At 40.7% G+C, this 140,916-nt stretch overlaps 10 protein-coding genes and 1 pseudogene across 22 annotated transcripts; 2 read left to right on the top strand and 9 right to left on the bottom strand.

The window, feature by feature from the left end:
- Positions 1-190: 190 nt before the first annotated feature.
- Positions 191-17,525, bottom strand: hcn4l (hyperpolarization activated cyclic nucleotide-gated potassium channel 4l). The gene is made up of 8 exons (XM_004567695.3): positions 16,371-17,525; positions 11,756-12,179; positions 10,572-10,733; positions 9,810-10,028; positions 8,392-8,538; positions 7,552-7,792; positions 6,227-6,391; positions 191-3,408 (listed from the first exon to the last, which is right to left on the bottom strand). Exons 1-8 carry the CDS (start codon positions 17,024-17,026, stop codon positions 1,841-1,843), a joined length of 3,582 nt encoding a protein of 1,193 aa, XP_004567752.2. The 5' UTR covers positions 17,027-17,525; the 3' UTR covers positions 191-1,840.
- Positions 17,526-22,342: 4,817 nt separating this feature from the next.
- Positions 22,343-39,428, bottom strand: nptna (neuroplastin a). 3 transcript variants are annotated; one of them, XM_076885906.1, is made up of 9 exons: positions 38,901-39,428; positions 32,078-32,431; positions 30,580-30,748; positions 30,402-30,496; positions 29,550-29,671; positions 27,334-27,604; positions 25,676-25,697; positions 23,619-23,695; positions 22,343-23,332 (listed from the first exon to the last, which is right to left on the bottom strand). In XM_076885906.1, exons 1-8 carry the CDS (start codon positions 38,989-38,991, stop codon positions 23,635-23,637), a joined length of 1,185 nt encoding a protein of 394 aa, XP_076742021.1. In that variant the 5' UTR covers positions 38,992-39,428; the 3' UTR covers positions 22,343-23,332; positions 23,619-23,634. The 3 variants fall into 3 exon arrangements, with proteins under 3 accessions (XP_076742021.1, XP_076742022.1, XP_004567751.1); XM_076885907.1 differs by having other exon boundaries at positions 25,676-25,685; XM_004567694.5 differs by lacking the exon at positions 32,078-32,431 and having other exon boundaries at positions 38,901-39,411.
- Positions 39,429-47,625: 8,197 nt separating this feature from the next.
- Positions 47,626-67,761, bottom strand: LOC112430941 (uncharacterized). Of its 2 annotated transcripts, XM_076887044.1 has the most exons (6): positions 67,691-67,761; positions 53,444-53,504; positions 53,282-53,330; positions 51,549-51,704; positions 51,253-51,345; positions 47,626-48,752 (listed from the first exon to the last, which is right to left on the bottom strand). In XM_076887044.1, the coding sequence occupies exons 4-6, from the start codon at positions 51,618-51,620 to the stop codon at positions 48,438-48,440; spliced, it is 480 nt and encodes a 159-aa protein (XP_076743159.1). In that variant the 5' UTR covers positions 51,621-51,704; positions 53,282-53,330; positions 53,444-53,504; positions 67,691-67,761; the 3' UTR covers positions 47,626-48,437. The 2 variants fall into 2 exon arrangements, with proteins under 2 accessions (XP_076743159.1, XP_076743160.1); XM_076887045.1 differs by lacking the exon at positions 67,691-67,761 and having other exon boundaries at positions 53,286-53,330; positions 53,444-53,800.
- LOC143419389 (E3 SUMO-protein ligase ZBED1-like) lies at positions 59,968-62,918 on the bottom strand. The gene is made up of 3 exons (XM_076885905.1): positions 61,800-62,918; positions 60,995-61,614; positions 59,968-60,907 (listed from the first exon to the last, which is right to left on the bottom strand). Exons 1-3 carry the CDS (start codon positions 62,662-62,664, stop codon positions 60,512-60,514), a joined length of 1,881 nt encoding a protein of 626 aa, XP_076742020.1. The 5' UTR covers positions 62,665-62,918; the 3' UTR covers positions 59,968-60,511.
- A 1,328-nt stretch (positions 67,762-69,089) lies between the features above and the next one.
- On the bottom strand, positions 69,090-72,497 carry LOC101477615 (UDP-glucuronosyltransferase 2C1 pseudogene; annotated as a pseudogene). 2 transcript variants are annotated; one of them, XR_013099352.1, is made up of 2 exons: positions 72,417-72,497; positions 69,090-71,043 (listed from the first exon to the last, which is right to left on the bottom strand). The product of XR_013099352.1 is annotated as a UDP-glucuronosyltransferase 2C1 pseudogene, transcript variant X1 (transcript). The 2 variants fall into 2 exon arrangements; XR_013099353.1 differs by lacking the exon at positions 72,417-72,497 and adding an exon at positions 71,211-71,396.
- Positions 72,498-76,787: 4,290 nt separating this feature from the next.
- Positions 76,788-88,963, top strand: LOC101477331 (ubiquitin-conjugating enzyme E2 Q2). Of its 2 annotated transcripts, none has more exons than XM_014409965.3 (13): positions 76,788-77,060; positions 81,789-81,893; positions 82,001-82,123; positions 82,209-82,265; positions 82,362-82,514; positions 82,879-82,963; positions 83,073-83,133; positions 83,230-83,320; positions 83,415-83,473; positions 84,995-85,043; positions 85,120-85,215; positions 85,347-85,413; positions 86,608-88,963. In XM_014409965.3, exons 1-13 carry the CDS (start codon positions 76,902-76,904, stop codon positions 86,637-86,639), a joined length of 1,137 nt encoding a protein of 378 aa, XP_014265451.1. In that variant the 5' UTR covers positions 76,788-76,901; the 3' UTR covers positions 86,640-88,963. The 2 variants fall into 2 exon arrangements, with proteins under 2 accessions (XP_014265451.1, XP_004567748.1); XM_004567691.5 differs by having other exon boundaries at positions 76,789-77,060; positions 82,365-82,514.
- A 2,202-nt stretch (positions 88,964-91,165) lies between these two features.
- scamp5a (secretory carrier membrane protein 5a) lies at positions 91,166-102,806 on the bottom strand. Of its 3 annotated transcripts, none has more exons than XM_004567688.6 (7): positions 102,668-102,806; positions 98,737-98,815; positions 98,515-98,634; positions 97,260-97,416; positions 97,074-97,175; positions 95,867-95,984; positions 91,166-94,670 (listed from the first exon to the last, which is right to left on the bottom strand). In XM_004567688.6, the coding sequence occupies exons 2-7, from the start codon at positions 98,741-98,743 to the stop codon at positions 94,482-94,484; spliced, it is 693 nt and encodes a 230-aa protein (XP_004567745.1). In that variant the 5' UTR covers positions 98,744-98,815; positions 102,668-102,806; the 3' UTR covers positions 91,166-94,481. The 3 variants fall into 3 exon arrangements, with proteins under 3 accessions (XP_004567745.1, XP_076742017.1, XP_004567744.1); XM_076885902.1 differs by lacking the exon at positions 102,668-102,806 and adding an exon at positions 99,862-99,881; XM_004567687.4 differs by lacking the exon at positions 102,668-102,806 and adding an exon at positions 99,661-99,849.
- parp16 (poly (ADP-ribose) polymerase family, member 16) lies at positions 101,951-108,015 on the top strand. 2 transcript variants are annotated; one of them, XM_004567690.6, is made up of 7 exons: positions 101,951-102,176; positions 102,858-103,054; positions 103,783-103,920; positions 104,004-104,210; positions 104,349-104,520; positions 106,343-106,487; positions 107,320-108,015. In XM_004567690.6, the coding sequence occupies exons 2-7, from the start codon at positions 102,866-102,868 to the stop codon at positions 107,453-107,455; spliced, it is 987 nt and encodes a 328-aa protein (XP_004567747.1). In that variant the 5' UTR covers positions 101,951-102,176; positions 102,858-102,865; the 3' UTR covers positions 107,456-108,015. The 2 variants fall into 2 exon arrangements, with proteins under 2 accessions (XP_004567747.1, XP_004567746.1); XM_004567689.4 differs by lacking the exon at positions 101,951-102,176 and adding an exon at positions 102,212-102,393.
- A 3,108-nt stretch (positions 108,016-111,123) lies between these two features.
- Positions 111,124-113,162, bottom strand: LOC101479022 (uncharacterized). The gene is made up of 4 exons (XM_004567789.5): positions 112,474-113,162; positions 111,823-111,910; positions 111,549-111,744; positions 111,124-111,445 (listed from the first exon to the last, which is right to left on the bottom strand). Exons 1-4 carry the CDS (start codon positions 112,886-112,888, stop codon positions 111,386-111,388), a joined length of 759 nt encoding a protein of 252 aa, XP_004567846.3. The 5' UTR covers positions 112,889-113,162; the 3' UTR covers positions 111,124-111,385.
- Positions 113,163-114,527: 1,365 nt separating this feature from the next.
- ctdspl2a (CTD (carboxy-terminal domain, RNA polymerase II, polypeptide A) small phosphatase like 2a) lies at positions 114,528-127,303 on the bottom strand. Of its 2 annotated transcripts, none has more exons than XM_014410207.4 (13): positions 126,981-127,303; positions 124,760-124,971; positions 122,384-122,519; positions 122,065-122,211; positions 121,638-121,877; positions 121,402-121,495; positions 120,780-120,891; positions 120,577-120,663; positions 120,399-120,461; positions 120,222-120,301; positions 118,303-118,429; positions 118,057-118,152; positions 114,528-115,795 (listed from the first exon to the last, which is right to left on the bottom strand). In XM_014410207.4, exons 2-13 carry the CDS (start codon positions 124,946-124,948, stop codon positions 115,730-115,732), a joined length of 1,437 nt encoding a protein of 478 aa, XP_014265693.1. In that variant the 5' UTR covers positions 124,949-124,971; positions 126,981-127,303; the 3' UTR covers positions 114,528-115,729. The 2 variants fall into 2 exon arrangements, with proteins under 2 accessions (XP_014265693.1, XP_014265694.1); XM_014410208.4 differs by lacking the exon at positions 126,981-127,303 and adding an exon at positions 126,146-126,863.
- Positions 127,304-127,699: 396 nt separating this feature from the next.
- On the bottom strand, positions 127,700-135,432 carry sqor (sulfide quinone oxidoreductase). Of its 3 annotated transcripts, none has more exons than XM_076885901.1 (10): positions 135,270-135,432; positions 134,453-134,788; positions 134,108-134,278; positions 133,922-133,975; positions 133,623-133,817; positions 133,290-133,499; positions 132,912-133,095; positions 129,495-129,562; positions 129,197-129,375; positions 127,700-129,110 (listed from the first exon to the last, which is right to left on the bottom strand). In XM_076885901.1, the coding sequence occupies exons 2-10, from the start codon at positions 134,747-134,749 to the stop codon at positions 129,053-129,055; spliced, it is 1,416 nt and encodes a 471-aa protein (XP_076742016.1). In that variant the 5' UTR covers positions 134,750-134,788; positions 135,270-135,432; the 3' UTR covers positions 127,700-129,052. The 3 variants fall into 3 exon arrangements, with proteins under 3 accessions (XP_076742016.1, XP_004567743.2, XP_004567742.2); XM_004567686.5 differs by having other exon boundaries at positions 134,453-134,694; XM_004567685.5 differs by having other exon boundaries at positions 134,453-134,657.
- Between the last annotated feature and the right edge of the window lie 5,484 nt (positions 135,433-140,916).

Raw genomic sequence — 140,916 nt, 5'->3', positions numbered from 1 at the left:
ACGTGGTAGATAATTTCTTTGTATTGAGTATCTGGCAGATTATAATCCTGGTTATTTTCATTGTTGGCACCAGACAACACCATTCAGTTCTCAATTTCTAATCCGGCTTAAAGTCTAGAACTTTCCCATAATTTATTATCAGATTCTCGCACACTCTCCTCCTGGAAGGAATTAAACGGTTGAGGTGAGGGTAATTAACCATATGTCATTTTATTGCATTGAATTTGGAGGCTTAAATAAAATGTCTGTAACATACAGGTGACAAAAGAATGAGATTCGATGGCTAAAAGGCAGCAAAATGATAAATAAATATATGAATGGATGGATGAACGAATGACACTTTTAAGTTGAATGCACTCAAAATAACCTCTAAGCAAATGCCTGTGGCAGGCGGTTGGAGGAGAATAGTAATGAAGGATTGATCGAGCCCATTGGCAGAGGCTGGCTAGTGTCTGATGGTATCTCTTTCTTGTGGAACTCAGAGTCATTGCAGACCTCAGGCTCACCAACCGGGCAGCTAAAGCCACTGGACAGGATCCTCTGATGATCCGACCTGCCGACCAGCTCACAGTTTGTCACCGGCTGCAGGTCCACAAAGGTAGACGCATCATCTAAACACGTGAACTTATTAACAAGTAGAAGGATTTAAGAGTCTGGTTTTTAAAAGTAAGTCAGTTGATATACACGTTATTGATTCAGCATAGCATCACAAAGCAGCAATTGTTCAACAATACATGTCAAATCTTTCAAATATTGTACAATGAAAGAGGTAAATATGCAGCAATATGACCCATCAGGGGTTCTCGTTGATCTTGAGTCCAGGAAACTGCTTTTAGCCCTTTGACTGGTGCAAGAAACATTCAGAGCAATCTCAGTGCATCGCTGGTTTCAGGATGTTTTGATTATCGACAATTGCTTCTTTCTTTTTTTTTAAAATTCAGTTCCCTTGTTTTAATGAGTCTGATCTCAAATCAGTGCTTCGATTCACAGTACCTTTGCATACCAGTAAAAAAACAAGACAAAAGAACACACAGATTATTGCATACTATGCTAATGGCACACAAACCTCGGCTCAGGTGGATGTTTTGTACCAAAGTTATTGCCAGACTGAAATAAGTTGGCATCTATTGTGAAATCTGTCATCACCTTCATGTTTAAACACATTCAAAATGAATCCCGCTCCTCCCACTCACACATTTTCATTACATTCATTACTTAGATTTATTTTTAAATACTATCTGATCTGTGTGACCCATTTGGGTGTGCAATATTGCTGGAAAGCTATCTTGGAAGACGTGCCATCGTCAAGCCTTCAGGTTATTTCTGAAACGAGCAAAGTGCACAGTCTGTCTCTCCTCACATCTCTTACGGAGTAACCCTGCGTTCACACGACGCTCTCAGCAGTGGGAAAGGATGTGAACAGAGGACAGCAGGTTTTTTTTGGTTTTGATCATAACTGGATACAGTTGTGGACGACGTTCCAACTAAATAGGATGTGGCTAAAAGGTTACACAAATTGCCTGGACGATGGGGTTTTAAACAAATACAAATCACAGAGTGCGGTTAGAATATAATACACGGAACAATTGATACTTTCATGAGGTGTTACATATACCCATCAATACAGTTTGGATGTTATTAGCATTTTTAAAGACGCAGTATCCTGTAAAAAATATATATCTGTCACTGTCCATTATCAAACTCGATCCGTTCACTCTGGTTAAAAACAAAACCACTGAGCTATAGCACACCCTCCTACTTCAAAATTTGACATAGTGGTTAAAATGATGCCAAGTGATCTTCCCTTCACTCAGGCATTAAAGGAGGGTGTGTCTAAATCTCACAAATTGGACGGGAGTTTGGACTGTTTGTGTTCCTTCTCTAACATTTTAGCGGGAGATCTAATGGGAGAAGAGTGAAAACCAACAGACTGGTGCTGAGGCTCAGGCCCTGAATGTGTCCGACTGACAGGAGTGGCTTGACCCGGGATCGGGGTGTAGGGTTTACTGACAGCCATCGGTGAGGAGAAGGGGCTGGGCGCCCCTGCTACACCCTCAGAGGAGCCGCTTATGGCCAAAGGCCTTTCCTGGTGTATAGAGCTGTGAGAGCCTGAGATAGTCTTTATTTCCTGGGAAAAGAGATCCACCGAGGACTCTGCCCTCTGTCTGAGGGTACAGGCCACCCTGGCAGGGCATGAGGTCTGAAGGGTTAGAGGACTATGAGAGTCTGCAGTGCTGGGGAGCTCACTGTGGCATACTGTCCTTCCCCTCACAGGGCTCTGGATGCTGGGACTGTGGACAGGAGGCGTGTAGCAAGGCGAGGCCTCTGCAGAGCCATACTGGGCCAGGGAGGCAAGGGCTGAGTGCTCTGGGAGAACCTGCGGGAGAAAAACAGACTGGAGTCCTGCCAGGCTGTGCTGGGCCAGAGAGGCTGCGGCCCCGGCTCCGACTGCAGACACTGGCTGATTAAATCCAGCGGAGGACTGGGTGTTGGTGATGAAGGGAAAATGTGGGAGGTTCAGGCCACTGGTTCTCCTGCTTGCTCTGTCACTGCTGGACCCCACCTGCTGTGAGGTGATATGGGAGGTTTGCTGCAATTGGCTCAGTATGGGGCCGACTGAGCTTGAAATAAGAGGGGTTAATGTGGTGGCTGAGGGGGCCGGGAATCTCCCTGCTAGCCTCCCTGGTGCCCCCTGTTGGAGTAAACCTATCGGTCGTGGTGGGGTGGTCATAGCACCGTGAAACGGCTGGGAGTGGAGCTGAGCGGAGCAGGTGTAAGAGATGGTGGCCTGGCTGATGGGAAACACCGACGCCATGCCAGAGTGGGGAGGATGGAGCAGAGGCTGGTGTGTGTGCAGAGGGGCGAGGGGCTGCAGGCTGCTGGTGAAGATGGGCTGAGACGTCAGTATGGGTGACAACGGCCCACTGGAGAGTAGCTGTGTCCTGGGGAATACTAGTGTGGCAGTCTCAACCTCAGATCTAAGGTTGGCAGAGCTAGTGGGAGAATTGGGCCCTGAACCACAGCTACTGGAGGCACTCGCTCCAACATGTACTCTCTTTGAATAGCTGGAGGGGTCCTTCACAGAGCCGGGACGTGGCACCAGAGGATGGTGGAAGAGGATTGGAGGAAGCTGGGACTGGTGGGCCAAGGCCATAGCAAGCGGGGTGGTGGCAGCCGCAGCCTGGAGCGGAGCCTGAACCAGCGGGGCCCAGATGACCGGGGTGGGTGACGGAGGAGCAGGCGGACGGTTTATACTCGGCACAGTGCTGGTTTGGTTCAGCTGAGTGCACTGGGCCATGTCGCGGTCGTGTTGCACTATTCTTTGGATGATCTCACTCTCATGAAGGTTTAGTGTGCCAGAACTTTGGTGATGCTGAACTTTGTGTTGAAGAACAGAGTTCCTCTTCCCTGTTAAGAAAAGAGAAATAAGGCCGTGATGCACTTTTAGCCCCTCCCCTTTTTTCACAAATGACATCCTTAGACAACACATCATACCACACGCTGAAGAGGAAGAATTAAATATAATTGTATAACTCAAAAATATATTCGTCAATAGTGCGTCCATGCAATGCAAACACTTTTAAATTATGTATTTCTTATTCTGCACACAAAAGCTCCCACAACTCCTCTCGTATATGGGAGTAAAAAGGCAAATGATACCTCTAGAAAATGCAGCCTGCTGTTAAAACACTACAAAAAATACACTCACAATTTGACAGATATTATCTGACAATATTGGCTTACAAGTTCAACAGTGCAAATTTTGTCATATATATTTCCATGCTTTACAATCTCACACTCTGGCACAGTGGGTCTTAAAACAATGTAGTCTCATCGTTTACAATAACCCAGCACTGTTTGTAGCACATGTAGCGGAGGAGCACCACTGCTGAGTAAACAGTGGAGTAAAGTCAGTCACTAAGTTGCAAACTAGTTTTTGAAATATGCTTATGTGAAGTTAATCTATAATGATCCAGAGATTTTCATTTTCTTCTAACTAACATACCAACATACTGCATAAATACACAGTATATAAAGACATTGCAATGTTATACAGCATATGTATCACTACTATATTGGTTCTCTAAGATGTATGTCATCCAGATTTGGGCCAGGCCTGGCATAGATGGCACTATTTATGTGATGGGATGCCATATCTGGCCCGATTGTGGTTTGGTTTATGTGGCCCAAGCCCATAGAAAACAGGTCTAGCCTGGATCTGGCATCAAGGTGTCATGGCAGGGTGTATGTCAACCAGATGTGGGGCAGGTCTGCAAATGATGGCACTGTTTGGTCTTCTATTTTAGTTAGAAGACCAAATGCCATGTTGCAATACTATACTGCTATGGTAGCTAACGTTTCAAATGCAGGTTTGACAGGTTTGTGAGTGTACACTTTATCCAAAGTCGGTTTACTCATTTTTTTCCAGTGGGTGGCTGTAGCTCAGGAGGAAGAGCAGGTCACCCATTGATCGGAAGGTTAGTGGTTCGATCCCTGGTTATTCCAGTCTGCATGGCAAAACTGAGAATGTGTGTGGCTGTAGTTAGGAAGCACTCAGTTTAGCGGAAGTGTGTGATTGGGTGAATATGGCATGTTGTATAGAGCACTTTGAGTAATCTGGGAGAGTAGCAAAGCGCTATATAAGAATCAGTCCATTCACTGATTCTTATATAGAACATGTTGTAATTACATGGCTTGATTAAGGTACACATTAGGCTGACATCTGGGGCCAGGGTTGAAACTGTTGTGGGCCAGCAGTGTGTCTGCAACTGGCCTTGTGCTGGCCCATGTGTGGGCCACATCTCACAAACCATATCTGGGCCGCCAAAGGGCCGTCATTCTTTGCGGTATGTGGGGCCATGTGTAAGCACATTTTGTGGGCCAGATCCGGGCCATACCAATTTTGCTATGTGGGTATATTATGTCTCCAGATTAGACTGGAAGCAATCAAAAAGTTAGAAAAATGCCACCCTTTAGACCTAACTGTCTCTTTTAGGTTCCAATCCAACTGCAGACTGCACAAAAAATACTCTGTTTGAGTTTAGTTTACTTAGTAAATACTTGCTTATAGTATAATTCACTGGTCACTTTACTGGGTATACCTGAATAGCTGCTTAAAAATGCAAATATCTAATTAACCAATCACATGGCTGCAACTCAGTGCATTTAGGCACAGAGGCCTTGTAAAGACGGCCTGCTGAAGTTCAAATTGAGCATCAAAATGGGGGAAGAAAGCTGACTTTTAATCTTGCATGGTTGTTGTTGCCTAAGCCGGTCTCAGTGTTTCAGAAACTGCTGATCTACTGGGATTTTCCCACACAACCATCTCTAGGGTTTATAGAAAATGGGCCGAAAAAGAACAATTGTCCAGTGAGAAGGAGTTCTTGTTGATGCCAGAGGTCAGAGGAGAATAGCCAGACTGCTTCAAGCTGATAATAACCACGTGTCACAACCAAAGAGCATCTCTGAATGCATAACACTTTGGACCTTGAAGCAGATGGCTTAGGTCTTTGTTAATTAAAAACAGGAAGCTGAGGTTACAGTTCACACCAAAATTGGACAGTGGAAGACTGGAGAAAAGTTGTCTGGTCAGATGACTGTCAATTTCTGCTATGACACTGGAATGGTAGGTGTAAACAGCATGAAAGCCTGGCTCCATCCTGCATTGTATGATCAGTTCCGGATGCCGGTGAGTGGGATATTTTCTTGGCACACTTCGGGCTCTTTAGTACAGAGCACCTTTGTGACACGGTGGAACCAGAGACTCGAATCATGGATGTGCAGCTTATAAATCAGCAGCAATTGTGTGATGCTGTGACGTTAATATGGACCAAAACCTCTGAGGAATGTTTCCAGCACCTTGTTGAATCTGTGCTACAAAGAATTAAGACTTCCAAAGGACAAGGGGGTCCTTAGCAAGGTGTACCCAGGAAAATGACTTTAAACTGTTTTCCATTCATATAAGATTAATTAGTAAAGTCTAAAGACCATGGATTAATGTGGCACGCTTACATTTAAATATTATTATTATACACTGTTTTCTATTCTTGGCTTTTGTTAGCCGCTGTGCTTAAATACGTGCCTACATCCACGCCACCACTAATAACAGATATAAAGTCCAACTGATGTTAATTTTAGTGCAACACTAAAATGAACAAATGAATGATTGATAATAATATAAAATTGGTGCCAGTAAATAGGTTTTATCTTATCTTTAAGGACTAACCTATGCGATCCAGGCGATCGAGCGCCACAGTCTCAAACGCCCTCCTCATCATGGGATACTCCTCCAGCACCTCATTGAAGTGGTCTACAGACAGAGAGTACAGTCGACAGTAGTTATCTGCCCGCACGCTGGCAGTCCTCCTGCCTCGGGTCAGCAGGCAGATCTCTGCAGGGAAAGAGATGAGAAAAAAAACCCTTCAATTATTTGTTTCACCGCTTTAAAAGACTTCCTGCAGAGTGCAAGACAGGTATTAACAGCAAGGATTAAAAACAACGCATTACTATGAAGTGTTATATAATGAGTCCCCCACCACCACCACCACCCACCCTCCTCCTCCTTTCAGAAGTTGTGTGACAAGCCGCAACAGAATTCCTATCTTCTTAGATCCATTCACAAAAGAAAAGTCCAAAATAGTATTATTAGTATGAGATGATAAAGCATGAAAAAGGCTGATGCCTCTGAACTCCACAGATGGAGCACTTAATGCAATTTCTGCAGCTTACAGTTTGTTCTGACCTCATCTGTCGTGCCAGATCAGAAAAATAAAATAATGCGCCATTAAAAGAAAACAGGAGGGGAAAAAATGAGGCATATTTTTCAGGACAGACATATTGAGGATATAGACGCACAAATACACACACACACACACATACTCTGTCTCTCTCCATCTCTCTCCGCCCTATTCTGTCACTTTCTTGAATTTATTACACTTTACATCATGGGATTTCTTTTTATCTTGTGTTGGTTTTAGATGTTTTCTGTCCTAGTTTATTATTTTAACATTTCTTCGTGTTTTTAGATGTAGGAGAATAACTTGAAGCCAAATTGTTTTTGCCCTGACTGTTTTATTCCAAATAAATGCGTGACTATGAAAGGTTTAATTTAGCTGCTTTTTTTCCCCTTTCCTCGTTTAATACTTCTGCCGAAACAAATCTGAAAAGAATTAAGAGTTTTATGCTTCGTAGTTGACATTTAATGATGACATTTCACTTTGGTGCACAGATGGAACAGACAACAGCAGGTTGAGAAAACATAACCGAGAGGAAAAATTCTGGATTTCAGCTTTAAATATGGTGTAACAAAAAGGGGAAAACCCCACAGATGGAATCAAAGATCGCAAAGCTCTGCCCCTCTTAGTTCCCAGCGCTTTTAAGGAGATGATGTGGACGATTTTTCCCAGCTGTAATAGTCGGGGAAGATAATCTGCCGAGTGCCTGAGCCAAATAAATCAAAACAAATTATACAATCACCACTCCTTCACATGCATTCAAACTGACCCACTGTCCACTACAGAACATATTAGCATGCAGAGCAGCCGACTTCACCTCCAAAATAAGAGCCATCGGACAACTTGGTGTCTTTGCTGTTCTTGGTCAGGACGCTGACAACGCCGTGCTGGATGAAGTACATCTTCTTGCCGATGGTCCCCTCCCTGATGATGTAGTCGCCCGGCTGGAAGACCTCAAAGCGTAGTTTGGTTAGCATGGAGGTGACGAAGTTGGGATCAGCGTTGGCGAACAGGGGCATGGAGGCGACCAGTTTGCGACAGTTAAAGTTGATGATCTCCTGCAGGAAAGAGAAAAAAAAGTTCACCTTTTACATTTTTTTCTTTTTGCTAATGCAATGCCTTCAAAAACAAATTTCAGTCATGATAAAAGCAGGGGGGCTAACAGCTTAATGCTCTTAATGCTCTTTTAATGAGGTCCCCCGTCCTCTTCAAGCCATTACTTATCAGATTACATGACTATTAACATTGTCAAAGTAACACAGCCATATTAGATTACATAATTAACTGTTCACCATTAAGAACAACGTGGCTCATGTCATGCATTTATACATGTGCTGCTGACGACAATAAAATGTTTGCAAAATAAAATAAGGACAATGAATAATTTTGTTAACATTTTACTATTTAGAAGAATTAAAGAAATGCTAAACAAATAGCCTACAGGTCAGAATAATGTAGCTGAAAGCTTATATAAGAATAAAAAATGTATTTGTCAAAAAGCATCTGTTTTTTTTTAAACACCAGACTTTACTTAAGGGTTATATTAAACGGACAGTAAATGATTAAGAGAGCAAATAACAACTTTATGTTGTCTTTAAGCATTTACACATTGTTTGCATAATGTATGTTATCTAAAAATCATCTGTTGATGGCTGACCTCTCTCAGCGGCTCATTCAGTTCCTCCAGTATGCTCTCCTCGTCAAACATCTTGCCCTGATACCGGTGTTCGTAGTAGTCGTGGATCCTCTGACGCATGTCTGCAGGAAGCTTGTGGAAGGACATGTACTGCTCCACTTGTTTGTACTATGAAAAGCACAAAGAGCACACTTATTAACATGATTAAAAAAAACTATATATCTATATCTATAGCTATATCTATATATATATAGATATATTCCTGTTGATTAGAGTAGCAGAAGGCTGCAAATGTAACGTAACATAACCGTGAGACAAAATGCAAAGTCATGTCAAAATGAATATATTACACTGATTGATGTGTTGGCTCAGAGGTAGGAATATAATGTGTCTCATTATTTTAACAGTCAACTGTCAGGCCATCTGTGAAACCTGCCCACAGTGCAATGTTGTGACTCTGCCCCATCTGACAATTACAGTTGTGCTCTGCAGGCTGCAGCTAATAACATTAACTACTGTGTCCTTCAACAGTGTACTCTAGCAGCAAAGCACCAAATATGGTCCATGCACCCTGTCTATGCATGGTAAATCCAGCTGTAAGTGTCAGCTCTGCTTTTCATAATGCACTGCCATGTCTGTCTTTTTTTGTGTCATGTTGCAGTTCGTCTGTCCTTTCCCATATTCCCCAAATGAAAAGTTAACGGCAGCTATACGTGGATGTATAAAACATGTTTTTGCAAACAAAAAAGTGGGTTTACGCTCCCCTTCAAGATCTGTCACTTAGTGAAAAGTAGCAATATTGAAATATAAAACAGAAATCCTGCATTAAAAATTGCACTTATGTAGGTGTCCAGATTAAAATACATCACACAGAAAAAAAGCTCCTCTCCTGTACCTAATAATATATGATATCAAATAATAATAATATTATAGGATAGTATTCATATTTTTTATTTTTTAAGATGAAGCACATCTTACCGTTGTAATCTGCCTTTTAAGCTTAAGCTTATTGTTGTTCATATATATATATATATATATATATATGCAAAATACTCATATTAAATGTGGCCACAGTTTGAAGTAATGAGGTCAGCATATGTGCAAGTAATCCCTCTGACTCAAAATCGCAGGCTTCAGACTGCTGTAGCCGCTCATTATAAATGAGGTATAAGTAAATAAAGGCCCTATTTAAGCTGGAACTTAAATATATATATAGCTGGCAGTTTAACCTAAAAAAGCACATTTTATGAACTGATGACTATTTTTTTTGTTCTTTCTCTGTTGGCAAAAGAATTCAGAAAAGAACCGAATTTGATACACTTCATGATTTGATAATGTAATAAGTGAAACAGTTAAATAATATTACCTTATGAAATGTAGTGGAACAGAAGTGTTATATCAGAAGTAAAACTGTGGATGATTTTTCAGCAAACACCCACCTTTTCTTGGTACTGCCTCCTGGAGGAGTCCAGAGACTGAATGAGTGCAGTCGCATGCCCCACAAACATGGCAAAGCAGGTGGCACCCACGATCATGCTGAGGATAGTGAGCCACACGTCAGCCATGCCGATAGGAGGGTACAGGCCATACCCGATACACAGCATGTGACTCATGGCCTTGAACAGGGCGTAGGAGTACTGCTGACCCCAGGTGTCATTCTGAAAGGGATGCAGAGGAGGAGAGATAACGCGTACGGCTATCTACGACCAGCGGCTCAGGAAATATTTGATTTGTTAGATTTTTACACCGGATGCCTCTCCTGAATGTGTAAACCACTACATTACGGAGCCATCGTACATCACATCTAAATCAGCTTAATCTGAGCTTATGGACGTGAACACAGATGTATGTCCCAACTGTTACAAAACATCATTTATGGGTAGGTCTGTTTCATGTGCATGTGCAATGACAATAAAGTTGAATTCTAATTCTATTCTATTCTATTCTATCTTCTTCAGGAGGTATTAACAGCTTTGCAAATAAACAAAAACCACCCTTTTTCTGCAAAATGTTTATTGAAAAACATGTGTGACTGAAAACTGGATATAAAGATTAAACACGCTACCTGTTGACGTTAATTTAATCTGTGCTCTCAAACCGATAACTAATGACGCTTAGAGATAAATGTCTGCATGTGGTTCGTCGTGTTTTGGGGAGGAACACATTTTGGAGGCTGTCTGACTCATAAATAATCCACTTACCACCATCTTGTTCCTGGTGACCCAGCAGTCTGGGGGGAAGTCTTGCAGCATGGGAACCAGAAACTGCAGACAGCCATCCCAGTGACACAGCAGCAGCATCATACCAATCAGGTTCATGATACGCACCATGGCGCTGGCAAGGTCGTATGTCATGTGGAAAACCTGTGACACAGATTTTCAGAATTAGGGGGAGAGAGAGAGAAAAAAGAGAGATAATAAAACACTCATATCTCTTCTATAAAATGTTAACACCCATGCACGCAAACAGAGGATTTGAAATAAACAGGAGGAACCGCGATGATGGTGTTGATGGATGCAAGCGAACTATACCGAACCACACTTAATCTTCTATAGACTACCAGAGGCTATTTCAGAGCAACCATCTGTAACGTTAATGGCTGATGGGGATGGAACATATAAAAAATAATAACGCGGGATAATATCTCTTATTGAGTAAGCTGACTGTGTGTAAGTGTTTTTAAATGCAGAGCCAACAAATTAACTCTGCAGCAGCACTTTTTTTCCCCACATACAGAGCGAAAGTGTAAGAAATCTGTTAATGAGAGAGAAACCTTAGTATGCACGGTGCCTAAAGGGAAACCTGTACTGTTAAAAAGATGGATGTGCACATTTAACATGGAGAAAGTTTAAAAAAATGAGATCAGGCTTCAGGCAGCTGCAAACGCTTGGTTTCAGATTGAGTTTTTTTCTGCACTCCTCCTTCATTCTGCAGCTCTTCAAACCTTCTATTTGCAAGACACAGCCAATGAGAGGAAAGCTGGCCTAAAGGGAGAGAATGTGAAATAGTTTGTCAGGAAGAGGATGAACTGATAAACTGGCTGACTGGTAAACAATGATTACTTTTGAACTGTGAACCATGCAAAGCTACTCCAGTAGAGTCCTGGAATATAAGGATGAAGGTGGAAATGAGCACAAGACGTCCCCTTTGAAATGAGAGAAGCATCTGAGAGCATGCTGCAGGTATTAATCTGGAAAATAGTGTAAGAAATTCTCTAAATATCAGCCACACTACTTAAAAGACTTAAAAAATATTCCCACTTAAAAAGCTAGAAGCTGTGAATTTGTTCATTTTTATCGACTAATATTTTTAAGACTGTAACAAAATCTTTTAAATATCCAACCAGTCAGTTGAAGCTAGCCAGTATGGGGCTATCTTCATCTACCTCTTCCCACTGGTGGATATAGCGAATGAGTCTGGAGAGGCGCAGCAGCCGTAGCAGACTGAGGATCTTTGTGAAGCGGACGATCCTCAGAGCTCGGGCCGTCTTGTAAAAGTCTGAGTCGATGCGCGTCTCCACGATAAGAAAGATGTAGTCCACGGGTATGGAGGAGACGAAGTCCACCACGAACCAGCTCTTCAGGTACTTGATCTTGATCTGATGCGGGTCCAGGATGATCTCCGTGTTGTCCTCCTTGACGATGCCCGTGCGGAAGTTGAGGACCAGGTCCATGAGGAAGAAGGTGTCCGACACGACGTTAAAGACTATCCAGGGCGGCGTGTGCTCGTCCTTAAAGAAGGTGATGCCCACGGGGATGATGATGAGGTTTCCCACCATCAACAGCAGCATTGTCAGATCCCAGTAGAACCTGAAAGATGGACAGTTGGATGTGACTCACACCATAAACCACAGCAGGCCAGCGTCATTAAGGCACAGAAACGGCTAATTTCTTCTTATTTGATGTAAACAGAGGGTATAGTCTCCTCTAGGTCTGGCTAAAACTTCTTTGGGGTCGCCAAAGTGACGTTGTTGATATAATACACAGAAAAATAAAGATTTAGAGGCGACAACATTTTGGTGAAAGGAACAAATTCATGTGTTGACTTTCCTCTGTTCTTTTGATCAAATTTAATTTAATTTATCATATGATATTAGGTTGCAGGTGTTAGTTGTGGTCTATGCTAAATGACCTAGTTTCATTCGAAAAGTAAACTTGCACTAACAATGACAACAGGCCAAGAAAAGCAATTATAGTAGGAGCTCATAAATGCAATGCAATTTGGTTACTAATTTAGTTTAAAAACAGAATCTAAATAAACACATGCTGGTATTAAATCTCAGCACGGCAGAAAACCTGATTGCAAATGTCATACCTTTGTCATAAGAGCTGAGCTAAACAAACGCAAAACTGATGTAAATGAAATGTTTCTGGGTGACCAGAGAAATAGGAAATTCCTGCTTGTGGATCTGAAAATTCAAAATGAGCATTTTTTGCCTTCACTTAAGAAAAAAATTGGACAGAATAACTGGTAATAAAAACGCATCTGTTTGAACTTTGTATTAAAACAACAACAAACAGGGACGTATTGATGGGAACATTTCATCAATACAAAGCCAATCAGTGTATGCTGCTTAGTTTACACAAAACACTTAATACAAGTATGTGTGAGTATGTGCTCCAAATTCAAAGTGATTCTGGCTACTTATAGAAATGAACCTCGCTGTTTCACACGGTCTGAAAACCCAGCAGAGTTCTGTCCGAGTGAGCAGAAACAATGTAAACAAGCAAAGAATTATTCTCTGATTCAGTTAAAGAGTGGGCCAAATGGGAAAAGAGTGACACCGGTTATTGGGAATTCATTTGAATTAATCATGAATACATATTGATTTTCAAAAGTATCAGCAGGAGTGTGTTCAGTTTCATCGAAAACTGCCTGTTACTAGTCATTTACACACAAAACAGAACACATTTATTTAGCAAATGTTCTTATGAAATTTAGAAATATGGCTAATTGGAGTTCACTGTAAGCTATTCTGACTCTTGATTGATGTTTCCCAGCTATTTGCTATACTCATTCTTTTTAATCTAGCGTTCTACATTTGTCAGAGTCACACAGTAATGTACAACGCATCCACACAAAGAGCGTGTAAGATGAGAAACCATACATGTGCGATTTCATGAGTGAGTCGTGTCAAAAAACAAAACAAAAACAAATGATCTCAACAGGACAAACATGCAGGGTCAGCAAAAACTGCACGCCAGCTGGAGGTTAAGAAACCAAATATCTCATCATCTCATCAGCAGGTATATTTAAAACTTTAGCGTTTTCTCCATGAATGGGGGGGAAGAAAACTATATGGAGGCTCAAGCATGCCAAAATATTTCTTTCTTTTAAAAAGTGTAAAGTTATTGGTATACATTCATAAATATTAAAATATACAGGATCTGAGCTTTTAATTAGCTTATGTATTTATTTATTTTCTTAGTTAATTTTTTCTTTTAAGCGATACATTTGTTTTCAAAGGTAAACTGAATTGCATTTTCTTAAGACTTAATTATGCTTTTTCTTTATACATTTTTTTGTGTGCAAAGGATGCAGCAGTCATTCAGAGTGTCACTGTTTGATCCATGCCAGGTTCACCACAATATTAGATGTAATATTTGCTTTTTCAGGTGATACCTCCCAGTGGGTTGCTGTTGTGATGAGTTACAGGTGCTGCATTGTGTTACTGGTGATGGAAAACATTCTAGAGTCGAATGAGGACAACACGGTGGAAAGAGGCAGAGGAATCTGGTGAATGCACTTCTACCTCTTCTAGTTTACTTACACCCAAAACGTTCACAGTCACATGTGACAAAATGTAGAAACCAGTGAGGGCACGGTGGCCATTTGTTCTAATCAGCTTTCTGTTGTTCTTTGCCAAACAAAGAATTTGCATTTCTCTCGACATCTGCCCGTTGTCTCTGCAGTGACACACTGGTCCTAATTGCGCTTCCTCTCTCTGGCTAAATCCACCGTTATCTCCTGTGAATCCATGTCATCTCCAGAAGTCAGCACCCATCAGCCAGATGTTGAGTAGTTAGCATTACTGCTCTGCAAACGTCACTGTGCTGCAGAGCGCTGGAACAGCTGGATAATTTTATTCATTTATTTATTTATTTTTTTAAAAAAAGGTCTGCAGAGGACGGTACATTGCTGACCACCCTGCTGGAACATCGGCTGCCTGTGCGCGCAGAATTCAGACCACAAAACAGACAACTGGCTGGTGTAATCTGATGTTACCATCGAAACAAAGCTGCTGCTTGTACGGTCTGTGGACCTCGACTGGTCCAGAGACAAAATCTTGCACTATTGAGGTCAGAGTGCAACTACGTTAAAGAGCATGAGAGCAAAAAAGAGAGGGGAGTTACAAGCAAAGTGAACACAAAAAGGCTTAAAATGGTGAAAGGAGCTTAGATCAATCAGGACAGCTGAAAAAGGGATCACATTTGTACTAGAGATACTTATCTCTTGCTGCCAGAGTGCAGCTGAAACACAACAGCCTGCATGCAGCTCAGTGGCTTAACACACACCTGTACTGTGGCTCAGGCCCACCAGCAATCATATTAACCATATTTACGCAGTGTGCCAGTTCAGTGTGTCTGCTGCTGTATCCTTAGAAAGCTTTAGAATGAAAAAAAAAAAAAAACAGCAGTTACTTGATAAAAACATCAGATTGTGTGTGTCTATAGGAAGATAACAGGAAACCGTACATCGGTTATACAATGCCTTGCTGACTGTCATGGATGCGCACGGTATGTCAGCTCACAAGCAGGGCACGGAGCTGCCTCTTTGCTGGATTGCCACAAAATCTCAGAATAATCTCTGGTGCTGCAAAAGGCATCTGTAACTTAAAATGGGATCTGCGGGATAAAGCATTCACCTTATGAGACCCATGGCAAGCACTAAAAATGCCCCTCCTGCTCGCACTGCGACCCAAAGTGAGCATAAAGTAACAACACCTCGTACCTCACACACGGAGTTAACAGCTGGCCGTCCTGATTCCTCACAACACACCATTTTCATTTCAATCTCTCTTTCTGTGTGTGTGTGTGTGTGTGTGTGTGTGTGTGTGTGTGTGTGTGTGTGTGTGTGTGTCGTGCGCTCTCTCTCTGCGTTTTTGTGGCATGTCCCCTCCCCGTCCACACCATCTCTGCTCCATTAGATTAATTGTGCTGTAATAATCTCCCACTGATGTGTGCTTCTAATATCTTGAATGGTCATGTTACCCTATTTTGATTACCCCATTTCCAAGCCCCTGCTGCACTCTGTAATCCATTGCCCTGGCTAAATGATGACAAAAAAAGTGTAATTCAGATGAGTGGAAAAAACTGCAGTGGCACACATTGGCATACAGCTGACTGATGAAAAATATGATGACAGTGAGCATTAAGGTTAAATGCCGGGAAAATCTTTTGGTGGTGGACGTATCCAGAATACTGGTGTGCAATGAAATAGTGCAGCATGGCTGGGAAATTTGTTAACTGTGGTTGGCTTAGTTTGTTGCACATACATGCAAAGACCTGCAAAGAGTTAATTAAGTTCTACATAACCTGATGACACCATGGACACACAAATGCACAAACTGGGCCAACCAAAGCAAAAGGACTTATATCCTGGATATGCATGACATAACCACGTTTCCCTGCAAAAAAAAATGTAGACAACGCTTTTAAAAATGTCCATTTGCACACGTTAAGCCATTTATCTGCTCAAGGTGGGCTACTGAGGCACATTTAGCTAATGATCTACCTGTTCTGCAGAGGCTTACACTCCTGATTATCGTGCTGCTAATATGGCCACTGTAGTTACAGAAAGGCATGCACGGGGATTATAGTTTATACCCTTAACACATTTTATGGCTCATTCATTCCAGGCAGTTTTTAAATTATTAGTTTTAACGCATGCGCAGGCCAAATGAGCCTTTAATGTGTGATAGGATCACTGCAGCACTTCTTTGTAGGACACAACTATTTGCGATTTTAAAAAAAGAAAAAGGATTTCTGCACAGAAATTACCTAAAATCACTGTAGGGATGGATTATCCAGAAGCCTGCAGACTTCACGCGTTCCCTTTCGTGTTCCACGGCCCTCTCACTGCCCAACATCCGCAGGGAGAACTTGTTGACTCCCGGCTGGAGCATCGCCCCAAACTGCCGGTGCATGAAGCCAGCCTGGTAGAGACGCTCATCTTCGGGTATTATTTGCTCAGAGCCCTCCAACTTGATGAAAGTTGACTGGTCAAACAGTGACGGTTGCCCGACTATGCCGGTCAGCCCACCCGTTGCCCGCTGTAGGGCCCCGGGGCCGTGCTCACCGGGGAAACTCTCGTTGACTCCAGCATCAGCCTCGGGAATGAGGCGCCTCTGCTCCGCCAAATCTGACCCGGGGGGATGCCGTCCGGAGATGGAAGAGATGCTGCCCCTAAAAAAGCGGCAGTCCCCATTCAAGTTGGTCTTCACGGTGACGTCCCTTTCAAAGTCTTCGACCCCGGCCTCCCCAATGCTCTTACAACTGCTCGCGGGAGACAGAGAGGACAAATGTTTGAGCCCGATACTTTTCCTTTTAGTGTCCTTGTCGCCGTTCTCCCCTTCGTCAGTCACAAAGGGCTTTTGCCCAATGTTTTGCGGCAAGCTGTAGAGCCGTTTGCGCATGGAGGACTGGAATCTCTCCATTTGGAAGAACCAGAAGAGGTTGCGCTCTAAGGACAGCCCGTGAAAGCGGGGGGATGAATCATGAATCTCACACACTCGGGGTGCCGCTGGAGGCAAAAACAGTGACGGGGGAGGTCCGCAGGACGGGTCGTATCTTATCTGACTCTTGGGACGTGCCGCTCTCCTCCGGTTCAAACATTGAGATGCGTCAACGAATACGCGGCGGCTGCGATCAGACGCTCATGTAAAAGCGCCAAACGACAAATGCATGTAAATCCAGGTAAGCTCGTTGAGTGCAGACGGGAGCGCATCAGGATGCAGCATGCTGAGCGTCGGACGTGCCGGAGTGGGAGAATGCTGCTGCTGCTGCTGCTGAGCTCCTCAATGACAAAGCATGATCCCCACCTCCCCCGAAAGCCTATCTGAGCCCTCTCACGGCGCAAGGTGAATACACACATGCACGCAGCTGCCCCTGGCTTTCACTGAGCGCTGACATCACTAATCCATAAGCCTCGCGCTTTCTAATAACGTGAATATTGATGGAGCTAATCTATCGGGTTGCCATAGGAGCCAGGATGGCACACACGCTCACCCCGCCCAGGCAGGACAAACTGGAGAGGATGATTCAAGGATGCGATCTAGCATTGGAGTTGGTAGTTAAATAGTTGAGAGAATGTAATCTTAAGGTTTGGTGTTTGTGGCATCGGGCCTTACACTGCAACAAACAATTCTGATATTTGCCCAACCCGGTGAATGATGTTGGGCACAAAACTGACACTTAAGTCTGATTGACACGAGTTTTACACGAGCTGCATCCTGTGTTTAAGCATGCGTGGTTGTTTGTGATGCTCAGGATGCGCAAATCTTGTGCCCATCTTGGTCATTTCTGGTGGGCAACGTGGATAGTACGTCCTTGGCAGCACATGTACGGCAGGCAGAATGTGCGTCTATATGATGTGTATGGCTCTACTGCATTATCTGGGTTTCGCAGGTTCACCTGGCTATGAAAAAAATAAAAATAAAAACAGTCCACGTGGAAAAATCTAAGGAATGGCACCTGTAATCCATAAACCAACCCAAATTATTCTCTTAACTGCCCAGATTTCTCACCCAGGGTTAAAATATCTCAAATTGACCACCGGGTAATGATAGTATTGAATTTTATTTTTTCCCATAAACACTGGCATGATCCCCACTGTATAAATAACGCTGAATGCTTCATTGAAAATCATCAGTTGGGGGTTAATTAAAACTAAAATAGTGCACAAAGCTGTTTGGTCACATATCACCTGTGTTTTTGGCATCAGTGTTTCAGTTTTATTAGCTCAACAAGACAATTTTAGTTAAAGGGAGAAGCGATGAAATACTTCTGGCCAATGTGGCAAATTAATTTGATGAAAGGTTGTTGACAGCTGGCTGCATTAAGGTTGTATGATTCAATCCAAATGTCACTAAAGTGATTTAAACCATACAGCAATCTCATCTGGCTCACTGCCAACCAACAAGAAGGGCTGAACAGTTTGTTTCCCTCGAAATGTTTCCCCACGACACAGTGGTAAACTAATTAAAATCATCATTTGTGTGCCGCTTGCACAACTAAGAGAACTCTTCCTCCACTTAAATTATTTATTTTAATTCCCCGCCATCAGCGGCCACATAATACGCGGATATAAAGTAGCACACAGGGAAACAGGTTATTCTCTTTTATTTATTTGCTGCTTGTTAGTCTCCTAAAGGGATGCCCAGATAAGGACTTAACACTTTTTGTTTTACACCACAATCATCAAGCTTAGTGATGTTTGGTAGGCAGTAAAGCTAAATTGTCAGAGTTTTATTTCCAGCCCTTTCTGGTACCTGCAAATGTAAACATCCCAGCCTGCTGGAAATCAGGTCGGTGTGTCTTCACTGGGCTGCAAATCTGAATTTCCATGCAGTGTCATCCTTATTCGTACCCCTAGTGCACTGTATAGGTGGCTTTGGCTGATTTACATTTGACTACTTGCTTAATTTTCTGACCTGTGACATCACAATAGATCCCATCTTATCCCAAAATACAAGAAGCTCATCAAATGTTAAAAATAATAATAATAATTTTACACCCAAGTCAAAATGAGAAAACATGTTAGAGAAAACAATAGAGTCATACTCCTCACCAGCCATTTTCTTAGGTACATGTTTTCTTTAATTGCGCATTAATGTGTTAATATCAAATCAATATATCAAATCGTTATATCAATATATCAATAAATATAAACAATCTAATAAATATCTACTCAGCCAATCACCTGGCAGCAATTCAGTGTATTTAGGCATGAAGACATGATCAAGATGACCTGCTGAAGTTTAAACCGAGCACTAGAATGAGGAGGAAAGGTGATTTAGGTGAATTTGAAGATGGTGTGGTTGTTGGTGCCAGACAGACTGGTCGGAGTGTTTCCGAAACTGCTCATCCGCTGGGATTTTCCCACACAAGCATCTTCAGGGTTTAGAGAGAATGGTCCAAAAGAGAGAAAATATCCACTCAGTGGCAGATCTCTAGGTGAAAATGATTTGTTGATAGCAGAGGTCAGAAGAGAATTGCTAGACTACTGTGAGCTGATGGAGAAGTAACTCAAATAACCACCCAAGGTATGCAGAAAAGCATCTATGAGCATGCAACGTGTCCAGGCTTGAAGCAGATGGTAAATGGACTGGTTCTTGCATAGCACTTTTCTACACTACTTGAACACTCAGGGCGCTTTATACCCCATGCCTCTTTCACTCATTCATACATTCCTACTTTTTCTACACCTAAGTGCTCTCTATCTAATATTAACATACATTTATACTCCGATGAACACATTCAAGAGCAACTTGGGGTTCAGTATCTTGCCAAGGTGTACTTAGGCATGTAAACTGGAGACTTGGGCAGCCGGAGATCAAACCACCAGCCTTCCCATTAGTAGACCTGCTCTACCTCCTGAGCACCCCATCAGATGGGCTACAGCAGCAGAAGACGGTCAGGTGCCGCTCCTGTCAGCCAAGAACAGATACTTTTTATATAGATTATATACGCAGTTAGCACGCAATGAGCTCAAAATTCACAGAATAGACATGCTCTGTTGTAATCGTTGTTGCTTAAGATGTTTGTGCTGGCCATGGATTCTGGTGCTAACACATGCAGATGGAGGTGCGGAGCTGCCATTTCCGATCAAGAACAAGAAATGATAGGTTTACTGCGGTTTTTTTTGTTTGTTTTTCTGAACCTCTGAACTGGCAAGCAGAGGACGTGAGGCTCACAAACTCGAGGTTCTTTTTGCAAAAGCCAGGCAAGATGGACATAATCAGAAGAAAATGGGAGAGGGGTTTTAAAGAGACAGAAGCCAAAGTAGCTTGTATCAGTGCCGTTACATAAGTCTAGGGTGCTGAGACTCATACAAAGCTTGACTAGTTTGCAATAAGAATAGAGAGATTTAAACAACCCCTGAAATACTGAAAGTTACCGCTGTGAGTTAACGCTTCCACATTTGAGTAACATCGAGTATCTTTTCACATTGGAAACATTTTTTGTTTAAGTTAAAAAAAAGATTCATTTTGACAAAATACCATTTCATTTAGGTGTCAAACAATTAATAAAATCATGTATTACCCAAAACTTCCATTTAAATGGTACGTCACACTGTATGATGCTATTTTGCACTAATCACTGCTTTGTTTCACTTACCACAAAAAGTCTTTATTTAAGACAACTAATTATATGCCATTTGTGACACATGATGTTGACAACTGTGGCAGCAGATGTAAATAAAGTCCCATAAATAAATAAATAAAACATTAATCTCTCCATTAAGTTTGGAGAACTCTTTAGATTTGCTATTAAAACAATCCGCTGGCTTGTTTAAGAAGTAGTCCATCACACCGGTTTAAAGTTCACCTGACATCCGAGAGATTAATCTGCCCCGAGAGAACAACAAATCATTTTTGTCAGGAGTTGTGTTCCCTCCTTTTTTTTCCAGGTTCACAAAGTCACAGATGTCTCTCTGCTCTAGAAATGGACTGATTTTATTACTGTTTGAATCCTGCTGACATATTAATCCAGGGTGCAGCATTACATCACAGGAATTAGACCCAAACAATTAATAAAACAGTTAAAAAAGACACAAAAAAAAAAGGTCAAAGAACAATAGTTTATTATTCTCTGGCTGGTAATAGTTTTTTAAAATATTCCTGAAAGTCCATCAGGGAAGAAACCGATGCTACCTTCCAGAAGGAATGACAAAATAGTGCCCGCCTTTGTTGGGCTGCAGCAGTTTCCCACATTTTGTGATGAAAGTGCTTCCCACTACAGCTCGAGGATAACACAGGAGAAAGAATATATGCTGTATTTATTTTAAATCTAGTGAGATATCATACTTCTTTTTTTTTTTTTTAAAGCTTTACAAGATAAATTGATGTCTGTTTTTTTAAAGAAGAAAAAGAAGAAGACGGAGCAGCAGAGGACAGTGTTTAAGAGGAACAGTTTCAAGTCCAGATATGGACTGATGTGAAAGTAATCTTTTTTGGGATTACATAAATGTCTGTGACTGCTCTGTTATCTGTTATGTTTGCAGTTTTGTACTATGCAAAGTGTTGAATAAAGTTTAACAAAAAGAAAAGGCTTCAAAGACTAAGGATGTCTCATGTGACTCAGGTTAAATTTGCACATTGATTTTTTATACTAAGCAAAAAGAACTGGTATCTAATGTACAACAAGAACACAGATCAGTCTCAGTAAGTGAACTGAGATGTATGTATGCATGCATATTCCAATGATGTGCACTAAAATCATGAATGCAAAGCTTTTAATGGCTGACTTGACATGTAGGTTTGCCTGTTTCACTACCTGACAACTTATAAAAAGCTCCCTCAACAGTGGCAGAACTACAAAGTCAAAGTATTTGACATTGCACCATAAAACAGAACTCTAAACATCGAGCCCTCTGAATATTTGAATCTGCTGTTTAAAACTCATTTCCCTTCCTTCATTTCAAGACGTGACCTCAGTGGCATCCTCCATTAATCCTAAAAAGAAAGGCAGCTTCATCCCTCGGCTGTCACTCAAAGTCCTTTCACCGTGTACTACTTTCTGTCTTTTCATATCTAATCTGATCCTTGATTTTCACAGCGTAAGACTTAAACGTACCCCCGAACACTTTCCTCACGGTTTGCAGGTCTTTATTGCTCTGATGTTCATCACTACATTCCCCATTTCGACCTCCTGAAATCTCACTAGATGGAGCTGTTCTCCACTTTTGAGAGTCCATGTGACTAAGAGTACAACTCTGTGTTTTGCAAAGAAACTGATTTGCCAGACATGTCTGATTTTTTAAAGATATTTATTTTTAAAAATGACTCGGGATCTTGGAATTGCTTCACATGTGTCAGCTCGGACGCGGGCTTTCCTTTCTGCCCCACGTAAGCTGTCGAGAATTCATGCAGCTGTGTTGTGTGCCATCGACGCTCTACGGTGATCCTACTAGATTAAAGCTTTGTCACAGAGAAATCAAAAGCTGCAATGATTTGCCATATACTGATATGGATGATAATTGCATAGGATAATAGCCATGCTGTACAATACACATAATTATAAAATAATACGTTAGAATGATTAGTACAGATTTCCTAAAGTAGGCTTTTATACAGGTTTTTTTCATACTTTTCAACATTTAAGTGCATCATATAATATGGATAGTCTTTATATTAACGGTGATCTGATACATAGTTATTATGATTTAATACATACAGTACATACATACAGTAGATCTTAATCAAATTTAGAGGGACATTGCAAAGCCCTTAAATGTAATAGATACTGTCGGATAAAATGAACCAATGGTATGCAGCAGGATGATAAAACTGTACACATCTGTCATACCAGATTACGGTGGTATTTTCTTTTGCTGAGTGTCGTTTTTCCTCTAAAACACACAGTACAGATTATTAAAATGAAGCCACTCTCAGAGAAAAAACAAAATAAAACCAAAAAAAGCCATTTCTGTAGCAAACAGAAGGTCAACGTCTTGCATGCATTATTTTTAGAAGTAGTAAAAATGTTAAATTAGTGGTTAAGAGCATGAGGAAAAATAATAAACGTCAACAACCGCATGCAGTCACAATGGTTATAATGTTAACAATTCTATAATGGTTTGGGTACCTCCTGACCTCACACCCTCACACAATAAAATCATAAGGCATGCCTCATTTAATTCCTCCACAACCATACTTTTAATGGCAGATGTGTCCTATAAACAACGGGTATGGAGTCCATTCTTGTTTACCTTCATATGGTCAATACATGTGTAATGAGACCTGCAGAAAAGAGAAGATTCAGCTTGTTAGCCCAGTGTAAATGCGATCTATTAGTATATATGAGTTATCCTGCGTGACAAAAGCATTCAGTTATTGTTTCGTATAGTCAACTTGTATTCTTGGAGGGTCTTTACCTTTTAATATAAAGCACCTTGAGGCAACTGTTGTTCTCATTTGGTTTTATGTAATTACACTTAATTAAATTAAATTAAATCAAATCAGTCATCTTGGGTTTGTGGCCACAGGTCTTTATTATCAGGGCTTCTCTTAATAATTTAATACTTACTCAGCAGACAGGCTGCTCAGTTTGTATTCCTCTGGCGGAGATTCTTGTCTTTGTGGTTGTTGGTCGAGTTAGTTTTCCTTTACAAAGAAGTAAAACACACAATCAGCTCTCATCTCAAACAAAGCGTATATGAGGTGTTATCAAGCAGTTCTGTGATCAAATCCCTAAAAAAACCTCCAAAAAAACCGCCTTGTGGTGTAAATGGCAAATCTCAAATTCAAGGTTATCTTCTCATGCACCTTTACAGTTTATTCAGCAAGGCTGCTGCTTTTTGTCTTAAAACACATGATTGGACACTTCAAATATCAAATATCAACCGGTCTGGGTGGTGACCCATCATTTTTCATGAAGCTACCTACGCTCACAATGACACAAGATGGCACTCTGGCACAAATCCTTCATAGGGGGAAAAATATAAATCAGCTCGCTTGATATTTGGTCTCTTGGCAAAAATTTTTGGACATGATCAAGAAGCTGATCTTGAACAGAGATGAGCCTAATTTAAATAAACTTTTGAACACATGTCATACACAGAAACTAGTGATCTCAGTCCTAACAACTGTAAAATGATTGTTGTCGTGTATGAAATAAAAATAGCTAATGCTCCGCTTTCTGTTTCATGACATAAAATAAACGCTGCAGGCTGCTAATTAACCAATTTTAACATCTGCAAGCTTGTGGTAGAAATTTACCATCATTTTATTTATAGATGAAACTGACTGATGTTGACAGTTGACTGATGCCTTGATGATGGCTCAGGGTTATTAATGCAACCACTGATGAAAACATCTACTACTACTGTTTGCAGCCATAAACTCTATATCAAAGATGGACATAGCCAGAGGATTGTCATTTAGTCCTTTTGTCATGTCTAGTCTCTAAACCTTTAAGTCTATATAATGCTGGGATGTCAAACTAATTCTACACCGAGGGCCGAGTCTGGCCCAGTTATGTGGGCCAAATGAGTGAAACTCCAATTTCTGTCAGTCTAAAGACATTTAACTACACATTTAATCCCCGAGATATCTTAATATAATATAAAGAAGTACAATTTCAACAGCACATGTCAGTTTTTTACATTAGAAATGTAAAAGTACAGAAAAGTCTTGCAGATCACTTCTTAGCCTTTCCTATATATATTTTGCTGGGTCACTTCTGGCCCCCTAGCCTTATGTTTGACGCCCATGCTATAATGTATTTTATACTAAATGGGACAATAAGTTATAAAATTAACATCACATTTTCTTTAACACGACTTAAAACTAGTGAATGAGACCATAAACACACAAGGAAAATGTTTACTGAGGTATTAAGTCATGTAAGAAGCATATTAGTTTTTTCTTCTATAGACATTTTGTTTCCCCCTGCTGGCCATTAAAGAGAATGCAGGTATATAGCACTCTCGCATTAGATTAGTTTTTAGATCTGAGGCTACCTCCATCTTTTACATTCAGTCTTTGACTGCAGCAAGGACAAAACCAGACCCAGGACCAGTTATGTAAATATTTTTAAAACATTTTTAAACATAATTTTTTACCTGCTGAGAGTTTTTTCTGTTCTTTTTTTGTGTGCATTTCAGTGAGCTAAGTTTTTTCCTCTTAAAAAAGATACTAGGTAACTAAAATTTAGGTTACCAGGACACCTATCAATAGATTACTGAAGCCAGGAGGGGAAACAGGAAGAACAAAACTATGCCTTAAATCACACATCTGCCTAAAACTACGTTGTAGCGTGTTAAAAAAAACATTTAATAAACAATGCATACTGCTTCTCACTGCCAAACATGGGCGGATTAAGCAGGACTTTCCTAATCCAGACAACTTGTCAGTCACAGCAACAGTGGCCAAACTTGACCTTAAAATACCATCCGGTGATTTATCTGAAATACTAGGACATGATGCTCACCGTTATTTGTGACCCAGTTTTAGGAACTACTTCACAGTGAGCTCTACAGACTGTCTGGAGTAGATACATCATGATAATCTACAACAAAACACACATTACTTTACCAAGCTAAACAGAGATAAGGTGGTAAGAGGTGAAATGTTTATACTTACATTGGTCCAGCTAGATCATCATCTGTGGCAGCAAGAGGAAAATATGGAGAAATGAACACCAAAAAAAATAAAATAATCGCAAAGAAGCTGCACACGCTGATGAGGTGTTTTGCTTAAAGCTGACATTTAGTGCCCTAAAAATCTCTACGTCTGTGGTTTCCAAGTACAGACTGTTACCAAATAAAAACATAGCCTAGGTGAAGTAACACAGGAGCAAACTGTGTGTATGTGTGTGTGTGTGTATATATATATATATATATATATATATATAAAAATGGCTGCGATGCAGAATGAAAAGTAGCTCATGAGAACACTCACAAAACACAGAGTGTAATTAAACATCACAATAAAATGCACGAGCAACTGAGAACAACAGGCAGAATTCAAACTGGGGAAAAAAAATACTGTAGTCATGCACAGACAAGCAGCGCTCACAAAGAACATCTGCTCACTCAAGGAGATTAGCGAGAAGCAGGTCCATGATTATCAGCCCTGCGGTGATAACTCAGCGCAGCATTTTCAAACAGTGACGAAACACTTCAAATTCCTTAGAGTGCTACATGCCATTTCTCTGCTGCGGTGATTATGTTTATGAGTGTGATGCAAAGACATGGCATAATCATTTCATCAAAACAAATAAAAACCTAAAATTTGGAACTGAAACGTTTAAAAGTGCTGATTATAATGTGCCGCAGACGGGAGGATGACGAGGCTGAATGCTTATTGAAATTCACGAGGCATGCAAAGTCTCTCACTTACCACAAACACAGTTTACGTTAGGCAATTTGGAAAAAGGGGAGGATGGGAGATATTAAAACAATCTTTTAAAATATATGCAACAAGCGGAGAGAAGAGAAACCAGGTCCGAGAGTTTCAAGTAAAACAATTCACGAAAGCAAGCAATCTGCATCCGTCTTGATTTGCTGCTTAAAGGCTGTACGGATTCTCGAGGGGACTATATCGCTCCCATATTCTGCAATCTATTCTGATAAAATAATAAACCGTACTGAGAAAACGTTCAAGTGCAATGACTGTAGGCGTTAGTGAATACCACCGACAGCTCTTAGGTGTCAGTCATTCCCTCGGTGCTACAGCTAATCAGCAGGTGACAACATCAAAATTCTGTTTGAGAGGAAAAGGTTGCCCAAATACCATTAATGCATAATATATGACGTAGCTAGACTCTCAAATGAAGTGCTCAGCGCTATCAGAAAATTGCAGGATGGCATACCCAGGTTTCACAGCTAAATTACGAGCATCATTGTTAAGTTTGCATTAGGGACATTGCATTGAGGACACTACAAGGTCCCTGGAAAGGTATTAATAATTGAAACCGCCCACCTCCTCAACACTGCAGTATCATATTTCTCATGAATATTAAAGGCATGATATTGTCCTGACAAGGTGCAACAGTGTCTGCGTTCTGGGTCAGCCTCGCTGCCTGAATTATTGAATGCGGGCACAGCGATGGGCACAGTGTCAGGCAACTCTGCCGGTGCACCTGGGGAAGAAATGCCTTCAAGCTCACACCAGAGCCTTTTCACATGACAGACCCATTAGGTATTTCATTTGTATGCTGAAGGCAGCTAATCTATCCCCAGTTATATTTAAACGATGGACTAATAAAACATTCCTAAGCATTATCAGCGGTGACTCACCGTCTTGTAAATCTTCTGGCTTCTTGCGCTTCTCATAAACAACGATGATGACGACCAGGATGATGATCTCAGCCAAAACCCCCAGGAGAGGCCATAAGGGGGCCAAGTGGCTGCGAACCCTCAGCACAGATTTCTCAGTAGTGTGGCCAATCATGTTGGTGGCGTTGCAGACGTACACCCCTGGATCTTCATCAATGTCCAGATTCAGAATGTGGAGCTCTGTGTAGTTGTCTTTGCTGACGATGTAGATGCGTGTTGAGTTTTCAAAGTCCTACGAAGAGGGAATGAAGAGAATCATCCTGGTGATTTGGCAGTGAGAGTTTTTTTTTTTTACATGGACAGTTTTTTGTGCCTTAGTTTAGATCATGGAGTATTATAAATTCACCAGACATGTTATTAGGTACACCTGTTCAGCTGCTTATTAACACAAAAGTCTAATAAGCCAATCACATTGCAGCAACTCAGTGCATTTAGGCTTGTAGACATGGTCAAAACGACCTGCTGAAGTTCAAATTGAGTATCAGAACAGAAAAGAAAGGTGATTTAAGCCACTTGCATTTCAGAACCTGCTGATTTACTGGGTTTTCCCACACAACCATCTCTGAATCATCTGAAAAGGATGAGCTGCAGTTGTCTGGGTGACAATGCAGTGTTGATGTCAGAGGTCAGAGAAGAATGCCCAGACTGCTTAGAGTTGATAAAAAGTAACTCATATAACCACTTATTACAATCAAGGTATGCAAAAGAGCATCTCTGAACGCACAGCATGTCCAACCTTGAAGCAGATGGACGACAGCAGCAGAAGATCACGTGCTGCTTTTTGTCATCTAAGAACAGGAAACGGAGGCTCCAGTTCGCATGGGCTCACCAAAATTGGATGATAGAGGGTTGAAAAAATGTTGCTTGGTGTGATGAGACTAAATTTCTACCTGAATATTTGGATGGTAGGATTTGGCATAAACAACATTAAGGCTTGGGTCCATGCTGCCCTTTATCAACATTTCAGGCTGTTGTGGTGGTCTATGGTGTGGGGGATATTTTCTTGGCCCAGAGCATCACTGACTCACCACCCACCTACGTGAGTATTGTTGCCGATCCACACAGTGTATGCGTCTTCTGATGGCTCCTTACAGCAGGATAATATACCATGTTATAAAGCTAAGATATTTTCAAACTGGTTTCTTAAACATGTCAATGAGTACACTGTTTCTAAAATGACCTACACATTCACCAGATCTCAATCCAATGGAGCACCTTTGAGATGAGGATTGTTTCAAGCACCTGGTTTTATCTATGCTATCACTGATGGGGACGACAAGGAGTACAGAGAACTGACCCAAGGCTTTGTAGACTGGTGCCAGCAGAACTACCTCCAGATCAACACTAGTTAAACCAAGGAGCTGGAGAGTAAAAACATCCATTTTTCTACTTCATTTTGGAGTTCAATAGCATCTTTTAAATAGATTTTTACCAATAAAACTTAGCTTTAACTACAGGGTGGGCTATTTATATGGATACACCGTAATAACATGGGAATGGTTGGTGATATTAAAGTCCTGTTTGTGGCACATTAGTATATGTGAGGGGGCAAACAGTTTGCTAACTGTAGCATTCCCATGTTATTACGGTGTATCCATATAAATGCCCCACCCTGTATATGAATGTAGTTATACTAAAGTAAAAATAAACTGAAAAGAGTATTTTCACTTTTATTTTGAAAGGTTAGCTATTGTTTTTTAATCAACTTTCTATGACCATGGGCTTTTTAAAAAAAACATAAAATCAGACTGAAAAACAACAGTCGTGCCTGAGTGTGATACTTTTCAGGTGAAACTGTTATACCGGTGGGTTTATATTTATTCTGGATACGTTTTCATTTTTCCATTTATTGTAGATCAATTAAAGAATCGATCTACAATATTTTCCATTTGTTGTTTCTGTTAATCGTAAATGTTCTTGTTGAGCTTTAATATTTAGAGTAAGTCAAACACATAAAATCCTTAGACTGCAGCTGTGGGATTTGTGGACCTCTTAACCTTAAGTGTTCTTAATGGTGACCTTCTGCTTAGGTAGCTAGTCTCAATTACTAACAGGAGATTTACTTTACCACTGAAACCAGTTGCTGTACATATGAGACTTAGAATCTTTTTAAAATCATAAAATCTAAACATCACAAATGATATCTAAGCAGTATCATTTAAATTCATATGACATACCTTGTCGTTCCTGCGCCAGGACCACACAGGGTGAGGATAACCCACAGACTTACAGTGGAGTATAGCGTGATCGCCCTCGTTCTTATTCTCACTACGTTTGTGGCCTACAATCTCAGGAGCAGCTAAAACACAAAACACATTTGAGAAATTAATTTTTTAAAAATAACAATAATAATATAATTTTTGTTATTTTTCCAAGTTGAAACTGATAGTAATGCTCTCACTGATCGCTGTATTGCATTTAACCACATTGCACATTTATGAAGTAATCTGAGTAAAAGCTAAAAAACAGTCACATGAGGTAAATCACGCACAGCAGTTTGTTTTTCTTTTTTAAGAATAAAGCACTGAAGCGCAAAGCAGGAGTCATTCCAATAGTCTTTTTACACTGCAGAGACGAACACTTGTGTGTATGAAAGTGAACTTCAAACATAAAGCATTACATTTAATCTAGCAAGAGTATTTGAGCCAATGTAACCATAAACTGTGTGCATTACTCAGTATATTATAAAACGGACTGCAATAATAGAAATGCCCCATATAATATCAAGAAAACTGCCCCTGAAATCCAATTTACCTCCATTGCAATGCAACAGCAGAAAAGGCTGACCAGATTTTACATAATCCCTTTCCATCAGACAAACAAGACACCATCTGCTGCCACTGAGCCGGGCACTGGCTTGATGGAGGTGTCAAGGGCACCGGCTGCCCCTGAGCAGCCAGCAGAGCCGTTTGAGATCACAGGTCCTCACATGACAGCGATACAAGTGCTCAAGGCCATTTTTATTGGTGGCATCTCTAATGTGGCCTCAAAATTGCAAAGACGGCTTTAGCTCGCCAGTCAACACCTACATTTAACTTCGATGGTGGCGTTGGCCGAAGGAGTCGTGCTGAAGTTGTAGACACACATGTACACTCCAGCGTCATCTGCTCTTGGTCTTTTCAGCCTGCGGAGCAGAAATACATCTCACGTGAACGCACGCCAGGCTGCTAAACACCTCTTCCTCTCAGACTCGTGAAAAAAGCTGACCTGTACTCAGTGTTCTTGCTTGAGTCACGCGTTTCTGGGATCTCCTCGCCGTTCTTCATCCAGAAGCTTTCCTGGACGGTGCTGTGGGGGCTGGTCAGGTTGCACTGCAGTGTGAGGCTTTCTCCTTCCACTGGAAGCGTGACGTGTTCAGAGGCAGCAATGGACGGCTCTGCAAGAGAAGCGTAGCTCAGCCACAGCAGAAGTAGTGGGTGAAGGCGCGCTGGAAGATGTAGAGTTCAGACACTACAGACGACTAGTCGTTTTTCAATAATGCTCAGGAATAGTTTAAAGTGGGAGGAATTATTCTGGGCATCCCAGCCTGCTGAAGTAAAGGTCCATTCACTTTCTGGGTAGCTGGACATGAAATACACCCATTCGAGCAACTACATTACCAAATATAACTTTACAGAACAAAATGCAGCTTTTGGATTACAGGCTAGCTTTGGAGAAGCACTTGGTTTAATTATAGCAGCTGGATGTGTTTTGTGTGAGGCATGATGATAAGTATACATCTGTTACAATGCAGGTGGATAAAAACAGGTTTCACATTACAGTGACTCCAGAACATTTTTTATGAAGCACACTAATGTTATTTATACCAATTCTTTGGACTTACCACAACGTATTTAGCTTCATGAAAATATCCCTCCACTTAATTTAGAGATTAGATTTATTACCTTAAAATGAACCTCTTACAACAATTAAAATCTGCCTCCTCGTTTGCATCCCGTAGAAATGTAACCTGCCGAAGCTGCTCGCTTCAGTTGGCTTTTAAACAATGAAGATCTTAATTGGAGAGTTAGTATTCTGCTTAATCCTGATTATCTATGTCTTGTTTGCACAGTTAGACACCAGTGAAGCTCTTAATCTTTAGTCATGGCCTAAAACACCGTCTGCAACAAAGCACCTGCAGGTTTGTGCTGGCAGGTACTCAGCCCCCCTCCCAAAAAAAAAAGAAAAAAAACTGTATGGAGATTTGGCCCCCATTTTGTCCTTTTATAAGGCTGAAGAAGATACACGTCTCTAGAAAAAGCACTGTGATTCTGGTGAGCAAACAAGAAACTACTGTTAGCGCTAATATGAGTCAGAAATGAGACGTGCTATCACTCTCCAAATAAAACATGGCTGTGATGAAGGTGATACCAAATGCCAAATACCAAGCAGGTTACAACAATGAGAGAAAAACCACAATTATAATGAATAATTCTGGGAAATTAGAAGAAAAGAGGAGAAAAGGGAGGAAAAGAAGGAAAAAACTGGGCTCTGTGAGCTCTATTTAAAGTAAGAGTTGAAATGTGCGATGAGCATTAAAAGAATACTACTCAGCTCTGCTTACTAAAGATAACAAGAAGATGAGAGGATGGTGTTTTTTCCTCATTTCTCAGGTCTGTGGGGGAGGGTGGCACCTACTTAGGAAGCTACTGCTCCTCTGGAGAGGTATGATGGAGGCTGAATCACACAGGAACTGGGGGAGGATTGCTCTACACTGACCACTCACTCTGCAGCACTGTTATAGTGGCCTGAGCACGGATCCAGGTGGTGGCTGGATTTTGGTGGAGGTCATTACGCCGTGGGTCATTGCTGGCTCTGCACTCGTATGTCCCAGAATCGTCTAGTGTGAGATGCGATACCCCCAACACGCTCACAGCATTGATGCCGTAGGCGGTGCTGATGGACACCCGCCGCTTCCGGGCACCATCCCACAGCTGCCTGAAAGAGTCGGCTCGGTTGATCTCAGAGTACCACCACTGGATTTCGGGGGTGGGGTTACCTACCACGTCACAGTACAGCTCAAAGGTGTCACCTGTGAGCTTAGTCTCAGAAAGAGGTGATTTCACAAAGCCCGCCGGTGCTGGTGGTGGTCGTTTACGGGGGCAGCGTGTCCAGAGGCAAAACAAAAGAGGAGAAACAGGTGCAGGTGAGAAAGTAACAGGTTAAATTAAAACAGGAGCCAGACAAAGGACATGACCAAATGAAAAGAACAGCAACAAATGCAAAATAATGAACAGAACAGACAAATTATGTTAAAATTAGAAATAAATAAATGAATAAATGACAGCTGCTTAACTCCCCAATTAATCTAATCATTTCCTGGTTTATAAAATGTCTAGCCATGTTGATAAATTCAGATTAAAGTTGCAAATATCATCATTTCCCTTCATTAATTAATCTGGCACTCATTAGTTTTTCCCAATTGAAAAGGGACTTGTTATCAGAGGATCCTTGAAGCTAGTCTCACCACTTGTAGCCACCTCAAGGCACAACTTTAATTTCAGTAGTCCCAGGGATGAATAAGGACACCAGTCAAATCTGACTAAAGAAAGGTTCCTGGTTTGTAAGTAATTCTTCTACTACCAACTTTGCTGTTACACAATCACCCCACAGATTTCAGTTAAGCATTATTTTTTATCCACAGTGCGTTCTGAATCTAAATCAAAGAAGAAAGAGATTGAGATTTTGGGTTCATCCTATTCTAACTAGGAAACAACATCAGGAAGTTGGTTTGATCAAGAAGTTGAATCTGTATTACCGTCTCTTTTGCACATATTTCAACAAATCGGTGAAAAATCGAGTTTTTAGTCCAAAAAATAAATGCTGAAAATTTCTCCTGCAAAATTTAGCGGTTGGTGTGAACCGCTACAAAAAACATTTTTGCACAAATCTTACACCAAATTTAAAATAATCCTTTTATACATCTCATCTTGGGTCTGTCAGCTCAAGACGTTTTAAATCCTCTCACCTTAAGCCAACTTCACCATGTTCACAACAAGCACCCACTGTATATATACAGTATATATTACACAAAATATGAAAAAACAAATCAGATGCGACCATTCGCTCTCAACCAGAGCCCAGCGCAATGTGATGGCGTCTGATGCAAAGTCACAAATCAGTTCATTGACAAACAGTTTCACCTCTGATGAGCCATCAGTCATCACACTGACAATTTTTGCTCTGGGAAAAAGAGACAACCCCAGATCTGTCTAAACTATTATTGCTGCTATTCCTGGGAAGCTTTAATTCAGTTCTTCTGGGACGGCCCTGCGAGGCTGCTCTCACTTGGTTCTGTGCAATTAATGGCATCATATAAAACTGCGCCTGGCTCGCACAGCGCTCACATCAAGAAGTCCTCCACACGACCTTGTCATTTTCTTGGCTGTATAATAAAAATATCTCAGTGCTCAGAAAATCGTGTTTATGTAATTACTGAATAACAAGGACACTGATACAACAAGCTGCTTATAATTTGACTGGATTGAAATGTCTCCCTTTTAAATGTAAATGCTTTTAATCATGGAGGTGGAAGTTATATGCACGCTCTATAGGCTCTGCAGAGAGACAAGAGATTTATAGAAGCCTCAGCTCTGGGTCTCTGGGGAGTGTGTGGGCACATGGTGATAGACCCCCTGCGTTTCCATAGAAGCACTCTACGGCAACAAAGTAGGAAGAAGAGACAGCCAACCAGATGAGACAGACCATCACCTGGTTTCTGTGTCAAGCTGCTGACATCACAAGACTCTGCTGCACAGCCTGCAACGGGCTCCTGAAGACCAGACCATATACAGTGTGCACATAAAGATTCCTTCATACATGCAAACCAGCAAATAACATGACTGAAACCTAAAGCCAGCCCCTCAGCTCTTATCGCAGAAATGCTGAGAGACAGACCCTGTCAACTCCGACAGAGTAGACATGTTAAAAGTGCTGAGCCAGTAGCCACGTCTTCGCACACCACTGTACAGCACATGTCCGAATGACGCCACTCGCGTCAAGAGGATTTCGGTTTAGTTTTGTGTGCGTCTAATGTGTGGGATGTTTTTTTTCCATTAGTGAATAATAAGCTAGCTTAATATCTTAAATTAAACATGATGTCCACAGATAAAGTTCTCACACAGCACTTCAAAGTTTGAATGCAACTTAAGGTCACATTCCTGGTGCAACTCAGCGAGAACGTTCATGACTGACGCGGGCCCGGGATTTCGAGGGGTGGAAAACTATGCTACTCCAGCTGGATTTCAAAATGTGCTTCTTTTCACATGAGCTGGGCGAGGACAGCTCACCAAACTGTGGAGAATTGTAATGTTTGTCCTTTTCATTAAGGCCTAAATTATCTACACAGTCCCTATTTGAGCCACAAATCAAAGCTCCTTCTGTTAGCAATGAATCTGTTTTTACTCACAGTGAGATGTGTTTCCTGTACTGCTGTCACAAAGACTGAGGTTCACTTTTATTTTTTCACCTCCTTTATCCCCTCCAATTAATTTTTTCTTTAATTTGTTACTTTCCACAGTTACTGCGCTTGTTGCTGCTGCACTATTTCCATCGCTTAGGGAACGCCACCGATGAATGCCAGGGAAAATAAAATTGCTATCGTCTTCTCATTTTTTAGTGATTTTCCTGAGAGATTTTGTATCTGGTGCAAGACAGAATTACATCATAAACCTTTGATGATGGGAGGCAACCAATCTAAAAACAAATGGTGCTAAACTCAACAGCCATAACATTGTGCAAAGAACATTTAGTTCATATTGACATGTTAAAGGAAATAATTTGCCTATTTCACACTTAAACGTATAAAAACCCAATGCAACATTGTAAAATTGTACTTGTTGTAGCAAATCACATCACATTTATTATCAAGAGATCTATTCATATACGCTATATCAGCGTGACAGTCCAAAAATCTGTTATTGCCATCTAACGTTTTCATTGTCTGTGTTCCCAGTTTGCTTCTAAATTCTTTCTGAATTTTAATGTGCATAAAGCACCTGTGTGTGTGTGTCTTTTGTTCTCTCAATGAAATAATTGTTTGGTCTTTAGATGTTGTGTTTATATGCTTTTTCTGGTAAGATCTGTGCATTATTGGTCCTTGTATTTTTTATATTTTTGCACTTTTTGACTCGTGTTTTTTTTGTTGTTGTTGCTGTTATTTTTAAAACCTTTAGCCTTTCAGTTTGGTTTCAGTTCAAGTTCAGTTGTTTATTTTTATTCTTTGCAGCAGTTTTAGTTTCCTCTGTTTTTCCCCATCTGTTCCTCTTTCTTGTCTTTCTACTAGCGTCTGTTCCACTGTTTGTTATTCTTGTTAGCCGCTGCATTTACCCTTTGTCTTCTGAGCTGTTCCCTCTTTTGCTTTGAAGGTTACCTTTCTGCCGTTCCTCACTCTAGTTTTACTTTCAGCTTGCAATAAACTGTGTTGATTAGGTTAAGCTGTGTCTCGTTCCTCACCTGTTTCCACCTGCCCATCAGTCCAGTATATAAATAGTCCTAACTTTCTTTTGTCCTTTATCAGAGTGTTTGTTCCTGTCCAGATCCACACTATGACACTGTGTGCCAATTTCAGTTTTATTATTCAAACTGCAAATCCAAGAGCACAAACTGACAGCAGACGACCTCGAATCGTCTGACGAATCCAATTTAAATGTGTCTAAAATGAAGAAATTCTGGCCACAGTCCCAGTTTATGTTCCAACACATACTGAAGAAAACAGCAATTACATACATTCACATGCTGGACGGCATTAACTGCACAGTGAAAATGGTTCTAATATATATGTCTTAAATGTTTTGATATAGTTTAATAAACATTTCGAAGCACTGAAATGCAACATAAGGGAGCTGATGTGTTATAGTAACAATAATTATACTTACATGCAATCAGATTAAACTGAATTTGACAACTGTGTTGTTCAAGCATGTTAATGTTTTATATGCATCGTGGGGCTTCAGAAAACGGCACTACTTCTCTTACATTTTCCTGTAGGGATTGCCTTTGATGTTAGATATAGCAGAAATGCACATTAGAGATGAAACAATGCATCCATCCAATAATTATCAGAAAAAAAGAATAAATGTGGGCAATTGTGGTTAGTCGTGATCAGTAATGGTTTCTGTCATTTACCAGTCAAAAATACAAACCGTTCACTGGTTCCAACCTTTTAATTGCAGGATTTAGCTTTTTTCTCTCTCCTGTGTGCTCCTCAGCTGCTCGGGGTTTAAATTTTCATGAGAAACATGTCAGCATCGTCTTATGTTTCGGAAAACTGTGATGAGATTTGTTCCCCGCTTTTTCCCTTCTTCGTCCATATGTTGACCAAATAATCTTTTAGCCAAGTGAGAGTAATAATCAATGGATTGCTGGGCAATGAAAACAACTGATATTTAATATCCCCGGCAATTATCGTGCTTTATATGCTTTTGTTAATTTGCTCTATTATAATACAATACATTGTTACATCTTTTAGTTTTACATGTTTAAATCGTTTCCTTAAACACAATCATTTTCAGTCTCTGGAAACATCTACAAATGTAATGCAAATTATTTGTAATTTGGCCAATTCATCAGGTACTGAAACAATAAAATCTACAACTCAAACTGAAATAGCTCACAAAATATCATTTTTTAGCTTCTGAAAATAAAACATTACTTTGTTTTTCAGACTGTTTAAACAGTCTGTTATGTTAACTTCACTTTAGGCTCATACGTCCACAGAGAGTAGGGCTGGGAATCACAAGATACGATCTTGATACATTGGGAAAAGAATCATTTATTTCATCTGTGCACTGTTGTGTTACAGATTACTATTGCATTAAATACCAATTCAATTAACTGGCAGTCTGATTTTTCCCCCATGTGAGTCAGTTTCTTCTCCTTCTTCACTTCATTTAAAACATTAGCTCAAAGAGAAATGAAGAAGTGAGTCTGGTAAATCAAACTGGATTGATATCTATTTAGAGCAGGGGTGTCGAACTCCAGGCCTCGGTGTCCTGCAGGGTTTAGATAACACCCTGGGTCAACACATCTGAATCAAATGATCAGTTCATTACCAGGCTTCTGGAGAACTTTAGGACATGTTGAGGAGGTCATTTAGCCATTTAAATCAGCTTTGTTGGATCAAGGACACATCTAAAACCTGCAGGACACCGACCCTCGAGGCCTGGAGTTCGACACCTGTGATTTAGAGCATCTGTATGTTGTGAAAAAACATTGATATTTGGTGTCAGAGGGGGGATAACGCATCTCGACAGGAAGCAACATGATATACTGTTGTATTAATCTTTTGAGATATAGCTTCACATATAAGCAGCCAAATGGATTCTGGGACGTGACTGGCAGCAGTGTTTGCTAATATTCTGTGTGACCGCAATCTGAAGAAAGGAAGAAGAAAAAGAAGAAGAGAGAAAACTACAATATTTGAAAGGCAATAAAGAAGATTGATCTCTACCTCCTCCTGTCGGATGTAAAGCCAGTATTTCTAATCAGAAGTCTGAGCTTTGTCAGCTCTGATTGGAGAAGAGATGTTGTGAGTGGGCGCACAGTATAGGAGGAGATGTGTAATGCAATCCTACACATGGACCACTCCGGGGAAGGCCGGAGCTCAATCCATTCTCACTCGTCCGCACACAGAGCTTGCAAAGGAATGCAAGAAGCACTGCACGCTTACAGTATACACAAACAGATAGTGGACTGAGAGGGGGGTTACACAGCCCTAATCAGTTTGGGGGGGGGATGAGGTTTACGAGCTGAGGGTGAATTGGGCAAGTGGAGCTGCGCTGGGAAATCAATGCCATTCTGCAGTGCAGCACGTCTCAGCAAAGAGTTAACAGATTCACTGTTGCAAGAGGACATTAAAGCCATAGTTCCCAGTGCAGCATCTCTGCTCTAAAAATAGGAACATGCAGCAAAATGGACTGATGCTATTTACAGAGCTGCGCTTCTAAGGTCCTACATAATTACATGGGCCTATGTTACAAGGACCTGCACTGATACATACAATTATTTCACTCTGTAGCAGAGGATTTTATTTTTTCTGAATTCCTGATCCCTATCCTGCCATTTCTGAGCAGACCCACGCGTGACAGCATGTTGACTGGACATGTGAGAGAGTGTTTGTGTGCTGGCATCACAGGTTTTAAACTTCAGTGTGGCACGATCCTACCCGTGGACAGAACTTGTCCTTGCTGCCTGAACCGCTCATGTATCGGCTCAGTATTCAGCTCCACACTTCAAAGGACATTTTAGGGACACTGCACAGGCCTCCTTATGGCTCACTACAGCAGTACAGATTGTAGCCCATTAATGATTTATTAACCCTTCTTTTCTAACGCTGGGCCAACAAGACGCCAATCGATCCGCTCTGGTGTGTGTTTCTGTCAGAAACAGAGGATTATCTAATGAGGCTGGAGGAATCTTGCAGTAATTCATTTAAAGTAACATTTTTTTTTAATGCATCAAAGTCAGCCAATGCCAGTGCCTCCCTTAAAACCGCATTCTCACCATGATGTGTAACACGCTGCGTTTTTCTATAGGGAGAGCTTTCCTACCGTTCTGAGATGAGACGGACTGCAGCATCAGAGCTCCAAATATCGCCACCGAGAAGATCATGACTGCAGCTCTGCGTTTGCCAGGTATCATCTTCGGAGACGGTGGACGGAAAATGCCGGTAGGAGAGCGCTAAGGTGACCTGCGCCGGTTATGATGGAGCGGGCTGGTTCGCCGAGGCTCGCACCTCCAGATACTCCCCAGTCGTGTCACGTACTGAGTCAAGCGTCGCTAGGTAGACGAGCGTGAGCCCACAGAGGTGCAGCTGGCTACCTGTGCCGCTCTGCTGACAACCCGGTGCAGATACCGAACCACCTTTTTTTCCTTTTTTTTTTTTTTCTTAACCACCCGTTACATCTTTAATCCCGCGAGATCTTGGAGGAGCGCAGAGACAAGACGGTGCGTCCAATGGCAAAAGTGAAGCACAAATCGATTTTTGTTGAAATAAGATAATAACCATGGTCTTTATATGTATACTGCTAGACCTGTTTTGTACGAAGCCCCTTAAGAATTAGAATATAGTTGCGATTGTTTCTTTCTTGTAGTCAAATTAAGCCGTTGTCGCCTACAGTGTCTGCAAACCAATCAGAAGCGAGTGTTTCTTTGACACTTCATCCTTCAGTAGCTACTCGCTGAGCAGCCGTGTCCTGTGTCAAGCAGGTTCTCACTCGGGCTGACTAAGCCTTGAACCCAACAGCACCTGTGGCTTTACGCAAACTTTTAATCCAATTTCTCTTTGAGCAAATATAGGTTAATGGCAGGCTGACACCTACAGCACAGAAGCACAAGTCACTTGGTCTTCTACATCATGAATGTGGGGCAAAGAGTATGGTGTCTTTTGCCTGCAGAACTGCGTTAATTGTGCTATGGGTTCAATGAGGTGCTGGAAACATTATTTTTGATCCACGCTGACATGACAGCATCACACAGTTGCTGCAGATTTATCACCTGTACATCCATGATGCCAATGTTCCGTAGCACTACACCTCAAAGGTGCTCTGTTGGATTAAGATCTTGTGACTGTGGACGCCATGTGAGTACAGTTAACTCATTTTCACGTTCAAGAAACCAGTTCAAGGGGATCTGAGCTTCGTGACATGGTGTGTTATCCTACTGGAAGCATCCATTAGAAAATGAGTATTCTGTGGTTTTAAAGGGATGGACAAAGGGATGCAAATACGTCACTTTACCACCAGCAACCGCCTGAACAACTGATACAAGTCAAGAAGAATGAATGCATTTATGTTGTTAACACTCAATTCTTTCTCTACCAGACCAGGCATTATTGTAGTATCAGTTTCCTGTTTTCAGCTGACAGGAGTGGCATTTGGTGTGGTCCTCTGCTGTTGTAGTCCATCTTCCTTCTCCGTTCTGATGCTCAGTTTGAACTCCAGCAGGTTGTCCTGATCGTGCCTAGATGCACTGAGATGCTGCCATTTGATTGGCTGATCACATATTTGCATTAATGTGAGATTGAACCAGTGTATTGAACAACGTATTAACCAAGAGTTTGTACTCATATCACCATACTTGCATCGTTTGCATAATTATATGTAAGTGAAAAAAAGCATCTACATATCAAATAAAAAGAAACAATTCAATTCAGCTTTATTTATATCGCAACCAATGACAACAACTGTTGCCAACACTCTATATTGTAAATTAAAGATTTGTTTCACCACTTCTTCAGTCAGTAATTAAATTCCTGTATTAATAAAAGAGAAAAGTAAAACCTTAGAGTTATTTCAGCAGCTTTTCTTTGTGATAATCACCTTTGGTATTCATGAGGTATGCCTGTTTAGATCAGTACATTTCTTTTTGAATTCATATCTGTCATTTTGCCTTCATCGGCATTTCAGTGTGGGATGAGGGGACAGGAAAAACGGTGCACAGTCCCACATAAAGTGGGTCATCTGGACTCCCAGATATCACAGATGGATAACAGATTTAAAAACCTGAATATATAGGTCAAGAAATACAAGGAATGCACTAGCACAATAATCAGTTTATATCCAGGTTTTCTCAGCCTGCTGTATAAAACTGCTGAGCTGGTTCAGTTGGTTCTGACTTTTAAAAAATGGACGATTTCTCACAGTGACTTTAAAACAGGGTTCGTTGTTGGGGCATAAGTGGCAGGATCATCAGTCAGAAAGCCTGAGTATGAAAATAGTGTGACTCATTTTGGCCAGTAAGTGAAGAGATGACCCAAAAGCAGCATGCAAAGGTAGGCAAAATACAAAACCCAGATAACAGAAAGTTCACAGGAACAGCAGCAAATATACAGGAGGGAAAGTAAACAGACAAAAGTGAGGGCAAAGGCAGGTGTTTATATAAACACATAGGCACGGACAACTATCCTTAGACTACACTGATTAACGCGAACACCTAAAAAACAACTATAAATTCAAAACAAGAACCAAAACTTATGCAACCCTGGAACCTGTAAGACTGCAACAGTACAATTTGTCAGTCAACTGAGCTGCACTCTCCACCATCACCATCAAAATACCAAAACAGAAGACATCTGTTAAAATAATAATGTTCCATTCCTCCAGTAAAGTTTCAGACGTCTGGAGAATCACTGCAGAGAGACAGTGATGCTGTTCTGGTGGTCCAACACTTTGCTTAAGCTGTTTTCAAGCATGCACTGAAACGCTGAATATTAATAGACATCCCTAAACAGAGGTGCATGTGAGAATGTAATAATTGTAATATATATTGGACAGGACATCTGGAGTGTTACCTTACCCCATCAGACGTTAGTATAATACACTAAACACGATACTGTTTCTCATTTTCTTTCATCCTTATAACATGATGTAATCAGTTGTTTGGACTCTTGTTATTATTTACTATGCAATAAGAACACTTCCTATCAGCCAAGACTAGCAGGAAAATCTAATGTTAATCAGTATAATGTCATTTTGAGTTGAAACTGTATTTTCAGAAATTACTCTTTTGCAAAAGAAAGTTACTACTTGCCTCGAGTGATTCTTCTCTTTTCTTTTTATTAAAAAAGGCAAATTTGTGCTCGTTCATCATCATAACTACCGGTATTCCCACATTCAGTGCCCGACACGCTTATGGGTGTATTTAACCACTATTTTTGTTATGCATTATAAAAGTCCGCTTTCATTCACGGTGAATGCGGGGGTGGCGCTGACAATGTCAGTATTTTTTGGGGAAGCCGCAGAAGATAAGAAGTATGCAGTAAAAAAGATGATCCACTGTTTCTTTTTTTTTTTTTTTTTTTTTTTTTTTATTATAGATGTTTTAAGGCTATGAAACCCCTCACTACACACTAGAGATGGACCGATCCGATATTACGTATCGGTATCGGTCCGATACTGACCTAAATTACTGGATCGGATATCGGAGAGAAATAAAAAATGTAATCGATCCATTAAATATCAAAAAAGCACCTCACAAAACTTGCGACATTGCATAACTCGGCTTATAACCGTAGCACGTTGGATCAGTGTGGTCACGTGATAGAGCGGCTGTGGTGTGCGATACCTTTTTTTTTTTTTTTTTTTTTTTTTTTGTATATGTATCAACACCTGTTGCAGACAAGCGCACACACAAGCAAAGAGAGTCACAAATACAGGTTTAATCACAACAACGGGGGATAATAAGGTCACAAGATGACATTTCAAACTGATGCATGACACAAGTCATCCTAACGACTGTATAACGAGCTCAATGTTGTTTAAAAGCCTGATAAATAAACGGTTTATTTATTTGTATGTCGACTGTGGCAAAGAGGTTGCTCTCATCTGAGGCAGAACTAAGCAGCCAGCCAACAGCTGTTTGTTATAGGTCAGATATTCACAAATAACTAGGCATGCGTATGGAAAATCTGTGTGCAAGTGAACAACATAGCATTGAGGCAAACCAATTACAGCACGTTTTCAGCTGAAGTTTGGATGGAAAAAGTGAAGGTGAAAACTGCATATGTCTCTGTGTCAACTAAAGAGGCTAATAAATACAAGCATGTAAAAAAAAAGAGAAGAAGCTTGGACTGAAAGTGTGAGAATATTTCCACTCCATCAAAGTCTGTACTGCAGATAGTTACCCCTTGAAAATAGCTGTCCAAACATGTATAATGTAATTAAAAGTATTTATAAAAACAACTTTGCGGTTATTTGTTGTCATTTAATCATCACAGAGTTATGTTGGCTCATACGCCACAGAACCAGACAACCCTGCCCTTTTTTTTTTTTTTTTTTTTTTTTTTTGGCCTGTCCCGTTTGGCTCTTTTGCCATCAGAATTGTTGTCTAAAGGCAAAGAAAGATGCCCAACGGATTTACTTTACCAAACTGACCATCCCAGCCTTGCCGTAATGGTCCATTTGATTCACCTTTTATTGTTTATTTTATTTTCACTTACTGAATACGGGACAGACTTGACTGGGGGAAAGAAGGGGAGAAAGAAAGAGGGAAAGAGAAACAGCTGAGAAGAGGGACAGGGGAGAAGGGCAAAAGACAAAAACCAACAGAACGGGCAGAGAAAAAAAAATGCATATATCAATCACCTGGATCACCTGCTGAGAAAGAAAAAAGAAAGCAAGCAGAAGAGAACAAGAGTAATAGAATAAACAACATCACAATGATATATGGGAATATGACAGTAAATACTAAATGTTAAACATTATTGTGCAGCACATAAGATCAACAGAACACAGTGTGCTTTGAGGTAGGAGCCAAAAAGGGTGTAGTTTGTGGGTGTGATCACCCGTGTGTACACCTGTGAGCATGGACGCGCTTGTTTTTTGTTTTTTTAAAAGGTTCCTTCATGTAATAATCTGCTAGAGGGTGTGGGGGGGCCACAGCCCCGTCCTCCAGGGCGTGAAGCAGGTGTGGAGGAGATCAAAACTCCAGACATCCAGAGGCCCCCAGAACACAAGAGACCAAGGAAGACCAACAGAGGGGCAGCTGCGCCACTGTCCCGGAAAGAGCTGAGGAGAGTCCCAGATGAGGGCTCACTCAGCAGCCGCGGAGCAGAAGCCAGGGGGAGTTGCAGTGACGCGCCCGTGAGCTCCGCCGGCAGCCAGCTGCGCCTGAGTGACCGAGCCCCAGGCCGAGAGGCCGGGGGCACCCCACCTCCGAAGTGGCCCAAGCGAGCCCCAGGCTCCAGGCCCCGATAAGCGGCCGGCAAGGAGTGAGCCGGTGTGTACCTGGACGCCCATCCCCGGACACAAAGAACCACCAACGCACCGATGTCTGAGGGGGTCCGCCACTGGCAGGGGAAGTGGTGGTAGGGGGAGATAGGCCTCCAAACCTTGGAGGGCCTGAGATGTCCCCAGAGAGGTGGCGCCTGACACCCAACCTGACATATAGACACAGACATACAGGCACACACAGATACAAACATCCATTCCCACCCTCATGCTCTCATATGCACTTACTCCACACTCAACCAACGTGGAGACATACATAAAGAGACGTTGTACACACGATCACACTCCCCAAGCATACTCTACAAACCGGGTCTAGGTGCCCCCGCCCCTGGAGGGGGGAACTGCACCCAGACCCAGGTGGTGTTTCCCTTTTCCCTGCGGTGGGGGGAGGCAGACCGCCCCGACTCCGCAGCAGCAGGAAGGCTCCACACTCCAGACCGCAGTCGGACGGCCAACTCCTCCTCCTAGTCCTAGCCCCCCTGCTCCAGCAGGTCGCAGAGAACGGGGGTGAGAGAAGACTCCGAACCTCCCTCCACCCGCTCATTGTAATGTTGATGCATGTGTGTTCTAAGGTGCATTTAAAACCCAGGAGGGCTTGGAGCTACCTGCCAGAGAGCAGCAGGTAAGCGCATGGTCCCTCCTGCTAGCCCTCAATGTCTACGTGTATTTAAAATTGAGAGGTGGGCAACGATGCCAGGGGTGGGGTGTACACCCTGATGGTACTTTGGACTCCGTGTATCGTGCCCACCTCCAAGATCCTATATGTATGTGTAATGAGAGTGTGAGTAATGTGAATATCTAAGTTGTGGGATAAAATTGAGGCAGAGGCAGCCAGAAGGGGACAGAGGGGGGGGGGTAGCCTCCTCTGCACCCTGGTGACATACCCCTACTCCAGGGCCCTGCATGTGTGGGTGGTTGTGGTGGAGCGGGAAGAGGGAGGCAGCTGGAGATGGGGAGGGAAGGAAGGGAGGGGCAGGTGACCCCTCCCTGGGGCCAGCTCCCCCGCTGACCCCAGTAGGCACCCCCATACGCCGCGACCCGCCAGGGAAAGGGGGCCCAGGCCCATCCAGACCGGGCCCAGTGCAGCAGCGCCGCCCGGCCCCACAGAGCCCGGGACAGTCCACCCAACCCCACCACAGAGAAAACTGCACCCACCCCACCATCCACTCATCTTCCAGACTACATAAGACAATAAACACCCAGGCTGAGATCTTCCTCCACCTCTCCTGTATCTCCCCCTCCTGCAGAGGCAGCTCCTGAGGAGAGGAAAGCTCCTGCAAGATGTGACAATCTCCCCCACCAGTTGAAGAGCCCCCCAGGTGGCTCGACGCACCGGCGGCACCCTGCTCCAGGGCTGGGCCCCCATGCACCCACCCGCCCACAACCCCGGCAACACACCAACCAGGACCCAAGCCCCCGAGGCCCGGTCCGGGTCCCAGCCCAGAGACGGAGCGCCCCCAGAACCTCACGCCCATCCCGGACCCACCCAGGGGCAGCCAGGCTACCAGGTCAGTAACCCACGTCCGTCAGCACAGACCCTCCCCTAGCCCCGCTGCATGCAGCCGCGAGGAAACAGTCACCGGAGAGCCAACAGAGCCCCTAACCGGACATGACCGCTACCCCGGGTTGAGCCCCCCAAGGAAGATGCCTCCGGGGAACCCCCCCGACGCCCTAAGCCTGTCCCTACCCCCACACCAATCACAACAGTGAAGGCGGGACCAAACTATGACCCCCCACCCCCACTAGGTGATGGAGCTGATCAAAGGAGCCCAGAGCAATTGATCTGATGTGGTGGCAGAGGCTGTATCAAGACTAATGTAATCTAATAGATAATTTCTATATTGGTTAGAATTAAGATTATTTTTATTTTTCCAGTTCATGAGGACAGTTTTCTTGGCTATGCATAGGGCAGTGAAAACCATATGGGCGATATTCTTTTCTGAAGTGACATTATCTAAGCTGCCCAACAAACACACTAAGGGGGAAGTTGGAATGTTACATTTCAGACACTTCGATAAGTCTTCACATATCTCGCGCCAAAACTTCTGAACTGGTGGACAGAACCAAAGAGCGTGGATATAATTGTCCGGTGAATTGGTTTGGCAGTGTGAGCAGTTGTTGGTAGACGTAAAGCCCATCTTGAACATCCGATGACCTGTATAGTGCACTCTATGTAATATTTTGTATTGAATTAATTGAAGACTGGGATTTCTAATTAGATGAAAGGTTTATTGTTTCTTGATACAATAATTATCACCATTCTTTTTACATTAGGGCATGTCTTGTCAATTTTCTAATATGCTTAACTGATTGAAAATTTTTATTTATATTTTTAAGAAAAAAAAATCACTTTTTTGTGGAGCTGGAAACTAGATAGAGAAAATGTGACAATCCCCCACACTCAGACCAGGATTTGTTGTTGTTTATCAATGGGCTGAAACCGAGCAACAGAATGGGGATAAAAGGTGATTTAAGTGACTTTGAATGTGGCGTGATTGTTGATACCAGATTAGCTGGTCTGAGTATTTCAGAAACTGCTGAACTGGATTTTCCCAGAGTTATAGAGAACGGTCAAAAAAAGAGAAAATATCCACTTCAACACATCATTGGTGTTTAGGAGTACTACACGCAGGTGCATCACAGCAAAAGAGGTAAACAAATGGGCACACATATATGACATTTAATTAAGTTTCCCTGTGGCTTTCTGTGAAGGGATGATTTGCAAAAAACAACCCGAAAGGCTGAAAAATAAAGCACTAGCTGAATTGCAAGAAAACCTTCCGTTGCATTTAGGAATGGCTCGAAGCTCATTTCCTCCCTTTTGTAACAACGCAGTATGGGGTCACTGAACTGGACCCTGTTATACAATCACTGGTCTTTGTCAGTTCCTTTTTCTTCAGTTATTTGTCAAACAATGTGACTCATGTGCAGTTAATTGTACTAACAGACCGTACAAATGTGCTCCAGTTTTTGTGAATGAAATTTCAGCTGCAGTAATTAGCAGGCATCTGTGAATGTACAATAATCTTAGTGGTTGTTAACTTTCAATGAGAGGTGAGTAATAGTTAAGCAAATACATAATGTAGTTTGAGTCCTGTGTCAGACTGGCAATCTCTCCAGGGTGTACCCTGCCTCTCGCCCCAAGGTAGCAACACTCAAAAAAATCTGTTGTTGGATGAACACAATTTAATCATGGCACCCTTTTTGCACACAATTTAACCAAGTACAATAAACCCTTTTCGATCATGTCAAACCAACACATTTAGCATTTGGTGGTTTAATGTAATCAGATTACGTTGGATCAACATACTATACTTACATTGATTTGAAGTGATTTATTTAAGTATGTAGAGTGAAATTTGTTTTAATTCATTCTACACAATTTAAAAAGTTTAGGAAAACAGAATTAAATCTTGTTGTTTCAACAACTACTTCGTTAATCAAGGCAATGATTTCACTCATTTCAACCAAATTATTTCAATTAGATTTGTTTACATTTGTTACACATTTAGAAACCCACTACTTTACAAAAAAAGTCACAATCAGATTATGATAACATTATCTTTATTAACTGGATTTAGTGGACAATATAAAAGCTTACCATTTTTGTACACCTGCAAGCATTATGCCACTTCAAAAGGTAAACGTTAGAATACTTATTTACATAGGTAATATGTTGGAACCAAAGCTTCGACAACTAAAAACAGATGCAAAATTTGCTCAATATATCGACTGCATTTTAAAAAAATTAAACTAAAAGATAAAAATACATCTCCCACTTGGCAAGTTAAAACATGTGACAAAATAGAATTACTATTGTGTGAATTTGGAAAAATAAAATAATTAGAAATAATTTGGGGGCAATACAACAACAAAAAAATCCATAGGTGATGAAAATCTATATTTGTTTGGTGTATCTCATTGAAATAATTATTAGTTTGACCAATTTTTATATTTCTGTATTTATTTTTTTAATTTTGGTTGCAGTCCTCCACAGCTAGCAATATAGTTTTTGCTGTGTTTTAAAACATGCTAGCAAGCAAAATGGACACAATAATACAGTGAACTTAACAGGTGGCAGTGGTCTTAAATTTTACAGGCCCTTGACACATAAACACAACATAGTACTTCTGTCAGTACTTCTGATCCATTTTGAGCCATCTATATAAGGACAAACAAAAATCATCGGCAGTGCTGTATAAAAGGTGAATTGCCCAACAGAGAGAATCCAAAAACTTAAAAAAATATTTTTTAAATGAAAGAAAAAAATATAAACAACTCAAATATTAACATTATATATTGGAAATCACCATTGCACCAATGAACCATTCAAGACCTATCAGTCATTTTCAAGTGCTCTCACCCCATAAGCTTGTTTTTCAGAAACTGTACCTTTGAAGACAGCTTTTGTCCATCAAGATTTAAAAGTATCTTCTGGAGGACTTCAAAGGTGCATTTAAGTTCTGGTGGGTAGCTCAGGTTCAAACAGTATATGAGTCCAAACAACAGAGCACATGCTTGTGCAATGTTACCCAAATCAGTGTTAGCCTCCACACCCTCAATCAGGACACCAACGTCCTCTGGGTCATCTTCAGGTTCAGCACCCTCCTTCTGGATGACGTACACCCCCATCACAGTTTGCTCCATGCAGCTTTTTGCCTCGCTGTCCGTATCCTACATGAAAAAATATAAGACAACAAAGTAAAATTTAAGAGATTGTTTAAACAACTGTTTCTATGCTGTTCATAAAATCCAAGTAGTCAAAGTAATAAACAGAAAATTACACCACTAAAGTAGTTGTTAGTAATTACTCCAATACATAAATTATAAAATACACCTCTCATGTCAAAAGAGGTGGCATAATTGACCTCTCACCGGCCCCTCCCCCGAAAGGGCCATTGTCCAATTACACATTATAGCAACCGTTACTGTGTCTGACAAACATTAACCTCAAGCAAGATGGAGAAGCGGTGTGCCCACCGATACGCCGAGAGATTGTGTCTGGAGGAGTTGTGTTCTTTCCATTCACAAAGTCAAAAACAACGTGAATGGATTAAACAGTGTGTATGGCCCCACTCCCAGGTAAATGTACCGAACATTATGAAGCATGTCTGCTCGCACATTCGGGTACCCATTGGTGCGCAGAGGAAACCATTTGTTTGTCGGACGTAGCAAGAGTAACTTAGGGGGACAGGACTCGAGAAAAGGCTAACTCAGCTGCTAAAATAAAACAGGTATAGAAGTGTTAGTACTAAACAGCTCAAAGTTCATAGACATTTCTATTTACAAATACTGATGACCATAGCAATGAAAAAACAACAGGGGCCCGTTCTTCGTACGTCGCTTACTACATCCAAGATCAAATGACGCATCCAAGACCAAATCATCGCGCTAACCGTGAGCTCGCTAATCCGGTTCTCCGAACACACCTGCTGTTGACGATCAGTACAGCTGGATGAAGTAATGTGAGATCACTGGGTGTCGTAAAAGGGGCTACGCATCGATAGTAGAAACATTGATCGGCAACCCTCTGATTGGTCGGCGAAAATGTCGAAGGAGCGCGCTCGGTATTTTTCGGCAGCAGAGCAAGAACTCTTGAGTGAGGGATTTCAGGAGTTTCAGAGTTTAATTAAAACGCAAGGGAACACTGCAAAGGCTGCAAAAGCAAGGAGAGAGGGCTGGCAGAAAGTTGCTGACAAATTAAACTCGTAAGTAATTTAATAATAACAATAATAATGGAGTGGATTTATATAGCGCTTTTCAAGGCACCCAAAGCGCTTTACAATGCCACTATTCAGTCACTCTCACATTCACACACTGGTGGAGGCAGCTACAGTTGTAGCCACAGCTGCCCTGGGGCAGACTGACAGAAGCCAGGCTGCCATATCGCGCCATCGGCCCCTCTGGCCAACACCAGTAGGCGGTAGGGTAAATTTATTATATTACACTATATTATCCAATATTATATTACATTATATTATATTATGTTATATTATATCCCCTTTCACATTAGAGCCACAACAGGACCCACTAGAACATGGGAACAAGTAAAAGTGAAATATAAGAATATTCTACAGAATGGTAATATTTATCACTTATATTGCTTTTAGTCTCTTGGAATGAGACCCTGGAATAATCTGTTTGTTTGTTCATAACAGCAACCAAGAAAAGGGCAGAGCAAAAAAAGAAAGGTGGTGGTCCTGCACCCCCTCGTCAACAAGTTGGTTAAGTGAATAATACCCTCACGGGAATATCGATATCTCTCAATGAGCACACTGTCGCGCTGAGCTAAAGGATCCTGTCTATCCCGCAATATACGCTGAATTCTGAGGACTCTCCTTATCAATCTTGCACCTTCCGCAATGGGTTGGTCGCGTATACGGACAGGACACGGCTGCGACAGACTTCCCAAATCCACCTTCGCTGTTATAGCCGTGGTCTCTCATCTTGATTGCACAAAGTAATTTGCAATTACTACTCTGAAATATGAATTACATCTGTAATAATCACATACATGTAATAGAATGTTAATAGTACATTTCCCTTTTTTAGGAAATGACCTGTATGTATCTGTGTGAAATCAATAAATGGATCAAGTGCTGCATTATCTTTAGTTACATTGATGTTATTTATTTATGGTGAAACAGTGGTGGAATATCGCTGTTGCTTTCGTATAAATGAAGCGGACATACCTGCGTGGCCGCGATCTAATCCTGTTTACATAAAGTGAACCTGCTCCCGAGCAGGTTTACGCTTACGGCTCTGTTGCTATGGCAGCAAGTCCCGGATGAGCTTCAGGGAACCGAACGATCCAGGATCACGCGAAATCGTCAACAATCAAATCCAGCTAACTTACTTAGGTACGAAGAACGGGCCCCAGGACTTGTTTTAATCCAAGTACAGATTCAAAAGCAATATTGTCTTGATGCATGTTAAATGCATTGTATGTTTGTGTATCAAGTTTAAGTATGCATAAATTTCTTTCCTTCCAATACCAAATTCCAGAAATTCTTTATTGCAACGCTTAATACTGTTTGGTATTCAAGACATGCTTTCCCCAATACCAGGTGTCTTGTTGCTAATCTCAAAATTTTAATTTTAACGATTTGCATTTGAGGCAACGTTACAATTTGTATGAGAATGTTACGGTCAACATGCTGTCACAGTGACTCACCAAGTACTCCTTTATTAACTTCTCATAGTCTTCGTTTAGGTAGATGCACAAAGACTTCAAGATGCATGCTCGTCTGGTATGGATGTTGTCATGCTGGAGAGGAGGAGGAGATAATATGAGCCAAAACCAGTCTGTTTTTCTTAAAGCTAGGGTAATCAGTTAACTTGCATAATTATTCTTTAGGTTAGAACCTGGCATGTACCATTTGTTAAGCCGAAACAAAATTGACAACTTCATCTCCAAATAAAAGTTATTTTTGCTGCCTATGACAAAGTCTACTCAATCCTAATACAAACCTTGGAGATGGCAAGCATGAGACCTCTTATTTTCTTTCCACGTGTCCCTCCTTTGGTCAGAAAGATTTCCATTAAGCGTGGCGCGTATTGGTCAAGCTCGGCAAAGAAAGTAGATAGCAGAGGCTTTGTGGTGATTCGCAGAAACTCCTTGTCAATCTGCAATAGAGAACAAATACATTGATTAAAAACTCAACTGTATATTTCACTCACTTCACATCTAAGCTGACTAAAGCTGCTTTTAGAAGACCATGCAGACATCAGTGCTGTCTGTGTAGAACATGAATCAGTCTGTGTCAGATCCTGAATTTGAAATTTCCACTAAAGTCACAAGTAAGAGGCAAGTGGAACCAAGATCTAGGCCATTTGCTTTTTGAAGTTTGCAAAGACTGCTAAATTGCACCAGTGGTAGTTCACTCTTTGCAACATAGTACGGTGTTCTAAACTGATTTTCAGGTTTATTTTTAGTATGTTATTTGCAATTGGTGTTTGTTCTGGGAAAGATATTGCAGACTGAGCAATAATCCATTTCTAATGGGGGCCTTTCTTAAAATTACTGGTCCCAGTAACAAAGGTGCTTGTCGACTCAGAAATCGAGGGAAAATCAACAACACACCCGGCAGAACATTATGTTATTTACACGGGTACACATAAGTGGTCCGCATGTGCGCATTCGCTGTCAAAATAAAAGACACGCAACAGATAAGAAGTTGCAACGCGCGTTTGCGTCCATATAAAAGGCTGTTTTTGTCCGCTAGAGTGGGATTTTCACGACACATTCTGCACCACATCTGTGCGTTCATCATTTGTTTGAAGCCAGCTCACCTTCTGCAACCACTTTTCCGAGAATACGCGCTTATTTTGTGGTTTGGACTCCTTCTGACATTTCTTTGGAGGTGGAGGAAAACCAAAGTAATTGCTTAAAGGAGCTTCTTCGACATATTTAAGAGTTCTAAACAAATGTCTGTCCTCCTCCAGAAAATCTTATGTATGCAAACACGCGTTGCAACTTCTTATCTTGTGCGCGTTTTTTATTTTGACAGCAAATACGCACCTGCGGACCACTTATGTGCAGCCCTGGTTATTTAGCTCGTCATATTGCAGCCACAGAAATTATTTTGTCTATGAAACCATAAAGCTGCACTTTCTTTTTGCCTTAGTCTGATTTGTCATAACTTTTCCGTTTTGTGGTAAGCTTTTCTTTGGCTGTCACTTCTTCACCCTGACCTGTCTTAGTTGGCTCAGCAGAACTGAAATATATATCCTGCTGCTTTTACACACGCACTCACATAAGCTCAGCGATTCTCTGCGCGATCAACCTCTCACATGTTTAAGCTGCGGGAGATTTCACTTGTCATGTTTGCATAGTAAGCTAACGATTGATAAGACGATGTCAGAGGAATTGGTGCGCAAATTATCATCACTCACCAATCAGTACTATCACTCTCTATACACAGTTCGCGCGCGATTGCAAAGTGAAAGCAAAAAACAAGCGCGAATTCAAACGCGATTTCAATATGTCACATATTGACAGTGGCTCACCGATGCCAATGACATAATTACCCAGCTACATTTCCGAAAGAATGCAGAAGCATTGACATATATTTTTCCTTCCTATGACAGCCCGACGGGCAGGGCAGAGATAGATTTTGGTAGCCCGACTGGAAAAATCGCTAGCCCCGGGACGTCGGGCTAGCGATTTGGCGAGCCCTGTACAGTGTTTCAATAATTTGTACCTACTACTCTCCCTGATGGAACAACGCTTGCACTGCCACATACAAGTCACTGAAAGAAAAAAAGAAAAGCAGTTTTAAGGATGGTTTTATTGGCACCTTTTTTTTCCACTTTGATTAAATCATAAAACTATCATAATAAATATATGATGGTAAAAGGCTTACCATGTATTAAAGAGGAGGCACAAACAATCAGAAAAAGGGGTCAGCTTTCTTTGTGGTGTTACTATGGTAAAGAAAACAGACAAAATTATTTTATAAAAATTCCACAGTGGATTTTTTTTTACTTTGTTGCAAATGTATAAAAAAAAAATACAAATACATATAAATACCTCTTCCAATATAAAATTCACAGATAAATATCCAATCTGTTGCCAAATGTAATAGCAGTGTTTCACACTATGCAATAAAGATGCTGGTAGTTGCGGTAAAGGTCCGACAGGCAATTTTCATAACTATCCGCCATTGCCTTTTCCTCTGACCTCGTGTTTATGCTCTTTTTCCCATGCACTAGCGTTCAAGTCAATTTGAAACTGCGGTAAAGTGAGCCGTCATTTGTGAGCCGCGGTCAAGCCAGCCGCCTCCTATCCGCCGCATGAATTCCCTTGCGCTTTTACACCAGTCTTTACGGTAGCGTCTTTTCGCTTTATATCCTGATTGAAAGCCTAGACTCGCGCACACACGCACGCGCGTGAACAGTCACACGCACGCGCGCACACAAATTACAATGGAACAGCTCAATACAGCCATCGTGACAGTCTGGTTGCATATTCAAAAATTCATTAAAAATCATTCTTAAAAGTTGATGCCAAGCTTTCAACACAATCCTCTTCTCGGACACCTACTTTACCTCTGGGCCAGTTTTTACCCAGATTTACTGTAATATTACTCAGAAATCACAGTAAACTCATATTCAGTGCAATACAGTCAATGCACTACAATTATGTTTATTTCAAAAATTCATTAAAAGTCATCCTGAATAGTTGAGGTCCAATGTTCAACACATCCCTCCTCTGGGACACCTACTGTACCTGTGTGCCAATTTTCATCCAGATTTACTGTAGAATTCCTCAGAAATTAAAGGGTACTTGTATTCAATGCAATACAGTCAATACAATAGAATTATGTCAATTTTCAAAAATTCATTAAAAATCATCCTGAGTAGTTGATGTACAACTTTCAACACATCCCTCCTCTGGGACACCTACTGTACCTGTGTGCCAAGTTTCAGCCAGATTTACTGTAGAATTCCTCAGAAATTAAAGGGTACTTGTATTCAATGCAATACAGTCAATACAATAGAATTATGTCAATTTTCAAAAATTCATTAAAAATCATCCTGAGTAGTTGATGTACAACTTTCAACACATCCCCCCTCTGGGACACCTACTGTACCTGTGTGCCAAGTTTCATCCAGATTTACTGTAGAATTCCTCAGAAATTAATGGAAACATTTATTCAATCTAATACAGTCAGTACAATAGAATTATGTCAATTTTCAGAAATTCATTAAAAATCATCCTGAGTAGTTGATGTACAACTTTCAACAGATTCCTTCTCTGGGACACCTACTGTACCTGTGTGCCAAGTTTCATCCAGATTTACTGTAGAATTCCTCAGAAATTAAAGGGTACTTGTATTCAATGCAATACAGCCAATACAATAGAATTATGTCAATTTTCAAAAATTCATTAAAAATCATCCTGAGTAGTTGATGTACAACTTTCAACACATCCCTCCTCTAGGACACCTACTGTACCTGTGTGCCAAGTTTCATCCAGATTTACTGTAGAATTCCTCAGAAATTAAAGGGTACTTGTATTCAATGCAATACAGCCAATACACTATAATTATGTCAATTTTCAAAAATTCATTAAAAATCATCCTGAGTAGTTGATGTACAACTTTCAACACATCCCTCCTCTAGGACACCTACTGTACCTGTGTGCCAAGTTTCATCCAGATTTACTGTAGAATTCCTCAGATATTAAAGGGTACTTGTATTCAATGCAATACAGCCAATACACTATAATTATGTCAATTTTCAAAAATTCATTAAAAATCATCCTGAGTAGTTGATGTACAACTTTCAACACATCCCCCCTCTGGGACACCTACTGTACCTGTGTGCCAAGTTTCAGCCAGATTTACTGTAGAATTCCTCAGAAATTAAAGGAAACTTATATTCAATTCAATACAGTCAATACAATAGAATTATGTCAATTTTCAAAAATTCATTAAAAATCATCCTGAGTAGTTGATGTCCAACTTTCAACACATCCCTCCTCTAGGACACCTACTGTACCTGTGTGCCAGGTTTCAGCCAGATTTACTGTAAAATTCCTCAGAAATTAAAGGGTACTTCTATCCAATGCAGTCGGCCAATACAGTAGAATTATGTCAATTTTCAAAAATTCATTAAAAATCATCCTGAGTAGTTGATGTATAACTTTCAACACATCCCCCCTCTGGGACACCTACTGTACCTGTGTGCCAATTTTCATCCAGATTTACTGTAAAATTCCTCAGAAATTAAAGGACATTTATATGCAATTCAATACAGCCAATACACTACAATTATGGAAATTTCAAAAATTCATTAAAAATCATCCATAATAGTTGAGGTCCAACTTTCAACACTTTCTTACTCTGGGCGTCCTACCGTACCTCTGGGCCAAGTTACATCTCAATTCACTGTAATCTTTATCAAAAATTGAAAGAACAATTATATGTCAATGCTGGATGTGTGTCCTTTCAAAGTGACACTAAATAACAGAACTCAGGCACATCAGGGAATAATCCAAAAGGCGGATTTATTAAACAAAAACAACATACAAAATATCTCTAACCCATACTACATAACCTAAAAAGAAACAAAGGGACACTTAGAAGCACAAGAAAACAATACTGAAAGGGCAAGAGACACAGTCCAAACATAATCCACAACTAAAATGCCAAAAGAACAAGTCATCCCACATAGCAGACGGGTCTTGCCTGGATCTGGTGTCAAGCCGGCACTGCTGGCTGACTTCTGGCATGGTAAGATGGCACTGTTTATGTGATGGCATGCCACATTTGGCCTGATTGGGTGAATGTGACATGTTGTATAGAGCACTTTGAGTAATATGGGTGAGTAAAAAAGTGCTGTATAAGAATCAGTCCATTCACTGTCTGAACAGAGTTTCGTCATGTTACTTTTGCACTATTATGTTCCAGCACATGTTGTTATTACATGGCTTACATGGCTAAGGTGCACATTAGGCTGACATCTGGGGCCAGAGCTGAAACTGTTCTGGGCCAGCACAGGGCCAGCAGTGTGTCTGCAACTGGCCTTGTGCTGGCTCATGTGTGGGCCACCTCTGGTAAACCAGATCTGGGCCACCATAGGGCCGTCATTCTTTGCGGTACGCAGGCCATGTGTAAGCACATTGTGTGGGACAGATCCAGGCCATACCAATTTTGCTATGTGGGAGGAATTATGTAAAAATAGAAACATCATAAAAATGAAAATGAACATAAAGTAAAATGTACTGAAAAGAACATCAGTATGGCCATCATTATTTGCTTGGAAAGTCTAAAGTTCCATGGCTTTGAACAGCCAGAGAACGCAATGCCCAGCTTAGAGCGACTAAAAGTAACTTCTTTTAACATTCTGTCATTCTGCTTCTATATCAAAAATCCACTAAAAATAGTCATTTGAAAAAAAATATTCGCCACTTTTCATCAGTTTGGGTTCCTCTGTTTATAGCAATTTTTAGAAAAGAACCCAATACCTTTGTCACTATACAGTTGTACAGTGAGATACAGAGCATCTCCTACTCATTGCAAACATGCTGGGAGGGTGGCTCTATCCGCCTTAGTGCAGCTGCTGTACCATACTGTGATGCAGTAAGTTAGTAGGCTCTCAATGGGCGAGTGGTGGAAGGGTGAGCTGTAGTCCACAAAGAGCATTCTGGCGTAGCTCTGCCGCTGTTCTAGGTGACTCAGCACCGAGTGGAGGGTGATGGCATCTTCTGTGAATCTGTTTGCACGGTATGCAAACTGGTGGGGGTCGAATTCTGGGGGGAGGTAATCCTTGGTGTGCTGAAGGACTAGTTTCTCAAAGCATTTCATGATTACCGGTGTGAGGGCCACAGGGCAATAATAGTTCAGGCTGGTGATGGGAGACTTCTTTGGTACTGGGATGATTGTGGCTGATTTTAGACAGGATGGGATGGCTGCTTCATCCAGTGAGAGGTTGAAGATTCTGGTGGAGATGAGGGTGAGCTGGTGGGCACATGGTCTTAGCACTTTACCACGTATTCCGTCTGGACCGGCTGCCTTCCTGGGGTTCACTGCTAGGAACACGCATCTGACATCGTGCTCCGTTACAGTGAATGGAGCGGTGCAGGAACCAGGTGAGGATGAGGATGGGAGCAGGGCTGAGGCAGATGAATGCTGCTGTTGTGGTGTTTCAAAGCGGGCAAAGAAGCTGTTTATGTCCTCTGCTAGCTGCACACTCAGGTTTTCTGTTTTCACAGTTCTGCCTCTGTGGTTTATGATGTCTATTATTCCATGCCATGTGTTGTTGCTGGACAGGTGGGACCCCTTTTCAGGTCAGCTCGAGCAGACCTGTACAGAGCTCTGTCAACAGACCTACAGGGAGTACAGAATTATTAGGCAAGTTGTATTTTTGAGGAATAATTTTATTATTGAACAACAACCATGTTCTCAATGAACCCAAAAAACTCATTAATATCAAAGCTGAATGTTTTTGGAAGTAGTTTTTAGTTTGTTTTTAGTTTTAGTTATTTTAGGGGGGTATCTGTGTGTGCAGGTGACTATTACTGTGCATAATTATTAGGCAACTTAACAAAAAACAAATATATACCCATTTCAATTATTTATTTTTACCAGTGAAACCAATATAACATCTCCACATTCACAAATATACATCTCAGAATCAGAATCAGAATCAGAATCGTGTTTATTGGCCAAGTATATGTGCAGACACATACAGGGAATTTGGTTCCGGTAGATGGTGGCTCTCAAGCACAGCAATGTAAATCTCACACACACACACACACACACACACACACACACACACACACACACACACACACACACACACACACACAAGTGTCTATATATACACATTACACATACATACACAAAGCTGTGTAAACCAACTATAAATAACGAATCTAAACTTATATACATAAAATACAGAAATGAATGAGGTGGAATGAATACTACAAAATGTACATAAGGTGCAGCTGCAGTCTGGCAGTGGGAGCAGTGTGACAGGTCAACTGTTAAGAAGGGAGATGGCGAGGGGAAAGAAACTGTTCCTGTGTCGGGTGGTCCTGGTCTGCAGGCTTCTGTACCGTCTGCCAGAGGGCAGCAGATCAAAAAGTCTGTGTGCAGGGTGTGAGGGGTCTGCGATGATTTTCCCTGCCCGTTTCCTGGTTCTTGAGAGGTACAGATCCTGGATGGAGGGCAGGGGGGCGCTGATGATCCTTTCTGCTGCCCGTACAGTCCGCTGCAGTCTGCTCCTGTCCTGTTTAGTGGCTGCTCCATACCAGACTGTGATGGAGGAGCACAGGACAGACTCAATGACCGCAGTGTAGAACTGGATCAGCAGCTCCTGTGGGAGACTGTACTTCCCCAGTTGTCTCAGGAAGTACATCCTCTGCTGGGTCTTTTTGAGGATGGAGTTGATGTTGGTCTCCCACTTCAGGTCCTGGGAGATGGTTGTACCTAGGAACTTGAAGATCTTCACAGTCGACACAGGGCTGTCTGATATGGTGAGGGGGAGCAGAGTTGAGGGATGTCTCCTGAAGTCCACTGTCATCTCTACAGTCTTAAGAGTGTTCAGCTCCAGATTGTGCTGACTGCACCAGAGTACCAGCCGCTCAACTTCCTGCCGGTATGCAGACTCATCACCATCTTGAATGAGGCCAATGACAGTGGTGTCATCTGCAAACTTTAGGAGTTTGACAGCCGAGTTCTTGGAGGTGCAGTCGTTAGTGTAGAGGGAGAACAGTAGTGGTGAGAGGACACATCCTTGAGGGGCACCAATACTGAGGGACCGAGTTTCAGAGGTGATCTCCCCCAGCCTCACTTGTTGCTTTCTGTCTGTCAGGAAGCTGGTGATCCACTGACAGGTAGCTGGTGACACACTGAGCTGGGAGAGTTTGGAGGAGAGAAGTTCAGGCACAATGGTGTTAAAAGCCGAACTAAAGTCCACAAACAGGACCCTGGCATAAGTTCCCGGGCGGTCAAGGTGTTGCAGGATGTAATGCAGCCCCATGTTCACTGCATCATCCACCAAACTGTTTGCCCGGTAGGCAAACTGCAGAGGGTCCAGCTGGTGGCCTGTAATGTCTTTCAGATGGGCTAACACCAGTCGTTCGAAGGATTTCATGACCACAGACGTCAAGGCGACAGGTCTGTAGTCATCCAGTCCTGTGATGGTGGGTTTCTTGGGAACAGGGATGATGGTGGAGCGTTTGAAGCAGGAGGGAACTTCACACAGCTCCAGGGATCTGTTGAAGATGCGAGTAAAGATGGGAGCCAGCTGTTCAGCACAGGTTTTGAGGCAGGAGGGTGAGACGCCATCTGGTCCGGGGGCTTTCCTGGGCTTCTGTTTCTGGAATAGTCGGCTCACATCCTGAGTAGGGCTGCACGATATTAGGAAAACCTGCGATGTGCGATAACTGTGATCAATACTGCGATAACGATATGACTTGCGATAAAATAAATAGCAAAAAAAAAACAAAAAACAAATACATAATTTCCGTTTTACTGCACAGTTTTATTTAATGAAAGCTGCTGTATTAGCAGTGTAACAACAAAGTGCAGTCAAACATTGAAACATTGCCCCCATAAAAAAATTTCTGAGGCTTGAATTCTGAAAGACATCCTTCCCGGTCTCTATAATTAGTTTTAAATAAACATAACTTAAATTATACTGCAAATTATCTCTATGCAGTTGTTCATCATTTTACCACTCACCAAGTAGTTATGATGCAAGTCAAAACTGGAGTGGAAACTTTACTAGATTAAACTATAGGTAAGAACTTGTCTGCTGTGGGAACACACCAAAGAACAATTGTCTACCTTTGTGGTCGTACTGGCCAAGACTAATATTATCAACAATTAAGAACAATGTAGGTAGTGTATTTTTGTAATTTTTTGAAAAAAAAAAAAGGTTTCTCTATCTTGCATTCATCCTTCCTGAGTGAATGTTTTTTATGGCAAGTTCTTGTTAAGGAAAACCAACATGTTTACTCTCCAAGGTTTTAAACATGTGCGCTGACATGTTACTATGTTTCCTGATGTACTAAAAAGTCTCTCTGAAGGTGAGCTACTTGCAGGTATGCAGAGATACTTCCTTGCAAGCTTGCTTAGCTGTGGGAATGTCATTTTGTGGAGTTTCCACCATGCCAAGGGGTCTTCCTCACTGTCTATGGCCGTGGATAGCAAGTAGCTGTTAAGCTCAGCTTCAACAGCTTGTGAGAGATGCATAAAAGAGGAGGTAGGGATTGGAGCTGCCTTGAAGAAACTGCCCAGGGACTTTTTTGCCTTCTTCAGGGGACGACTGGGTGGATCATCTGTCTGGGCCTCTGGTTCAGCGGAGCTTCTCTCCTGGAACAGAAAGCAGATTATAAGAAAAGTAAACATTTTGGACTAAATATGAATTGAAAGGTTTTATATATAAGCATGCATGAATACCTTCTGTGCCACTGCTTCCATTTCTGACATCACTCTGGTCTTGATGTCTGAGACTCGATCAGTGCTGGTGTAGCTGACTTTAAATCTGGGATCCATGAAGCACGCCATGTCCATAAGTTCCTGGGTAGCTGGATTTTCATATTTAGTAATCAGGTACTCGAGGATTTTCTTCTTAATTGATTTTGTCAAATCACTGTCTTCTTCCTTCTCTGCAAGCACCGACGTCTTCATCAGATGAAGGACTGGTTTTACATATGAAACACTAACGTAGCTCTCACCAGACAGGGCATCTGTAAAGTCTTGCAGGGGGTGTAATGCCTGGTTGACAGACTCCAGTACCTCAAGATCCTGCCAAGTAGGAATCAAGTGTCTTGATTTCTTGTCTGCTGAGATGACATCAGAAATGGCCCGCTGCTGCTCCAGGACTCTCTCAATCATCTTCTGCCTGGAACCCCACCTGGTTGGGCATTCTGTGATCAGTGTGTGCTCTGGGAGGTTGAGCTTCTGCTGTGCTTTTTTCAGAGCCATCTTTGCTTTCCAGCTGTGGCAAAAATGTCCAACTAACTTTTTGCAAAGTCCAATGGCTCGGGCAATGCGGGCATCATCTTTGATAGAATTTTCTGGAGAAATAAGAGGAAACAAAAAAACTGTCATGTTTAAAACCTTTTTTTAAAAAAAAAAAACCTAATTGAAATTTATAACTAAAGTTGTCTAAAAAGGTAACATTATCCTTATCAATATCAATTTGATAATAATGTATAGCACATTTTCATTGCTAAAAAGATCTGCCTTGAATAAAACTTACCGATTGCAAGGTGCAGCCTGTGTCCAAAACACTGAAGTCTGACCCAGTTGTTTAGCTCCGTGGCTCTCACAACATTGGCACCGTTGTCTGTGGTGATGCACACTTGTCGATCTTCTTTAAGATCCCAGCTGGCTAACACCTCACGTAATACATGGGCTATATTTTCACTAGTGTGGGAGTCTGGAAAATACACAGTCTCTAGACACCGTGTTTTCAGTTCAAAGTCTTCGGTGAGGAAGTGCACTGTGAAACTCATATATGGTTCCGTTGTACGACTTGACCATAGGTCTGTAGTGCTTGCGTAGTTTTCAGCTTGGCTCAGTTCAAACATGACGGTCTTGCGGCATGTTTCATACATTTGTGGAATGGCGACATGTGAAAAGTAGTTTCGTGAGGGGATGCGGTATCTCTGGTCCACTTTATGTATCAGACTGGTGAAGCCCTCTCTGCTAACTGTATTTATAGGCATCATGTCTTTAGCCAAAAAATGTGTAATGGCCTCTGTTATTTCTTTGTACCGCTTCGACGTTTTCTCATAAGGAATTCCACTTGAAAAACTCTGATACAGAGACGGCTGTTGGACTGCTGCGCTCTTTGTCTTAACATTAGCAACCTTTGTTTGGCTAGCCCTATCTTTCTGGAACTCTTCAAACAGTTCTCTGTGGTTGTATTGAAGATGATGGTGGAGATTAGTCGTGTTTCCTCTGGTGGTTGCCACGAGTGTTCGGCAAGTTTTGCAGAGTACCTGTGTTTGGAGAACGTCGTCTTTATCAAATCCAAAGTACCTCCAAATAAGTGAGGTACTATTTTTTTTTTTAGCCACGAGTTCAGTAGCATTCTCGTCACGCGTCTCGCTCTCAGCCATTACAACTCTGACTCGTTGCTGCAGCGTTGTTCGCGCCCGACCTGCGTAGGAGGCGGGCCTCTAATCCATTTGATTGGTTAATGCCGTGAAGGGCTCTATTCGACTGGTCAAATGTGTAAATGGATTTCTTTGATTGGTAAATTCTTTACAGCACGTGTGTAAACATTTTAAGGTACCCAATTATCGCAGTTTACGCCGTCTTTTGCGATGGGCCCATCGCGCAGGCTGATATCGCGATGACAATAAATTTTCGATTTATCGTGCAGCCCTAATCCTGAGTGTGTATTCTTAGTTTCAGGGAGGAGGAAAGGGGGGTGAGAGGTGTGGTGGAGGTCGTTGAGTCTGGGTTGGAGAGGGTGGTGGTGGTCGTTGAGTCTGGATTGGGGAGGGTGGGGGTGGTCGTTGAGTCTTGATTGGGGAGGGGCAGGGTGAAGGGGGGAGAGGTGGAAGGTGTGTTGGGGGTCAATGTCTGAAGCAATGTCCCTGGGGAGGGGAGGGTGGGGCGTGGGAGTCTGTCCGTCTCAAACCTGCAGTAGAAAGTGTTTAACTCGTTGGCCAGGTCTTTGTTTGCTTCAATAGTGGGTGGGGGGCGTCTGTAGCTGGTGATTTCCTGCAGGCCCCTCCACACTGATGCAGGGTCGTTGGCTGAGAGCCGTTCTTCCAGCTTCTAGGAGTAGATCCTTTTAGCTGCTTTGATCTCCTTGGTCAGTGTGTTCCTGGCTTGCTTGTACAGGACCCTGTCACCACTTCTGTAGGCGTCCTCCTTGGCCTTACGAAGATGTTGGAGTTTAGGAGTGAACCATGGTTTATTGTTGTTGTATGTGCAAAAGGTCTTTGTTGGCACACACACGTCTTCACAGAAACTGATGTATGATGTCACAGTGTCCGTGAGCTCATCTAGGTTCTTAGATGCAGCTTCAAAAACAGTCCAATCAGTGGAGTCAAAACAGTCCTGCAGTTCCTGCTTTGCTGCGTTAGTCCACTTCTTCACAGTTTTGACTACAGGCTTCGCACGTTTGAGTTTTTGCCTATAAACTGGAATAAGATGGACCATGCAGTGATCAGAATGTCCCAAAGCTGCCCGGGGCACAGAGCGATAGGCATCTTTTAGAGTGGTGTAGCAGTGATCCAGTATGATGTTGTCCCTGGTGGGGCAGTCTATATGCTGTCTGTATTTAGGGAGTTCGTAGTTTAGGTTTACTCTGTTAAAATCCACAAGAATAATTGTAAAGGAATCCGGGAATTTCCTCTCCAGGGTAGTAATCTGGTCAGCCAGCTCGCACAGTGCGTTGTTCGCGTTGGCCTGTGGAGGGATGTAAACTCTGACCAGCATGAAGGAAGAAAACTCCCGCGGTGAATAAAAAGGTTTACAGTTGATGAGAAAACTTTCCAAGTGTGGGCTGCAGTGTTTCTGTAACACTGTGACATCAGTACACCAACCTTCATTAATGTAGAAGCAGACTCCACCACCCTTTGTTTTCCCTGAGAGCTCTGTTTCGCGGTCCGCCCGGTGAAGTTGGAAGCCCGGCAGATTTAAGACAGCGTCTGGGACTCGCTCACTGAGCCAGGTTTCAGTGAAGCAGAGGGCAGCAGAGCGTGCAAAGTCCTTGTTAGTCCGGTTTAAGAGCAGTAATTCGTCGACTTTGTTTGGAAGAGAGCGGAGATTCGCGAGGTGAATGGAGGGGAGTGCCGTGCGGAATCCTCGCCGACATTCAAAAACAAAACAACAACAAATCAGTGACCAATATAGCCACCTTTCTTTGCAAGGACACTCAAAAGCCTGCCATCCATGGATTCTGTCAGTGTTTTGATCTGTTCACCATCAACATTGCGTGCAGCAGCAACCACAGCCTCCCAGACACTGTTCAGAGAGGTGTACTGTTTTCCCTCCTTGTAAATCTCACATTTGATGATGGACCACAGGTTCTCAATGGGGTTCAGATCAGGTGAACAAGGAGGCCATGTCATTAGTTTTTCTTCTTTTATACCCTTTCTTGCCAGCCACGCTGTGGAGTACTTGGACGCGTGTGATGGAGCATTGTCCTGCATGAAAATCATGTTTTTCTTGAAGGATGCAGACTTCTTCCTGTACCACTGCTTGAAGAAGGTGTCTTCCAGAAACTGGCAGTAGGACTGGGAGTTGAGCTTGACTCCATCCTCAACCCGAAAAGGCCCCACAAGCTCATCTTTAATGATACCAGCCTAAACCAGTACTCCACCTCCACCTTGCTGGCGTCTGAGTCAGACTGGAGCTATCTGCCCTTTACCAATCCAGCCACGGGCCCATCCATCTGGCCCATCAAGACTCACTCTCATTTCATCAGTCCATAAAACCTTAGAAAAACCAGTCTTGAGATATTTCTTGGCCCAGTCTTGACGTTTCAGCTTGTGTGTCTTGTTCAGTGGTGGTCGTCTTTCAGCCTTTCTTGTACTGAACATAAGTTCCCTGCAATTTCTGAAGAATATTACAGTAAATCTGGCTGAAACTTGGCCCAGACGTACAGCAGGTTTCCCGGAGGAGGGATGTGTTGAAAGTTGGACCTCAACTACTCAGGATGATTTTTAATGAATTTCTGAAATTTCCATAATTGTAGTGTATTGGCTGTATTGAATTGCATATAAATGTCCATTAATTTCTGAGTAATTTTACAGTGAATCTGGCTGAAACTTGGCACACAGGTACAGTAGGTGTCCCAGAGGAGGGATGTGTTGAAAGTTGGACATCAACTACTCAGGAGGATTTTTCATGAATTTTTGAAAATTGACATAATTATATTGTATTGGCTGACTGCATTGGATACAAGTACCCTTTAATTTCTGAGGAATTCTACAGTAAATCTTGGTGAAACCTGGCACACAGGTACAGTAGGTTTCCCAGAGGAGGGATGTGTTGAAAGTTGGACATCAACTACTCAGGATGATTTTTAATGAATTTTTGAAAATTGACATAATTATAGTGTATTGGCTGTATTGCATTGAATACAAGTACCCTTTAATTTCTGAGGAATTCTACAGTAAATCTGGATGAAACTTGGCACACAGGTACAGTAGGTGTCCCAGAGGGGGGATGTGTTGAAAGTTGGACATCAACTACTCAGGATGATTTTTAATGAATTTTTGAAAATTGACATAATTCTACTGTATTGGCCGACTGCATTGGATACAAGTACCCTTTAATTTCTGAGGAATTCTACAGTAAATCTGGCTGAAACTTGGCACACAGGTACAGTAGGCGTCCCAGAGGAGGGATGTGTTGAAAGTTGTACATCAACTACTCAGGATGATTTTTAATGAATTTCTGAAAATTGACATAATTCTATTGTATTGACTGTATTGAATTGAATATAAGTTTCCTTTAATTTCTGAGGAATTCTACAGTAAATCTGGATGAAAATTGGCACACAGGTACAGTAGGTGTCCCAGAGAAGGGATGTGTTGAAAGTTGTACATCAACTACTCAGGATGATTTTTAATGAATTTTTGAAAATTGACATAATTCTACTGTATTGGCCAACTGCATTGGATACAAGTACCCTTTAATTTCTGAGGAATTCTACAGTAAATCTGGCTGAAACCTGGCACACAGGTACAGTAGGTGTCCTAGAGGAGGGATGTGTTGAAAGTTGGACATCAACTACTCAGGATGATTTTTAATGAATTTTTGAAAATTGACATAATTCTACTGTATTGGCCGACTGCATTGGATACAAGTACCCTTTAATTTCTGAGGAATTCTACAGTAAATCTGGATGAAAATTGGCACACAGGTACAGTAGGTGTCCTAGAGGAGGGATGTGTTGAAAGTTGTACATCAACTACTCAGGATGATTTTTAATGAATTTTTGAAAATTGACACAATTGTAGTGCACTGGCTGTATTAGATTGAATAAATGTTTTGATTAATTTCTGAGGAATTCTACAGTAAATCTGGATGAAACTTGGCACACAGGTACAGTAGGTGTCCCAGAGGGGGAATGTGTTGAAAGTTGGACATCAACTACTCAGGATGATTTTTTAATGAATTTCTGAAAATTGACATAATTCTATTGTATTGACTGTATTGCATTGAATACAAGTACCCTTTAATTTCTGAGGAATTCTACAGTAAATCTTGGTGAAACCTGGCACACAGGTACAGTAGGTGTCCCAGAGGAGGGATGTGTTGAAAGTTGGACCTCAACTATTCAGGATGATTTTTAATGAATTTTTGACATTTCCATAATTGTATTGACTGTATCGGGCTGTTACATTGTAATTTGTGCGCGCACGAACAGCACGTGTGCGCGGGTATAGGCTTTCAATCGGCACATAAAGCAAAAAGGCGCTACCGTAAAGACTGGTGTAAAAGCGCAAGGAAATTTATGCGGCGGATAGGAGGCGGCTGGCTTGACCGCGGCTCACAAATGACGGCTCACTTTACCGCGGTAATTTGAAGGATGCAGCCCGTGAATTTGGACACAGCTAATATTTAGCAACTCGCGCATGCTAGTTTAACTTGCATTACTGCGAGAGGCCGAATGCTTAAAATAAAAGGAGAGAGAAAGAAAGAAAGAAAAAATGCAAATGATAATAAAAAAAGTGAACAAAGACCATGTCTTGCAATAACCGTCATTTAAAACCAAAGTGAATGCTAACAGAGCTAGGTAAAAGTTCAATGAGACAACCATACTAGCTTTAGCTAACTTCATTTACTTTGAAAGTGAATTACAAACGTGTTAAATATTGAATTAAACATATCAATAACCGCTAAAAACACTATAAGACTAACTGCAAAAACGGGTAAAAAAAAAAAAAGAAAAACAATGAAGTGGAAATGCTAATAATAGTATAAATATACCCAGAGCGGATTAGAAATCAGGTATTAGACGGTACCGATTGGCACCGTCTAATACCAGATTTTCACTGTATTTGCTCCACTCCACTGTCTAATGACAACTTACACATTTGGAATTAAAAACATTGTTAAACAATTAACCGACGGAACAACTTCGTTTGGCTAAGATATTTTGAGTTATTTATTACTTACCTGTATTGTGGAAGATTCCGCAAAGGGAAATGGCAGTCCACTGAACACATATAACTTTCTCCGCGTTCCCGCCTCTTCACTTCTGGGAAGTTTGAGCATGCGCACTAGGCATCGGTTTTAGAGTTGTTGATTTAAAATTGAACTGAAGAATGCAAATCTAGTTCATTAAACTTTTTGTTATTTTATGTTAAACCAACAACTGATAATGATTTAAAAACCTAAACTCAATATGTTCATGTTAAATAGACAAATGTCTATTGAATTAATCAAACAACTGCCTTAGTTGACTTTTTTGAGTGAAGGATAGGCTCCAGCCTCCCTGCGACCCTGATCGGGAGAAAGCGGAAGAGAACGGATGGATAAACTGATGATGTAGTTTGCACCTCACAGTGCTAAGAGGACATCTGCTTTCATTTAAGTGTAGACTAGGATAAAATAAATGTCTCACCATTTTCTCTTCTCTGAGTGATTTTCCAAGACAGAGTGTTTTTCCCTGTGAGGAAGAGACCCTGTGGATTTGTATATATTAGACCTCTGGACACGCTATTCACAATTCCTTTAGTGGTCACTTTGAAATTTGCTTCACTGTAATTAACCCACTGCTACTGAATCTGTCCCTCATCCCAAGTCCACCTGGAAATTCACTGACTATGAGAGCCACAAACAAAAAAAGTAAGACATGACGTCTGTTGCCAATGTGCAGTAGCATGCACACAGGACAAGCAATTACATCTGTTTGCTGACTGTGAGCGTTTTTAAATCATTTATGTCTTCATAAAGCCCACAGATCTGACAAACAGAGTAAATAAATAGTAAATGAACTGGTAGAGTGCTTTTCTACTCTATTTGAACACTCAAAGCAGTTTATATAAGCCTCATTCACACACATAGTCCTAAAAACTGTTTTTGTTTTTGTTTTTGAATGTGTAAATGCTTTTTGTCTAACCTTCACATACATTCACTGTCTGAAAAAACGCATCAGGTGAAACTCTGAGTTCAGTATCTTGCCTAAGGATACTTTGGCATGCAGACTGGAGCAGCCAGGGATTGAGCAACCAACCTTCTGTAGCAGATGACCTGCTCTACTTCCTGAGCCCAGGGGCTTTCATTAAAATCCTGCAGAATCCATTTTCTTCATTTTTCAAACACAAAAGGACATAAATTGAATTTCTTACAAATTGTTACAGAATGGCACGTCTACTAATGCAGGACTGGACTGAGCCATTATAAATAAAAATCAGCTTAACTTCACTGTCAGGAAAACAGTACGGGACAGATAGGTGCAGCGTGTCTTGTATTGCCATCTAGTGCCTGGTCAGTAAATGGCTTAAGAGCAGTACACATCACTGACATAATTCTTTAAAAATGTAAGCAGGAAACAATGAAAATACAAGAGAAATTATGAAATAGAAAATACTAGAATCATCTTTATTCACAAAGCACTTTTCAAAAAACAATTTGGTGAAAAACAAGGTGGGGCTTGCCCAGCTTTAAAGTGATTCGCTTCTAGAGTTGATCCATGTGTGGATTGGTTGATTTTTTTTTTTTTTTAATGATTCTTCACCACCAGATATCATAGCTTCACAAATAAAAACCTCGACTGAAATCAGAAACATTCAGGGTTATGCTCTTGATTTTCTCAAGATAAATATGGCAAAGTAAAATGCTTTCAGGTAATAAGCACATGGCTGGTGCAGAGAACGTTTTTCAGATTGGATCGCTTTTGTTTTTCTGATCATTCACGTTTAACTTTTTTTCCAGAAAAGATCATTCTCCACACTAGCCTTAGACATGACACACAAATGAGCATCATAAGCAAATCGACGGTCAACAAAAAAGCAATGACATCAAGAGACTTGTACACAAACCACGACATTTTGTACGACTGTGTCTGCAGATGACGGGTCCCTTTATGTCTTATAACATATTCTATCCAAAACACTGCCTGATCCAGAGGTTTCATAGGCTGATCTCTGTGCAGCCTGGAGAGCATCTGCATGTTTTCCCTGTAAGTGGAATTGTAAAGAGCTGTCATCAGTGCCTCTGCAAAGCTATCTCTTTTGAGCATAGCGATATCCACAATCACAGCTCCTCCTTTTGCTTTGATCCTGAAGAGATTATCGGGCTGATCAAAGAATAAGGGCAGTCCAACTATAGGCACCCCGTGGTAAATTGCTTCCTGAACTCCATTGGTGCCTCCATGGGTCACAAACACTCTAGTTTTGGGATGTCCTAAGAGATCATTTTGTGGCAGCCAGTTAACTAGTAACGTGTTGTTTCCCAGGTTGGTTGGCCTTTGTCCAATATACCTCCATATAACCTTCTGAGGAAGTCGGGCAAAGGCTGCAGCAATTTCCTCAGTAACATGTTGAGGAAGCTTTGCAACTAAAGTCCCGAGGGTCATCACAATGACTCCGTGGTCTCCAGAGCTCTGGACAAATGTCTCCAGGTCATCAGGAAGCGCTTTTGAGGGTTTACATTGAAATCCACCCATGTAGACAATATTTGGCAATGTTGGACGTGGGAATTCAAAGACAAAATCATTTCTCATAAGCCATATATCAGCGTCCAGGAAAAACGTTGAGTAATCCACATCAGGCCCAAAGTACTTCATAACAACCGGTTTGTAGTTTGTTTCTGCCATGTGAAACAATGTGTACATGCCAATAATGTAACTCAACATATTCTTTATTCTCTCAGAGAAGGTCATCTTATCTGTTAACTCTGTTCCAGTAAAAGGAATGTATGCCAGAGGTGAGGGAGCAATAAGGAAGTGAGCCTCACCTTGAATGGTCCATCTTACATTGAAAACCAGAGGAAGCTGAAGTCGGCGTGCCAGCATGGCCCCGCAACCGATGCCAGGGTCAGTCAAAAGCACATCGTATTTAGCAGCATGTAAAGACTGCATCAGCTCTTTGTCTTCAAACATCTGAACGATTGTTTCTCTCATCCCTTTGTGAAACTGAGTGAACTGTTCTACAACCACATTCCGGATCTGAATTTGAGTCCAGATGTGGGACCAAGAGGACGTAGGTTTTCCCTGAAGCCGGATTTCCAGCTGTTGAAACAAATATGTTTCAAAGTTTTCCTCAAATCCACTAGAGTAGGGAAGTGTGACAGAGGTATAGAGTGGAGATTTCTCACTGATGTACCAGCTATCAGATGGCCGAATGACAGTGATCTCATGACCTTTGGCATGCAGTTCCTCTATGAGCACTTTCATGTTTATCCAATGGCTTCCATCCAGTGGGAACACCAGAATTTTGCCCCCAAATGAACCGGGTGGTTGGAATGAGAGTAGCGTAAAGAGGATCAAAGGTAAATAAAGCATCTTCATGACGTCCCTCAGATACCTTAAAAATACACAAAAACAAGTCGGTAACACAGTACTGCCTGATCATTTTTGTATAATTTGATATTTCCACTTGATATCTTGACTATATATGTCTACTCCACTGCAATAAAGAGACAAATAGTGTTTACTTCATTGCAATATTTGAAACCCAAAGTTTCTTTTTACCTATCAGAGATTATAGAAGCATGCTGTGCCCTATTGGGGCTCCCTGTCGTGTTTCTGATGTTTAAGAGCTGTGTGGGGATTCCTCTACTAATCTTCTCACAGGGATTCACTGAAATAATTTATGTAGATCAGAAGAGTTCAAATTATTTAGTACTTCATAAAACTCAAACGTCCTCTAAAAGACTAAAGAAACATGGCAAATATGGCAAAAATAAACATATGTGTATTGTCTTTTTTTGTTTTTGCTTTTTTATTTATTGTTGGAGCACCCAAACCTTAGAAATCTATGGATTAAGATATTTTGTTGTATTTAAAGCAGTTTTTAAAAAGCAGCTCAGTTTAAACTCATAAAAAAGGGCTTCTTATACCTCACTGCATCAGTACTAACAGTATTATAACATTAGACATTAAAAGAATTTTTATGTAGGCATTTTAACTTTGGATACTTTGAATATATTTGCTGATAGTCTTTGTGTTCTGTGAGAAGCTGGACACATATGTCCATGTTATGGACCAAGCCAGGGTTTGGGAAACTCTGTGCTTTGGGGATGTGCAGCTCACACGTGCAGCTGGGCATTAACTGGTCATTCCCCACAGCTGGACCCACAGCTTCCATGCGGGGATGTGCCACACAACCAGCGCTGGACTGCTAGTCCACATTCCCACTCCCTTACAGTGAAAAATAAAAAAAAACTTTTATACCAGCCTGGGTCTTCATAATTCTCAGAGATTTAAAAAAATAAAGAAAGGGATCCAGACACAAAACTCAAATCAAACAGTATAATTGTAATTATCCACACCCACGCTCAATTTCACAAATAAAATCTTGCACCAGCCTCACTCTTCATAGCCACACGAGGGAAAAATTGAAAACATTCTAGAAATTTAAACTGTAATAATTGAATTAAGTTCTAATGAAAAACCGGCTCTGCGTCATTTTGGTCCACAGCCTATATATAATACAACTCCAACTGCAGTTTGCTTGCGAAAGACCACACTGTTTAATAAAATCAAATCCAACAAAGCTAGCTAAATCTGCCTTTAAGATCACAATCTAGGCGTACCACTCCATAATATCTAATTATAGACGTTTAATCATCCAAAATTAAAATAGTTAGACTCACATTTTTATCATAAAGTGTTTTATCACAAAGTGCGGGATGTTTCTCCAAACATATTTACATTTTAAGCTATAGTAATACTTACCCAAATGCTTCCGAGCCGTGAACCCCAGGTTCAAGTTCGCTATCACGGTTATGCAATGTTTGGTGCTGTGTTAAATCCACCTTTTACACGGTGTACTGATTTGTGTTATACAAGGTGTGTGTACTGGGCTTTGAACTAGTACTGCCAGAGTTCATGTTAGCTTGTAAACAGAACAGATGCATGTTTTCTGCCATCTAGTGTCCAATCAGTGCATTACTCTGTACTGCTTGATTGTTTACCTAGGCCAGAGCATTAAACCGCATGGGTGCATGCAAAAAAGTGTTTCCACAGCCTAAAATTACCAGAAACGATTATCTCTATGAGATCAGTTAGAAATGTGCTTATTAATGCAGTCATATTATGTTGAGATGGTTTATAGATGTATAGAAGTAAAAGTTCTGAATGTTTAAAAAGCAGCTGTAACTCATATCAATGGAATAACTTGGTTTATATGCACTTATAACTTAGTCCTGCTTCTGAGTTCTGTATTTTAGGTCCTGATCCTTCCTGGCTCACACACGGCATTATGACAGAATGAAAATAGCCAAATGCTCCAAACTGGACAGTGCTTCGTAGTGATAATGGTGATGACCCAAAGCAAACTGCAAGAGTTTCCCAAAGGCAAAGAAATGGGATATTCTCCAGTGACCACGTCAGTCACCCGATCAAAGCTCTTGAGCTTAAATCGGGTGTTTTTCCACTACTAAATACAAGACTGAATGCAGAAACACCCATAAACAAGCAGCAACTGTAAGTGGCTGCAGAGCATCTCACTGGAAATGCTAACATGTCACTATAGCAACTCAGAACGATAATCAGTAGTTTGTATAGATTCTGACTATGAATGTCTGACATCATTGGTGCACACTCCTAATGAGAAGACATGATGTCCTGGGTGATCTCTTTCCATATCTAGACCAGGGAAGCACTTAGATCCTGCACAGGCTGACGTGCAACTCGGTGGACCAAAATGTAAGGTCCCAGAGGTGCTCTATAGGTTTTAACGTAGGGTCCGGTCTATGGTTCAGTTTCTTATTCCTCCAGGAAATGCCTGCAGACTCTCACCACATGAGGCCAAGCATTGTTGTGCATCAGGAGGAACCCAGCACCCACTCCACCAGCATAGTAGTGAATGGCAGCCATAGCACAGTTGGCTAGCCTGTAGAGGTCTGTCCCTCCCTACGTTATTATATGCCTTCAATGTAACAATGTTAAAGGCAGCAAAACATTCTTTTTCACATGCGTCTGTCACATATGCACAGGGTGAACTTGCTCTCATCTGTGAAAAGCGCAGGGTGCCAATGCTGGACCTGTAATTCTATGACAAATTCCAATCTGGTTCCACAGTGCTGAGCCGTGAGCACAGTCCCACTTGAGGATGCCAGGCCCTTGTGAAGTCACTGTCTGATTGCTTGGTCAGAGACACTCACACCAGTGTCCTGCTGCTGGAAGTCATTTTGTAGGGCTCTGGCAGTCCTTATCCTGTCCTTGGTGGCTGATGGGTTACGGACCTTCCACAGCTGTGCCCAGCTCTCCAAGTGTAACTGCTTGTCTACCGGAATCTCCTCCATGCTCTTGAGACTTTGCTGGAAGACAGAACAAACTCCAGTGGCACATATGCCATACTGGAGGAGTGGGACTACCTGTGAAACCTCTGTAGGGTCCAGGTATCGCCTTGTGCTACCAGTAGTGACCCTGACCCTATAGTTAAATGCAAAAGTAGTGAAAAAACAGTCTAGAAATATGAGGAGGAAAAAATGTCACTGGCCTCCACCTGTAAAACCATTCACGTCTTGTCATTTGTCTCACTGATGCCCCTCTAGTGCACCATTGTTATTTTCATTAACACCAAACATTGTTATCATCCAGCATTGGCTATATTAAATGATATCAGCTTATCAGCCAATGAGATAACATTTACAATAAGTAGTGGTTTATCAACGGTGTCACATAAGTTACACTAGCTACATGTTTAAAGACAGTGTGATGATATTCAAGACCTAGAAGACTTTACTAAAATATATTTACTTTCACTGAAGATTTACATGTTTTTTTAGGAAATAAAGGAGGGAATAAATAACGACAAAAACAAAAGAAATAAAAATATATGGGCCAAACTGTTGACACAGTGACTATAGGCTCAAAATTTGTTAATCGGTTCTTTTACTCTGTTTGACACAGGACAGATACAGAAAATCTTTACCACTTCATTTGACAATACGTTTTAAGTATTGGCTTTTGTGCATTTCTATACTTTGTTTTGTCATATTGTTGTTATTTTATTTAACTATTCTACATTAAACTATGTAGTCGTCTTTTCTCTTATATTATCTTATCTTGTAGAAGCCAGGCAACACTCATAAGACCACAGGCTTGAGTATGTCAATTAGTTTGTGGTCTTTTCATGATTCACAGTTTTGCTTTGCGTGACAGTTAATATGTGCTGTTGTGCCACAAACATTCACAATTCCCAAACAGCTGATGTAGCTACATGTCTGACTGGTATTATACACTGACTAATTATACATCTGATTGATAAATAGTATCAATACATGTATATGCATATCAGGACAAAATTATTACCCCCCATGAAATTTAAAGTTTTTGTCGAAATTGGCCTGTGCTTTTTTTAATAGCGCAAGAGACTGTCAACATAGCACTTCCTGAACATACTATTTTTCATTAGACTGCACAAATTATTTCTGTTTGAACACAATAACAGTATTAATTCAGAAAAACAAAATTGACCAGGGTCAATATTATTATTCTCCTGAGAAACTGACCGTTTTATTTAGCCATGGTACAAACCACTGCTGTACGATGATGTGTTTTAACTTTGTGATGCTCAAAACTTGAAAGATTTAGATAAATTTAGATAAACGAAAGTAAAACTGGTGAAACATGTGTCTAAAGGCCCCAAACCAACTGCTAAGATTCTAGTAAATACTTTAGCTGAGCCTGCAATTGTAATTCAGTTCAATTCAATTTTATTTATACAGCACCAAATCAGAACATCAGTCACCTCAAGGTGCTTTATATTGTAAAGTAGACCCTACAATAATACATACACAGAAAAACCCAACAGTCAAACGATCCCCTGTGAGCAAGCACTTTGGCGATAGTGGGAAGGAAAAACTCCCTTTTAACAGGAAGAAACCTCCAGCAGTACCAGGCTCAGGGAGGGGCAGCCATCTGCTGCCACTAGTTGGGATATGAGAAGGAAGACAATTGTAGTCTTAAAGAAGAAAATAACTAAATCAATGCTCAGGAATAGACCCCAAGGTTTCAGACCAAGAAAAACTCTGCTTTTGCAAAACAGACACCTTCATGCTAGACTGGAGTATTCCCAGGACAACCTGGAGAAAGATTATACTGGCAGTGTGCCTAAAACTAGAGCTCTTTGGCCAAAGAAATGTTGCTTATGTTTACAGAATAAAGTGAGAGGCCTACAACCCAAAGAACATCATCCCCAGGGTAAACACGGTGGTGGGAGTATTATACTATGGGGAGACTTCAGTGCATCAAGAACTGGAAATCTTATCAAAGCAGAAGCAATAATTAAGAAAGAATGGTGTGTGAAGATTTTTATTTTAAAAAACCTCAAACAGGAAAATTGTGTCTGTGTCATCACTTTACCTTCCAACACAACAACGACCTTGAGCATAGGTCGCTCCTGGTGAAGAACTACCTACAGAAGACCAAAGTGAACGTTGCTGACTGGCCCACACAAAGCCCTGAATTGTATCCCACTGAAAATCTGTGGGGTGAACTGAAGACCAGAGTCCCTGCCAGACAGAAGACCATCACATCTGAAGGAGCTTGAGAGATTTGCCAAAAAAGAATTGATTGCTCAAGATTTGCTTGTGGGACTTGGTGAAAACTACAACAACTGACTCTAGGCTGTTATCCAGCAAAAAGGATACACAACTGACTGTTGGCAATAGGGAAGCTAATAATTTTGACCATGGTAGTTTCGTTTTTTCCTAAATAATTTTATTTCTATGTGTGAAGTAGTAACCATCCAAAATAAAACTAGGTTGTCCGTGTTTAAGATTCTTTGCTTTGTTTAACAGCATATAGGAAATACTCTTTTTTTAAAAACAAAAACAACAACAACAAAACAAAACAAAAAACAAAAAAACAAGGGGATGGGGGGCACTAATTATCTTGTATAACACTGAACCTTTTCATGCTGTTAAATGGTTCGTTTAAGCAAAAGTCACAACTATGACTCCATCTGTAGTGGTGCGAAAATAAATATAAAATAATGTAAATATATTTATGTACGTATGTGGTGTCACAGCTGTCAAAACGCTGCTAAGAGTCTATGTGCGCTACACAGGTTTATATAAAGCTAACTCTCCAGCCCTTTGTTGTTGTTCTCACGCTAATATGCGAGATCCGTACAGCCGATTCGACTGCGCGGTCGCATTCCGCCCCGACTTCCCCTCTGCCAGCGGCCTGGTGGTTTGAGATGAGTAGAAGATGTCGGTTTCGGGTCTGAAGGCCGAACTGAAGTTTTTGGAGTCAATCTTTGACCCAAACCACGAACGATTCAGAATAATAGACTGGAAACCCGATGAACTCAGTTGCCAATTCAACGTAACAGGGGAGAAGCTGCTGATCATCCACTGCAACATCACGGTGAGTCCAGGCCAGCTCTGCGCACAAGCTAACCCAGCGTCTGACTATCGACTGAAACCAAATCGGTCCGCGGAAGGCACCGTGTTTACAAATTAACTACGAATAAAGTCTTCGCTTTCATTTATAAACTGTGTCAGGCCATTAAAATCCGAGTAACCCCGTGGATTAAAGTGGACGACACACGAACAGTGTTATGTTCACTTTGAAAAATTATACAATAAAACGTCGATTAGTAACGACGCTGCGGTTGCTTTTGCTAGCTTGTTAACTGAAACTAACATTAATGCTAGCTTGTTTTTGTTTGCCAAATTAACTGCGTTACTGTTGAAAGTAGTACAACGGCTAACTTTATCACTTATGGCCTATATCTAGTTCAATTTAAACTTAATTTAGTTCGGTCATACGAGGGCTTTCACTACACCCCAGCTGCTTTCAAGCAGTATTTTACTGTGTACGTGTGTTTTTTAAACAGACATAGCGTCGAGGTCCCGTACATGGCTTTAATTGACGTGAAATAGAAGCGGTTTAATGGAATGCTGTTCGGTCGTCCTTTCTGCCTTTTTCAGTAAGTAGACTGATCCCTCTGACGAACTTACTGGCATACATTAAAGCGGTTACGTTAGTGTCTTCTTTATCTCGACACTAAAACCTGACGAAAGCGACGCAATGTACATGTGAAATGTACGTGACAATATTGCTTTTTTGACCAGCTGTTAACGTCAGCGGAACTGTATATTTTTTAGTAACGCAGCCCTCCCCACCACCAAAAAGAAACGAAACAGGGGCCTAGTATTTATACGCGTTTCACAGCCCGCTCCAATACATTAGCGATTAAAATCAAATTCAAACTTGCGCAAAGCAGACATTCCCAGCCATCACAAAATGTGGATGAAGGTAGGTGTAATCTATTAACAACTGAGGTTCTTTCTTTTCGCTTGGCACTTGTTTTGCTTGGTTCAGGTAAGCAGATGATGAATCTTCCTGACAACCTGACCACATCCTCCTCCTCTCAGCAAAAGCATGCACACACAGAGTTACACTTATGCGCATTTTGAGGACGCGCGAGTGCTTGTTGAAACGTTCCGAATACCCTGCCATATTGAGATTAAACCTCACTGTCTGTGTCCTTTTGAGTCAGCTCATGCTAAAGGAAAACTAGATTACACTCAGGTATATTGCATTCTTCCTGTTCAGAGGGGTAGCTGTGAGTTAAATGTGGCCCCATGCTGTGAACATGGTCATGTTGGATATCATTGGGTATGATTTGAAGCAGATTGCCACGAAGACATCAGAGCTACAGAGTGATTTTTTTTTTATTTTAAATTTATTTATTTTTACATAGCTAGGATTATGCCAAAGCCCATTAGGTTTACTGCATTGATCATGTTGTGCACAAACAGTAATGTCACTACAAACTGGTCAGCATTTATACCAGTGCTTCATTCTTCTCCTGAACTGCATTCTTCTCTGCTCAGACAGAAACCTCCACATTAGTGCTGGTTTAGGAGTAGAAGAAATCAAAACTGGAGGCATCTCCCTCTCTATAATTTGTGAATCACTGAGCTCCTATACTGCTATATCATTGAAAAGGTGGTGCAAGTTGTCACAGCCATACATTCATGTCTACCAGCTTTGCCACCAATGTAGATGTACAAGCAGCCTAAATGACCAAGCATGGCTTGAGGCACCACTGTTTGCAACGGTGACAATACAAATTATAATTGCCCCTTTAGACTGCAGTCTAGGGCCCAGTTTTCACCACTTAAGTTTGCTTCAGAAAGATGAGACTTTGAAGGAAAATAACATAAAACTGTTTCCTTTGCATCCTCCTTCTATGCAAGCATTGATGCAGAGGTTTTGTCTGAGTGGTGACCTCCATCAATCAGGAGAAGATTTCTAGTCTGATGTACTGCAATGACATCACAGTAGGTGCACACGGCTACCAATGTGGTGAGCACAAATAAAGCTTAAGGCTACGTAAGCAGCACATTCACAGTGTTATGCTAGCATCTAAGTTGGCAGACAGCCACAAAATATCTGATTAAAATAGTTGGAAAAACTGGCACGGCTGATACTTAAAAGATATTTAAACCAAGTCTTCCAAGGATTAGAAAAGCAAAGAGACATTTAATTCAAATCACGACAACAGTCACCTCAAGGGACTGTATATTTTAAGGTAGACCCTACAATAATACATACACCGAGAAACCCAACGTATGACTTCCTATGAGAAAGTGTTTGGCGACAGTGGGAAGGAAAAAGTTTGTTTTAACAGGAAGAAACCTCCAGCTGAACCAGGTTCAGGGAGGGGTGGCCATTTTCCACAAATGGTTGGTATGAAGGGAGGAAGACGGGTCAAAGCATAAACCAAATGTTCTGTCTCGTGAAACATAGGAGAGCACCCACTGATGCTGTTATTCTCGCTGGTATTATTTAAAGACAAGTGCACATTATTTACCATGTACACGTAGAGCCGTCATGTGAACGTAACAGATTTAGACAAATAGACTTCACTTTTCAGACCCAAATCAGATGCCTGGATCATCTTTTGTACTGTCTGTAGTTCCAGCCCTCTCCTGTTGTCATGAGTTTTGGGTTGCGACTGGGAGAACAAGGTCACAAATAAAAGGGGTTGATCGGTTTCCATCATATGGTGGCTGAGCTCAGTGTTATAGACTGGGTAAGACAGTCAGATATCCAGTGGGAGCACAGAGTAGAGTCCCTCTTGCTTCACTTTTAAAGGAGCTAACTGAGATGGTTCTGTTATCTGGCCAGAATACCTCCTTAACACCTACCTTTGGAGGTTTTCTGGGCACTGGCCACTAGGAGGAGACCCTGGGTCAAAACCAGAACACTCAGGTTATTTATCCCTGGGTACTGGGATGGAGTGGGTGTCCTCAAGGAGTAACTGGAGTAAAAAGATGTTTGAAATATAATGTTAAGGGTTACAGCTTCTGTGACCTGACCTTAGATAAGCTTGAAATTAGATGGATGAAATTATAGATGGCTTTATCCTAGACAGTCACACATACGGGTACACTTGACTGTTGGAGTTGTAGGCAATGATTTAAGATAAGATAAGATAGAACTTTATTAATCCCTCGGGTGGGTTCCTCTGGGAAATTTATAGGAAGTAGGAAGTGTCTTACAAACACAAAGGTGTTTTTTCTAGACTTCTCTGCAAAAAGTCTTTTATTTTCCACTTGTTTCAGCAGTCTTTTTCCAAAAATTCCTTGCCATTGTACTCTGTCCTTGATAAATTGTTTAAATACCTGCAGAGACTGACCCTCTAGCTCGCCCATTATGTACCACACACTCCAGCTTTCAAAAAGGGGGCCACTGTGTGCAAGTATAAAATAAACTTTACAGCATTTTTCTTGAATGAGAGTCAGAGTTCAGTTAGACAGAAGAATAAATGTTAAAATGTGTAACAACAGCCCAAATCTCATGACACTTAGTTATCGAAGGCGTAAAATAGAAGCAGGAACTCGGAAATTGATGACATTTTGTGTAAAAGATCAGTTTATCAGCTGAACTCTAGTATGGAGATTAGTAAGAAGTTGAAAGGCACATATTATTGAGTTACACTAACACTGCACTGTGCTGATAATAAAGGCATCGTAATTACCAGTTCACCAGTTTCTGACTTGTAAAGAGCATTCACGTCAGCATCCAAGTCATGGTTACAATTAGATGCCCAGTTTACACAGTGTAGTTTACATTGTGGCACCGTGTGTTTAACTCCTCCCCACAGTGGATGAGAGATCTTATGCCAGGTTTGATTGGAGGTTGTAAATACTGTAATATTTTTCATCTGTGGCGCATGCATGTATCAGGCACTCAGTCAGATCCTATTTTAAACACGAGTTTGGCTTTTTGGTCATCACCATCTTTGTTGTTTGAAAGCAGGCATTATGATTGAGGGATGTTTCTGACTCAGTTAATCAGCATGATTACTCAGACTCTGGAAAACCAGCAGATTTATTAACCTTTAAAACGAGAAGAAAAATTGGTCTTGAACTTTAACTAAAACTACCAATCGAGACAAACTTCTTTTTTTTTTTTCTTTTTTTTCTTTTTTTTAAATTGGGATCTTGAATCAGTTGAAAAGTAGGGAAGTTTTCTCAGACTTCAGTGCAGTCATTTTAACATGAATACTGCACAGTCATTACTGCATATTTTATACAGCATGTTTTCTCTCAACATCTTTCTTAACTTTCTGAAAAACCTAATCAAAAATAAAACATCTCTTATTAATATATACACGGTTCTCTCTTCTTCTGTGTGCAGTATTTTCTTCTCTTGGGCTTTACAAACTTTACATAGTACTACCATATGTGTCTAAATGCTTGTTTGAATACGTTTGCTGCTAGGCACAGCAGTTGAAAACTGGATTTTTACTCATGACTTCAAAAGCTGTATTAAGACCTAATTGAAATGTCAAAGGAGCACTTAACCACTTCTCTCTCGTGCTAGAGTTGCTTTCGCTCTTCAGCTTGTAGGAGGCTAATTTTGTGCAGTGGGTGGCTGTGTGGGCTAAGGCTTTTGGTTTGAAGTCACTTGTAACTCTGAAACGAACTTTATTACCCTTTATGTTAATCAGATTTCTAACCCAGGGTGACATTTTTGTTTCTTAAAAGCAGTGGTTTTCTCTGTACAATTCAAGTGCATTCTGTTGACTGTAAAGCCATCAGCACTTGAGCATGATTCTTATTGCTGCTGTTGCAGGAATCCTATCCCTCAACGCCACCAATATGGTTTGTCGACTCTGATGATCCCAGTCTGGCTGAAGTGTTGGAGCGCCTAGAAGATGTGAGGAAAGGCAGCACATTGGTAAGATGGTTAATATGGCTCTTGCTCCACATAGGATGCTTTGCTACATTAGGAAAATGTAATTTAATATTATTATTGACAGTTGATCTTCTCGATGTTTCTTATAGCTTCTACAGCAGTTGAAGCGCCTTATTTGTGATCTCTGTCGTCTTTACAACCTGCCACAACATCCAGATGTAGAAATGCTGGACCAGCCTCTACCAGCTGGCCCGATCACCCAAGACAGAAAAGTAAGCTCAGTAAATAAGAGTAAAGCTCAAGAGTCTTTCGTTGACCTTAGCTACTCACTGTTTTTCAATTTCCAACCTTTCACAGCACGGGTTATCAGGTGACGTGACATCTGAAGAGGAAGAAGAAGACGAAATGGGAGAGGTATCCAAATATGATCCATTGATTGATCGTCAATTTGTTTAATATCTTTGGGGGTTTTTTTTTCTCTTTTCTGAACAAATGTATGTGTTCTGCCAGCAGGATATTGATCTGGACCAAGACCTGGACCATTACGAAATGAAAGAAGAGGAGCCGGTGGATGGAAAAAAGTCAGAAGATGAAGGGATAGAAAAAGAAAATCTGGCTATCTTGGAGAAAATCCGTAAAAATCAGAGACAAGATCACTTGAATGTAAGATTTCCATCTGTCACATTTTTAATCAAACCTTAATCTCAGTTAATATTTTTGGCTTTTGGAGATTATGAATGCACAATCACGATGAGATAATTAGTCTTTTGTATGAATTTCTACTAGAAAATAATTTTAATTATGATTTGTTTATTTTTTTCGGCGCGGTATAATTGACAGACTCATTGAGTCTGTCAATTATAAAGGGAAGAAGTTGTACATTCTCATGCAACCTACCAGTTTAACAGCAACCTCCAACACTCAGTGCAAAAATGCAGCAGTCCAAGAAAATTGTGCAAAATCTGAAAACCTCTGGTATGCTTCCTGTTTGTCCAGTTGTTTAACCGTCAGTTGTTTTATGTTGCAGGGTGCAGTCTCTGGCTCAGTGCAAGCCTCAGACCGCCTAATGAAGGAACTCAGGGAGATCTACAGGTCACAGAGTTACAAGACAGGTGAATACAAGGAACCATTACTCAATGCTTGTGGCTTGCATTGTATTTAATGTTTTTTTTCCAGAAGCTTTAAGTGAAGCTCTTTGTGCGTTTGTGACTCATTTCACAGGTATTTATTCAGTCGAACTAGTCAATGACAGCCTTTATGAATGGCATGTGAAGTTAAGGACGTAAGTTCTTATTCTGAGTGTATTTTTATTCTATTTATATTTCCAACTTTGAAAATTATGCTTTTATTTGACCTTTTCTGTTGCTGTTTGTTACAGGGTAGACCCAGATAGTCCATTACATAGTGACTTGCAGGTCTTAAAAGAAAAGGAAGGAGTGGATTACATTTTGCTCAATTTCTCTTATAAAGTGAGTCCTATGGAAGTAATTGTCAACAGATTTATTTTATTTTTTTTGTAGTATAGGGCTGTCTTAAGGCAGTTTTTCTTCTTCTCTACAACAGGATAATTTTCCCTTTGACCCACCTTTTGTACGGGTTGTCTCGCCTGTGCTCTCTGGAGGGTGAGTGTGCAGTAGTGTTCCCAGCCCAAATTACATACATCATATGCATCTTATGAATGTTACTGCCCAGAATATGCTTTATGATTTGCTTGACAACTTCAAATGGTTTCTTCTGTTATTAAAAAATAACACCCCACTGTTTAGACTAAACAAATATGTAAATTCCTGCTGTATTGCAGCCTTAAGATTGTTTAAGCCATTTTATAGGTGGTGTTTAAAGAAATAACTTAAAAAAAACGAATAATAATAATACATTTTATTTATCGTGCCTTTAAAGACGCTCAAGGTCACTTTACATTAGTACAAAAAACCCATAAAACATAAGGTAAATGAAAAATAAAGTATAAAAGCTAAACAAGGTACAAATGGACTATGACGGAATCATGATGAAGGGTATGAAATTTTGAATAGATGGGTTTTAAGACGCGATTTAAAAGTGGAGAGAGAGTTTGGAATGCACTTCTACCACATCTCCGAACTGTGAAGTCTCTGGGCAAAACAACTAAAGGGTCTGAGTCCCATGAAAGTCAGGCGAGCAGGTGGAACAGACAGAAGGGAAACTGAAGAAGAGCAAGGTGTACTAGGGGGTGAGTACGTATGGAAAGGATCAAATAAATATGGGGGAGCAAGGTTAAGAAGCGCTTTGAAAGTAAGAAGCAGGATCTTGAAATGGACACGGAGGTGAACTGGAAACCAACGGAGCGGTTTAAGAACAGGTGTTCTATGTTCAGTAGATCTAATTCAGAATATAATACGAGCGGCTTTGTTTTGAACTAACTGCAATTTATGGAGAGATTTGAGGTGGACCACAGAGAAGAGAATTACAAAAATCTAAACGAGATGTGACAAGAGCATTGACAAGTATGGCGTGGAGTGAGTGAAGGCAGTTAATATTACAAAGATGAAAATGGGAAGACCGAACTTAAACAGGATAAAACAAAGGAAGTCGGAAATAAAAAAATTTAAAACAAAAGTTGAATTACAGGTGCTTAATAAGGAGTTTGATGATATAATATATATATAATACTCTAAAGAGTTAAGTAAAAATAAAAAAGTGTGTGTCAAGTGGTTCAATAAAGCAAATGTTACATGAAATTAAGTGGCTTAGGATTTTTTTTTTCATTTATTTATTTTTTTAAAAGATACAGTGGCTTATGTTGCATTGTGCTCGGTACAGGGTAGAAATAACCTATTATCATAGAACAGGAGATCCTCTGCTAGAGAAGTCCTGTTGTAAATACGTATGGTATGACTTGTGAAGATTCACTGTATCTATGCTTATGGCAGTAGAGGTGAAGCAGTTAAAATTTAATTTAAAAGGAATTATAAAGCACACGCCATTGCCATACATCACTGTGCTATACTTACTTTCAAGGCTTCTGATAATTTTAGCAAATTTAAGAAAGAAAATTCTGGAGAGCAAGAAAAATACTTTTTTTTTTTTTTTTTTTTTGAAAAGATTAATACTCTCACTCAATGACACATTTGTGAATCTTTTTTTTTTTTTTTTTTTTTTCTCAGTTATGTTTTAGGGGGAGGAGCATTGTGCATGGAACTTCTCACAAAACAGGTATGCAAATGGGATAAATAAAATAATAATTATGACTAACAACAGGAACTGATTCATTTCTATTTGCGTTTGTTAGGGCTGGAGCAGTGCCTATTCCATAGAATCTGTCATTATGCAGATAAATGCAACTCTGGTTAAAGGAAAAGCCAGGGTGCAGTTTGGAGCCAATAAGGTAACACATATCATGAACTGGTGTGATGTTTGCTTTTGTTTTCAAATGAACTTTGTTTCAGTAATGAAAACAAGTAAAATAAATGGATCATCCTGCTTCTGCGTATTGACATGTTGCCTTTTGTCTTTCAGAACCAGTACAATCTTGCCAGAGCACAACAGTCATACAAATCCCTGGTTCAGATTCATGAAAAGAATGGTAAGGAAAGAGTTATGAATTACTGACACTCAATAAACACACAATGGGAACATCATGATCCTTAGCTAATGGTCCCCATTCACTGATGCATGTATACAGTCTACTTTCATATAAATGTAAACATGAGCAAGCTTTTCTTACTGGGAAATTAAAATTTATAGGCAAAAGTGTTTAAAAAAAAAAAAAATTAACCTTTTTACAAACAAAATCCATACTAGTCCCACTGTTTTTTTCACACAAATTACAATTTGAGTATTATGTTTTTACTAATGGTATTTCCATTAGCTTTAAGCATACTTCCACATATGTAAAATACCACTGCATTTTTGTACTGTACTTCCTTAAAGGTTATAAGTGCACGTTTCATTTGCATGTATATACACACACCCTGTTTCTCTTGGTTTAAAATGGCCTTTTTTTGGGTACTGCAGTCATTTGTGGGTCATCGATGTGACGTAGTATTTGGTATTCATGCATGAACGCATTTATGTATGAATGTTTTATAAATTTGTGTCTCTGAATCATATTTTGTGCCTAAATTTCTGTATAAAACAATTTATTCAGTTCATGACAAAAGCTGAGTCTCTCAAATATTTTAAGTAAAACTATTAAATAATAAAAGCTATTAGATAAGAAAGATCTGAGATTGCACTCCTTACTTTCACAACTATTACCAGTTTAAATAGGGTTTTACTTGGACACCAATGTTGACCTTTGTTTTTGGTAGCAATAGTATAAACATATCACTTTTTTATGACATACACTGGTCATACCACCTGCCATGAAAAGTGTACCAGCCTAGATATATTTTATTTTAAATATTTTACCATTTAAAGAGATGGTCTTCTGTTCATTTAAACGAACAGTTGGACCATGTGACATTTACAGGTTTTAGATAACTTTTAAAAATTCATATTTGAAGGCACTACAAATGTATTCAAACTAAGTTTTATAAAATAAACGAATTCATTTAACAGAAATGATGCGCTGGTGCACAGAAATAGGTCACATCAATGACCCACATGCAGGATGAACTGTGCACTCTTCTTTCACCACATCTGTGTTACAGTTCTAGTTGTTTGAAACTGCATTTATATCAGGCTTTTGTGTGTTCGTGTACAATATGCACTGTCAATGAATTCCACTTTAACAAGGCTTCTTTAAATAACTGCGTTTGTCTTTCTGTTCCTTCAGGTTGGTACACACCACCTAAAGAGGATGGATAAGGAGCTTCTACCACTATGCACCGGGAACATGTCTTTGAGTCGTCTTGCTTTCTTTGGAATATTTTCCCTCTCTGACTTACTGGGAATATATCATCGTTCTCACAGAAACCATCTCGTGGCTCATTTGACAAGTATTCCCGTCACCTCGCTCCAGGAAAGACTTTATTCCGGTCTCACTTTGCTTCTCCCCCTCAGTGTTTTAGTGAGGAGGATTATGTGAGGTTATCACTAGTTCTGTTTTCTAAATATGCTCATTTGTCTTTTGAAAACAAACAAAAAAAAACAAACAAAAAAAAATTTTTCTCCCTTGAAATTTGGGGAAATGCTTTTTCTTCAGCTGCTTTGACAAAGCGGGCTTCACAGTCCATTACCCCTCATTTAGTGGGAATTTTAAAGGAAGATTGATACAGAAGCAGAACCTCCTCACAACTGCTTTTTTTTTTTTTTTTTTTTCTTTCTTCCTTTCTTTTTTTCTCTTTTTTGGAAATTAACTGGTACATAGATGCAAACATTGTTCTAGAAATATTATTTGGCATTTTTTTTTTAAATTATTTGGGTATCCTAGACAACAAATGATACGATTCCATATTTTGTAAGCTTATCTTAAATTTGAGATTACCTACTCACTGTTTTTTGTTTTGTTTTGTTTGTTTTTTTTGGTTTTTTTTGGCACTTGCTTTTTATAATGTGTGAAGAACATCGGGTCAAGCAGAAACAAAATGCTGCAGTGTTGTGAACAAGTCAACTTGCAGTTAATTAGAAAATAAGGCCGATAGGTATGAAATAAATCAGAATTTTCATATTGTACATCTTATAGTGAGAGGATACATAAGATTGGAAGTTCTAACCCCTCTTGGGTCCTCTTGCCTTATTTATGTCAAAGGCTGCAAGTGCTTTTTTTTTTTTTTTTTTTTTTTTTTTTTTTTTTAAATAGCTGTAGAGGTTGATGGCTAGTTGGATGCTGACGATGAAGCCATCTGTGTGTAAAGTTAACAGCACGTTGTACAGAAGCCCACTATTCAGCCGCTGATCTAAAAAGCTGGGTTTGATTTGATTGCAGTCATTTCATCCAGCATATCTGCTGGAGTGGACTTTATTGAGGAAATAAATTAAGGTTTTTTTGGATGTTCCTCTGTTCATTTTTTTTTTTTTTTTTTTTTTTAATTTAATTTTAAAGCAAACTTGTCATATCATCCTCGCATAAATTTGTTGTAGTGTTTTGTTTGTTTGTTTTTGTTTTGTTTTTCGTTCCCCTCCCTGCCCATTTAAAGTTTGCCGCCCTGTCACTCGACATGACTTGGAGCTAAATGTCCATTATCTGTAGGGCTTCCTCTGCCATTACAATATAGCACAGGTGTGTTTCAGTGTTGCTTGTGGAAAAGGATGATTTAGTAGTGTGATTATAAAACTGTACATTCGAACTTTGACCTTGAAATATCCTGTAGTACACACAGAGTGCTGCTGTTCCCCAAATTACAGGACACACGTTGTATCTATCAATCTGTTGGCTCTTTTGCAGTTTATTTGCTAACACTGTCTGCAAAAGTACATTTGAATGGCAACTCAGGTAACAAACAATACTTAGGAGGGGGATCGGTACATGTCCATGTTGAGCTGCGGGTGACTTTCTGGGTTTAATTAGTGCACAGTTTCAGTAATGTTTTGACATACTTGCCCACTGATGAACTGAACTTTAAAACACAGGTCGCATGACTTTGTAATAAAGCAATTTACATAGCGAGTGCTGGATTGCAAGGAGCATGTTGACCAGTCTGTGTAATTGCTCTCACTGATTTTTTTTTTTTTTTTTTTTTTTTCACCCCCACCCCCCTTCTCCCCAGAGAGGTGTCATATCGTGAATAATTTCTGATCAGAATTTCTTTTGTTCTCAGCACACTGCTTACATCAGACCTGTGACAACAGGATGTATCTGAGGGTGGAGGTTATTAATATCTTTTATCAAGACACTTTCACCAATGATGGGGACCCGTGTGGTCAGGTGTAGAGAGGAGGTGCACATTAAACCCTCTGTTACAGACCCTTTATCCACATGTGTGACTGCCTCCCTTCAAAATGCAAAAGCTTGGGTCACAGCAGATACTGAGACGATTCAAGTTTGACGGTCATGCAATGGTAATTGGGCGCTTCTCTAACTGGACTGTGTATCATTTATCTCAATTCATTTTCTGGCACCAACAAGTCTGACACTCTTGGCTCATTTTGGGTTTCTTGTTTTTGGTTTTTTTTCCATTTGAAGAAATTTTGACCATGTACAGTAATTTGTAAACTTGCATCAAGTTTATGAATAAAGAATTTTAAGATTATCACTGGTATTCGTGTGTAGCATTGGAGTTGTAAAGTTTTTCAATTGTTTTAATTTACATTTTATTCAGTAGCAAATTTTTTAGTTTTTGTTTCTCTTGAATATCAAATATATTTCTCCATAATTTAAAGTTGATGATTAGGTGGCAGTTGTAATGTGTATTAAGTAATTTACACAATTTTATTATGTAGTTGCATATTTACAATGTAGTGTAATAATTTATGTACTTAAAAGAAAAATAGTTAAAATGAGGTAAAATCTACCGGCACATTCAGAGTAAGGTAACTCTTATCTGGTTTTATCTCAAGTGCAATAATTAGTAGTGATGTTAAAGTTTAGTTTCAGAGTTCCCTGGTTTTACATTATTCTTATTGCCAAGCGTGGAAAATGTATTCAAATACTTAAATATAACTAAAATTGTACAAATTGAATATTTGACTCAAAATTTGGCAAAGGTGTAAATAACTACATAAATACAAAACCTTTGGGAAATTGTTTCTGTTGCTTATTTAGCAAATATTTGTACTCAAGTGAGTTTACAAACATTACTACAAAGGATTGATATCCTTTAAGTCTGTAGTTTATTGGAATAATTGGGTAAATACTTAATCTCTTAGAGCTGTGTTTAGGAATCCATAAATTCTTTTTACACCTCCAGGAAATTAAGGAAACACTTAAAATATACATTGGCTCTTGATGAATGAAATATTCAAGATGAAAATCTTTACTGGTAAGCATGGATGCAGTATAAATTGTTGAGAATGAAATGATATAACGGTCAGTGTAAACCCTTTCAGCAGCTTGTTGAGGGCTGGATTCAAAACCACAAAAAGCAGAGTTAAAAATTCAAATTACAGGCTGATGCAGCTCATTTAGTACTCATTACTGTTTACAGCCCCCACTTGCATGTGCACTCCCAACATCTGGGAACACTCGTGAAGTGATGGTGGATGGTGTGCTGGGAATCTTCCCCCAGACTTGGATAAAGTCATGGATGTGCCTGGGGAACATGATGGGTGAGGCCACCATCAGATCCGAGGGTTTTAGCCTGGTACTGCTGGCTGGAACATGGAGGTTTATGGTATCCTTCAAGAATATGCCTTGAAGGATCATGCTGGATGATGTTGCTGGTAGCGTAATTTTGAACACGCTGTGTCCAGACCCTTTCACATCTGTCACATGTGCTCAGGGCTCACATGGCGCTTCACTGGCAGATCTCATTGTTTCTGACAAAACATTTACACGAGTAGCCTGCTGCAGGTCACTTTGGAGAGCTCCTCCTGTTCCTCCTCGCACAAAGGGGCTGGTCCTGCTGCCTGGTTGATGCCCTTCTCCATTTCTGTGCTGGACTGTGCAGGAAGACCCAGTAAATTTTCTTGTGACAGCATGCATGGATATGCAACCTGAATAGGCTGCAAGTACCATCTCATGCTACCAGCAGGGACGATGGCACTAGCAAAGAGCAAAGCTACAGAAATACGAGTCAGGGGGGATATGGAGAAAGCAATGGGCTTCCTCTTGTGTTTTTCTTTTATTGCCACCCTCATTAACCTGCTCTATTCCCTCTCTGATTTAAACTTAGTTGCTGATTGGCTGCTGATGGCAGGTTGAACAAATATAACAAATATAAACTGGGAGATTGTCTAGCATAGTGATCAGCATCTGGAATATTTATAATTAGAGCTATTTGTATCTATTAGAACCATTTTGTTATATTTTATAACTCTGTAATTTATTATAGGTTACTTAGTTACTACTCCACTACCACATCATTTCCAGTTGTAATAATCGGATACAGTGTGCTGAGGTATGAAATGAATGATATATACAAATGCCCCTGATTCATTTGGAGTATTCAAATCATCAACCTTCCTTAAAAATGAAGCATCCATAAAAGTGTTTATGAATTGTAATTTATGATGTAAAAAGAAACCACATCACTGTTCATCACCATGTTTAGGCTAAATTGGATTTTTTTTTTTTTTAGCGAGTTTTAACCTAGAAAAGAATCAAAATTCAATTATGTCGGAGGTGAGATGAATATTAGAATATTTAAGGTTTGTATTTGGACAGAAGAAATTGAAGGTCAGCTACTCGACACAGCTATTTACACCTAAAAGTCAATAGTTCATTTAAAAAAAAGTTACATTTTCCATATCTACAACTGTATAGTACCCGTATGCAAACTCATCACATAACAAAACAGGATGCAACAAGAACTATTTAATATCTATTAGGGTAAGACCAAATAATACAAAAGTAATACACAAAATGTTTTCCTCGTTCACTCGTGGAGACGCAGCCCCCTCAAACGACTTATTCGACTATTTAGGGCCTACTCAATTTGTTTGATCCATGGCAAATATTTACTGCACCTCAAGTAATTATATATTCATATATACTTATGATATAGTACATGTTAATACATTTTACACAACATACAGTACATGTGGGAATAAGATGGAAAATGGCTTTCAGAAGCTTTGATACAGTGGCATTAAGTGTATAAGCGGCTCCTGCTACACAATAACTACACAGCTGCAATTTCCATAAACACATGAATTGTGCCGTATGTACATATGGCGGAAAGTTTGGACTGATCCAAAGTTCACCAACTTACTACATACACAGGGAAAGTAGCTTATTTGTTCAACTTTGTGCAAAAAAATTCACATTTACGTTATAGAAATGGCCAGCTGTGCATTTACTAACAGATGAGCGGATGTATGGTACTTTTTACAGGGTTACACCTCCTTACTTCTGTGTGTGCATGTGCTGGTGAAAATGCTATGAAACTGTAAAATCATACAAGTGGTGTCCAACTCAAAAACAGGCTAGCTATTCATTTTATGACACTTTAGGTTGGGGTTGGTAACATTTTTCTTCCTGTATTTAAAGGCTGCACAACAGGACCCCAGCTGATTGTAATAACTCTACTGTTAGTATTGCTCCACTCTGAATGAAGTTTGCACCGATGCCAAGAGGAAAACCAGCGCAAATATTACTTACTTTTTTTTCCAAAAACAAAAAGTATAGTAAAAAAACAAAAAACAGAAAGACACAACAAATCATGTGCTTCACAAGCATCCACACGTCATTCAAATACACAGGAAAAAAGAGAGATAAACAAAACAACTAAAAGGTAGCACAACAAACAGCCTACTGGAAACCACGTCATCACAATCAGACAAGACGACTCACAGATTTTAAAGTAACGAGGATTCAGATAACTTCACTGTTTTAAATCTAATAGTGTTCGACTGTACGAACCATCTACTGTATGCTGAAGCTTTCAAAGACTCGAAGAAACCAGAACGACACAGTCTCTGACTGAACACATCAGGCCTCACCGGGGCTACGCACGAATGTCTTTTTGTGATATTTTACTCCATAAAGAAATAGCTGGATTGAATTTAATATTCTTTTTTTTTCTTTTATGTAGATTTCTTATTACACCAACTCATGGAATAACACCAACATCCACGAAATAACACACTAAGGCCTGAAATCCCGAATTTCAGAAACAAGGAGTCACTGAAGCATTTACACGTAGGGGTAAGCGGGAGAGTTTGCCAAAGGGAGAGTAAACATCCATCACTCCATACAATGTTATGACCACCTTACAACAATTATTACTATTACTTACCATAACCTGCAAGTGTTTTGGTTTTCTTTCACTTTGACCTTTATACTAACATCGATTTGGAATGTCTGACCAATAAACTCCAATCTTTAAATACTGCGTGTGCTTCACTTTAACATGAAAAAAAAAAATGAAATACTTGAACTAAACTCAGCCTGCTCAACATAAAACTAGTATGTAACGACAAAACCAAACATGGTCAATAGGGGCGATATAAGGAGACAAAAGCCCGACATGTTGAAGCTCTACAGGCTTTACAGGTAGAATTTAAAAACAGCTATTAGACTTTTCCTGAGAATGTAAATAAATCGACTTATACTGTCAAAAAGATCACCAAAACAAAAACTCCATATTTCTGTTTTTTAGAATATTCATTTTAGTCGGTTTAACTTTCTTTTTCAATCAAAAAAAAGGAAAGAAAAAAAGCAGAGAAAGATGATGAGTTTCTTTACTGGTATTTAAGCATAATTTTTAAAAAAAAACAACAACTCAAAAGGTTACTTAAAATGTACCATAACCTTTAAGAAATAGGTAGTTTGATCCAATTAATTTCTTGCTGTAAGTTAAAAAGCAACCCCTGTCACATCTGTATGTGAATATGAAATAGCTTTGGTCGCTAACAGATTGCTGCGGTTGCTAGTAGTTTGCAAGGAAGATGCTAACTTGTCTACAAAAACTGTCTAACTGCTATCTGAGCTGTGGTGAAACGGAAAACGTTAGCCTTTAAAATAAAAGTTGTGCCTCAGCGGTGCAGCCAACATGTTTCAAAAGGCAGAACGTTCCTGGTTAAGTTGCACTTTTTCAAGTTTTACTGCTGCTAGGTCAATAGTTAGCGAGCATTTGCATACAAGTCAGCATCTTCAATGCAAACTAAATTTGACCTGCTAGCAACCAAAGCAACCACAAGGGAGGTTTTTGGTGTTGCACCCTTTTTTTTTTTTTGAGTGATTTCACCTGGTGACTATTGGCAATATCCAGGAACCACTTGCTAGCCCGTTGGAGAGTACATATTTTCCCCTTGCGATCTGTGGATCTTTCACATCTGTGAGAAACAGCTTGCATGACTTTGTCAAAATGAAATAAAATCTGCCTCTAAGAGCTCTTAAGTGACATATAACGAGCTAGTCAGATTATTAGAGCTATACTGCTAGCTATAATTGCTAAGAAGATTTTAATATCCTTGGATAAAGCCAAACTATCTGTTTCAGCTTTAGTTTCTGGTCTTTTTGCTAATTCAAGCTAACTGGCTGCTAGCAAAGATTAATTTAATAATACCCTATATATAACCCTGAAGCAAGAGAGTGAATTAAGGTGTTTCCCAAGATGGTCAAACTATTCCTTTAATGGGAAATAAAAAATTCTTGACATTTGTATATAAGAATTTAGCCAAACAGCTAGTCCATTACATCAGCTGAGAAATAACTGTTTCAGCATTGGTGATCTTCAAGGCTAATAAAAGTAAAGACCCTTAACAATATAGCTGTTTCAGTCCCTTAAATATCACATTAAAGATCATTAGAAAATTTACAGAGTGACATTGGAGACCACCTACTCAAATAAACTGAAGATGCTCAGGGGACTGGGTCTACCTATTTTAGGCTATGTGTCTCTGTTGGAAAACAACACCGACCAGCTACAACTGAGCAGCATAAAACAACAGCAACATTTTTTGCTTTTTAAAATAACTGTTGATTTAAATGTGAACCGAGTAAAATAATGAAATCCCAGTACATTTGCACCAAAAACATGACTTTTACATTGTTCTGTTTGAGTTCAGCATTACAGTGTTATAATGACGGGCACCTAATTCTGAATTGTGTTCTTAATTGATCCCTTTTTAGTTCTCCCACTCAGCCGCCTGGCCTACTCCTCTGTCCTACATGGGTTCGTCGTAGTTGTAGGTGGGAGCTGCTGAGTACTGATTCTGCTGCATGGCGCCTTGAGCAGCCCCCATGGCGGCCTGCTGGGCTGCCTGCTGGACATGGGGGTTCTTCCAGGCACCCGTAGCCCACTCCTCCTGGGCTTTACCCAGGCTGCCACCACTGCCGCGGTAGAAGTTATGCACCTAAAAAAAGACAGAAAGGAGAAATGGGATTCAACATGAATTTTACTCTCTATCAAGTATGACTTTTACTTTTTTAAATTTGTAAAATTGACCAAATTACCATAAAGAAAAGGTGAATTTTATTATTTGTCTGTAGTGGCACCTCATTTTTTTGTGTCATGACCACATTATTGGCAACATTTACTTTCCAAAGAGCTGTTCCTAAGCAATTCTAGACCGAAAAAGATATATTTGAGACTTACACTCCCAATGCTTGTCATGTTTAAATAATGTTATACCTGCTGTAACGCAAGAAATTCCCAGCTTATAATACTAAATGATATCATCCTATATCTTAATGACGTTCTTAATGAAGTTGACGCACCTTGGGACCCGTTAACTTGGGATCCACAAAGTGAAGCAACTACCAATGAGAGCAAAGAATACCGCTGATTGATATATGAGGGTGTGGTGATAGATGGACAGCATTCCCATGGTAAGAAATTGCCACAATGACTTAGCAGGTATAGTTAAAACACTAGAATAATAGCCTTAAAGAAACAACAGATTCTAAAAGGTGGATGCTTCACACACATCTTTAATCCTGCAGCACAAACCAGTCACACCTTGACCAAAGCTTTAACGTTAGAACTCGGGATTAGCATCATCAACTTAGATGCCACCAATCATGAAATATGGTCACAATCCCCTCTTCTTTTCAAGAGTTGTGGCTTCAAATGTTTTTGCAGAACACTCTGATGTCATAGTGAAGTCAACCTTCGACATTTTGTATAGAAAACGTCATAATGTTATCCTATTAAACCTTACTGTAATATGTTGTCAAATACAGAGTTATAGAACCCCCCCCCCCCCAAACAAAACAAACAAAACAAAAACAAAAAAAACAGCCACAATAACCTCTGATCACCAAGTTCTAATAAGTACTTGGGCCCCTCATGGATTCCTTGCATTCACCAAAAAGGGATTTAAAAACAGCCTGAAATAAATAAATATCACCTCCAAAAATTTCTGTTGCTAGTGCAAATGGATCAAATGTCATGTTATCACTGCTTCCCTTTAAGTGGGAAACGGCGCTGGCATTATAATACAAGATAATTATTCAATGCTACTTGGACTGGATTGCTATCTTTCACTTGATAATACCAGCACTGATTGATCTAATAATTTCTGTGACCAGGTAGAAATCTGTCACTCACCTTTGAGAGGGCGATGAAGGATAAAACAGCCACTGCAGTGAACATGATGGTGGGAATCAGCATGACCACAGCTGAGCCAATGTTGGTGCTGAAGAAGGTGATGGTGGCCAGCCAACCGCTGAAGAAGAAGCACAGAAGAATCATCATATGCTCACAATACGCCATATTTAAATAATACATTAAGCTTGATAATTCTAGATAATTCTGATATTGGATTTTTAAGATTGATACCAAAATATTTAGAGACTATTGTTAGAAGCTGTGAATTACTAATCTATGCTGTGCCTAAAGCCTGATGTAGACTTCTGCAGAAAATCTACATCCTAACTTTACAACCAGAAACCCCTCTTAACCCTACATCGCAACCCTCCATGCCATTGAGCCAGCATATAGATACATTTCTTAAAAGCTGAATGTCAGGTTACAGTGTAGAGTTAAAAAGAGTTTTCAGTTACAACGAAAGCTACAGCATAGATTTCCTGCCGAAGAATAATTCAGGCATGATTCTGTTCGGATCAGCTGGTTGTTGTGTTTGTGGAGTTCAAAACAGCCTGATCAAAATGGAAGTTGTAGAGAGCCTTGTGCTGGACAAACTCTGTGTTTTCCTAAAGGGTGTCTCCTGGGGTTGCTGTAGTTCAGGAGGTATAGCAGGCCGTCTGCTAATGGTGGTTCGAACAAAAAGGATTTACAAGGGGTAAAAAACTGCTTGTATACCTGCTTTTTAATATTTCCCATTTCTCTTCAGTACATTAACGTTAAAGAGAGGTTGAGTATATTACAGTATACTTATGTGGTGGTGGAAAACCCAAACACTAACTCTAAACCTAGGTGATGGGAATATAGTTATTTCATTTATTAAATTATTTTCCCATATCTTGGCAATCAGGGAACAAAGAAAACAACCATGCATCAAAGTTAATCATATTTTATCACCAAAAAAATGATTTAAGAATTAGGAGTTAAAGTTTGATGGCTTAGACCTCAGAAGGATAATGAACCTCTTTAAAGCCTCATTGGTTTAGAAAAAAATTATTTTTTGAATGAAAGTGTATGCTTTAGATTAGATTACAAAGTATACCCCTTGATTCAGGTGCTTCTAGAATCATCTTTAACAACAATATAAGACAAGAAATAAACTCTATACATGCCAGTTAATTTCCATTTCATCTGTACACATTACTTTTAATAAACCAGTACAAACTCTTACCACACTCCCCAGCCTGGAATGCCAACAGTCTGGATAATACTGATCACCACCTGGGCCATGAAGACGAAGAAGAAAGCCATGAAGTTGAATGAGCTGTCTGTCCTGCGTGGAGAGACTAATCGTCAGAAACGATCTGATTCAGCGGAACAGCAGGAAGAAGTGTAACTCAGAGGGAAACACGCTTACTTCAAGGCCTTGTAGATGGGCCTGAACCAGCACACGTAGGAACAAGGGGTGAAGAGGATGAGCCACAGGATAGCCATGCCAAAGTTGGTAGCTCCACCGCCTCCACACATCCATGCCAGGCAACCAATCAGATTAACAGCTAGCGTGGCACTATGCACTATCAGCGTCACAGAGAGGAAGAATGACAAAAACATAAAAGAGTGAGGAAACAAACAAACAAACAAAAAAAACGCTACAGCAAACACCCCGCAGGCTCCATCATTACTCATAACTCAGCAGGATTTAATCACTATGAAGACCAACAACTACACACTGCCATATTTCCAGTTCTACATTCAAGACTTAAACTACAATAATAAAATATGATATAGAGGTGCATTTTATTCAGCACACCATTTCCACCCAACATAACATATACTCTAAACTCTTTTCACCAGACTTACATTTTTGCTTTAAATAGCAGCACCTATGTGATAATGAAAAACATACCATAATACTCATGTGACTGTAATTATGTACAAATTATGTTCTTCATTAATGAGTTAAGAGTTAGTGGATCTCAGATAATAGTGGGGAATAAACAAAGAGCATAAATGTTTTTGGAAATTATTCCTATCGTTCACTATAAAACTGTACAATAACTCCTCTTTCTGTGACAGGTGACACCTGTCAAGCCTAAGATTGCACACACATACTTCTGTATTATATTCTAAGAGTTATAGCATACATTAGAGGTGAATGGAACAATCCAAGTATCAATACTATCAAATATTGGTATTGGATTGTAACTTTGTTTCACGATGTACCATTTTTCATTTTGTACCCCACTGATTTGTGTAAATAAATTATTTTCTTGGGAAATTAAAAAAATATAGCTGAAGTCCTCATTTTCTGCCCGTGGGACCTCAATTGGGCTTCAGATTTGTAAACAGTTTGTCAGTCAAATCACAAACCACAAAGTAAATCTGTGAGCTAAATCATTTTCGAACTTTACCCCTCAAAATAAAAACCACGGTAAAATGAAAACGGTGGTTATCTGGCTCTGTGACATAATGTGAGACCGGCCAATCTAGTTTCCCAGCTGCACGGAGTGTTTGCACTCTTTAGTTCTCATAATATTTTGGGTAAAACAAAGCAGCCCGGCATGAGGAGGAAGAGAAGTAGACAGGTTAACGGGTTACAGCTAGATGCATGCAAATACCGACTGCTTCCAAATGCAAAGAAAATAAAAAGCATTTCCTGCAGGTACACTCACAGATCCAGAGGTAGTAGAGCCTCTTGCACATAGTGCGGTGTTGGTCTGGGATCTCGTTGAAGTCTTGGTAAAAACATGGCTTAAGGGGGATGAAGCGAGGAAGGGGAGGGAAGTTGTTTTCTAGGACACAGAGACATGATTCAGTGCTTCACATCAAGAAGAAATCAAGTCAAGAGAGGTGCATGAGCTTTTATTCAACCTTTATAAAAGGGGGAAGCTCACCTGCCATGATTCACTGCTTTCTGCCACTTGTAAACCAGGCACACAGAGTTCTTCAATCTCAGCTCCCTTGAAAAGCAAACTGCAGAAAAGGAGAGAAGTGCATGATTAAGTGCAACATCACTTACTATCCCGGCCCTGCTTGTAAGCAACAGGCCACAATCACTGCAATAGGAGTCTTTGACATCCTGACACGATTTGGAGAGAGGAGGTACCCATGGTGGTACCCAGCCTCCAGAGGAGCATCAGATAGACTGAGATGAACCTGTTTTCTTGGTCACATATTTTAGCGGTGTAATGCGCGCTCCAGGACACAGTGTGGCCTTGTCGTGATCTCGAATGCATATCCTTTGGGATTCAAAATAGGCGTTTGAAAGGCCTATTGAGCTTAAAGGCTGGATTATATAGACGTTACTCTCTGTTTATCGCGTTCTCCTTGCTAAGCAGGCCATAATCAACTACCTTCCATATTTAACTGTGTTAGAAAATCATATTTGTAGCGCACGTCATGGTGGACGCATGGTGTATTGAAGGGCATCTTTCTGGCACAGATAAACCAATCTATGCCACGAAAATGCTGTCTGGCTGAAGTTGCTTTTATTCATTGTGAATCGCCGGCTGTCTTAGACGTGTATTTCGTTCGGCTGGCGGCAGTGATGCTGCAGTGGGGTAGTGCATTGAGATTACAGGCGATGGAGAAGCGTCCTTCAGCCTGCGCGACAGGCTGCTGCATCGGGGCTCTTGTTCATCATCCGGACGTCGAGCAAGTCGAGCACAAACTCCTCGCAGTAAACAGCCCGGCCTACAAATTTCGAGGTTTTACCGAAGCTAGAATCCGCTAAAATAAAATAAAATAAAATAAAAAAAATCCAATATTTTCCCTCCCTCTCTAGCTGGAGACCAATGAATGAAAATGCGATGTCCTACCTCCGGTTCAGTCCGTGAATGTCGCTAGAATACCTCCGTCCGTTTAAATTGCATCCTACGATTTCATCTGTATTAAAATACAGTGGCCGAAACAGCTAGATCTGGCGCTAATCACACGAAAATGTCGCGTATTTCCTCAAATGATGGGGTTGGGAGTAAGAGGCGGGCACGTGACGTATGGTCTTTTCATTACGTACATACCGGCCCCCTCCTCGACGCTGGGTTGTGCCCGGCCGGGTAGGACCAGGGCCCTGGAAAAACAATGGATTTGTTGCTGACCTGACCTGACCAATCACAAAGGAGAAATATTTTAGCTCTTAACCAATAGGTTGACAGTGTTAAAAATCAGAGGAGGCATTACACAACCTGACCTGATTGGCTGCCTGTTATCAGCTACTTCCATAATAAAGATACCGCTTTACTAGTAGTATAAATACATTTCAATGTACAACTCTTTTCCCAGTAGTGGTAGTAGTAGTAGTAGTAGTTTTTAATATATATACAAGTGCAATAAAAGAAAACAAAATAAAACAAAACAAAATAAATAAAAACACACTTGATAAGTAGAATTACTTTTTTTGTAATTTTGCATCTGTACACCAAGATAATGGATTTCAATTCAATTGATTCAGGAACTTTTTATATGTACCCCCTATTTTCAGAGGGTCGAAACATGTACAATTATACAACAAGTTATTTGATGATTAGATGAGGTCTGTTCCCTCGTTATTCCGTGCATTTAGTAGCAGTGCACTGACATGCTCAATACGAAGTCTAAAAAGATGTCGCTGCAAGCAAAGGAGACACTCATTAAACAGCTGGCAAATCCTCTCAAGGGAGGAAGTGCAGCATTTGGTTATAAATTCTAGACTTCGGGCACCAGCTGCAAAATATTTTCATCCAAAAACAATAGTATTATAGTACCTTTACCTGAGGTACAACAAGTTAATATGGACTGGATCAATTCTCTTGTGCTTTTCTCCTATGCTTGACTACAAATTTGCTTCACAGTAAGTTAAGTTTATTCCAAAGAAACCACATAATCAGCATGGCTGAAATTGCTGTGTGCAATTAAAATACTTATCAAGCTGAAAAGATACTAAGGAGTAGTAAATTATTTATAAATGACTTATTGATCACTTTTATACCAGGCTGCGAAACAATTCCCTCATGTGACTTGATTAGTATTATTAGAAACTGAGAAACCATAAGCAACCAAGGGATTTCTTTTATTCAAAGTACATATTCTGCTAACTTGAACAGGGGTTTCAAACTTAAATGCGCTGTGGGCCACTGCTGGCACTGTCATCTCATGTGAGGACCATTTTAGTGTTCAAGTAGTACAAAAAACAAACAAACAAGAAAACACCCACAAATATTTCTGAGTTTAGTGTTTGTTGTATAAAAATCTACGGAAAGACCAAAAGACAGTAGTCTATTCCACAGGAAATGTTTGGTTTTCTTGAAGGAATTGGTCTGGTAGATTATTTAATTCTATTTAAGAGTAATTGATGGATATAACATGTCTTTGAAAACAGATTTGAAGGAAGGGAAACAGAAAGAAAAGGCTGAGGTATGCCCAACTACACAAGAACTGGACTGTAGAACAGTGGCAACAGGTCAGGAGAGAGAGGTATAGCAGACAGCCACCTGGAAAACACAGTGGTGTTTGGGATCTTCGCAAATTGATGGAATAATGAACACAAAAAATACCATCAGATTTTGATCCACCACATATTACCATCTGGAAAACATGTGATTCAAATCAAACAGTGGATCACTATTAGTCATAGACTGGCCTTCCCAGCGCCTGGACCTCATCATTACTGAAGCAGTGTGGGAAGATCTTGAGAAAGAGTGGAACAAAAGGCAGCGAACATTCAAAAAAGACCTCTGAATGCCCTTCAAGAAACCTGGAGAACTATTTCTGAAGTCTGCTTAAAGAAATGATAAGAAAGCTTATCAAAGAGCGTTCAGGGTGTGGTGAAAAACTGATATGTTTATATCAAATATTGACTTTCAAACGTATTAGAATGGTCCAAAATCTTTTTTTTCTGTACTTCAATGTACTGTATGTTTGCATATATCTCACTAAATCGGTGTGCCTAATAAAATACAAAGATATGAATGGCCTAAGACTGTCTATCGTGCCACCCCAGCAGCTGAAGCACTGTTTAGTTGCTACTGTCAAACATTAGATGGCTCTCTGAAACATCGGTACAGTTGGTCTCATGAATCCTGCCTTCGCGTGCCCTGTGCAATGTTAGACTCCAGGTAGAATAAACGTTTTAAAACAGCAGACCGAATACACATTGGCGTTTATGCGGAAATTAATTTTGTGCTCCGTCTTTGTCTCAGACTGCCTCGATAGCACGGCTCACACGCTTTCTCAGCTGCACATCTGTCTGATGTGTTTCGTATACGGTTTCCAAAAGGCAGAACTGTGCTTGAACGCAGCAGTGCCTGAAGCTAACGCTAGCTTTCCCTTCAGTGCTATGAGTTAAGCAAGACTGAAGGTAAGGGCAAAAATTATATTTCTAAACAAGGTCTGTCAAATTTAACTCATACGAGTGCCACAGTGATGTATTCCCAATACATACGGGGACCTGCAGTAGTCCGACAAGGCTTTATTTAGTGAAGAGCGGCAGTTATGCTCTCTTGTAGTGGCTCAGCTAATGTTAGCTACTCAGACGTCGCTTTCTTTGCATAATATTAGTAACCAAATACAGAAAGGTAAGACTAACATTACAAATCAGCATTAGTAACTATAATTGAACTGTCATTTTTGTCCTAATATTGACTTTATAAAGATTGTATTAAACCAAAACAATCTAACTTAGCAAAAGCTAAAGTATGTAATTGTTCCAGTAGATGAGCTGAATTTAGCTAGTGTCCTAGTTTAGCAAACCAAGGGTGAGGTGTAATGTCAGCGTTTGCATCCCAAGCAGAACATCTTTCAAAGTAAAAGAAAAAAGGCAGCGAGATGCCACACTGCCACAATACTCACCAAAAAGCTAAATGTTAAATTATAGCATCCTCTTTGATGTGAGGATTTGAGTGAAATAAACTACAAGAGCCTTGATAGTTGAAATATTTCAATGTGTGAGGATTAAAAACTTAGTCATTATTGACTGCAGACTTGCATAAAGCGGAAACCTAGACCTTGGCCGTGTGCTATCTTATCTCTTTGTACACAGTGCTGGGAATGCAGCCACCGCTGCCACCTGAAGCAGTCAGAGAGCTGGTGTGCTCTTGCCTGCAAAGAGACCCCGTAGCAGCAGACCTGCGATGCAGCCTCTTCGTTGCTGCCACTCAGAACTACAAGAGAGACTCTTTGCTTAGACCATTCCCTCCTCGTTACTTAAGTGGTGACAATAAGGAGTTTGAGGAGTTGGTGAGTGCTAAAGTGATTGTCAAAACCTCTTGAAGATCCTAGATTATAGTCACTGGTAGCCTATGCTTGCCTAAGTGCTCCTCAGTTTAATCATACAAGCTTTAACCAGCCTCAGGGGTAGGGTCAAGATCACCAAACCAACAGCAGCAGCGCCTCTGTAGTTCAGCCATATATTCATTCACTCAGGTGACTGATCAGAATGATCACCAAGCCTATGGACAGAGGTATCCTAGCACAAGGACACTCATTAACATGAAAAGTGATACAGAGCTTTACATGGCAACTAGAAAAAATAACATACATGCACACATCTACACAAAAGGGGAAGACAGAGGGATGGCAGACTCAACAGTAGAACATAAAATGTAGCTACTTCAGAAAAATTCCCAGCAAGTAATCGGTATCAACTCTCAAATCCACTACCACTCATATAGGCTGACCTATGATCCTGTGTTGAATGAGTGGGAAGAAACAAGAATTGTTTATTTTCAGTTGCGATATGGTCTGCTAAGATAATTGAGAGAACTGATCAAATGTAACATGATATATATCCACTCGGTGGCAGTGATGTGCTGTTAATGGTAGCTTCATGCCAATTATTACTCATAGATGAATTTGTGATCATTTCATGTCTTTGGTGTCTTCTCACTTTGAGAGACGTGTGTAAAAGAGACATTTGAATCTGTTTGTGGTAATATGATAAAAGAAAGGAGTTTTTCCTTCTCCAGCTGGCAGATGTGAACTCGTTGCCTGGTGTGAGAGAGCTGGTGAGACTACGACCTGGAGAAGCAGATCATCATTTGGCCCTCGCACACTGGATTCTGTCTTCAAAGAGCTTTGCTGTAAAGACACTACAGAAGGAAGAGGTATGTTACAGGCATAGAGAGATAAACCACAAACTTGCACAGCTTTCTTCTTTGCTCAAGCGTGTTTCTCCGATCTTCACTAGTACGCCAAACTCTGCAGCCTGACGGAAAATGAAGGGATGTCTGCACCCGTGCCAGACTTCCTCTTTGAGCTGGAGTACTCTGATCAGATGAACGCGAGGTTTGAGAGGACGAGGGAAGGACGAGATGTTTTCTATGCTTTCCACGGGAGCCGCTTGGAGAACTTTCATTCGATTATTCACAACGGCCTACACTGTCACCTCAACAAGGTCAGTGTACCGAAACCTTATTTAAAAAATTGTTTTTTTACAGATCATGAGGAGCAAGGCAAGTTTAAGAGGATGCTGAAGGGCTGGAGTGTAAATCAGAGTGATACATTGGGCTTACATGGACATTTTTCATTGCAGAACTCGGTGTTTGGAGAGGGGACCTACCTCACTAGTGACCTCAGTATGGCTGTCCTCTACAGTCCCCACAGCAGCGGCTGGAGAGAAAGCATTCTAGGTCCACTGCTGAGCTGTGTCGCCTTGTGTGAAGTCATTGATCATCCAGATGTTAAATGCCAGGTGAAGAAAAAAGGTATGTTTAACAGTCGGGTAAAAGCAGTATGTCTTCAACATGGATTCCAAAGCTATGAGGAGGCAACAAAAAAGTGACAGTTTATGAAAACACCTGAGCTGTCAACAATTAGCAATAAGACATATGGAGTAAAGAGGTCAAAAATGTGTGCATTTGTACATATATGACGGGTCACAGTTTTTAAATAAGAGTGAATCAGAGAGACTGGGAAGAGAAAAGGAACAGAGCAAATAATGGGAGACATAATTCGGTGGAGTGAGCAGAACCAGAGCAGAAATGGGCGAGGGACTTGATGGGTGAGTGATGTTAGATAGGGATAACTTCGAATGACACGTCATGTAACAAGGCTGTAACAGAATTAGTATTTGTTGTTTGATACTTGAGTCGTGATACTTCACATAGCAGATAATAATACCTAACGATCAGCCAGCATAAGATGGAGAAAGAGAAAGGTGATGGGGATCTGGGTGGTGCTGATGGGACCAAAACAGCTGTGGGTACCAAGCCTGCACTAATGATCATGTAGACGATGCACAGTGATGTTTTTAAGTCTCTTTGCTTGCATAAGATCCACCAAGGCTCCTGTGCTAACTTGGTTAAAACAAGGTACTTTTATTGCTTAAATACCTATATACACTTCCATCCATCCATCCATTTTCTTCCGCTTATCTGGGGTCGGGTCGTGGAGGCGGCAGCCCAAGCAGAGAAGCCCAGACCTCCCTCTCCCCAGCCACCTCCTCCAGCTTGTCCAGAGGAACACCAAGGCGTTCCCAGGCCAGCCGAGGGATATAATCTCTCCAGTGTGTCCTGGGTCTGCCCTGGGGCCTCTTCCCAGTGGGACATGCCCAGGACACCTCACCCAGGAGGCGCCCAGGAGGCATCCTTGTCAGATGCCCGAACCACCTCAACTGGCTCCTTTCAATGTGGAGGAGCAGCGGCTCTACTCTAAGCCCCTCCCGAATGGCCGAACTTATCAACCTATGTCTAAGGGAGAGGCCAGCCACCCTTCAGAGGAAGCCCATATCCACCTCTTGTATTCGCGATCTCGTTCTTTCGGTCACTACCCACAGCTCGTGACCATAGGTGAGGGTAGGGACGTAGATCAACTGGTAAATTGAGAGCTTCGCTTTTACACTCAGCTCTCTCTTCACCACAACAGACCAGTACACTGCACCAATCCGTCTGTCGATCTACCGCTTCCTTCTCCCGTCACTCATGAACAAGACCAAACTCCTCCAACTTGGGGCAGGAACCTGTCCCTGACCCGGAGTACACTTTTTCCATTTACTCTAACTTAGCCCTCAAAACACTTACAAGTCACTTTCATTCATTCACACACACATTAATGCACTGCTTTATTCTCTTGTCTTTTAAGCACTTTTTACCTCTTACAAACACTCACGTGGATGCACTTTGTCCAGTATCTTGGACAGGGACACTTGGACCAGCCCACTGGAGTATGCATGCAATCTGCTCTCCTGATTCACAGCTGACCTCCACTTATCAGGAAGAGTGAGGACTTAATGTCCAGACAGGCTAGAGTTAGGGAAACAGAAAAATTCACTGTTGCCAAAAATACCAATTCAGGGAGTCACAAAGTACTGCAGAGAGTACTCGTGGCAGCGATAATGCTCTTATATGATGTAATATGACACGTTGTGGGTAAAAACAAAGTGGCCTACACTTTGTCTTGAATTTATTTCGGACCTTTATGCCTCTCAAAACACTCAGTAACTGCATAAATCTTTCCAGGAATGTTCTACCTGCTTATTGCTCTTTAAATCAGAACCTATTAAAGCCTTCCGCTCATTTTTCATTTCAGATTCTGAAGTTGTAGACCGCCAGCGCTCGAGGGCAAAGAACAGTGAAGGAGGGGATGTACCACATAAATACTTTGTAGTCACCAATAATCAGCTTTTACGAGTCAAGTACCTGCTTGTTTACTCTCAGCAGAGGCACCTGTCCAGGTAAGACTTTTCTGGGACAAATGATGCAGTTTGCTTTTGTGTACTGGTGAATAGGCAACATTAGACCTAAAAATGCTTTCATACAGAACAGGATTGGCTGACAAATCAGAAATTCAATGTGAAAGTTGTGGAAAGGTCACATTTATTTGAATGTCCTCCAGCACGCAGTCTCAGTAATCTGATTACAGCCCACTAAGAGCAAAGAAGAGAAGCAGAATACAATTTTTTAAACTTGTTTTTATCTATTTTACTCATTCATTTACTAATTCAGATTAAATAAAAGAGAGTATAGTGTTGAGTAGAGATAACTTTCCTTTGAAGAGTATCTGGGCTTGGCCTTAGAGTGAACTTCAGTGTAGAGCTGCTACTCCTCCAGTTGATGTGGTGGATGCTTCCTGGGTGCCTCCTATGTGAGGTGTTTCAGGCATGTCTACCCAGGAGGCGATCCCAGGATGGACCCAGGACATTCTGGCAGTATTTTTTCTATTGGCTGTCTTGGGAATGCCACAGAGCTAGAGGAGGTGGCTGGACCAGGAGTGGTGTAGGCATCTCTTCTTAAACCCAGAGCTGGATGGACGCGAGTAGCCACTTGAAATAAAATAAAATAAAATAAAACAGGGTCCAGATCCAAGGTGTACTTTACCTCTTGCCCAATGTCAGATTGGCTCCAGCTCCGCTGTGACCCTCATTTAATGAGTGGTTAAGAGAACTGACAGATAAATAATCAATAGCATGAAAGAAAATGAAAATGTTTACTTGTTTTCATCCCGAGGTTTGATAGCTCGCTCTTCTGTGCTGATGGTCACCGTGCTTTTCTGTTTTTCTTCCTCAGACATTCCCGCAGCCGCTCGTGGCTCCTCAGACACCATTTTGCCATCATGATGAGTCTCTACCTTCTGCTGCTTGTATTCATCGGTGCCTTAAACTCCAACACCTTTGTATCCTTTTGGAACAGACTATTCAGGTGAAACGACAACAGGACACATGGCATGGATGTTTCTAATCCACAGTGCCTTCCTGCCAAGATGTTGGCTGAAGGCATGAGAAGAAGAGTTTTATGCACCTTTCTACTGTTTTCTCTTATAGTTCTTTGCTTTGTTTGCAATATGTAATGTAATATAGTCATCATTACTGTAAGTGCAAGATAACATATCGTTTCAGATGGGAATCTTGTTATATATTGATTTTAATGAAATCTGTATGAAGATCTTTGTTGATTTTAAGACAATTGCAGTGTTGCTCCTTGAGTTTGAATGATTCAGTAAATAATCAGTTTTATAGTTAATCTCTGTTACTGTGTTGTTTCAGTCCTCCGAGGACACAACGATGGAGATCATCCTGTTTAAATAATCAGTGTGTTTTGATTTTCTCTCTCTGGTTTGATGTGCAGCGAACTCCTCGTTAACTGAGCCATTATTATCACTAATCAGTTTTTCTGGCCTTAATGATAAACTGAAATTCCACTTTTAAATTCTTAAGATTGTCATTGTCTGTATTTTGGAAATTAATAAATTGGGATGTTTTTAAATCTTTTGTTTTTAAGTGTAGATCAAATATAGTGGTTTTTATTTTAATGTATACATTCGGTTTTGGGGACTGCGGCGTTGTAGTATGGATCAGTAGATATTCAGGGTTGTCATCTAAAACCACTGATCTCTGAATCATCAAAACATAAAAAAAAAGGTACCTAACTCGTGGAATGACAGTTTCATGTCTACAGTAGCTAAAAACTTGGAATCTTTCGATATATGTTCTTAAAAATTTGAGGAAACTGGAGATGTGGATGACAAAAGAAGAAGTGGCAGACCTAAAAAACAAACAAACAAACCCTCTAATGCAGATGAACAGTATCTGAGAGTCATGTCCTTAAGAAATATGAAACAATTCCAGCAAAGACCAGACACAGGATCTGAGAGATGCAACTGGCCCTTCAGCTGATCCATCTACTGTTCATTGAAGCCTGATCAGAAATACTCTCAGTGGAAGGTTGGCTGTCATGAGGCCATTCTGAAGGAAGGAAAATGGGGACGTTAAATTACACAAGAGGTGGACTGAAAATCAGCGGCTTGGTTCAAATCATTGTCAGTATGTATGGAGGTCAGTAGAAAGGTACAACCGTGAGTTTCAGCTATCTGTAAGACACGGCAGCGGCTCTGTCACGGCTGCATTTCAGCCAGTGTTGTTGGAGGTCTTGTTAAAATTTCTAAATTGAAACCAGATTTGATCCACCATCTGGAGTGTGTCTCATTTCTTCAGCATGACATCGATCACAAACGCAGTGCCACTGCAGTAACAGCGCACCTGGATAGAAAAACGTACAATAAAGCACTATCAGTCATGGACTGAGCTAACTATAAAGGTGGCCCAGGAAATAATGACTTTTATTCCCTGTGTCTTGGTGCTGTACATCTATGTATTTTTGCACATTTTGATAAATGATTGCACTTATGTCCCATATTGATAACAAAATATAAAAAAGTGAGGGGTGGCTCAAAATCTTTCACAGTGCACATGCTTTTTTTTCCATACAGCATAAAAAAAGTGTTAAAGCATCAGGTTAAAATGAATTTGAAATACTAACATCTCTAATGTAAACAGTGTTTACAGTGCGAGGCACCTCTTTCGAACAGTGCGTCGTTTCTATTGTTCTCAGCTTTTCGTGTTGCATTCAAACATGGGTTACCTCTAACAGGGGCAAATTTATTACTGCTGGCACACAGACAGTCCTCTTTTAACTGTGGTACTTTATCAGTAAGAAAAAAGTGAGAGTGATATATGGGTTTGATAACACAGGCGGCCTGCTTTGGTGACCGATCCTGTTTTCCTAATAGATACCCGATGTGCTGATGTGTGTGTATTAACAGCCCGAGAAACGCGCAAAAGAGAATTTTTTTGTTTGGTTTTGTGGAGCAACGATGTAAAGCAAGACTTTAGCTTAAATCAGGGTTCTCATTAAGAAATGAAGACAACCAGGAGAACACTTTGTGTCAATAAATAATTTCATTTACTCATAAATAACCGATGGCACAGTGCTTTCAGTCTTAGTTTTCGTTTCCTCAGGTGTACTTGTTATGCTGCACAAATCTCTGTACTTTAATTAAACATCAGATATTATTCCGATGTCTCATTACGTCACGGATGCAGCTTACTAACAAGTTTGAAAGAAGATGAAAGACATTGCAGGCCATTGTTTTGGTTTAAAAACCATTCCCGTCTTGCGAAATCCTTCAGATAAACTGCTTCTGTTCATCAGAAATGGCTCACATTTGAAGGCCACAGAACAAACTGCCCATTGTTGGTCCACACTTTATTCCCTTTATGTACAGGCTTCATTATTGCTGCCTCATAAACTGTCTGTTATTCAATAACCATCAACTGTGAGGGGGGCAGCAGCCGTAGAGGGAGCTCAACTTGTTTATCAGGAAAAAACTCCCAAAATGAGAAGCAATCAGAAGAAAGGGAATCTGTATTATTCCACTAAATGTTTGTGCCTCACACTTTGTTTTCTTCATAAAAAAAATTCATGCATTAACAATTTAATATTTCCCTGTAAAAGACGTGTATTGTGCAGGACTGAACTTGAGGCAGGTCTGCAGTCAGGTATGATGTTTGTTATCTTTGCCAACATTTGCTCCAAAACTCCAAAACCCTCACTTACATTCATTGCCTACTTCATTAGGTATACTTGTTCAGCTGCTCGTTAACACCAATATCTAATCAGCCAATCACATGACACCAACCACATGGAGCAGGTTGTCTTTACCCTGCTTGGTCAAGATGACCTGCTAAAGTTCAAATCAAGCGTTAGAAGGAGGAAGTGAATTTGCTCTGAGTATCTCAGCGCTCATATGGTGGGGTCAAAATTTGGCATAAACTGCACAAATGAATCATGAATCCATCCTGAGTTGGATCAACAGTTGAAGCTGGTGGTGATTTGATGTTTTCTCAGCACACTTTGAGCATTTTTAAATGCCATAGCGTACCAGGTACTCCTGCTGCTCATGTCCATCCCTTTATAATCACAGTGCACCAATCTCCTGATGGCTCTTTCCAACATAATAAAGCTCCATTTCAGAAACCTCACATCATCTCAAACTGCTTAAGAGCATGACAATGAGTTCAGGAATAATTGCAGCATCTTGTCAAATCTGTGCTATAAATAATTAAATTGGTATTAACTAAAAGTGGGTCCAAAGCAGTATTAGTATAGTGTACCTAATAAAGTGGCTGGTCAGTATATTTTATGGCAGTAGACTGACTGATACAGATCTATCACATGTTTGTGGGCTCTTTTTATGCAGTGGATTTACTGGTCTGGCCAAAAACTGCAGGTTGTTTGTAAAGTATTGTGTTAGTTTGTGTTTTATAAATAATGTGTTTACTGCATTTGTATTTTATAGCTGAAACTGTAAGAATATGGATTAGAATATTCAATCACTGGTAATGATATCCAGTAATTTGAGATCTAATTAAATAATTGACACACAGGTGACAGAGAGAATCTGACATATGTTTACTTAGCAGGTAGGTTTTCATGTTGTGGTACATGAATTAAACACTTATGGTGACACACAAGTTCATATAAGATACAAGAAAACACGTAAAAACAAACAGTGATTATGCCAACTGTCTAACGTCATATAAAGCAATGCACATCACTGGACAGCATTAATTAACAGCTAGAGTAGTGCAGATCCAGCCTGGTAATCCCCATAAATAAATAGAGCAAAGTCAATACATGATGGTATAGAATTTAAAAAAGTAGAAGGTTTTAATCTTGATTTAAATTGCAGGGGGCGAAAAGTAATTGTTGATTAAGTAGTTTTGAGATATTCACAGGGTTTAAACATAGCTGCCTTTCTTCACGTTTTGCTACAAGTGTTCCTCTTGGTTTCTTCTTAGCTGGATGAGCTCGGACAGTCCGGGATCAAGCACACAAAATGCCCCTCGCAGTTACTCTGCAAAGAGAAAAAAAGACCGTGTTGGATTCAGAGCGCAATGAAGAAGAAAAAAGAAAAAACAGGGAAAAGTTTGGTTTTTATTATTATTGTTTTTCCTTACCTGGAGGTTGTTGTGGCATATGGGACTGTGAGGTGCAGTCAGGTGATTGTGCACACACTTCCCAAAGTGTTGCAGACAGGTGGAATCGGACGGGGCGCAGGTCTGAGAGCACGATGGACGCTTCAGCAGCAGACAGCTGGAGCAGGACGTGTGCTGGCAGGAGCCCTGGCACTCTTTATTCTGCAGAGATGTAGACCTACAGACGAGGAAATTCTGATTATTGCTAAAAACAACAAAAACAACGTGGCATTAAGAGGATGGAGAGGGGGCTCACCTGGCAGAGCAGATTGCAGAGGGGTTGGCCTGGCAGTACTCCTTGGTGCACTCTGGTTGGCAGCTCTCTGCATCCAGCTGTTCAATCACTGCACAGATTTAAAGAAATTACGAATGAGAGTCCCGCATTGTGGAGTCAGACTTTAAAAAAAGACAGGAAAACTGTAAAAGGTCTGATATCGTATTGATAATGGTGACACTTCTTTTCATCGGGGACAGATAAGATGAGTAATTATGGCTGAGGAACCTTTGATTCAAAGGAAGCCTTGACCACACTATCAGTCTTCACAGCTTATAAACCAGATTTTACCGCACCAGCACCATTCCCACTACACAGACTTACAGTCAAAGAATCTCACCAAGTGCATTTTACGCGTTTAGAGAAGATTTTAGCGCCTTTGTAGTTCCCGCCAACTTTATTTCCAGAAGGAAGAGTTAAATATTGCATTCTTGCTTACAGAGCCTTCTTTTAATTAGCATGATGGTTTCTGTACATGTGAATAAATCAGAACAACTCGATAACTTTTTTTGTGCTGCTGTAAAACTTTTCATTTCCCCACTATTGCATTTCACGAGTGATTAAAGCATCACCCGTGGATCTGATGCGCAGTGGCTGCTTGTCATCATTTTAGAGTAATGGTTACAATCTCACCTGCTTTGCAGATCCCTTTGCGTTCTGCGTCTGGTTTGGCAGCTGCCGAGTCCTGAAAAACGCACACCAGCCCCTCGTCGCACTTCCCCAGGTAGTCCCACGTCCCCCCGCAGGTCTCCCCCTCCGTCTTGGCGCACACGGGGCAGCATCCGCAGACACCCGTCGTCACGCCCCCTTTACACTGGAGCTTCAGCGCCCGCCGGGAAGAGCAGTGTATCCGCTCGCAGGGCGGGCACTGAAGGGCCCGAAGCTGCTGGGTGTCCACGGGGGACGCTTTCTCCAACCCGAACACCCCCAACAGCGCACTGAGAAATAGCAGCATCCGCATCGTTGGTAGACCTGACGTTATCCTGAGGGGAGAGCGCCTGTCTGCACCTTTTATATCCCCGGGCACCCCGGCATTGTCACACCACATGCTTCGTAGTTTATGAGCCACAACCTCCTCCCACCACCACCAGCCAATAGATGGATGGATTTAGTCTAAAATATACGGTTAATTATCCCCACGTCTTATCTCCACGCTATCAACAGTGCGATTTTGTTTTGAAACAAGTCTTCCGTCCGAACATTGTTAGATAAACTCGGATGAAGGTGAATTCGGAGTCACATGACCTCTGAAAGGGGCAATTCGGTGTGCACCTGTAATCAGATAATGTCCCATTTCCCAAAAGAACAAAAGGTTTAACAAATCAGCAGGTTATCTCATCCGGACGCCTCACAAGGTTCTTAGCTGAATGAAAAATCTCGCAGGTTGTGTGCATGCCAGTAAAATATGGCCGCACTCACTGGGTGTCTGTCAGTTGACATTGCAGCTGCTGTATGTCATTTCTTTCCTTTTGAAGAGGGAAACATCTGCTTAAAAGTAGGACAAACTGCTGCAGAAACATACTTAGTCCTCGGCAAGTCACAAAAAGGTAAATTGTTTTGTGTTATTGTAGTTTATGCTGCAGTTAACATATTAAAATTAGCCGCTTTGGATATTAAACCCGTTTTGCATTACTTTTTATTCAATTTTTGAATGAAAAAAAAAGGCCCACAATAACCCCAGCCACAAGAGATATTTAATGACTTTACTTTGAGGAAATGTTCTGTGTAAAATCCTGGAGGACAGAAAAGGATTTCTTTAGCTTTGGCTCTTAATATGCTCTATGTTCATTTGGATCCATACGAACTGTTAGTATGATGGTCCACAAACGAGAAACATAGCGAATTGGAAACACGTCCAGGTTTACTGAGTGCAGAGAAACAATTTAATAAAGGAAGATAAAACTACAATTAAAAAAAATATGAAGAGGCTAGACATAATGCACACAAGGTGCATTACAAAAGGAAGGTAAAGACCCTACAGTAATGCAGATAAAACCCCAGCAATCAGATGACCCCCCTATGAGCAAGCATTTGGAGACAGTGGGAAGGAAAAAAAAAAAAATCCCTTCTAACAATAAGAAACCTCTGGCAGAACCAGGATCGGGGAGGGGTGGCCATCTGAGAGACCAGTTGGGGACGAGGGGAGGAAGACAGGACAAAAGTGAAAGAGAGCCACAGGTTTATTATTTTTTAATAATACTAATAATTTTATTCTTCCTCTTTAAATAATACGCCAGCTAGCTAACGTTAGCTGCTATTCTCTCACTTAATTTTAATTATTCAATTAAATCTTTTTACACATTAGTCCTCATGTCCTACTGCTTAGTCGTTGACATAGCCAAAGGAGAGAAGCCCATATAGGATAAATATGCCCCGTCTAGTCCCCATAACCTTCAAAAACATTGAAGGTTATGTCATCTGATGAGGTCTAGGAAACAAAATAAAGTTTAAATTAAAAAAAGAAAAACGTTTTAAGTATCAAAATGATGCTTTGATCAGAAAAAGCAAACCAAAGAACTCCTGCTCCTCTTTCCTGTTGCACTGATCCCAGAGGAGCATCTCCACATTCACTCGTCCACCTCTGTATCAATTTGCATAATCCTGCAAGCTGTCTTCACTTTAAAAATAAATCTTTAAAAAAAAAGTGTTGCTGAACAAACTAAAATCTCAGTTACTGCTAGGAAGCCTTGTGTCGTATAAAAATGTATTTATTTTCAAGGAAACCATTGAGTAACACTGAATACACCAGGAGTGATCATTCAATAAGTCAATAAAACTCGTGACTCCTACATCAAAGATCCCACATACAAGACGTCTTGGAAAAGAAGATTCAAAGCAAACATGTTGGCAATTTGCTGGTGCTACAATTTCATTTTTCCCCCCACATAACAAATTTAGGCGATACACATCTGTGTAGAAAAGTGACAAGAGTTTACATCAACTTACAAAGGGCTGGATGTCAAAGTGCAAGATGCCTGAACCCCACCCTCCCACCCACCCCTCCTGTCAAAGAGGACGATCAAAATGTCGCAACCAGAAGCGGACTCTTAAATAAAAATCTCCAAAATTAAGATTCTGCCATTATGGGTTGGTATTCATTTGAGACCCTAGTCTATCTTACATTTCATAGCTTTAAAATATTATTTCAGAAAAATTTTTACTCCCAAAGACACTCATTTCTTTTCTTCTTCTTCTTTTTTTTTTTTTTAAACTGCACCTTATAAGAGACGACTGCATGTAATGGAGTAAAGCATCACAGGAATTATGCAGGCATACAACAGAAAAGCAGCTGCTTATCAACAAGTTCAAACAAAACAACATTTTATCAGTTAAAAAAGAAAAAAGCAACCGAGTCAGAGTACATACTAAAATCTGAAGTGAAACTAAAAGGACTTAAAAACCTCAGAGAAAAACAAACAAACAAAAAAACAAAACAATTATGTACATATATTTACAGGCAAATAGAGTGAATATTTTACAGGTTTGACTGGCCACTGGAGGTCAGGAGGAAACCAACAATGTCCTTGTAATCCAACACTGTGACATTCAGTTTTGTCAAATGACAAAATACCTTCCAGGAGGCCGTCTGCAAGGTCGCACTGAAAACAAGTGAGCTAAGAAACCTCTGCTCTGAGTCTGCCTTCACTGTGTGTGCGTGTGTGTGTGTGTGTGCGTGTGTGTGGAGAAACATCCAGGACTTTTTTTGTGGACTCGAGCATAATTTTCATTTTTTCTTTTTTTTTTGTACGACTTAAAAAAAATTATAATAATGGCAATGTTGTGTATGTAACACTGCCATTCAGAGCTGAATCCACTGAAGACATCCTTCTATGAGTCCGTTTGTTTTTTTCCTTCTTCCACTGCGATCTTGTAAATGAACATTAGCACCTCAGTCTGGAGGGAGGAGGTCGTGCAAACGAAACCGCTCTCGGATGTGCGGTCTGACGTCTTCATTCTGGGACGAGACAGACAAGGTGAGACTGATTTAAAAACTGTAAATTATTAAAATTTCATTTTGATCACACATTCAGGATGTCTTCTTCTCTGCACGAGAAACAAGTAAAGACAAACTTTCACTAAATGCAATGTGTTTAGAGCTGGGCTGCTAATATTTTCAGTTGATACTGATATCACGTTAAAATTAAAATCCCTACTTCCGTAAAGTTCAAAGGTTCCCTTTTACACCAAAATGAGATGTTAAAATTTACGGTTGAGCCGTTGAACATGATAAATGCGCTGCTACATTGTGCAATTGTATTTTAAATATGTGACATGGGTTTTCTGACAAGGAAAAACCTTCAAGTGTTACAGAAGAACAAAAACGAACTGCAACACTAAATTCTTTGGTCAGGTCCAAAAAAATAAAGCAGCTATTACAACAAAAAATTTAATAAATACAGTATAGAGGTAAAGCATTTTAACTCCACAAACAGAAAATACTAAACATATCAGTACAAATTTTTAAAAACTTTCAAATATACATAAAAGGAGAACATAAGCAAAACTAACACTCAATTGTGTTCTACTTTTGTATCAATGGGAGTCTCAGTCATGGATGTCTGTGAAGCTTCTCAGTCATCCAGGTCATTGTAGTCTAAGGAGCTTGGAAAGAAAAAAGCGTCTGGAGTTCTTTAAGTTGCTTGAAGACGTTTCACCTCTCATCCAAGAAGCTTCTTCAGTTCTAGGGTCAAATGGTGGAGAGTCCCAGATTTAAGCCCTGTGGGAGTGTCCCCCTGAAGAGGGACAATGGACCCCCTAATGAGACGCCAGACGCTTTAATGCCCACTCACAGCCTGGGCCATCTGACCTCAGTAAATTACAGGATAAGGTGGGGCTAGGTGAAACGTCTTCAAGCAACTTAAAGAAGTCCAGACACTTTTTTCTTTCCAAGCTCCTTAGACCTCAGTCATGGATCAGATGTGTGACTCGTTCCACCACTAATCCGCTGTGGTAGTAAAAAGCTGTTCATCTCTCCCTCTTCTCTCCACATGTAGCAGGATAAAGTCGTCTGAGAGAAACGTTTATAGCCACGAAGTTGGTAACAGGCTCAGTTTCTCTAATCAGCTTCTTAAATCTGACATTTTCGACTCTGCTTACTGGCATCATGCCTTGTCACCTGGCCTTTGTGGAAACCTGCTTTCAACACAGTTTGCAGTGTTGGAGCGCACACTACTCTGTTCTGAGTTTTCATTTTCTGTTGCCATGTCGTCTTTTACCTTGCCCGAGCTTTTAGCGCAATGCGTGTAGCAGCCCAAATATAAGCTCATGTGCTGCTGCCGGCTGTCTCTCCTACCCCGTGTACGTCAACCCAACCTGTGTGGCTTTGATGTTATTCTACCCACATGACTGTCTTGGCACTACTTATTGTCAATGGCCTTTTGTGTTGTCCGTCAAAACATGGATGGAGTGAGCTCTATCGATTTTATACCGACCATGTTTGATATCACTATTGAGTAAACCTTTTGCATGATAATGTTATCGTTTTATTGCCCAGCTCTAATCATGATATTACTGAGCATGTCAATCCAGCAGAGTTAATGTTACACAGTGCTGTGTTAATAGCAATGTTTGCCTCTCACGTCCGTCTTCCTCTGCTTTACTCACATTACCTAAAACTTCTCTGCACCATTTTACTTTCTGCTCTTTTTTGGTTGCACTTCCTCTCAGACCACCTTCTCTTTGCTGACTGGGTTTATACACTTACAAAGCTTTGAAAAAAAATCTAATATTAAAATGTGAGCGTTGTTGACTGAGTTGACACTTCCCTTTTTTGTGGTTAAATGCATTGGTCACAAAACTAAACCTGGCACCAAATTAAGCCATTGACAGCTGACTGACAGCTGTTATCTAACCAAGAGTTAGACTACAGCTTTCTAGCCAATCAAAATTTGCGATTTCAGCAGCCATACGCAGCATTTTGTTGGTACAGTGCAGTGGTTTTCAAACCATGAACCAATGCAGATATACAGACTGAAACTCAGTTAAATGAATCAGTAGCAAAGTAAGAAACTTAACTGGTTTGTTTAAATAATTTACACATATTTGTTTATATGTTCTCTATTAGCAACACTAAATATAAAACTGGTAAGTTTATTACACAGCTAACTCTGCGTGTGGTGAAGAGTGGGTGGAACAGTGACAGCAGACTGCCAGCTGTGGTTATTTTCCACTGGTGTGAATGCACAGATGCAAATATTTACAAGTCCAAGTACATACCAGCTCCACAAGTTTCTCGAGGAAAGGAATAAGCTTTAGAAGCTCGTTGTCATTTCTATCCACAAACCAGCTCTCAATGGGGATTCCATTGGAAAGCTGAAAGAAACAAAAACGCGTGTTTAGATCAATGTGACACAAAATCATGGATAAAAGTGCAGTTTAAAATGAATTCATTCATTAAAAAAACAAAAACAAAAAACAAATAAACAACTAATAATAAAATAATTTCTGGTGTAAGAACTTTACCTGATAAGCAAAGGCTTGGGGTGAGTTGTCGATTATTACAGTTTTGGAAAGATCCCGCCCGAGAATGTTTAGGTCTTTAATGTAATTTCCTTGAACGCACACACAGTGCTCACGAAATAGTCTATGTCTAAAAGAAAGAAAGCAAAAAAGAAAAATGCAGCATGACAGATTTATTCCGAGAAAATAACACCAAAGGAAGAAGAGCTCTGGTGAAGTTAATGATGCTTACAGAAAAATTCAAAGGGTCAAATGATTTACACTGTGCATTTGTCCCGAGGTTGGCGGTAAGGTGACAGAAGGAAAAGAAATTAATAAATGTTTCATGAAAAAAAAAAAAAAAACCCAAAAAACCCCAAAAACAAATGCAAGCGTCCCGACAGGCATTTCAGATTGGTTTGTTTGAAACAATGAAAAGGGAGTGAATGGTGCTTTCAGAATAATATATTCATGAAACACTGGACACGCTGAGAGGACCAAATCAGTAATGCTGGTTGTGCTTGAATGAGTGAGAAAAATGATATAAGCTGCATGTTTATGTGCAAGTGATGACCTTCAAATATTAATCATAAATAAATAAATGAATGACACCCACCATCAGTTTGCCAAAATACCAATGCAAGGTGGGTATGACTGGGAAACTGCATGCTTACTGACTAACAACTCGTGATTGACAAGACACTATTTTGATACATAATATTTGCAAAAAAGAGATTTAGTCCAAGCAAGTCCAGCAATAGCAAAATGGTGAAAAGTGCAACACTAACTAGAATTGGAGAAAGTCTTTAAAATATGATTTGTGGCTCAGTGCTACAGGCAACATTGCCTTCAAACTTTTATTTTGAAGGCAACATGATCTCAATTTCTGGTTTGTGTTACACTTTTCACAGCTTCACTACAGCCAGCAGAGCTGCTGAACAGCATTTGTAGAGAGGTCCATAACTTCCATGCAAACTACAACTGCAGCTGCCAAAGCAATCACAAAGAGGGTTTTGCCAATCAGTTGGGGAATGCACATTTATGCTAGCAACAGGTTGTTGCCAGGGAGTTACTAACCACTCTGCAAACCTGTGTGACTGGACCTTAAGCAACTGTTTTTCCAGCGACTACCAGCAACCCCAATAATCACTTACAACTCAATTGCAGTCAGAACACTAGTCTTGGTCTGTTGGGCGCTAGCTTCTTCCATCTTCTCGGTTTGGAGTTCGTTGCTAACATCGTCATCTGATACATCCTTTCTGGCTTTTTTAGGTTTAGGTCCTTGTTTAATCAGCATCCTGACTGGCTGGGTCGGAGCAAGTGCTAATAAAAGAGTGGCTTTAGCTGCGGTGTAGGTGCAATTAGAGGATGTAAAGATCGGAGCTCAAAGTTTTGCTGCCGTTCAGATACACGAAACAGCCAGAAGCCTTACTAGTTGGGGAATACTGATTTTTTCCCCCTCATGACTCTCCAGAGCTGTGCATAGGCTCTGCTTAGGAGCGACACACAACCAAGCTGGTTGCCTGATAAACTGAACCTCTTCTAAACAACAACGGAGCTTGCTGAGAAGTCCAAACACAAATCTTCAAAGGATTTGTTTACAAAATCAACACAACCAGGAAGGGGGAGGAGCTTTATGGCTTTTCCAGTAAAGAAAACCTGCTGTTAGTTTTACTGGAAAAGGAAACACGAAGAACTTGAATACTGGATAGTACACCTGGTATAAAAATCAAGGAAGTTCCTTTTTTTTTTTCCTGTGTCAAGAGCGATATTTTAAATGTTCATCTTGGATCTTCTCCTAAGGATGACTACAGAATAAAGCTGGTGAACTCTGATGGAATGAATACAGGTTTGTATCCTGTTCATTTCCTCTCTTACTCTACAGCTACCAGACATCTTACAAAGCAGGCAGAGTTCATCTTTGGATGCACGTTCCCACTGACCTTACTAACTGTTTTTTCGGATCCAGGATGTTGAGCAACTTGTCAGCATAGACCTTCTTTGAAGCAGTGAAGAGAATAATCTGAAATTTTAATGGACAGCAATAAATGACTAATACTGAATCTGAGAGGAGGCCAGACTAAACAAACGTATGCACTCTAACAAAAGATGCCTCTTACCTCGTACAACTGAGACATGCGCTCGAGAAACTCTCTAAAAAAGGGCCTCAACCGAACATACACCTGCAGGTTTAAAAAAAAAAAAGAAAAAAAGAAAAAATAGATCAAGAGACAGAAGGTTTAGGAACAGCCATAAAAAGTGAGTCTCTTAAACTGGGGAATGATGCTGAACCTGTACCTGGTATATTACATCTTGAAAAAGCACGGGGAATGTCAGAGCTGCATCTTCGAGCTCATTCAAACTACAATGAACCAGAGTTTCATCCTGGAAGCAAGAGAAGAAAAAAACAAATTATTTTTATTTTATTGTTGTCTTTAATTTGAGTCTTTTTTTTTTATTTTATTTTGAGATGAAAGCATAAGGGACATTTTGCTGCTTACCAGATCAAGGACAAGAGAAAACTCTGGTGTGCTGCGTGTTTTTAAAGGCAGCGCCGGTTTGCGTGTTAACTGCTCTTCTGTCAGCGGAGGCACGTGCTTGATGAAGAAGTACCTCGAATTTAAAGAAACCAAAAGGAAATATATCAACAGTCAAAAATCACAAGTATTTAAATGTCCCAGTTGAACCTTTAATAGTAATATAACTTATTTACTGTTTCTTTTATAGATGTTGGATAAAAAAAAATAAAGGAAAACAAAGAGAATATTTAATCTTCACTGGGGGAATCGGGGATGAGCAAACAGTATCCTCCAGTGAAGTAAACGCAGAGCGATGCACAGACTTAAAAGTGTGGTTTTGCTGCCACCTGGTGGCTGAAAGTTTCACAACAAGCTCAACACCAGCATACAAAGTCACCTTGAATGTGATTTCAAGTGGAATCACACCACAAAACTCAACAAAGACAGGGTTTGCTGCGCAAAGTGCAAGCTCAAATTTAACAACAATGCAGCACTTATTCTATTAGCACCAAGTCTATTAATGTTTACTTAATTAACACTGAAAGGATTTATATTAAATTTAGAGTTTGTTTTAAAAAAAGAAAAAAAAAATTGATTAACTTACGGGTCGAAAACTTCCCAGTCCTCATCGTATGAGGGTTCTGCTGGAACTGCAGGTAATGAGTGTGGATAGCTGCCATCTGGCATACACCCAGGAGCTGACAGAGACACATAAGATTTAAGAGAAATTCAAATGCAATGATTCTGAGAAATAACAAGCCTCTACTGTGAAGTTGTCCTTGTTTATGTGAATTAAGTTTTAAATTCAAGGAGGATTAGGCCTAACGTGCGTGGTCGTACCTGTTAACGGGGGCATGTCAGTTTCAGTGACGATCTCTCCTTCTTCTATGGTTGTATCGGAGGTAATGTGGAGCCTCTGTGGTAAAATCGGAGCAGTGTGACACGGAGCGATGCCCTCGGTGGATGTGAGGGTGGATGTGAGAGTGCTGCTCGGCATCTCTTCAGCCTGCTCGATGTCCAGCTGTTTCATGATTTCCTCTGCCTCCATGGCTTGGCCGGGAGAATCAGAGCCAGGAGTGGCTTAACAGAGGGAATACAAATAAGATGTGGCTTTCAGTCATATATCGCTGGTTCTTCAGAAAAAACCCCTAAAACCATTCAGTTTATGATATTTCAGCATGATTGTTTGTTATCATTTATTTATTATTTATTAATTCAGCCTAAATTACCTGTGGATCGGCTACAGAATACTTGTGGACTTTCTTACCAGTTTTAGTTGCTGGTGAGAAAAAGTTGAAGACTGGGGAGAAGATGGTTCCAAGGAGGGTGGTGCGTGGTGGGCTGCTCGTTGAGTCGACGGGGGCCTCCAGTTTACCGTTTGGTTTAATTGGTTTACTATGGCAGGTCATGGTGTCTTTTGAAGAAAAGAAGAAAAAAAAAAGGAGGGGGAAAAAGGACATGGTTTTAGTTTGTTGACACTATTGTAAAATTTTTAGGGTTCTTAAGACAGAGCTATAAAACTGCAGAATATACATGAAAGATATGCGAATTGTTATGGTCAGCTTCTATAGACTGGTCTGTCATACCTTTATTTGGACTTTTCCGGCAAACTCTGGATACGGATTTATTAGAGAGGCCTCTAGTCTGTGGTGTTGAAGTAATGAGATCACCGTCGGGATTACAATCAATACGACTCCGCTTGGCAGGAATATCCTGCTCCACCTAAAAAGAAACGACACACACAGTTACAAACGTACATAATTGACATTTTTCCACAGCTTTAACTTCTTCAGTGTGCAAATCACTAACATGTTGCAATGCAAAATATATTTAGCAGCACTGAAAGCAGTTGCCATGACATTACCACAGAAAGCGCATCTTTAATTTCTCAATGTGGATGTTTTACAAGCATGTGATGACATTTGATTAAAAATGTGACTTCTGTTCTGGGGCGGAACGGTGCTCAGTGGTTAGCACTGCCACCTCGTAACAAGAAGGTTCTAGATTTGAATCCACTGGCCGCCCGGGGCCTTTTCTGTGTCTGCGTGGGCTCTCTCGGGGTACTCTAGCCTCCCCCCACAATCCAAAAACATTCATGTTAGGTTAAATGGTGATTCCAAATTGGCTGCAGGTTTGAGTGTGACTGTCAATGGTTGTGTGGGTCAACCCTGCAATAGACAGGCAATCTGTCGAGAGTACACTCCATCTCTACCCCATGACCTCTACGATAGCCTCAAGTCTGCCTCACCACTATGAATCAAATAAATGGAAGAAAACTGAAGGATGATCTGTTAAAAGTCAGTGCACTGACATACCTCACTAACCCACTAAACTTGCTTTGTAGTACCCCTCTAAGGACATAACAATGATAACAATACTGGCAGCTGCCAGTGCTACCCCTCAGCTTCCTAGTAGATGCACTTATAAATCAAACTCCCAGTGACCTCTGACCTTGAGGTTGAGATCACTGAAATTCAAACATAGTAGATGCACCTATGGTATGAATGGCACATTATCAAGTTATCACTTTCACAAACCTGCGTGAGCACATGCCACACACAGAGTTTTGTCTGCCAAGTAGGGAGACAACAAAACCCCATGGACCTTTTTATGGCTGAGGGGTAAAAACAGAGTGTGCAAAGTGCTTTGACTGACAGGAAAAAGGAGAACACTCAACTCAATGCAACTTGTTAAGTCAAACTGTCCCAACACCACTAAATGAAGCCCTCCTTTGAAATGAATGTGTGACATTGTCACTGCATTTGCATGCAGCTGGTGATGCAGAAAATGTCTACATGGTTTTTTTTTTTACATTCTGTTCTACCTGTTTTACACTGCTGGAACTTCAGTTACTAGAACACAGACCAGAAAACTGATTATGGTTACATTATTAGGCCGTTTATCAAACAGGATATCTATTCAATCAATAAAATTGATTTCACTTTAATCTGGTGGCAAACTAAACTGATTTCCAAGTCTAATTTATTAGGTTGTGAGACAGAGTCAGAGTCAAACACACAGAGTAACCTCTGATGCTTTAATAGATGCATTTTAAAGGTTTCAAGCTCTAATGTGTGGCTGCTTGGTCGGAAATAAAAAAACAGCAAAGATATTAACATGTTTACTTTACTCCACAGTATGCTAATAATGATCATGAACTCAGTAGATCTGGGGATTTTCTGCAGCATTGCATTTTCTTGTATTCCTGTAAGCAGCAGTGTTGCATTTTACTGTGATATTGTCATGTTTTTTTACAGAGTAAAATGTCTCTGATTGGAATGAGTGGTGCTAAATCGAACCATTTTTGTGCAGAAGAGTCAAACGATGTGGGCAAACGCCGCCCCTTTTACGTGAGCGTGCAAGCAGAAAGCTTAAGTTTATCTCTGATTGGGGTTTAAGGTATTGTTAAGCCAGCAGACACAAAGAAAACCTGGCTGTGTAGAACTAATATACACCTTAGGATGCATTAGTGTATGTGTTTATTAAGGCTGACATGCCTGCATAGCATGAACGCTGTGCTTGTATTATAATCCCTATTCTGAACTTTTTAGATCTTGCCCCTGACATTCATCACCTGTGTTATATTAACAAAAATTTACAATGAAAACTAAAAAAAACAAATAAAAACCAAGCAAACTAGCACTATGTGGAAACTGTAAAACTAAACAACGTGGAAAAAATTAACGAACCCACTGAAGCCTATAGGAGGTTTCAGCAGTCTAAGACAAAAATATCTAACTTTTGTGTGGACATCAGTAATTTGAGTCAGACTTAAAATAATTGTAAACCTGCTGTTTCGATGGCTAAAAACACTACTAACAGTTACATGCGTGACACAGCTTCCCTTTATCAGCTTTTTGGTTTGTTTTTTTAAGTAGCTGTGTGTGTTCTTGCGCCGTACTATGAAGCACAGAATGAAGCACATAAAAAAAAAAAAAAAAAAAAAAAAACGCTGTGCTTACCTTGACTGCATTTCCACGAATGAATTTCTTGATAGTGGAGAACAGGCCTGTCTCATTCTTCTGCATTTTGCCTCGACCTCTCACCGGCGATGGCTCCACTTCACAGTGTTTCCTTTTGGCCTGGGACGGGTGGGTTTGATGGCCTACGCTCGGCTGCTGAGGAGCTTTACGCACTCTCAGCTTCATCATGTACCAACGTCACATAGAAAAATCTGACAAGGAAGGAAAAGATGGAGTTAAGTCGACTGAGCGGTTTTGACACTGCACTTCAAACACAAAGGGTAGACACTCAATCCTTTGTGTTATAACAGTAAACACAATCCATCCATAAATGGTAAAAAAAAAAAAAGTGTGCTTTGCCGCTCTGACAGGAATCGTGCATGTCCCCATTACTTATGACCAAAAATGCAAGTTACACTCAAGTACATGAAACTCTACCCCCCCCCAAGAAAACCCCCTCAAAAAACCTAGACTGTGATAAAAACATAAAAATTATCACTATTTTAAATTGTTTTTTTAATTTGTAAAAAAGGTGTTTTAATTTACTTGAGTATCAAAAGGGCTTTTGTTTACCAAAAGGTCAGAAACAGCAGGAAATTGCACAAGTTCCTCTCCAACCATGTGCCTAAAAATCCTGATAGGTTTTCAGATCTGCTGCCCAGCCAATATCATACAAGACAAGACTTTTTACATAAACACAAAGCAAACATTTCTTATCCTGACAAGGACTTGTGCTGAGCAGGATATAGCAACTTCTCTCTTCGGCAGACAAACTGTGTCAGGGTTTTTCCTGGCTTAAAAAAAAATAAATAAATAAAAAAAAAAAATTGGCCTTTGGGCGTTACTATGCAAGTACAGCAAGGGCTAAGACTGAGTTACTTCATCTATGTTCTTTCTTGCTTATTTTCTAAACAAAATAATACTAAAAAAATAAAAATACACCACAAAGCTAACCATCTTTTTTAAGCTCTACCCAAAAACCTCTTTAATGTGTTTCAGGTTTTTTTTTTGGTTTTTTTTTTTTTTTTAAATGCACGAAAAACACTGATGCAGCTTCTAAATTCCCCTCAGTTTCCAACGCAAATTCTTGTTTTATGAAATACGTGTAAATACAGGTCACATACGTTGACATGACTGTGTGTGGTTCTAGTTTACTATAGCAAAGAAGCAAGTTCCTAAAGCTGTATTTATTTATGTTTACAGTTTTCACATCCTCATTCTGTCTCCCTTCGCAGATACAGTCAAATGCGTTTTTATTGGCGTGCTAAAGCTGTGCAACGAAAACCCACGATTTATGGACACTTCACCACCAATCTAGTCAAAATGTGTGCAGACAATTGAGTAACTTAAGGAAGCTCATCAAATTAGTTCAGATGAAACGCATACCTTTGCCTTTTTTTTTAGCTGTCACGGCCACTCGACTCCGGTATAATGAAAGAAAAGTTATGAAAACAAAAAATTCGTGTAAGCCGGACCGGTCAGCGGAGTGGGTGGTAAACAGCAGAAGTTAGCAAAAATATGAAGCTTTCGAGTTATCCGAGGTTAGCTGCTGCTTAGAGGATAGGCTTTGTGTTTATATATGTTTGCTAAGTTGTTGCTGAATGAGATCTGACAGCAAACAGCACCGCTGTCTAACGTTATGTAACATCAGACGGGCTGCCTTAACGCCAACGACGTCAGCTACCGCTAACGTTAGCCAACCGCTGACATTTAGCATCAATACTACACAGACAACACCGCTCTGACGCTGATGCCCCGCATTATTTGGCCCACCGCCGACTTTACGTAGTCAGAACTGACACCTGTAGGCTTAACAGAACTGTTGTTAATGCTAGCATAAAACAGGCGCTGTCTGTCAGTGGGTTCTGTGGCTAACGTTAACCAAACTATAGTTAGCTTGCAAGCTAACAAAACGCCAAAGGCAGCAAAAGCCATTTCGTGACATTACTCCCTCCGCTTCAAAAAACTCCTCTAGTGTGTCTTCCGACAGCATATCTATAGGTAATATGGAAATTACTCTTTAATCCTTCAGTGAAATAAAGGTAATTAAAGCAAACTTCGCTGTGGCTAACGCGTCATTTTGTTCGCTCCCGTAACCATCTTTAGCAATTGAGACTACGCCCCCTTCGGTAGCCAACGTTAGCTGCTAGCTAGCAGGAGTCGGGCTTTCACGGGGGGGACAAGCCTTTTTGTTTACATGTTGACGTTGTTCGATGCTTACCGATGATCTAGGAAGCTCTTCAAAACGTCCCGCAGCGTTGTCAGCTCTCGGCCACGACCGTGGCGGCCACGGACAAAGATCGGGCCGTGGTTGTTGCCGCCAGCTGTGTCCGTCGCTCAGTAGCTAGTCACAGATCGACCATGTCTGCGGACGCCATTTCCCGCCTCATCACAAACATAACGTTGCGGTGCGCAGAAGAATGTGACACACACGTAGGTGAACCAACGTGGCGAGCGCAGTCAACAGGAAAATGGCTTTAGTATGTGCGCAGCTGGACCCGGGCTCTCCGTCACATTTTATCCCTGCTGGTGCTGTTGTGCGACTGCAAGAATCCTGTATTAATTAAGCCGAATCTGAACGTTTGGACTGCAAATTGGCATTTTTTGTAGGACAGTGGCCAGGATGGTTCAGACGTTTTAAGACTTTCAAAAATCTTGCAAGCAAAAAACAAAATCCCAAAACAAAAGCAGCTTCTCCACATTATACTGTATAATTGGACTAAAAGCAGGCTCAGCTTTTAGTCAAATTTAGATCATCTCTTGTTGGGGGGGGACGAAAGTGAATTAAACTTAGCATTTAACCAAATCCGAGACAGTCATTTAAATATCCCTGCAGGTTTCCGACATTTATTGATGTTTTTAACGTTGACATTAAACTGCTGCTGGAAAGGTGATCACGAACTGAAGACATTTTCTGCCAGTTTGCAATAAGAAGTGTAGTCCTGCTGATGACCTTTAATATGCAGAGAGAAGAATAAAGAGTAGTCTGTTTGAATCCAGTGACCCAGGTCTCTGGATTTTGCAAATTAAATCCAACTTTTATACAAGTACACATCAAAGTCTATTGATAGTGATCAGGTAAAACAGATGATTCAGATTATGCAAAAGTGCTATCGAAAGTGTCTTCCTCTGAGAGCCTATCATATTCTTATTTCAGAGGACATACGGGCAATTTTACACAAGTGTGCAATTAAATTTTGGCCTCCCTCCCGTGTCTGAAAACCGCTTTTCAGATTTAACCATTTCAAATCAAAGCTGCTCATTAAAGTCCAATACTGTAATTTTATAAAGTAATAATTAATGCAATAACAAAACAATTCATTTGTTGTTTCATATTATCCTGCAATAACAGTCTGACGTGAGGTTTCATAAGCTTCAGTCATTTTAATGATTATAGGGTTTTTGTTTTTTGTTTTAATACAATGAAGCTAGCGTTGACTGTACAGCCACCAAGATGTTTTCGCCTCAGTTGAGAATTAATTAAAAAAAAAAAAAAAAAAAAAAATCAGCATCATGTACAAAACTCTACTTCAGACACTGACGTCTAAATGCAAGAAAAAGCACTTGTTGTAGCCTGCATGTTAATGTTCAAACACCCCAAATGGCAAATCCTACACAATGTGTGGTAGCTTGATTAGTTTAAAACTCTAAATAAAGCCAAAGACTTGAACACATCTCACGCACAATGACTAAACTGTACACATGTGCACGGTTTTAAATGTAGCAATCTAGGAAAGAGTAATATTTATATGCTGTGCTTAAAGGCTACCCTGAAATAATCTGAATTTAGAGTTGGTTTTTTAATGTCACTATATAAAATTTGCCAATGCCGACCAACTATAACTGAAAAAAACAAAACAACAACAAAACAAAACACCAGAGGTGTGGAGTAAGAGTGTTCTACAAACTTTTGTTCTCGGTCCCTATAAAAGCCCCATCTCTGGCTTATGAAAGCATCTCGACCGGCCATTCATTGGGCTGTCAAAAGTACCAATAAACAAAAAAAACAAACAAACCCCAAAACAAAAAAACCCAAAAAACAAACAAAAAAACCCACAAAAAAAACCAAAAAAAAAAACAGCTGATCTATGAGCAGTTTAGACCCACTCCATCATTCCAGTCGTTTAATTCCACAGTAATATCAAAAACGCTACTTAAATGAGCTTTTCTGTGAGACCGATTAATCATGATGTTCAAAACATTCACATTACTCCTTTATCCATATGCGTGTGCACCCTTGGGTAGATGATTACACAATGAATTTCCCTTCAGATTCAAACTGAAGATGAGGTTTCATTTCATCCCAAGATGCATGATTTTCCTGTAAGGTCCCGGTCCGCCCCACAGCCCCCTGTCGTGAGACAAATAAAGACAAAGCTGTTGTTGTAGCGGCTTAACTGCTGCTAATTAACTGCTGTTAATTAACTGTAAACATACCTAAGAAGCCCATGCCAATAGAGGTGAGGCATCACATCTGTTTTCATGTGGTACATTAATCGCCTCTCCTTGGCTTGGTTGAAGGGGAACGTTTCCAGCGGTTGTCCGTTGTAGTCGAACTCTGCCAGGATTACTGTGTTGTAGCTTGTGACCAAGGGACATGAAGTATACCCATCATACTAAATAAACAAGAAAAGGACAGATTATCAGTTTGTGTGTTTTTCAGTAGACGTATTTCCTAAGAAGCAGCTTTACCATATAGAAAATTAAACACATGAATCATAGCTGTCACACTTACCTTCTTATCTGGTTTTTCTTTTTTCAATATTTTGCTGATAGTTCGGCTCAAGACGGCAGACTGTGCCGCTAAAAACAAACAAACAAAAAGAGTTTAAATTCTGCTTATATCCAACAGGTCCTTATTCGATAAACTGAATTACACCAGCATGTTTATCTTGGTCAAGTTTGCTGGAAGCTGTTGTAGGTCCTAAAATGCACACCATCATTGAGGTGACCTGCACATACTGACAAATACAAAGCTCAACCAAAAACAAAAGTCACATTTTGTTGGACTATCTTTAGCTCTGATAAGCTTGTGCAACACCACAACATTCATTTCCATCCAGAGTTACATTCCTTTTTTTGTAAAGAGCTTCCATTGATGATGGGATTAAACTGTTCTCCAGCACATCCTGAACATCTAGACTTTGTTGTGGCCAATCCAGGGCAAACAATGTCTCATGCTCCCTCAACCACTGTTCTACAATTTGAGCCAAATAAATTGTTTCCATTTTTAAGTATGTAGAAGAAAATATGCCATTGATGGAAAAGCCTGGTCATTCAGTCTTTACTTTTGGACACACAATGTTGCTGAAACTGACCAACTGAAGCAACCCCAGATCACCACACTGCCCCCACGGACTTTTACAGCAGGCACCAAACAAGATAAGTGAATCACTTCATCCACCGATCTTCTTACCCTGTCATACCTGTTGCTCTGGATCAGGGCAAATCCAGTTCAGACCACCTGGGCCTTGCCCATTGCTCTAGAGTCCAACCTCTATTCTGATTTGCAAACTGAAGGTCCCCCAGTCATACGTGGTTTTCTTAAAGCTACACAGCCATTTAGTCAGAATCGCTTGATTTTGCGTTACACTTTGTGTGTGGAAATGCTTTTACCCTGACTGTTAAACATAGCTGTGAGTTTTACTCTTGGTTTTTACCTTCATCAATGAGGTTATTTTTCTCGGTAGAACCTTTGCGTGTTATCAGTCTGTCTGTAAACACATTAGCTCAGAAAGGTTTTGAATGTATTCTGATAAAACTTTGTAGGGGTGTAGAGTGGGGTCATGTTAACAAACCATTAAAATTTTGCTTCCATCCACTAAGGTCAACTTAATGATTTATTGTCTGTGAAGGTTCTCAGTGATTTATTGGTTGAAAATTGATAAAATGCCTTAAAATCTAGAATCTATGATTCTTACAATTTGGTGTGCATTATTGATATATAGAACCCTACTGTATAAAGACTTAAAATATGTCACTTTTGACCTCTCCTTAATAGTTTGATCTGAAAGTCAAAGTGATAATACTACAAAGAACCATTTAAAACTATGTTTCTTACTGCCATAGAAGCTTATAGGGAACGATATACGGGGACTATTCAGCTATTAAGCAACTTGAGGGTGGGTCCATTTCTTAAATGGGAATTAAAGCCTGAAGTGAAGTACACACAGGAAGTGATTACATCAGAGAGTCAAGAACATTTAGTTGACATCAAGGCATAATGACCTGTGGCGATGCAAAGTGGGCAGGCCACGAGTCAAAGTCTCAACTCTGAGGCGTTCGGAGGTCTTTGTTACAAAATAAGAAATGTGGCAGAAGAATAAAAGACTTCAAACATAGCAAGCAGCATGTAAGGCTACTGTGCTCTCTGACTTCATTAGCCTCAACTAAATTTAACAAGTTCAGGCAGCTTGTTAAAACATCTGAACCAATCAGAAGCCAGAGATGCTTACAGCAGTTACTGTTCCAAATTAAGCAAACAGCGATGAAAGTTTTGAGCTCTTATCCTAAAGAAGACTACAGCAAAATCTGAAGCATTTATAGTTAGTGATCTGTTGTTCAAGTGCGTCCATTGTGTATGCCTTCGACCTGTACACCCAGAAGACAGCATAGAGTAGATTCATATTCACTAGATCACGTTCCCAGAAACGCAGTGGCTCTGAACCTAAGATTTAACTATAAATATGAAACTTGTTCACCTTGTGTAGCATTTTACCGACACACTTCCCTCCAGATCAAACTTCACCCAAGGACAGACAGATGGACTGACCGGCAGATAATGTCAACACTACAACTGTTAGAGGGGCTAAAAACAGCCACATCCTCTAGACTGAAAAAAGAAAAGCAGTGAGCGATACATTTACAAAGGTATACACTCGCTTCAGGCTGCATACCCCACCATGACTAAGCAAAAACATGTTTTACACACACACACACACACACACACACACACACACACACACACACACACACACACACACACACACACACACACACACACACACACAGGAACTCTTTGTAGAACTCTATTGGTAAAGTTGGCTGAGCAACAAAGCAGGACACTCCTCTGTTATGGATTCAAACATCACTTTAACAGAAATGCTCTTCACAGGAAAACCTTCCAGAAGGACAACAGTATAGTACCCCAGCTACACAGAAGTGACTCTCAGTAAAAAGCCATTAGACAGCTTTGTAAAGTATGCCATAGAGCTTTTAAAGAACTCCAAACTGAACTATCCAGTCAGAAGTGAACAGACCATGTATTTAACACTCGGCCGCTGCTCATCACCGACTCATATCAGCCTTAATGCCAGCACGTCTCAGCCTGGTTGGAGCTGAAGGAAGGAAAGCAGCCAAAACCAGTTCCAGAGCACAGCAACCGAACACTAAGATGAAGAGTCAAGTTTCTGCACGACAATGCCCTGAATGATACAAACAAGACAAATCTGGAGTGGCTTCAGGACATGTCCGACTCTGCCTGATTAGTCCAGTCCAAACGTGGGCTTAAAACACCCGAGAACATCTGTTCACGTAATCCTTTTATCGCGTGTGACCGTGGCAGGATGATCCAGGAAGAATAGCTAACCTGGAAATCTGTCTCCACACTGAAAAATGAAACTACTGCACCACAAAGTGTGGGTATTTTCCTTAAGTGATGAGACACGATATGTTAAATCTAAAGTCTGCGCTGAATTGCTTGAAATGTAGTTTATTATTAACAATGATTGCACTGGCTGCAACGACACAGGAAATCCAAAATTAGCCAAGTGTGCAGGATTAAAGCTTGTACTATCTGTTCATGCCAAATACAACCAAAAAAACAAAACAAAAAAGAAAACCTTCTTTGTGAAATGTAAGGATCCAATCAAACTCACAAAACGATACCTGACACACTGACCAACCTACTAAAACAAGCAATGTCCCCACAGAAACAAATTCACTGGGCGTGGTGGTGTTTTATAGTCTTGTTCCAACAAATGATTGTGTAATACAGCAGATAGTAGCTTTAAAAAAAAAAAAAAAAAAAAAAATGCAAAAACCCAACCAAAAGTCCAAGCAGGTCACACAAGAGGAAGCTGTGGAATGAATGAGCAGAGTTTTCCAGACTTCACTCGGCGCAACGATCAACCTAAGTGCACAACACGCTTACCGACAGCCGCTCCGGTTTTAGATGTGGGAAGGTTGGTGCAGTCTCCGATCCCAAACACGTTTGGATACTTGGTATGTTGGAGAGTTTCTTTGTTCAGATCCAACCAGCCGATCTCGTCGGCCAGCGGACTGCCTTTAATCACCGAGCTGGGTCCCATTGGTGGTGTAACATGAAGCATTTCATACTTAAAAAAAATTAATTAAAAAAAATTCTGGTTATTCTGGGGTTTCTTTTTCAAATATTTTATATATTAAGATGCAAAAAGAGAAAATGTGTAGCCTAAAAGGTTGTAACCCCCCCAAACAAACACCCTTTTTATCAGTACTTAAAAAGAACATTTATACATGAAACAAAAGTGAAAGTTGCTGTTACAGTTACCTCGATAACTTTGGTTTCCCCTGGTTTGTCAAGATTTTCAAACACAGCTTCTTGCTTATCTGCGCGCACTTCAATCAGGTTGTGCCTCAGGTTAATCTGTAGGTCACGCTTTTTCACAATCTCCCACAGTGAGTCAGCGTATTTCTTTACCCCAAAGATCACAGGCAATGATGTGTTATAGATCACATTGGCTTTTGCCCTTTTGCCCGTCTTCAGTTGAAGCAGAAAAAACAAAACAAAAACCACTCATCAAATTTGGAAAAAAAAAAAAAAAAAAAAAAAAAATCACATTTGATTTTTTGTCTCTTGAATAGATCTCAAAGATTCAAGTACCTTCCTGAGGTAGGCGTCTGACAGGTACATGATCTTTTGTGGCGCTCCAGCACATTTCACAGGAGTATTTGGGAAAGTGAACACAGCATTGCCCTCTTTGAAATCCTGCAATGCTTTCCACGTTTTCTCCACAGTTTGGACAGAGTAGTTAGAGCCAATTTTTGGGTGCTCAAACCCCTCTGGGAGTCCTTTGATCTACAAGTAAAAACAACAGCAAAAAAGTATGAGTATAAATCTCTTAAGATGTAAATTGGCAGAGGCTGATTAAACAAATGGGAAAAAAAACCCTGTGATATCACCTTCTCATAATGGAGCTCTAAACCAAGCGCCACAATCAAATATTCATACGAGATCTGTAGGGAGAAAACGAGTTTATGTCAGGTCTTTAAAATAATATTCAGCTTCTCTCTCTCTTACACACACAGAGACAGATCACGTGTTTTTAAGCCATTTTATAACTTTACAGTTTCCTGTTGCAAACTTACTTCAGTCCCGTCAGCTGTGCGTACAGTATTTGTCTCTGGGTTAATTTCCTGAACCTTAGATTTCACCCATTTCACTCCAGATGGCATAAGACTCGCAGTGGGACGGCTTGAGGACGCTACAGTCTTTGCACCAGCACCAACCAGGGTCCATATTGGCTGATAGTAGTGGATCTGAAAAACACTTTTTTTTTTAATAAAAAAAACTTTGTTGACACAAGCTTGCGTGCAAGTTTCCTTTCAAGGTTTGAAGCACAGAAATGTAAACAGGAAGTCACGGATGAAATGAATGAAAGCCTAAATCTGCAGTGGGTGCTGGGTTACTGTGATCCTCTAGTGTGTCCTTACCTCGCTGGGCTCCACCAAAGCTACATTCTCTGCTCCCACCAGCCTCTTCATCCGGGAGCTCATTGCGATACCGCCAGTTCCTCCTCCCAGCACAAGCATTTTGTAATGCTGTTTGGCAGAGGCAGGGCTGCTTGTGTGAAACTGAGAGATAGCAATGCCCCTCGGGTGGCACTGCTTGAGATGACGCAGTGCAGCCATCCTGTGTCTGACAGGTCGTTTTAGATCAGCCTCAGCTACACTGTCTGGGGTTAGTGCAAAAACATGACAATCTCTACTTTCTGCTTTGCTGTTTCCCATTAGCTAGAAAGTAAAGAGCTTAGCCGGATACAGGAATGGCTGGTGGAAATAAAACAAGCAGGATTTCAAACTCTCATCACATGTCTGATCATTATTTGTTATTTGCTAATCAGCCCAAATATCTAGTGTGAGGTCATGATTTTGATTTTGTGGGTTTTATCTGTGGTTCTACCCACAAGTATTGTAACACAGGCGCCCACCAGGCCACACAAACAAACATAAACAAACAAACAAACAAAAAACCCCACACAGTGTGCGATACCATAACATTTAACGGTGCTTTAAAGTAACAGGTCCAAAGAAGCTGTACACTGCACCACCACCTCAGAGCTGTTACGCCAAAACAAACGTGAACACAGGTGTCATCTATCCGGGTCCAAGCACAGTCTGAACTCAAGGCAGTGCTGCTGCTGTTGCATGCTGCGTAACAAGCTGGCACCCGCACAATCATACCAACACAGACAGAGAGCTGATAACGTGGTGCTCAGGTACACAAGTACGTCAATAAGCACAGGCCTACCTCAGCAGGAGCGCTGTCAACCTCCCGTGTTAATGTCCGTTTAGGCGGAATGCTCTTAGGCTGGGAACAAGTCCGTCTGACCTAATTTCTAATTTCCTCTCAGTGAAGAAGGTACCAGTGCCGCTTTCAAGCCCTACCCGCTGCCCAATTGCAGTTGGCACCTCCGGTCCCGCCCACTCCAGGCGAGTCACCAATCACAATCGACTTTTTTTAACCGTCAGTTTAAAACTCTAGTGTTAGCTTCTACAGCCACTGTAGCCTAATTAAACTAAATGCATCAGAATAGATTATTGTGGGTATTTTGGCAAACGGGGTAACGTATATCCCAAAAGTTTAGACTTTTTTTAAGTGTTACATTGTTTTCCTGTGCTGTCGAAATCTGACACTCTACTTTACTAACTTTGGCCTGAAAGCACCTCAGTGTGGACGGGTTGGGGACATGCCCGCCCACACTGCACGTAGTCGGCCGGGAAAGCACTATTTACGGTACAAACTGTGACTTGTACGTGCTACCCGTTGAGCCGGTGATGGACCAGCAATGTATTTGTTACGTGATGTGCGAGAATGCTTTTATTATTAATAAAGTCATCTGTGACATCTCTGTTACTGTAGGCTTCTAGTAGTACTATACGAGTTTGCCCTTTAAACCATCAACATGCTGTAGGTTTGTTGTTTATGGCTGGTCATTTTCCTGTGTGCACGCCCGCAGATTCTTATCACGTAAACTGCTCAGCAGATAAAACGTATAAGCTGGAGGGTTATGTTTATATAAAGGTTAAATTTGGTGCAAAAAGCCTACAACGAAAAGTTTTCAGCATTATCATCATGACTGTGCTTGTTTTGTATTCATCAAACTGGTTTTACTGCTTCAGATGTCACCCCCATGTACCATCTGCTTTTGGACCATGTGTCTATAAACCAGTCCAAAGTTTAAATGTTGAAAGTTCACTTGTAATTTTCAGCGTTCGCTTCACTCTTTTAAGGAGTGTTGTATGGAGTTCATATGCTACAGGTGGGATTTAGACGTGTCAGTACAGATATTGCAATAAAAACAAACTTTTTGAAAGCAGTTGACACATAGTCTTAGCAGACATCCAGAGTCTCAGTAAACACATCCATCAAAGCCTCTTCAAGCAAGAATAATAGATTTTTACACATTTAACAAATGCTATAACTAAGGTTTTTCATCCATCCATCCATTCTCCAATTCAGGATGGGGTATGGGGCTGGAGCCAATCTCAGCTGTCATGGGGCAAGAGACAGAGTACACCCTGGACAGGTGACCAGTCTGGTACAGGGCCAGCACAAACAGAGAGACACGCTGACATTCACACCTATAGTCAGTTTTTGGAATCAACAATGAGTGTAACCTAGAGAGTACCATATAAAGATCTAAATGATCATGTCACATTTTACCTCTGACCTCTCCTTCAAGGTCAGTCGACTGGTCTGAAGGTCAAAGTGATAATAATGCTATAGAGCAACTTCAATTAAATTTTCTTACTGCCATTGTTTGTATTGACAACAAGCATATAAGAAATGATATATATGGAGATTCTAAATATCACGTAACATTTGACCTCTGACCTCACTTTTATGTTTCACACCTGCCTTTCTTTAAAGTTGATCCCAAATTGTTAAATCTTTAAAGAAAACGTTATCAAGCGGAAGAGATTGAGCTGCTTAGTTTGAAACATACTGTATATTACATAATATAATATATTTTTTCCAAACTTTAGTTTTCATTTGTATTCTACTTGACTAAAATGCTTTAGTTGTCTGAAAATGTTTAGCTTTAGTTGAGTTTTTATCACCACACAGTCACCTCGCAGGCTGGAGCCTATCCCGACTGTTATATTGTGAGAGACAGAGTACACCCTGGACAGGTCGCTTGTCTGGTGCAGTGCCAACACATAGACCGACAACCATTCGCGCTGGCGTTCATACCTACAGTCAGTTTTTAGAATCCCCAATTAACCTAACTCCCATGCACTCCCTTTGAACTGTGGTAGGAAGCCAGAGAACTTGAACCCACGCAGACACGGGGAGAACATGCAAACTAAACACAGAAAGGCCCCAGCCTGGATTCTAACCCAGGAACATCTTGCTGTGAGTGCTAAACACCACACCACTGTGTCACCCTTCACTCAAACAAATATTTATGACCCGAATGCTGACTGTAAGTAATTTTATTACAAGTAATTTTGTTAAATAAGTACAATATAAAAGAAACATACATTTAATGGAATCTGGATAAAGGAAATTTACATGACTGACATACATTCAACCTACACTACGCAAAATTTGCCACTGTAATAACCTTGGTTATGTCTCTCCGAGCTCCTTGATCCCTTTCTAATGAGAGCATCAGGTGCTTTTAGTCCCTGTAGGGTCGACCTCGCCTTCTGCACACCTGTTTTGTGTTATGCAGTACAGGAACACTGTGTTTTAAGCAGTGCACATATGGTGTGATATCGTTTTAAAAACTAAAGATGTTCAGCGGTGAAGACAATGACTGTTAAAACAGTTTCACATTACTTACGTAGAGTATTATTTAACCGGAGCTTGTGCTTTCTAGCATTTAGTCTGTTTTGCTTTATTTGAAAGGTTGATGCAACAGAGGGTGCACCTCTGTGTTGCACTCATTGTGCTGTAGTTTGCCATGCATTCATGTTCTAATAAAGAAGTCCTCAGTAAACGAGACAGCATTTGGGCGAGGTGCCAAGTGGCACTTCAGTTTACACCTTTAGAAATATTGCTTGATTAAAACAGGAGTGGTGTCTGGAAGCTCACGGCTTGCGTTAGTGTAGAAAGTCTAATGTTGTGATAATGGTGTGACTCTTAAACTGCCCAACCCTGTTCTCTAAATGACAAAAAAAACCATTATTTCCTAATCAGTAGGGATGATTTTCTTTCGTCATTTTAGCCTTTTTGGCCAGGGTGAAGGAAGTATCTGCCATCAAACAAGAAGACAGCCATGTAACTACGCCCCTAGCCCTGCTACACTGGCAGGGCTAGGGGCCAGGACTCTCCTCTTCGGGTTTTTGGGGGATGCTGCTAACTCCGGGTCCGATAACAGGCACCACACCCGCAGTAGATGTGCTCGGTGTGAGGTCTCGCAGCAAGCGACTTTTAACAAAATGCTATACGTCGCCAGGTGTTTCATCAGTTTCGAGGAGTTACCTCCTTTGCACAGTATCACCTTAAAGCACTTGTTGCAGGCTGCTGAGTTTGCATCTTTTGCTGTGAAGTACAGCCAGACTTTGACCGCTTTACCTTGGGCATTTTTAATCTGTAGCTCTGCTCTAAAAGAACGTACGTACCTACTTGGGCCCGCCTGCGCTTGCAAAGGTGAAATGATTGGCTAGAATCCAAAGTGTATGACGTTTTAGGAAAAAAAAGCACCGAAATGTGCGCTGCTTTTCGGTCTGGTTACTACCGTTTATGTCCATTACCCATCCCTACTAATCAGCAATGTCACAAATGTTTAAATCTAATCTAGAGTGGTTATAGTTGGTCTGCCTAAACTAACAATCCAACAGATAAATAGTCACCTGACCTACACAACTCAGCATTAACCCACATGATTAGAAAACACTACTGTCCTCCCAGTTGTCTGTGTTAACTGTAAAGGACATTTATTTTTTTATTTCCTGCAATTCATCTGGACTGTGCTCTTAAAAAAGTCGTTCTGACCTTCGTCCTCTTCCCCTCCATCTTAATATGGGATTAACTACGTGGTTGTGGGGGATCAGTTTACAAAGTTTATATCCACAACAGCACGCATGCCCAATTTAAAATCTTTCTGTGTAATGTGTGAAGAAAAAAAAGGATTACAGTTGCATTAACATTACTTTTTAAAAGTCCTTTGAATGCATTGTATAATGTTTCCTGCCGCTGGAACTTTATCCTATAAAAACATACTTTCCCATACAGTTACCTTGGCATTTCATTATGAAGACACATTTTTTTTAGTGTTTATTGGTGGATTTGGCTGTTATTCTGTTTTAAAAGTGTTGCTCACAGACATCAGACACTCGGTAGTTTATCAGTAGTCACTCACTGCTCACATGTAGGCATTGCTAAATTAATACAGTATTACAAATTTGCCATGTTTAATTGTTTTGAAATGGCTGCAGTCCGTAATGTTGAGAGGTTTTCCTAATATTTTGGCCACCCTATTTGTTTTCATGATGATCAAAATAATTACTTTAGCTGAGTGCCAAGTGCATATGGTATTTTCATGGCCTATACCAAATACTTAAAAACAATCAGTATTTAGACATAATTATTTTGTCAGCTAATATTTTATTTTGAAACCGAAAGGTGAAAAGCTCAAATTTATAAATTTTCTATTATTATTATTGTGTTTTCATGAATTTATACCTGTCAGACCCAGGGTTCGTGAGCAGTCTATGGACTTGTTAATGTTTGACGGTGTGTGTTTGGTGCTGCTGTCCCTTGTTTCCCTGTGTACTGGTGTGTGTGTGTGTGTGTGTTGGGGGTGTCCTGGTTTTCCTGGCACACCAGGCCTGGAGGGTTGTTCCTGTTGGAAGGCTGGCCACACCCAAGGAGGAGGATGACACACCTGCAGCTGATCTGGATCGTCGGGGGCACTACATAGCAGTGTGGCTGAGCGCTCGATGGTGGATTGTTGCGTGACTTCCCGTCAGTTTCTCAGCTACTGTGTGAAGTAAGTACTACCTGTGGCCCTCACACCGGTAGTCATGAAATGCTTTGAGAGACTAGTCCTTCAGCACATCAAGGATTACCTCCCCCCAGAATTCGACCCCCACCAGTTTGCACACCGTGCAAACAGATCCACAGAAGACGCCATCGCCACAGCTCTCCACGCTGTGCTGAGTCACCTAGAGCAGCGGCAAAGCTACGTCCGAATGCTCTTTGTGGACTACAGCTCAGCCTTTAATACAATCATCCCGGACATCCTCATCACCAAACTGGTCACTCTTGGCCTCCCTCCTCTCACATGTGCCTGGATAAAGGATTTCCTCACAAACCGGCCCCAGACTGTAAGACTCGGCCCTCATCTCTCCTCCACTCGCACACTGAGCACCGGCTCCCCACAGGGCTGTGTGCTGAGCCCCCTCTTGTATTCTCTCTACACCCACGACTGCAGTTCGACCCACAACAACACTCTCATCATCAAGTTTGCTGATGACACCACGGTAGTCGGACTCATCTCGAAGGGAGACGAGGCAGAGTACAGAGAGGAAGTCCTCAAGCTGGCAGCATGGTGTTCAGAAAACAACCTGGCACTGAACACTAAGAAAACCAAAGAGCTCATTGTTGACTTCAGGAGACACAACACCGACTTGGCCCCCCTCTACATCAACGGGGAGTGTGTGGAGAGGGTCCACACTTTCCGGTTCCTTGGTGTCCTCATCTCTGCTGACATCTCCTGGACAGGAAACATCTCAGCGGTCATCAAGAAGGCCCAACAGCGGCTGCACTTCCTGAGAGTCCTCAGGAAGTACAAGCTGAACTCCAACCTGCTGCTGACCTTCTACCGCTCGTCCATTGAGAGCCTGCTAACCTACTGCATCACGGTATGGTATGGCAGCTGCACCAAAGCAGATAGAGTGAGGCTTCAGAGTGTGGTCAAGACAGCACAAAAGATCATCGGCTG

This window comes from Maylandia zebra, linkage group LG7, assembly GCF_041146795.1.
Source record: "Maylandia zebra isolate NMK-2024a linkage group LG7, Mzebra_GT3a, whole genome shotgun sequence".
Taxonomy (NCBI): domain Eukaryota; kingdom Metazoa; phylum Chordata; class Actinopteri; order Cichliformes; family Cichlidae; genus Maylandia; species Maylandia zebra.
Note: the sequence above shows the minus strand (reverse complement) of the source record. Positions and strands in the feature narration are given on the sequence as shown.

Coding starts and splice junctions, on each gene's coding strand:
- hcn4l (XM_004567695.3), bottom strand. CDS start 17,026: ATGGAGAGATTCCAGTCCTCCATGCGCAAACGGCTCTACAGCTTGCCG. Junction 8,539..9,809: donor GGAGGCAGTACCAAGAAAAG/GTGGGTGTTTGC, acceptor TGCTTTTCATAG/TACAAACAAGTGGAGCAGTA. Junction 3,409..6,226: donor CGATCGCCTGGATCGCATAG/GTTAGTCCTTAA, acceptor TTTTCTTAACAG/GGAAGAGGAACTCTGTTCTT.
- parp16 (XM_004567689.4), top strand. CDS start 102,336: ATGTTAGCTACTCAGACGTCGCTTTCTTTGCATAATATTAGTAACCAA. Junction 102,394..102,857: donor TAGTAACCAAATACAGAAAG/GTAAGACTAACA, acceptor CTTTGTACACAG/TGCTGGGAATGCAGCCACCG. Junction 103,921..104,003: donor AGACACTACAGAAGGAAGAG/GTATGTTACAGG, acceptor GATCTTCACTAG/TACGCCAAACTCTGCAGCCT.
- sqor (XM_076885901.1), bottom strand. CDS start 134,749: ATGGGAAACAGCAAAGCAGAAAGTAGAGATTGTCATGTTTTTGCACTA. Junction 133,818..133,921: donor TAGAGCTCCATTATGAGAAG/GTGATATCACAG, acceptor TTTTACTTGTAG/ATCAAAGGACTCCCAGAGGG. Junction 129,376..129,494: donor AAGAAAAACCAGATAAGAAG/GTAAGTGTGACA, acceptor TTGTTTATTTAG/TATGATGGGTATACTTCATG.
- LOC101479022 (XM_004567789.5), bottom strand. CDS start 112,888: ATGTGGTGTGACAATGCCGGGGTGCCCGGGGATATAAAAGGTGCAGAC. Junction 111,745..111,822: donor TCTGCAATCTGCTCTGCCAG/GTGAGCCCCCTC, acceptor CCTCGTCTGTAG/GTCTACATCTCTGCAGAATA. Junction 111,446..111,548: donor TATGCCACAACAACCTCCAG/GTAAGGAAAAAC, acceptor TTCTCTTTGCAG/AGTAACTGCGAGGGGCATTT.
- nptna (XM_076885906.1), bottom strand. CDS start 38,991: ATGATACCTGGCAAACGCAGAGCTGCAGTCATGATCTTCTCGGTGGCG. Junction 32,432..38,900: donor GTCCGTCTCATCTCAGAACG/GTAGGAAAGCTC, acceptor GACCACCACCAG/CACCGGCGGGCTTTGTGAAA. Junction 30,749..32,077: donor CACTATAACAGTGCTGCAGA/GTGAGTGGTCAG, acceptor CTTCTCTTGCAG/AGCCGTCCATTGCTGCCTCT.
- ctdspl2a (XM_014410207.4), bottom strand. CDS start 124,948: ATGATGAAGCTGAGAGTGCGTAAAGCTCCTCAGCAGCCGAGCGTAGGC. Junction 121,496..121,637: donor TGACATGCCCCCGTTAACAG/GTACGACCACGC, acceptor TGTCTCTGTCAG/CTCCTGGGTGTATGCCAGAT. Junction 120,892..121,401: donor GACTGGGAAGTTTTCGACCC/GTAAGTTAATCA, acceptor TTTAAATTCGAG/GTACTTCTTCATCAAGCACG.
- LOC101477331 (XM_014409965.3), top strand. CDS start 76,902: ATGTCGGTTTCGGGTCTGAAGGCCGAACTGAAGTTTTTGGAGTCAATC. Junction 83,321..83,414: donor TGCTCAATTTCTCTTATAAA/GTGAGTCCTATG, acceptor TCTCTACAACAG/GATAATTTTCCCTTTGACCC. Junction 83,474..84,994: donor TCGCCTGTGCTCTCTGGAGG/GTGAGTGTGCAG, acceptor TTTTTTTCTCAG/TTATGTTTTAGGGGGAGGAG.
- scamp5a (XM_004567688.6), bottom strand. Junction 97,176..97,259: donor CCCATCTACAAGGCCTTGAA/GTAAGCGTGTTT, acceptor CTCTCCACGCAG/GACAGACAGCTCATTCAACT. Junction 94,671..95,866: donor CCTTCATCGCCCTCTCAAAG/GTGAGTGACAGA, acceptor GTCTTTTTTTAG/GTGCATAACTTCTACCGCGG.
- LOC112430941 (XM_076887044.1), bottom strand. CDS start 51,620: ATGGAAATCTTTCTGACCAAAGGAGGGACACGTGGAAAGAAAATAAGA. Junction 51,346..51,548: donor TCATGCTTGCCATCTCCAAG/GTTTGTATTAGG, acceptor CCTCCTCTCCAG/CATGACAACATCCATACCAG. Junction 48,753..51,252: donor AGTTAATAAAGGAGTACTTG/GTGAGTCACTGT, acceptor TTTTTCATGTAG/GATACGGACAGCGAGGCAAA.
- LOC143419389 (XM_076885905.1), bottom strand. CDS start 62,664: ATGGCTGAGAGCGAGACGCGTGACGAGAATGCTACTGAACTCGTGGCT. Junction 61,615..61,799: donor CAGGCTGCACCTTGCAATCG/GTAAGTTTTATT, acceptor TTATTTCTCCAG/AAAATTCTATCAAAGATGAT. Junction 60,908..60,994: donor TGGAAGCAGTGGCACAGAAG/GTATTCATGCAT, acceptor TTTCTGTTCCAG/GAGAGAAGCTCCGCTGAACC.